General features: G+C 38.3%; 1 protein-coding gene and 1 pseudogene across 2 annotated transcripts; one reads left to right on the top strand and one right to left on the bottom strand.

Moving 5' to 3' along the window:
- Window positions 1-872: 872 nt before the first annotated feature.
- MEGF9 (multiple EGF like domains 9) lies at window positions 873-108,167 on the bottom strand. 2 transcript variants are annotated; one of them, XR_010343410.1, is made up of 7 exons: window positions 107,476-108,167; window positions 55,363-55,564; window positions 21,249-21,388; window positions 12,749-12,892; window positions 7,849-8,118; window positions 4,787-5,708; window positions 873-4,722 (listed from the first exon to the last, which is right to left on the bottom strand). XR_010343410.1 is itself a non-coding variant. In XM_012458247.2 (6 exons), the coding sequence occupies exons 1-6, from the start codon at window positions 108,077-108,079 to the stop codon at window positions 5,257-5,259; spliced, it is 1,812 nt and encodes a 603-aa protein (XP_012313670.2). In that variant the 5' UTR covers window positions 108,080-108,167; the 3' UTR covers window positions 873-5,256. The 2 variants fall into 2 exon arrangements, 1 of the variants encoding a protein (XP_012313670.2); XM_012458247.2 differs by having other exon boundaries at window positions 873-5,708.
- A 6,446-nt stretch (window positions 108,168-114,613) lies between these two features.
- On the top strand, window positions 114,614-115,846 carry LOC105721061 (adenosylhomocysteinase-like; annotated as a pseudogene).
- Window positions 115,847-121,896: the final 6,050 nt, after the last annotated feature.

The raw sequence follows: 121,896 nt of genomic DNA, 5'->3' as shown, positions 1-121,896 counted from the left end.
TATAAAGCTCTCAGCACAAAGAAATGCCTGACTTGTTTTTTTTCTTTTTTTCAAACAAAGGAATTTCTCAGGTCGCATCCCATTAAACACCATCTAGCTTTGTCAAAATACAGGTTCTTCAAGAGTAGCTTAAAATATTAAAAAGATGTACTCTCAGCTGGGTGTGGTGGCTCATGTGTGTAATCCTAGCACTTTGGGAGGCCGAGGGGGGTGGATCATGAGGTTAGGAGTTCGAGAGCAGCCTGGCCAATATGGTGAAACCCCGTTTCTACTAAAAATACAAAAATTAGCCAGGTGTGGTGGCACACACCTGTAGTCCCAGTTACTCGGGAGGCTGAGTTAGAAGAATCGCTTGAACCCAGGAGGTGGAGGTTGCAATAAGTCAAAATCACACCACTGCACTCCAACCTGGGCAACAGAGTGAGACTCCATCTCAAAAAAAAAAAAAAAGTACTCTCATTACAAGTTGCCTAATAAACACACAGAATATGGTTTCTCTTCAGATTTGTACCAAAGAAAGAAAATTCTTTATATGTGTGACAAAGAAATCCAAAGTGAGCAAGTTTTCTCTGTAAAATTTTCTTGGCAATCCCGACGGATCTAGAGGAAACAGGCAAAAGCACAAACAAAAATACATGTCAGTAAATTTTCTTCTCAGGTTTTGTTTTGTTTTAAGAGACGGAATCTTCTTCATGGATTATTTTCCCCCAAGTAGAAGACATTCTTTAAATAAACTTAAACAAAATGCATGGCCAATAAATGAAGAGTTCAAAGATTTTTATGAAGTGGGCTGAAAATAAATGATCCTTGGCATATATTTGAAGACATCAGACAACTCTGACCATATAAAAAAGTAAAACAACAAATCTACAATAGGTACAAATTATATACATTTATTTTTAATAATTTTAAATAACACTCTTGTATAAATTCTTTCATATATTCAAATCATACACAAATTTAGAAATGCATGATGAAGCCTAGTACAGCATATGTATGAGACACGTTTTTAAAATTTGTGTTAGAATTTTAGTGACATAAATACAAGTTTAATGTTTCAGAAACATTCCCTAATTGCTCAGGCTCTAATTTAATGTATTATAGAGTGCTTGTGCCTAGAATTAAAACTTGACTTTAAATCATTTAGCTTTTGGACTAACTTAGATCTGAAGCCCTGGGCTCAGTTTCTAGGGCTGCTGCTGCAGTTATTGCATATGCATAAGTAATAAGAAAGATTCCCAAATTGCCTTTGAACAAACATCATTCAACCACTGACATTTTAATGATCCATAACCTTTAGTCCGTTTGATGTTATTTGACTTCTTCAGATGCATCAGTTTATTCTTCCTGCCTTTCCCCTTGGCAAAGACACTCGCTCAGGGTTAAACAGAAAAATGCACTAACCTTCCCTTACTCCCCCGCACACACCAAATTCATTTTAGCTCCCAAACTCCTTCCTATCAAGAAGACTATAACAGACCAAAGGTTCTTTGTGGATGAAGCCAGAAATGCTTTTCTTGCTATAATAGGTTACACTGGGTTACTTTTTACTTCTCTGAACTTTCTGTTAGAGAGCTTGCCTTGAGATGTGGAAATTCAACTCCTATCCACATAGCCCAAAATATAGGAACCAGGATGTTCATTATAAGTGGTGTAATATTCATCAAGTGCCCTAAAAAGTATAGGACCAAGGTGAATGATCTAATAACCCCATTCCAATCAAAGCTGTCAAGGGGAAGTATTGTTGCTTTAGTTCTCTGCTTCCAAAACAGCACTTAAAGGGCTAAATATCCTGATGGCACTCAGCTGACCAAAATAAACTAGTAGGTCAGTGAGTATTGCTTTAATGGTCAATTTACCTGGGAATATTGGGGCTAGAGAATAGCAATATAATTTGAGGCATCTACAAATCTTGTCTAAAAAAACTCTCTCCTCTCATCCCATGTTTCCTCTGTTCTCTTAAAATCTAGGTATCACTGGGAAGTGTAATGCACTAGGCCCACAGGACCTTAGTATTAGTATAAATGAGCTTTAGTTTTCAAATGTCATTTTTTCTCTATAACTGGAGAAATTCTGTTAATAAAAGAACCCTGGGGGGATAGAGTGTACAGGGAGTGAAAGAGGAGTAAGGGAGGACAAGGACATCCTTAACACTACACCTGGGGCGCCTAACCATCAGAAATGCATAAGCGCTTACTAAAATAAATTAAAGACAATAAAAGTATCACTTAAAAGCAGTATCTGTCATTTCCGAATAAGATTCACATCAGTGCTATCTTATTTAAAAATAAACACATTTTCAATCCTTACACAAACATTCTCCCAATGTTAGGCCTTCTAAAGGACTGATGGCATCCTGCTGCTGGATGCCACAATCTAAGGGGCTCATGCCTTTAGCAGAAAGAACACTGTGCAGAGCGTTCCACACTAGTTTCCCAGACTGATTTCAGTGGTAGATCACTTTGCGATTGATTTACCTTTTAAAGCAAATTATTTCCAGAAGCAAAAAGCTGGAGACATTAGAGGATATTATTTAAAACAAATTTTAAGACTTTTGTTTTCCATTGGGAAAAATTACAACCATGACCTAGGAGCCATTAACAAGTATAAGGTAAACTTCCTTTGTGATTCAATTTTTCAATACCTTTTAAGGTCTGTTTCAAGGAATTTCTACATGGTCAAAATCCTCTTAGACTCCAATAAACCCCCTTTCTCTATTGGTTTAACTTCTGTTTAATAAATGTTCTCTTCTCGCTACCTTTAATCCTGACCTTTTTTTTTTGCGGGGGGTGGGGGTGGTGTATCTGGGAGAAAGTCGGGTATGCCATTTTGCACAATTTCTTAGAATTGTGCAGTGCAGAGTCTGTACTCACATATGCAGCAACCGCTGGGGAAAGCAAGTTTTCCCTCCCTGCTTGGAGAAATGAGTTCACTTTAATGAAGCACAGACTGTCAGTTTTGTTTTCTAATCACTAATACTAGCTTCAGATAGTAATCTTCCTGTGTTCTTTTCACTAAGTGCTTCATAGCTGTATGGCCCTGGATTGCTCCTTACATTTACAAAAAATTAAAAACATCCACAAGTAGAACTCTTCCTCCCAGCTTTCTTGTGTCCATGGCTAGGCAATTTCTGCATATAGTTGCAAAAACATGTGCTTTAGTGTTAGGAGTCCTGATTCCAAGCCTAATCATGACACACATTGTATAGCCTTGAACAAGACATTTAGCTCCTTTGTGCCTCAGTCTTTTTGACTATAAAATGGAGACTGCAATTACTTCCTCAAGGGGCTATGGTGAGGAAGAGAGAACACACATATGGAAAAGTGCTTTGCAAACTACAAAGGGCTATAGAAATACTAAATAATTTTTGTATAATGTAACCTCTACTCTTGTGAGCAATGGCCAAATACGCAAAGCACCCTCGGGTTACCAGAAGTAGATTATTTCTTGTCTCTCCTCCAGAACATCATCTCCAAACCCTGAGAACAACTTAGGGGTTTCCTATAAAGCGATGACCAAGTTCTAGGTTTTTCTCTAGGGAAGTGAGGCAAAGGGGTCAGCTTGGATTTCCTAGACCTAATCTAATAAGAAGTCTTCATTTTTTTTCTAACCACTTCACAGTTCACTGTTCCTCCTAATATGTTATATTTGACTTCTGACCACCTTTCTCACCCAGCTTGCTTAACCCAAAATGTCAATATCATGAACGAGAGCAACAATAGTTGGCCTCTAGGAAAAAAACTGCGTCAAAAAACAGGAACTAACTATACACACCCATCTACAGAGCTACCCTCTAACCAGACAGGAAGACGATGGGAAAACTATAGCACTGCAGGGAGACGGCACATACCTCATGGCAAATGGGGGACAGGCTGTGTTCACATGTAGGAGACTTTTTATTTGGAGTGAGGGTGGGATTATAAATATTTCACAGGCATGAAAAACTACAGATCCCAAGTAATATGATGGCTTTTCTCTTGGAACTAAAATATTTCTACCCTTTGGAAGACTATCTTGTACATTCAGGAAAAACATGTTTTAATGAGGATATGTTTTATATTAATCTATGTAAAATATATAGGGTGGCTAGTATCTAATTAGATGAGTGTTTTTGGAGAATGCATCCTATATCCCAGCTTAATGACTATTGACTTTAAAATCTATTGCTTGAATCATAGTAAGTCAAAGAGCATATAACTCTACTTTTAGACTGAGAAAAGAAAGAAGGAAACATTTGACCTCTTATAAATTTCAGCAATGTCCTCAAGAGGGACTAAAAATGACTGATGCTCACCAGAGTCCCAGCTCTAGCAATATTGCCATCTATTTTACAGTATTTTAAGCAATCCCCATATTTTCTTTTTACAACACCATTAACTGCTGTACAAATAAATTCCAGATGATAAAATATGACATGATTTTTTTTTACAAATAGATACAAATACAACGTTGACCAGATATGCTACATTAACTATGTACAACTTATTTCTCTAGAGGCAGGAATATTCCTTATTTTTAGACAATTTATCATTTACACTGAGACCCTGAGGAGGACCATCAGCCTCCTGCTCCCCAGTGCTGCCTTCCTCCATTAGAAACTCATCCTGTGCTTTTATCTCACCACTGAGCAAGAATCCTGGGAGGAAAAAACCAAGCCATTCAGAAGATCTTGAGACTTTTCTACCCCTATTCTAGAAACAATCAAGATTATTGTGATACAGCCTAGAAATCAGCTTTTCTCTTAGTGAGGATATTCTAGAAACAATCAAGATTATTGTGATACAGCCTAGAAATCAGCTTTTCCTCAATTATGTCCTTTTGTATAGCAAAATGAGTATCATCCCTGTTTTTAAAAAAAAAAAATGTTTCAGGAATAGAGATGAAGTCTTCCAGCAGTCTTTTCCCCCTCCATCTTGTTACCACTGGCTTGGTGAACACTTCCCCAGGAGTCTATCTGGAGGTCAAAGTGGATTTGGGCTGCACTGTGGCGTTCAGCCTTTCCATACTCCCATGTGGTTTCATACAAAAATATACTTTACTTCAAGTCCTAATGACAGTCAACGTTTCAGATCTTCATGGAAAAACTAAGAGCAATAGATAGGCTAAGCACATTACAAATTTGTACCTGAAAATTTCAGATGCACTATTTGCCTTTGCTTTCTCAGCAAACTCTAGCCAGGCTTTGTCTGGCCCAGGGGCTGATGCTGTCTTAGTAAGCACTGTGGTTTAACAATTCAGGAGAACAGTTCTAGCTCCTTAGGCTTTATAGTTATGCATGGGAGTCGTCAGGGTCAGTTGCCCATTGGGAGCCACTTCATTGACATCATCTTCCAACAATCCCGACACATCTGCATTGGGAATGCTGTCATGGTAGCTGCTGAAACTGATATTGTCTTCTTTCAGCTCGATGGTCCAAAAGGGGGCATTGAGTTTCCGGTTCTGGTACTCACGGTACATATATACAGCCCCCACAAATCCCATTAGCAGCACCACAACAATGATGATGACTGTTAAAATGATGATGTTAAATTGGGTCCATGATACATCAGCTAAAGCTGAAGTGCTGTTTTCAGAAGTGCTTACTGAAAAGATAGTCTGCAGGGTTGTAGGGGTAAAAGTACTATTTATGACAGGGGTGGGCACTGATGTGGTCAAAGAGGCATTGGAAACCAAAATGGTAGAACCTTCAGGTGTTGGAACAATAACTTCTGAAAATAAAAACAGAGAATGAAATGTAAAAGACAAAATTATCTAGTTTTGAGAAACAGTAAAAGAAATACACATGGGAGTGAATGTTGATGTAGGATGTTGACATGATATTTTCTTTAAGGTAATGCAAGTTAAAAATAATTTTTAAAGAAATATAGTGATAAGGGTAAGAATCAGGGTCCAGAAGGCTAGATTATTACATCTATGGCTCTTTTCCAATATGTATGATATCTACATTAAAATCTTTGGGCCGGGCACGGTGGCTCATGCCTACAATCCCAGTACTTTGGAAGGCTGAGGCAGGTGGATCATGAGGTCAGGAATTCAAGACCAGCCTGGCCAAGATGGTGAAACCCCATCTCTACTAAAAATACAACAATTAGCCAGGTATGGTAGCAGGCACTTGTAATTCCAGCTACTTGGGAGGCTGAGGCAGAGAATTGCTTGAACCGGGGAGGTGGAGGTTGCAGTGAGCTGAGATTGTGCCACTGCACTCAAGCCTGGGTGATAGAGCAAGACTCCATCTCAAAAAAAAAAAAAAAAAAAAAAAATGAAATCTTTGGGAAAATACCAGTGTTGGAGTTTTTCATTCTTATTTACTCTTAGATAAAATGATAACAAATTCCTGCAAAGGCAGTAAATGTGTCACTACTGAGTTCTAAATCACATAGTTAAAAGTGACAGGGAGATATGGCAATCATTGGAACAAAAATAAGTCTAACAAGTCTGATGGCATATCATAAAGGTAAAATAATTATCTGCAAAGGAGGTGTAGGGAAAACTACCTCTAGTTATGTCTGAAAAACAAATTTTACATGTCCAAGGCTGATGTCAGCCAAGAGAGAAAACAGCTTTCCTTAATTCCATGTGTAGGAGCTCTTCCTTTGTGTAGATTACAGCTACTTTATAATTAAGGTACTACACTTTGTATTTCTAATGGCAGCATAGTTTGGTGGAAGAACTAAAGGCTTTGGAATCCAATAGAAGTGTGTAGCTATAGATAAGTCAATTTTTTTAAAGCTCAGTTTCCGTATCTGCAAAATGTGAATAATAACACCAAATTTGCAGAGTTCTTGGGAAGGATTAAATGAAATAATGTGCCATACAGCATTATCACATTTAATGCTTACAGTGCTTCGCATATAGTAGGTACTCAATAAAATTATTACTATTATTATTATAATTCTTCACCATGGAAAGCCATATCAATTTATTCTAAAAAGAGGCAAAGTTTATACATATTACCTAGTAACTAATAAGAAGAATCATCAGTCCTGTCAGCTAAGTATGGACAAAGTGTGCCTCCCAAATAGGTAAGAGAATTGAGTAGTGGGATCTCTAGCTAGTAATAGGGTTCAATCTGAATCTTTCTGCTTTGATCACAACAGTATAAAGATATCAAGAAAATGGCAGAAAGATGACACTTGCCACAGACCAACTGTTCATCAGCCTAGTGTTCAGCATGTTAGAATAGCAAAGAGTGGAAAGAGTGGTTTGTAGAACAGCATGGTCCAATCTCTCTGTGACTTGATAAACCCTCATTATCCCTAACTCATCCTGAATTTATAATCATTAATTTTTAAAATTAATCTTTACTGAGATTTCCTGTAAGAAAATATTTTTCCATGTGAATAACTTTTGCTTTTAAAAATCAAAAGGAATATTATTATTTCCTCCATTGTACATGGGGAAACTTAGGCCCAAAGTTAGGACAGATGCTAGAATGAACTCCAGTTTCTCAGCTGGAACTTCTTACCAGATTATATGTCCCTACTTCAAAAGACCTTTGGTGATCACTGGAAGTGAAGAGAATAAAGGAAGCAAAGAATAAAAGAAATGATAGGATTCTTAAATTATTAACATAAAAATAAAAATAGATGAAGAGAAAATGTGAGAACATTTTTCTCACTGTCGCAATGACTTTGTCTTGGTCCTCAAATTTCTGGAGTTGACTGTGGAGTGTCAGAAGAGCAGCAAGAATGGAAGGAAACCTCTTTAGGCAAATATCTATCAAAATCTATTTCCAGAAACTCCTCTGGTAGGGTTGGAAGGTTTTACAAAGCCTTCCATTTTTCACTGCTGAAATTTTCACTGCTAGGTTTAGATATTAAATTTACAACCACTTAGGTGAAGTTTTACCTTTCTTGATGCAATTTCCCTCGAGGTCTTGAACATAACCTTCTAGGCAGTTCTCACACCAAAACCCAGTGGTGTTATGGAGGCAGTTGATGCACTCACCACTCTCGGGCTTGCAAATCTTTGGAGTTTTAACTGGGTCCACGTGGCCATGACATTGGCACTTTCTACAGATGCTGTCAAAATTGTAATAGCCATTTTCACATGTATTGCAGTTCGGGCCTATGTAACCATCTTTACACTGGTCACATTCAGGTTCCGATTCATTCGATTCTAAAAGAGAGAATGCCAGAATAGTTTAGTATAGTCTGAAACTACAATTAAAAATGCAAAACGACTACTAGTCCTTAAAAAGATTTAAAATCCCAGCACTCTGGAGGCAAAGGTGGAAGGATTGCTGGAGCCTAGGAGTTTGAGACCAGACTGGGCAACATAGTGAAACCCTGTCTCTAATTTTTTTAAAAAAGTTTTATAAACCTTCCCTTCTGTCTCCTCTCTAGAGATATATGGAATCAAACTAATAATCTATACTCTATTTACTAATTTTCCAGCTTATTGTAGGAATGATGGGGCCGTCCAGAGAACCTATTTAGGTAGAGAGCAAAATAAATATGCTTACATAAGGAGTCTGAATGATTATGATGGGTTGGCACTCTCATAATTGTGTTATTCCCTCCTTTTTATAGATGACAGATTGGATAAAATATTGTTTTAACAAAAACTTCCTCTAACCCTCCCATACTAAAATGTTGGCACTCCACAGACTTCTATTCTTGGTTTCTTTCTCTTCTCTGCTCATTTTCCATGGGTGGCTTCACCCACTGACATCATCAACAATTCCAACATGTGTATCTAGTCTACATCTCTGTCCTAATTTCCAAACTATATATTAACTTCCTGTACACCTGGATCCACAAACATGTCAAACTTAACATGCACAACACTGTCCTCAGTATCTTCCCTTCCTGAGTCCTGTCTTCCTCAAATGTTCCCTATATCTCAGTGAATGGTATCAACAACTACCCACTTGCCTAAGCCAAAACACTGAGAATCATCTCTCAATCCTCCTCATCCCTGTGTCCCTTCTAAGCAGTTATCAATTCATATCAATTGCACCTGATTAAAGTCTTGCCAATCCATGGATGTCTCTTTCCATTCTCACTGGAATGATCTTAGATTAAGTGATCATCATTTCTCACCTAGATTATTGTAGCTATTTCCTCATGATCTTTTTATCACAATGCACCCCTACATTCACTTTGAACTTTAAAGTAAATACGAATATGTTACTTCTCTAGAGAAATCTCTTCAGTGGTTTCCTAATTCCTTCAGGATTAAGTGAAAATACAATAGAATTTTTAGTACCTTTCATAATCTGACCTCTGCCTACTTCTCTCAACTTTTCTCTCTTCACTTCACATTTCACCACCCCCAAGGTTCAGGCACATTAATGGCTTAAGAGTACTCCCAAATACTGCCTGCTTTCTTCTCTCTGAGATTTGGTACATACTACTTTCTCTGCATGGGACATCCTCTTGTCTCTCTATTCCTGGTTCACTTAGCAAATCCAATCTGTAAGAATTAACTCACATGTCACTTCTTCTCAAAGAAGTACATAAGTTTTCTTTGATTCCCTCATTTTGGGATAGGGTTAGTCTATGCTTACCTGTAACACATGCCATTTGAAATTGTAATTACCTAATTATTTGTGTGTTTCTCCCATTAAACTATGAGCTACTTGACATTTTTCTGTCCTTATCGCCAGTGTTTAGCACAGTGCCTAAAACACAGCATGTGTTCAATATATATCTACTAACTGAATAATTTCACCTTAAGCAGTGGGAACATAACAACTCATACCTATCTGCTGCTTTTTTTTATTCTTCATAGGATTTCAATTCTAGATTCTTAATTATATTTAATAATTTTTAATAATCAAGTCATATTTTTAATCTGCTAGAGAGATTAGTTCTTTTCTTAGTATTTACTATTATAATTACACTAACAGGATCACTCCGTTATCTAAACACATACTAATGTTTTTATAGCAGGAATACTTTACAGTGGTCATGGAACTTGTGGCAATGAATCATATTTCTGATATTCTTTATGAAAAATGAATTCCTTTCATCTTTCACTTTTACTTTTTTAAATGGCTTTGAGATATAATTTACATACCATAACATTCAACCATTAAAAGTATACAATTCAATGGTTTTAGTATATTCCCAGAGTGTGCAATTGATAAATAATTCTAACTTACCACTTACAATCCTAGTCGGTAGTGTGATCTCAAGTAAGTTACTAAACTCTGGGCCCCAGCTTTCCATATTTCAAATAAGGGAATTAAACCAGAAATACTTAGGTTACTTTTAGCAATGAAAGGTGGCAGCTGAATGATTCATAACCCATGCAAACAATAATATGCTGGAAAAAATATTTAGCAAAAAGGCATATATTCCTTGTTCTCAATGAAGTTATAGCTTACAATAGTACCATATTTTACAATATTTTTGTACTTCAACAACTATAGCAACAATAACTAATCTAAAAAATTCCTGATGAAATAGATTGAAGGACTGAAATTAAGGTTTCAGCCTTTAAGGTCAGACCACCTGGACCTCAAACACGACATTCTATGTTCCTGCCTCATGTTTCACTCCTTCTGCCTTATACTTTGTTTCTGCCATTCCTAAGTAGTTTCTTGATTAAATCAGCTGCTTTAAGATTTCTGTACAGTTGTTCATATTGATCTTTTTACCTGAAATGTCCTTCCTTCTCTTGTCTACCTGCTAAATGCAGACTCCCATCGCAAAACTCAGCTTTTACATCACATCCTCTCTGACACCATTGCTGATATTCCCCTATTCCAGGTAAGTAACTATTCCCTCTTGGTGGATCCACTATATATAAATACATAATATTGCACTGCAGTATGAGAGCTTGAGGGAGAGGATAATTTCCTACTGGGAGGTATAGAAAAGTCTTTATGAAGCAGGTAATATTTGAACTGGGCCTTGCTGAAAAGGTAACCATCAAGAAAGCAAAAAATTAAATCACAGAATATAAAAAATATTTATAAATCATGTATCTATTAAGGGACTTGTATTAGAATATATAAAGAATTATTGCAACTCAATGATAACAAGATAAATAATCCAATTTTTAAATGGTCAAAGGATCTGAACAGACATTTCTCTAAATATACAAATGACCAGTAAGCACAAAACCAGCCACTAGGAACATGCAACTTAAAACCACAGTGGAATACCACTTCATATCTACTAGGATGGCTATAATTATAAAAAGGCAGATAGTGAGTATTGGTGAAGTTGTGGCAAGTTTGAAACCTACATACAGGGTTGGTGAGAATGAGAATGTAAAATGGTACATTCATTTTAGAAAACAGTCTGACAGTTCATCCAAAGGATAAACATAGTTACTACATGACCCAGGAATTCCACTACTAGGTATGTACTGAAAATAAATGAATATATATGTACACACAAACACACATATACAAATGTTCACAGCAAAATTATTTGTAATAGCTAAAAAGTAGAAACAACACAAATGTCTATCAATTGATAAACAGATAAATGAAACATGGCATAATACAATATTATTTAGTAATAAAAAGGAATGAAGTATTGAGACATGTTGTAACATAAATGAACTGAAAATACTATGCTAAGTCAAAAAAGCTAGACACACAAGTCCATATATTGTATGACTTCATTTATATGAAATGTTCAGAATAGGTAAATCCATAGAGCAGAAAAAGTAGGTTAATGGTTGCCTAAGGCCAGAGGAAAAGGGAGTGATTGCTAACAGTTATAGGATTGTTTTTTAGGTTCTTTTTGTTGAAGAAGGTGATGAAAGTTTCTAAAATTGATTGTGATCATCGTTGCATAACTTTGAGACTACGTACTAGAAAACACTGAATTTCACATCTTAAATTGTATGAAATGTGAATTATAGCTCTGTTGTTGTTGTTGCTGTTTTGAGAAGGAGTCTCGCTCTGTCACCCAGGCTGGATTGCAGTGGTGCGATCTCGGCTCACTGCAACCTCCACCTCCTGGGTTCAAGCGATTCTACTACCTCAGCTTCCTGAGTAGCTGGAATTACAGGCACATGCTACCACACCTGACTAATTTTTATAATTTTAGTAGAGACAGGGTTTCACCATGTTGGTCAGGTTGGTCTCAAACTCCTGACCTCATGATCCACTTGCCTTGGCCTCCTGAAGTACTGGGATTACAGGCATGAGCCACTGCACCTGGCCAAAGCTGTTATTTAAACAGGAAAGGAGAAAGGAAGGAAGGGAGGAAAGAATTCAAACCTGCAGCACCCAGCTAAGCTGCTTCCAAAATCCTAGTAGAAAATATGTGACATAATGAATGCTTATGTTTTAAGTGGCTTATTGTTTTAAGCCACTAAATTTTAGGGTAATAGGTTATGTAGCAATAGATAACTAATAAATACATCAGGATTAAAAGAGTCAACTATATTTGTAAGACTGCCATATATATACAATTAGTCAACATTATTTGGTATTGGTGTCTAGGAAGAACTAATTAGTGAATGTTACCTTGAAATAGGTGAGCAAAAGTTGCTCAGTGTTGAAGTTCCTGTATTAACTCATTATGCTGCTTTTTAGACACTGTCTCATTCATATATATATGTGTGTGTATATACATATATACATATATATACATACACACACATACATACATATATATATTAGATTATAAATTCCTGGAAAGGAAAACTTTTGCTGTTTCTATAATTCCCTTTCACCTATAGCATCCAGAACTTTATTCATCAATGCCATTTATACCTGTTGATAACTGATTCACTGATTTTTTTCCCTCTAAAATGAAGAGTTAGAGAAAAGCCTTACTTATTGAGCAACTGCCTGTAGATGTCACTGCTGAACAAGGGCAGCGAAGACATTCTTTAGTGGCATCAGGACTCTGATAAAATCCTTCTTTACATTCTTCACAGTGATTTCCTTTGCTATTTTCCTGGCAGTTTAAACAAGCACCTAAAAGAAGCAAATTATTTTTAAAAGTTAAAGATTTACCTTGAAAGCCCAGTAACTTTCAAAAATCATGCCTGCAACAAAAAGATCATAAGAAAAAGAAAAATTGGGATTGGATAGAGTTGATTTCTACCCCACCTGATTTCTATACTAGCCATGTCTATGAACTGTGTCCTCTACTAGATTGTAAACTCCTTAGGGAAAGGTGGGATACAGGATTAGTGGCTCAATAAACTCTTGTTGGTTGATCTGACTACATACCAAAAGTAGGCCAACTATGTGCCAAGAAAAAAATTAAAACAATCCAAATGCATATTAATAGAAGAATAAATTGTGGTATTTTCATAAGTAAACTAATCATATATGCATGAACATGCATAAATCTTTTTTTTGTTTAGAGATGGGGCCTCCCAAGTAGCTGGGACTATAAGAGCATGCCATTACACCCAGCTAATTTTAAAATTCTTTCTAGAGACAGGATTTCACTATGTTGCCCAGGCTGATCTTGAACTCCTAGCCTTGAGTGATTCTCCTGTGTCGCCTCCCAAAGTTTTGGTGTAAGCCATTAGATTAGCCACCCAGCCTAAATCTTAAAAAGAACTTTGGTTGATGGCCAGGCAAGGTGACTCATGCCTATAATTCCAACACTTTGGGAGGCCGAGGCAGGCAGATCACGAGGTCAGGAGTTCAAGACTAGCCTGACCAAAATGGTGAAAGCCCGTCTCTACTAAAAATACAAAAATTAGCCAGGCGAGGTGGTGCACACCTATAATTCCAGCTACACAGGAGGCTGAAGAAGGAGAATTGCTTGAACCTGGGAGGCAGAGGTTGCAGTGAGCCAAGATTGCGCCACCATACTCCAGCCTCGATGACACAGTGAGACTTTGTCTCAAAAAAAAAAAAGTTGGCTTAAAAGCAAATTGGAGAATAACACATACAGAAAGAGAATGCTTATTAAATTTTAAAAACCACACTAAGCACACTAACTAAATGGTTACAGAATACACTAACCAGATGGATATAAACATGAGGTTAAAAAAAGTGATTCTCCTGCCTCAGCCTCCCGAGTAGCTGGGATTACAGGTATGTGTCACCACGCCCAGCTAATTTTTGTATTTTAGTAGAGACAGAGTTTCACTATGTTGGCCAGGCTGGTCTTGAATTCCTGACCTCAAGTGATCCGCTCAACTAGGCCTCCCAAAGTATAAATCTCAATTCTTAACTGACTACAGCAAAATTCCCCCATGAAAGATATCTTCAAAAGTTTATTATATTAATACTTAACATTAAATTAAATCAAACTTGTATATAAATATCATCACTTTAAATCATGTAATTTTTAAGGCCTGATAGTGTTAATGATATTTTTCACACATATAACGAAGTAGCATATATTCATGCTGTGGTAGGCATTTTAGGTACTGGCTTCTTTCTAGATCTTCTTATGTCGTGATCTCTCTTTAGCTACGTATCTTTGTGACAATAAAAACAGCTGAAAAATACATACTAGAAAACTGGAGTTTTGCTTCAAAAAATAAAAAAAATTTAATTTTCGCTTTTTTTCTTTTGATCTGTGTCTTCTTGTATAAAACAATTTTAAAAGTTAAATTGTTCCTCAGGTTGGACATGTCAAAACGTGCATAATGTGTGAAATATGTCTACTTGCTCCCCCCTATTAAAAATGTTCAATACAAAAAGTGCTAAGCTTTAATATAAAAATACTGGAAAAAAAAAAGCTAACAGTTCTGTAATAAAATTTGGATGTTTGGGGTAAGATGCAGTCCAATAATAAGTCCTTTGTGCATAACTGATGTAACAAGAAAAGGCCATGTTGCTACTCTTTAAAAAATATATATGTACGTATGTGTGTGTGTGCACATGTGTGTGTGTATACATATATATATACCTTACATGATAAACAATGCTGTCTCAAAAGTAAAAATGAAAGCAAGTATAAAATTTAGCCCAACACAGCGGCTCACACTTGTAATCCCAGCACTTTGGGTGGTCAAGGCAGGTGAATCACTTGAGCCCCAGAGTTTGAGACCAGCCTGGGCAACAGGGCAAAACCTTGTCTCTATGAAAAATACAAAAATTAGCTGGGTGTGTTGGTGCATGCCTATAGTCCCAGCTACTTGGGAGGCTGAGGTGGGAGGATCGCTTGAGTCTGGGAGGTTGAGGCTGTAGTGAGCTATGATTATGCTACTGCACTGCAGCCTGGAAGACAGAGCGAGACCCTGTCTCAGAAGAAAAAAATAATAAATTAAAAAGAATAAAATTCATCGGTTCTTAAATATTCATCACTGTTACATTGCTTTAAGGTGCATGCACCTGAAGTACAACTATAGAAAAAGAAAATAAATTAAAGATAGGCCAGACATAAATAACCAAAGTGCTAACAATAGTTGTGAGAGGCAATAGGCCTTCCAGTGTTTTCACCCATCTAGTCTTCAAATTGTTTCCAGTATACATGCATCATTTTTATTTTTATTATCTTGATTTTTCTTATTGTAAAATAGCATGCTGTAAAATATATACATTTTGTAAAATATTTTAAGAACACAAGCAATTTGAAACACTTCATATACATAGAATTATTAATTTTTACAATAAAAATAAAGATCATAATGTTTAAAAATCTATATGCAGTAGGAACTAATGATGTGAATTTGCTTTTTTAATAGCTTACAACTCTTCTGTGAGAGGCGACATAGCATTAAAAAAATGGTATGGGATTTAATGTCAAATGTGTATTCGATCCCCAGCTGAACTTCTCACGAACTGCGTTAACTTAAGCAAACAGCTTCTCTGATTTTCACTTTTCTAATCTGTAAAATGGGATAATAATTCTTTGGCTAATGATTTTAATAAAATGTAAGCATTTCAAAGGGTGAAAGACTATTCCACATCACATAATGTTTTCTCTTTATGTCTTAATTTCCTCATCTGTAAATTTTAAAAGCTGAACTAGATGAAATCTAAGGTATCCTTTACATCTAAAATCTAAGGATCTTTCTTATATGATAAACAATATATAAAAATAAGCTGAAGTTTAACATTGTTCATTATGCTCTGCCTGGAACCTTCAAAACATAACAATACTGGCCTAAAACTCTTATTCTCACATTATGATTGCTGAAAGATGCCCAAAGGGTAGATCAAAAGAAAAAGGAACAAGTGTTTCCTGAAGATGATTTTTTTCATGCTCGTTGACTAAGCATCTCAAAAATCTTTGTAGAGATAACCAAGAAAACAACTAGTCAGAGAAAGGAATGTAGGGCTCCTTTCCAGCCAAATTAAGGGACAAAACTTTGAAAACATACATTGTTACCTGCAAAAAGACCTTTCCTTATTCCTTTATTTTACCATTTCATCCTTTACATATAAACTTGTTTGAAATACAGTAATGCACTTTGTTGGAGGAAGAAATGCCTTATACTCTTCATAGAACAAAAGGCAAGCTTTAACCTGTCAAACTGAAAGAAGGCCAATATGGAGCCCAGGTTAACAAGGGAAAGTAACAGGGCATAAGGTCAGAGAGAAAGTGAGGGTCCAGAAAATGTAAAACTAGATAGACCACAGAGAGATGTCTGAATTTTATTTCAAAAGGATGAGAAGCCATTGGAGAGCTTAAGCATGAAAATGACATGACCTGGTTTTACATTTTAAAAGATTACTCTGGTTATTATATGGAGACTAACTGTGGTGGGGTGGGGATCAGAGAATAGGGAGAGAAGAGAGGAGTCTGAAAGATGAGATGAGACTGTACCAAAGTAGTTCAAAGAGATGACAGTGGTTTGGGCAAGGATGATGTGACAAAGTCATGAACAGTGGTCAGATTCAGGGTATGTTTTGAAGATAGGGCTAATGGAACATACTGATGGACTGGATATTTGCAGTAAGAAAAAGGAGAAAAACCAAATATGACTACTAGGTTTTGGGACTGAGCAACTGAGTAAACTGGATAGAGCAGGCTTAGCTTACAAAGTTGGAAAAAATGTTGTTTTGGATGTGTTAGGTTTATAGTGCCAATTAAAATATTCAACTGAAGACGTCAAATGGATATTTGACTGTTGGATATTTGAGTGTGGAATCAAGGGAGAAATGAAAATCTGATAATAAGCACATATATAGACAACATTTAAATTAAATTCAGGGTTAAGGGGGGAAATGAGCTAAAACAAACAAACAAATAAATACAAATTAAATCCAGGGGACTGAATGAGACCGCTTAGGGAGAAAGCATAAATGGAGAAGACAAACTTGACAAGCTCTGAGCCCAGAGGCACTCCAGTGTTTGTAGTTGAGCTGAGGAAGATGTAGTAGAACTGATAAAAAGGAAATGCTGGTTAAGTTGCACAAAAACCAGGAAAGCACGATACTCTGAAGTGAGTATCATTGGGGAGTAGAGGATTGGTCAACTCAGTCAAACTGCCCAGGTCGTTTCTCATCATGGGACACTATGAACATGTAAAGATACACTGAATTGTCAATGGAAGTATATTATATGAACATAAAGTTCTAGTTTAAAAATAATATCCCCACCTCCATTTTAAAAGAAAAGTGCTTAATAAAGAAAATCTAGAAAAATACAGGAGTAGAAAGGAGGGAAAAAAATCATCCTAGGAAATATTCAGACTTTTAGGCCAGGCTCAGTGGCTCAAGCCTGTAATCCCAGCACTTTGGGAGGCCAAGGCAAATCACCTAAGGTCAGGCGGATCACCTAAGGTCAGGAGTTCAAGACCAGCCTGGCCAACATGGTGAAACCCCATCTCTACAAAAAATACAAAAATTAGCCAGGCGTGTGATGGCGGGCACCTGTATTCCCAGCTACTCAGGAGGCTGAGGCAGGAGAATCACTTGAACCTGGGAGGCAGAGGTTACAGTGAGCCAAGATCACCAGCCTGGGTGACAGAGTAAGACTCGGTCTCAAAAAAAAAAGATTTTTAGTACTTTTCTTTTTTGTAATCTTTCTTCATTTATAGGGGTGTGGCTTTTGTTTTTTAACTAGTCTAATTATATGGCATGTGTCATTTTATACCTTGCTTCCTTCACTTTCTCATATTGCTATATATCATTCTTTAAAACATTTTATCGAGAATATAAGAATAATTACCATTTACTGATTACTTGTGATGGGCCAGGTACTATATGAAGGTTGTACAAATGTACTGCATTTAATCTTCACAACAATCCACTAGGCAGTTACTGCTATTATATCAAATTTATAGATGAAGAAACAGATTAAGTAACTTGCCCAAGGTAAGGTCAAGATTTGGTTTTCTGTGTTTTTAATAATACATTGCCTAGATAACAGTATTTACTTAATACTCTATTGTGAGAAACTGGTTGTCTAACTTTTTAAAATTGTAATTACACTTTGGTGAGCATCCTTGAACATAAGCTTCTTAAGAATTTAGAATTATTTCCTTAGAATAGATTTCTGGAAATATAATTACTGGATCAAAGAAGAATTTTTAAGATTTCTAGTACTGTCAAATTGATCTCCAAAATGTTTATCCAAATATATTTTACCACAAAAAAAAAGAGTACTTTGAAAATCTACTTTTAAAGACACACGGCATAGAAAAACAGTTGAGGGGGTGAAAATAGGACTGTAAAACCATAGTAAGTGGCCACCAGAGGGCAACCTTATCACAGCACTGTTGAAAATAGATTCACTTGAGATAAGAGTGGTTTTATATAAAGTTTGCAGTTTTAAATAAAGTGTTTGCACTCCTTCATGTTGGATTCCACTTTCATTATAATTCCAAACAAAGAAACCATTTGTTTCTTTCACTACTAGCTGCTTTTAGAAACCATAACCATGAAAGAGTTCTTTTGCCTTAAATTATCTCCAGAGCAAGGACAAGTCAGCACTTATATGACAGTAAAGAGAGTGGCCTCATTGCTGCAAGAAAAATTAAAACTGAGAAGCAGCAATGTAGACTGCTTTTTGGTACTGTAAAAGATCTAGGGAGTAATTTAAATCGACTGAGTATGATGAAGCATTCCTGTTGTTACCCAGTATTGAAAATCATCTTTCCTCTGTATGTCTTTCCATTCATTTGTTCATTTATTTGATAAAAATTTAGTTAGCAGTTATTATATGCTAAGCCCCAGGCTAGAGATTTTGTATACAATGGTGAAAAAAAACCTGATACTGTTCTTTTCCTCATGAGTGAGCCATATGTGACTCATAACCACAAATAAATATATAATTACAAACTGTGAAAGTGCTAGGAAAAAATACAAGTATATGTGAGAACATATAATAGAGAAATTGCCATTGAGCCTATAGCATCAGGAAATGCCTTCTAATGAAGTGGCCTTTAATTAAAGACCCGAGGGAAGAATATGATTTAATAAGGCAAAGGGATCAAGGATGGAAGTAGAGGTGGATTAGAAAAACCATTCTTGGCAGAAGAAAGATCATATATGAGAACCCTGGGACCAGGGAACATACCTCGTTTTAGAAATAAAAGCCAGTGTGACTGGATGATAGATGTAAAGAAAAAGAACGCCACTGAAAAAGATAAAACTGGCAAATAGGCAGGGACAAAATCACATAAAAGAAAAAAACCCACAATTTCTTCTAAATCAATTTGTTTCATAATAGAGTATTCGAATGAAGAATGCACTTTCAACAGATTTTTCCAGGGTACTTTCAGCTTCAAATATTTTGCCACCCTGTTCTCATAAAAACATTTGTACTTGTCAGACTAGTGTGTCCTCATTTTTTCTGCGGGGGATGGGGGGGGGATTTGGGGAAAAAAAAGTTTGCAAGGAAGGATACCTAATCCTTACATTTAGGAAAACTAAAGATCAGAAGTTAATTGGCTTTAGTTCTTAATGGTTTGACTAAATTTACCTAAATGTGGTTTTCTTTGTTTTTATATTTCTTAGGGTTTGCTGAGCTTTCTGAATCTGTGGGTTGATGCCTTTAATCAATTTGGAAAATTCCTGGTCATTTTCTCTTCAGATACTGCTGTGATCCAGTATCTCTTTCATCTCTTTCTGGATCTCCAATTACATTTATGTTAAACTTTTTGGCTGTGTCCCACATCTTCCCTGCTCTGTTCTTTCCATTATATTTTCTCAAAATGCTTCAGTTTGGATATTTTTAATTGTACTGTATTCACAGTGAACTTTGTCTTCACTGTGTACAATCTACTGTTAAATTCATGCAATGAGTTAATAATTCACATGTATTTTTCAGTTCTAGTTTTGCTCATTTGATTTTTTAAGAGATTCCAATTTCTATTGAAATTTCACCACTCTTCACCTATTTTTCCTGATTTTCCCTCTATTTTATTAAAATACTAATTTTAGTTAAGTCTTTATATGCTAACTCTAACATCCAGATCACTTAAGGGTCTTCTTCCATTGCTCATTTTTTTCTCTTTGGTATTGGTCACATTTTTCTGTCTTTGCATTGTCTAGTATTTTTATTGCATACTGGACATAGTATATAAAAGAACCAGAAAGGGCTCCCCTTTCATCTGCTGGGTAGATACAATGAGAGAATTACTTCAATCTAATCAGAAGTTGAGGCAGATTGAGGATGGACTGTAATTTTAGTATGAGTTAATCAACTTCTGGTTCATCATTATTTCTTGGTCATGGCCCTCTAAAGCTTTTGACTGACCCTAGCAAGCCTGTGTCTCCTTAGTCCTAAAAGACTATGAGAGATTCAGTATTGCCCTTTGGTAGTTTGAGCCTAGGTCCCACTGCATGCACCCTCAGAGTCTGAGAACATCTTGAGGGGGAGATAATTGAATGTCATAGCAGGCCCTCTCTCTCTAAAAGGATTTTGTCTCCTCCACACAAGACTGAAAGAGATTTTTTTCTACCTTTCTGGCCCAGCCTTCCATCTTCCGCATAGTCAGCTAATATCCTGTGGGAAAGCTGGCCTTGTGTTTAGGGATCCTCTTGTTTCCCACCATCATGCAAGCCTCAAATGACAGCCAAAAACTCTTCTTGTATCTCTTTCCTAAAGAAGAATTCCTTTGCTTGGGTCTAGCTCATTCTTAGCCTATGCTCAGAATCAGCAAATGTCCCCTGGAAAGACAATGGCTAGTGATCATCAGTTTACCTAGAAAGAGTTCCAACCTTTCTGGAAGTTTAGTTCCTACAGTTCTCCTTACCTCCATACCTTTCCAATCAATATGATTTTTGAAATTTATGTACTTTTCAAGTTTGTTATAGCCGGAGTTTGGCTTGCTGTGATCTATTCCATCCTATTTAGAAGATAAAGGCCCTTTCAAACTATTTCAGAAGAATCAATCTACAGCTGACAGATTTCCAAATGAAAAGACCAGTGGAATAATTACATGACAAAGCTAAGGAAAGTACGTACCTGTGAGGGCATCACAACTGGCAGACCGATTATTGCATTGGCAAGGCAAGCAGCCATTCTTACTAAAGCCATAATATCCATCTTGGCATCGGTCACATGTAGAGCCAATGACACCCACTTTGCACTGGCATTTCCCAGAACTGCAAATAAAAGCAAAGACAATGAATAAAAGTAAATCAGTTTAAAAGTTGTACTGCCTAACATCCCAGAAGGGAAAGAAGGCCCAGTTCATGTAAATCATACACACTTACCATATCTCAAAGCCTTGTGTCCAAAGAAAGCACCTATCAAACTCTGTATTGCTATTAAAAGCTGCCTAGTGTATTGCAGAGTGCGATTTCTTAGCTAACAAATAATTTTACAGAAAAGGTAAAATGGAGGCATTTGAAAACAGGAGTAATAATTATGATGATGATGATAAAAACAATGAGCTATCATTTATTGAGGGCTTATGTCAATAAATATATTTTTTCTCTAATCCTCAAGGTAGTTCTACCTGGTGAGGGTCATAATACTTATTTTACTACTGAGAGAATTCAGATAAAGTTATTGTCTTTAGCTAGTAAGTAAAGTCTAGTCATACAAAGCCAGACTTTGTCCCACCATACTGCCTACTCCTAAGATTAACTGTAAATTGGTACAAGAAATTTGTCTGCCAAATAATTTGATATCCACTTGGGTATCAACTTTCATTCTGTAGATCCAAAGCATTACAATTCACCATCGATATAGGTCCTGACTCCAGTGATGGTGTTTCCACCCTGTTCAGAATAAATCTTGGTCTCTTTTCTCACTGCAAGTAAATTTCAGGTCTTTTTTCTGTGCGTGTGTGAGATGGAGTCTTGCTCTGTCGCCCAGGCTGGAGTGCAGCCGCCTGATCTCGGCTTATCGCAACCTCTGCCTCCGGGGTTCAAGTGATTCTCCTGCCTCAGCCTCCCGAGTAGCTGGGTCTACAGGTATGTGTCACCATGCCTGGCTAATTTTTTTTGTATTTTTAGTAGAGATGGAGTTTCACCTTGTTAGCCAGGATGGTCTCAATCTCCTGACCTCGTAATCCACCTGCCTCAGCAAAGTGCTGGGATTACAGGTGTGAGCCACTGTGCCTGGCCAAATTTCACGTTTTTAACAAAGGCTGAGAAATCTTATTGCTTGAAGAGAAGCTGCAGCCTAACAAAGTCCAAGGTTCTCAGAGACACAAGCCCAAATATTTTGATGTTTAACACTTAATTAAAATTTGTACTGATCATAGTATAGAATATGAGCACTGTTTAAAAATGCAACAAAAATGTACATTATCTAATTTATGCTATCAAGCATGAATCTATGAATCATAAGTAATTAAGCAAAGAAGGAAAGAAAAGAAGCCACATACATATACGTAGTCTTACACAAGAGTATCCCAAGGTATGTAAAGATCTATCACAGAAAACCTGTATTCATAAAAAATAAAATTCAGCAATATTTTATGATTCGATAAGAAGGAACTAGTCAATTGAAGCCCCTCTATACTATCAGAAAATTATAAAGAACATGATGTACCTTTCAAAGAACGGTTAACAACATTTCATTAGCTTATTTCCAAGGCTTTTAAAATGTTAATCAAAATATGCTTACTCCTCATTCCTCTAAATACATTATTCAGTATACAAAAGGATAAACAGTTACTTTCAATGATGATGTTTGCCCAACCCACAACCTACAAGAAAGAGGTATTACTTTCAAACACAAAATCACTTAATAATGTTGTATAACCATAATATACCCAATGTTCCCGAAGTAGTTGTTATTCCTAAAGTGGGTGTTCCCATCATAATTCTGCTTGGGGCACTAAAAGACTTTCTCCATGGAGGATCTGCTCCTTAATTGCTGATTTAAAAAAAAATCATGAGTGACTTCATGAATTCTGATAAAGTAGTTGTCTGAGTGCACATACCATGCTTTACTTTTTCCTGGGTGATTTTGTTTTTTTTTTTTTTTTTTGAGACAGGGTCTCATTTAGTTCTCCAGAATGCAGTGGCATGATCTCGGCTCACTGCAGCCTTAATCTCTTGGGTTCAGGTGGTCCTTCTGACTCAGCCCCTCAAGTAGCTAGGACTATAGGTATACACCACCACACCTGGCTAATTATTGTATTTTTTGTGGAGACAGGGTTTTGCCATGTTGCCCAGGCTGTTCTCAAACTCCTGGGCTCAAGCAATCTGCCTGCCTCGACCTCCCAAAGTGCTAAGATTACAGGTATAAGACACCGTGCGTGACCAGATTTTAAAACAACAGGGAAAAAAAAGGTGCTTTTCCCTTTTAAAAGAAAATACAGGCTGGGCATGGTGGCTCACACCTTTATTCCAGCACTTTGGGAGGCTGAGGTGGGCAGATCACCTGAGGTCAGGAGTTCGAGACCAGCCTGGCCAACATAGCAAAAACCCGTCTCTACTAAAAATACAAAAAAATTAGTTGGGCGTGGTGGTGTGTGCCTGTAGTGCCAGCTACTTGGGAGGCTGAGTCAGGAGAATCACTTGAACCTGGGAGGAGGAGGTTGTGGTGAGCCAAGATTGCACCACTGCACTCCAGCCTGAGCGACAGAGCAAGACTCTGTCTCAAAAAAAAAAGAAAAGAAAAAAAAGAAATCACTCGGCAAATATAAAACTTTGCCTGTGTGACTTCTTTCAAAGAATAAAGACTTTACAAACTCTCTTTCATGGTCTTTCTCTGTTAAAGACTTGAATGCTTTCTGAAGCAAAGGTCAATGATATAAATGCAATGAAACCAAAAAAGAGAAAAAAAAACAGGATGTTAACAGACCACTTATGCTTATCCATAGATTTGAAATGAAAGAACAAAATCCCACGCTTCATAACTGGAGAATAAAGGTGTAGAATTGGATTTTAAATAGAAATCAGACATCTATATTGCTGAGATCAGCTAACAAAGAATTTAAGATAAAATTTGCTCATCTGTTTTTTGTTTTGTTTTGTTTTTAGATGGAGTTTCGCACTTCTCGCCCAGGATGGAGTTCAATGGTGCAATCTCGGCTCACCACAACCTCCACTTCCCGAGTTCAAGAGATTCTCCTGCCTCAGCCTCTCAAGTAGCTGGGATTACAGGTGCATACCACCACACCCAGCTAATTTTGTATTTTTAGTAGAGACAGGTTTCTCCATGTTGGTCAGGTTGGTGTCACACTCCTGACCTCAGGTGATCCACCTACCTCGGCCTCTCAAAGTGCTGGGATTATCAATTTTTTTTTTTTTTTTTTTTGTGACAGAGTTTCACTCTGTCAACCACGCTGGAGTGCAATGGCGTAATCTCGGCTCACTGCAACCTCCGCCTCCCAGATTCAAGCGATTCTCCTGCCTCAGCCTCCTGAATAGCTGGGACTATAGGCACATGACACCACACCTGGCTAATTTTTTGTATTTTAAGTAGAGACAGGGTTTCAGTATGTTGGCCAGGCTGGTCTTGAACTCCTAACCTTGTGATTTGCCCACCTTGGCCTCCTAAAGTTCTGGGATTACAAGTGTGAGTCACCATGCCCAGCCTGGTCTCATTTCTTAATGACGAGTTGCTAGTAAACTATTAAGATAGCACAAAAATTGTATCAGAAAAAAAGAATACAGAATTATAAGCATTGTGGAGCTGGCTGCATTAAATATAACTATGCATACACTACACATTTCTTAAATTACCCCAAATAGGATTCTCAGATTTTTTTGTGGTAGTAATGCTCAGTTATAGAATTTACATACTCATGGGTATGAACAACTCTTGCAAGGTTTTAACACTTGAGAAAAAAGGTATTTTTAAGTGTATATAAATAATAATATTTTTTACAAAATTAATACTCATTAGTTTTTTAAAAGAAAATTCGTTGGTGTATCGTCTCAAGATATGGTACATATCTATGTCACATGAGTACAAGTCAAAGTATCTTTTTAAAGATTCTGTTCTGTTTAAGATGAGTGGGTGGAGAAGCTTCAGAATTTTCATTATTTTACAATCACATTGATCAGGTGGGATGAGTATAATATAGAAAAGGAGTATCAGGGTTTATGGAAAGAAAAAAAAAAAACAGCCCGAGGAAACAGAGTTTGGTTCATATTCCAGCTCTACTAGTGACTAGCTGGCAAAAAGTACTTAGTCTGTCTCAGCTCCTGTATTCTCATTTGTTAACTGAAGACAATTATACCAACCTTTGTTGGATTATTGTGAGAATTAAATATTGCATACACAACGAATTGAGCACCATTTCTGGCATATACTCAGTACTCAACAATGAAAGCAACTATGAATATAATGACAGTAATCCTAGATCTTAAATATTTTCTGAGAATTCTAAGCAAAGTAGGCCAGAATTCCCAGTAAGCAAAGACAGGGGAAACTAAGTTACTTACTTTTAAAATTTAGGTAAGTAATTTTAAATTTTAAAATTCTGTTAATAAAACTAAAAAAAAAAGCAAAAAATTAAGGGATAATTATTAGTTTGTAGCAAAAATATGGCTAGGAAAAGAGAGCACATTATAAACACATGGTAGAAACAGTTTTTGGGAAAAAAATTTTAATTGTGAAGAGAAAGGATCTGCAAAATACTACATTGAGTGGGATCAAAGCCAGCTGGACCTGACTTGCTTTTCTGTCAACTAGTTAATGATTTATTTCTAAATTTTTAAATGTCTTGACATGTTTTTCATTATCAAGAAAGTCTATTTTCTTCCTAAGATTTACAAGATATAAAGTATGTGTGTATGTATATTTTTAGGGATCATATTATCAATTTAAACTCAAGCAATTACAGAATAAATTAAAAATTATACAGAGTGTTTTGTTTTGTTTTTTCAAAACAGAGTCTTGCTCTGTCACCCAGGCTGGAGTGGTACAGTGGCATGATCTTGGCTCACTGCAACCTCTGCCTCCCGAGTTCAAGTGATTCTCCTGCCTCAGCCTCCTGAGTAGTTGGGATTACAGGCATGCACCACCATGCCAGGCTAATTTTTGTATTTTCAGTAGTTTTAGACTGAGTTTTGTCATGTTGGCCAGGCTGGTCTCGAACTCTCGACTTCAAGTGATCTACCCACCTCGGCCTCTCAACATGCTGGGATTATATGTGTGAGCCACTGCACCCGACCCATAGTTCTAACTGGAGAAAATCAATTCATTTGTGGTCATCTGTGAACTTTGCTTTTTCCCCTTCCTTCTTTCTCAGACAGTATCATGTTGACACTCTGAGACATAATAAAGAGATACAATAAAGAAGACACAACAAAGAAACACAATAAAGAGATAATGAAATGTATTAATTTTCTTCTTCCTCCATTTTTAAAAATGAACTTAAAAAGAACTTTTTAAAGCTATTTTTAAATAACTAAAAACAATTTAGTTTGGGAAGAGACTGAAATACTAATTAAAATAGCCTGAAATCAATAGTAAATTGCTGATTACAAACTCTCTCAATATATTAAAATCAAACTTTAAAAGGAGATAGAAAAAGTTTTTCCAACTAGAAAATGGTTTTATATTTTTAAAAAATGAAAAGTTATTAAAAATTCTTAATTTCTTGTTTGGGTCATGGTTTTATAGAGGTAAAAATATAATAGTTTTTCCTCATTTGTTAAAAGAAACTCAATAATTGGACGTTCTGGCAAAAGATTATCTGAATTTAGTGTTCCTCTGTCTTTCTACAGTTATGGAAAAGATCATTATGCAATAAGCGAGGCTTCTGGAGGGAAAAAAGGATAGCTTTATTGTTGAAAACATTGGGCTATTATGCTAAACATTCCTTGTATTTTTGAGGGCAAATAGTCTAAAATATGTTTAGAGGAAATCCATATTCAGACAGAAATTCTTGTTTTTTTTTGTTTTTTTTTTTTTTTTTTCCAGAGACAGAGGACAGTTTATTCCTCCCAACAAAAGCAGTAGCTAGAGTATCAGCATTTGCACCATGTCCCCAAACCTCAATTCCCAACAGTCATGCAAACAGGCCAGTGATGCCTACATATGAGGGCTGTTACTGAAGAAGAACCCCAAACTCAGAGAGTTTTGGTGGGTTGTTACTGAAGAACCCCAAACTCAGAGAATCCAAATCTTTTATAATGGACAGTGAGCTTACCTGATCTTTGCCCAGGAGGGAGACTTTATTTTTATTATATTGGACAGTGGAAAATCTGTCCTTTACTCCAGAGGAAGATATTATTTCTACTTCCCAAGGCAGTTTGCTATGCAAACATCCTTGAATAAACAGTCCAGAACAAGGCAGGGCCTCTGCTTGCAAAAACACAAGAGATCTTTAGAGAATTGTCTTGAAATAATAACCACCTCTCAGTGACACAATATCTTAGCCTCTGAAAGCTATTCTCATGAGTACAACACTCCAGTCATGACAACTTTGTTTTTTGTTTGTTTTTGAGACAGGGTCTCACTGTGTTGCCCAGGCTGGTCTGAAACTCCTGGGCTTAAGCAATCCTTCAGGCTTGGCCTCCCAAAGTGCTGGGATTACAGGTGTGAGCCACTGTGCATGGCCCAGTCATGATGATTAATCTGAACAACAGAGCCAAATCCTGCCTGCGACACATTTTAAATAATGTTTTATTGGAACACAGGCTGGGTGCAGTGGCTCATGCCTGTACTCCCAACACTTTGGCAGGCCGAGGCAGGCAGATTACTTGAAACCAGGAGCTGGAGACCAGCCTGGCCAACATGGTGAAACCCTGTCTCTACTAAAAATACAAAAATTAACTGGGCATGGTGGTGCATGGCTGTAATTCCAGCTCCTCAGGAGGCTGAGGCACGAGATTCGCTTGAACCTGGGAGGCAGTGGTTGTTGCAGTGAGGTGAGATTGAGCCACTGCACTCCAGCCTGGGTGACAGAGTGAAACCCTGCCTCGAAAAAATTTTTTTGACTGGGGGCAGTACCTGACACTTGTAATCCCAGCACTTTGGGAGGTTGAGGCGGGTGGGTCACCTGAGGTCAGGAATTCAAGACCAGCCTGGCCAACATAGTGAAACCCTGTCTCTACTAAAAATACAAAAATTAGCTAGGCGTGGTGGTGCGTGCCTGTAATCCCAGCTATTTGGGAGGCTGAGGCAGGAGAGCTGCTTGAGCCCAGGAGGCAGAGGTTGCAGTGAGCTGAGATTGCACCATTGCACTCCAGCCTGGGCAACAAAGCGAGACTCTGTCTCAAAAACAAGACAAAATAAAACAAAATTAGCCAGGTGTGGTGGCACACGCCTGTAGTCCCAGCTACTTGAGAGGCCATGGCAGGTGAATCGCTTGAACCAGGAGGCTGAGGTTACAGTGAGCCAAGATCACACCATTGTACTCCAGTCAGGGCAACAGAGTGAGACTCTGACTTGAAAAAAAAAAGTTTTATTGGAACACAGCCATTAATTTACGTATTGCCTATGGCTATTTTCACTCTTTAATGGAACGTTTCAGTATACCTTGACTATCAGCCCATTGCTGAGTGACTTTTTTTGCTATTAGTTTTAATGGACAAATAATAATTGTACATATTTATGGGGTACAGTGTAGTATGTCAATACAAAGCCTATATGTATACTTTTGTATCTGTTAACCAACCTTTGGCTACCCTCCTCTCCCTTTTCACTTTTTCTATATTTAATAACCACTATTCTACTCTCTACTTCTATAGATCAACAGTTTTAGTCCCCACAAGTAAGAACATGCAGTATTTCTGCACCTGTCTTACTTCACTTAAGATAATGTTCAAGTTCATCCATGGTGCCATGAATGAGAATTTCATTGTTTTTTATGGCTAACTTGTGTTCCATTGCATACATTTTCTTTATCCACTCTTCTGGTGATGGACACTGAGGTTGATTCTGTATCTTGGCTATTGCGAAGTGCTGCAATAAACATGGGCATGCAGATATCTCTCTGGCATACTGATTTCCTTTCCTCTAGATATATGCCCAATAGAAGGACTGTTGGATCATACGGTAGTTCTATTTTTAGTTTTCTGAGGAAGCTTTATACTACTTTCCATAATGGCTGTGCTAATTTACATTTCCACTAGAACAGTGTATAAGAGTCTCCTTTTCTCTGCATCCTTGCCAGCATTTATTCTTTGTTGTCTTTTTGATAACAGACATTCTAATGGGGTGAGATGACATCTCATTGTAGTTTTGATTTGTACTTCTCTGATGTTTCGTGATGTTGAGCATTTTTCATTTGTATGTTTTTGTTTGAGAAATATTAATTCAGCTTCTATGCCCATTTAAAAAATTGATTATTTGTTTTCTGGTTGTTTTGTTGTTTGAAGATATCTGGATATTAGTCTCTTTCAGAAGAATAGTTTGCAAATATCTTCTCCCATTCTGCAGGTTGTCTTTTCACTCTGTTGGTTGTTGCCTTTGCTGTGCAAAAGTTTTTTAACCTGATACAATCTCATTTGTGTATTTTTGCTTTTATTGCCTGTGCTGGTGAGGTCTTCATAAAATCTTTGCCCAGAACACTGCCTGAAACATTTCTTCTACATGTTTTCTGCCAGTAGTTTCATAGTTTTTGGTCTTACATTTAGTTTTTTAAACAATTTTGAAATGATTTTTGTATATGGTCAGAGATAAAGGTCTAGTTTCATTTTTCTACATATGGATATCATTTCCGCAGCATCACTTATTGAAGAGACTGTGGCATTCCCAATGAATGTTTTTGGCACCTCTGCTGAGAATCAGTTGGCTATAAATATGTGGATTCATTTCTAAATTCTTTATTCTGTTCCATTAGTCTATGTGTCTGTTTTTATGGCAGTACCATGTTGCTTTGGTTACTATAGCTTTCTAGCATATTTTGAAGTCCAGTACACCATGTTGCCTCCAGCTTTGTTCTTTTTGCTCAGAATTACTATTTGAGGTTCTCTGTGGCTCCATATGAATTTAAGAATTGTATTTTCTTTTTTTTTTTTTCTGAGATGAAGTCTTGCTCTGTCGCCCAGGCTAGAGTACAGTCATGCTATCTCAGCTCACTGCAACCTCCACCTCCCACGTTCAAGCAATTCTCCTGCCTCAGCCTCCCAAGTAGCTGGGGATACAGGTGTGCACCACCATGCCCAGCTAATTTTTGTATTTTTAGTAGAGATGGGGTTTTGCCATATTGGCCAGGCTGTTCTTGAACTCCTGACCTTAAGTGATCCACCAGCTTCAGTCTCCCAAAGTGCTGAAATTACAGGTGTAAGCCATTGTGCCTGGCCTGTATTTTCTATTTTTGTGAAGAATGCCATAGATGTTTTGATAGGGATAGCACTGAATCTGTAGATCACTTTTGGTAGTATGGTTATTTTCACAGTATTAATTCTTCTAATCCATAAACACAGAATATCTTTCAATTTTTTAAATGTCTTGGTCAATTTCCTTTCATCAGTGTTTTATACTTTTCCTTGTAGAAATCTTTCACATCCTTGGATAAATTTATTCCTAGGGTTTTTTTGGAGCTATTTTAAATAGGATTGGTTTTTAAATTTTCTTTTTCCACTATTTCATTGTTGCTGTATAAAAACACCATTGATTTTTTTATGTTGATTTTGTATCCTACAACTTTACTTAATTCATTTATCAGTTCTAAGAGCTTTTTGGTGAAGCCTCTAATGATCCTTTGTATTTCCGTGGCATCAGTTGTAACGTCCTCTTTTTCAATTCTGATTTTATTTATTTAGGTCTTTTCAGTTTTTTTCTTGGTTAGTTTAGCTAATGATTTCTCAATTTTATCTTTTCAAAGCCAACTTTTCATTTAGTTGATTTTTTGTATTGCTTTTTAGTCTCAATTTTTATATCTTTGCCCTGATATTTATTCTGTCTTTCCTTCTGCTAATTTTGATGTTTGTTTGTTCTGGCTTTTCTAGTTCTTTAAGCTGGATCATTAGGTTGTTTATTTGACATTTTGCTAGTTTTTTAATATAAGTGTTTATTGCTATAAAGTTCCCTTTTGATGCTGTGTTAGCTCTCTCCCATAGCATGGTATGGAATGTTGTGTTTCTCTTTTCATTTGCTCCAAGAAATTTTAAAATTTCCTCATTGATCTAGTGGTCATTCAGGAGTATATCGTTTTTGTGTATTTGTATAGTTTCCAAAGTTCCTGTAATTGTTGATTTCTAGTTTTATTCCGTTATGGTCAGAAAAAAATACCTGATATAATTTTAACTCTTTTAAATTTGTTAAGACTTGTTTTGTGGTCTAATATGTGATCTATCCTGGAGAATGTTCTATGTGCTATTGAAAAGAAAGGATATACATTTTGTAGCTTTTGGATTAATGTTCTGCTGATGTCTGTTAGGTCCATTTGGTCTCAAGTGCAGTTTAAATCAAATGTTTCCTTGTTGATTTTCTGTCTAGATGATCTGTCCAATGCTGAGACATTAGATATTGGGTGTTGAAATCTCCAACTATTATTGTATTGGAGTCTATCTCTCCCTTTAGATCTAATAATATGTATACATGTGGGTACTCCAGTGTTGGGTGCATATATATTTACAATTATTATATCCTCTTGCTAAATTAATCTCTTTTTCACTATATAATGACCTTTTTGTCTCTTTTTACAGTTTCTGACTTAAAGTTTGTTTTATTTAGGCATAGCTATTTCTGCTCACTTTTGGTTTCCATATGTGTGGAATATCTTTTTTATAACTTTACTTTCAGTCTACGTATGTTAGTTTCTTGACAGTTTCTTGTAGGCAGCATATAGTTGGGCCATATCTTTTTATCCATTCAGCCAGTCCATATCTTTTAAGTGGGGAATTTAATCTGTTTACACTCAAGGTTATTACTGATAGGTGAGGATTTACTCCTGCCATTTTGTTAATTGTTTTCTGGTTCTACATAACCGTAATGTTTTGCATAACCTTAGTTCCTTTCTTCTGCCCTTATTGTTTATGATTGATGTTTGGTGGGTTTTATTTTGTAGTGATAAGATTTGATTCTTTTCTCTTTTTCTTTTATCCATCTTTTCTACCAGTGAATGTTACACTTTTAAGTTTTTTTCATAATTGTGATTATTGTCCTTTCACTTACAGATCTAGGACTCCCTTGAGTACTTCATGTAAGGCTAGTCTAGTGGTGATGAATTCCCTTTTTTTTTTTGGAGACAGAGTTTCACTCTTGTCACCCAGGCTGGAGTGCAACAGTGCGATCTCAGCTCACTACAACCTCTGCCTCCTGGGTTCAAGTGATTCTTCTGCCTCATCCTCCCAAGTAGCTGGAATTACAGGCATGCACCACCATGCCTGGCTAATTTTGTATTTCTAGCAGAGACAGGGCTTCTCCATGTTTGTCAGGCTAGTCTTGATCTCCCAACCTCAAGGTGATCTTCCCGCCTCGGCCTCCCAAAGTGCTGGGAATACAGGCATGAGCCACCACGCCTGGCCAAATTCCCTCAGTTTTTACTTCTCTGAAAAAGACTTTATTCCGCCCTTATTTCTGAGAGGATAGCTTTTCTGGGTATAGTATTCTTGGTTCATTTTTTTTTAATTTTTTCCTTTTATCACCTTGAATATATCGACCCATTTTTTCCTGGCCTGTAAAATATCTGCAAAGAAATCTGCTGATAGGCTAGTTAAGATTCCCTTACACATGACTTGACACTTTTCTCTTGCTGTGTTTAGAATTCTCTCTGTGTCTGTGACTTTTGATAATTTGACTATTTAAGTACCTTGGGTAGGAACTTTTTGTATTAAATCTATTTGGGAACAACTGAGCTTCCTAAAACTGGATTTCCATATTTCTCCCCAGACTTGGGAATTTTCTTAGCTATTATTTCATTAAATAGGTTTTCTATGTCTTTCTCTTCTCTGGAACTCTCACAATACAAATACTTGTTCACTTAATGGTGTCCCATAAGTCTTGTACACTTTCTTCACTCTTTTTCATTCATATTTCTTTTTTTTTCAAATGACCTATCTTCAAGTTCAGGGATTCTTTCTTTTGCTGGATCAAGTCTGCTGTTGAATCTCTCTGTTGTATATTTTAATTTAGTTCACTGAATTCTTCAGTTGCAGGATTTCTAGTTGGTTCTATTTTTTATGAATTCTATCTCTTTGCTGAATTTGTCATTCACATCATAAATTCTTTTCTGATTGATTGAACTATCTGTATTTCCTTCTATATCATTGAATTTCCTTAAAAACCATTATTTTGAATTCCTTTTCTGGCAATTAGTTGATTTCCTTTTCATGGGGGTCTGTTACTAGAAAGTGACATTCCTTTGGTGGCATCATATTTCCATGCCTTTTCATGTTTCTGGTGTCCCTGTGTTGATGTCTGTGTACCTGGTGGAACAATCACCTCTTCCTAACTTTTTTTTTTTTTTTTTGAGATGGAGTTTCACTCTGTCACACAGGCTGGAATACAGTGGCATGACCTCAGCTCACTGCAACCTCTGCCTCCCGAGTTCAAGCAATCCTCCCGTCTCAGCCTCCACCATGCTTGGCTAATTTTTTTTTTTTTTTTGGTATTTTTGTAGAGTTGGGGTTTCACCATGTTGGCCAGGCTGGTCTCAAACTCCTGACCTCAAATGATCCACCTGCCTTGGCCTCCCGAAGTGCTGGGATTACAGGCATGAGCCACCACTTCCAGCCTATCTCTTCCTAACCCTCTAGAGTGGTTGCCATAACTAAAGACTTTCATCTGCAATTGAATTTTAGTTTGCTGGTTGAAAAGGAGGTGGTGACTCTGTTTCCAAATGGGTACAGTGGTATAGTCTCCATGCAGATTCTTCATCTTTATTCAATGTCAGCAATAACTGTAAGCATCTCAGTGGCATAGGTTGTAGAAATTTGTGGCAGTGATGGCCAGAAATTCATAATATTCAAAAAGAGTACTGCTTAAGTGCAAAAATATTTTGTGATAACTGATCATATCAAAATTTAAAAATTTGAAAACTCAGAAGTAGAACTTAAAGGCATAAATCAAATGTGTCACATTTCCAGAGCCACAACTTGGAACAGTTAACTTAATTCAACTTAATTCAATTAGGACAGTTATTTTTCACTTCCTTCACTGTTTTTTTAACAGAAAAAATACAAGCATAAAATACTCTAGGCTGGGTGCAGTGGCTCATGCCTGTAATCCCAGCACTTTGGGAGGCCGAAGTGGGTAGATCACGAAGTCAGGAGTTCAAGACCAGCCTGGCCAAAGATGTTGAAATCCCATCTCTACTAAAAATACAAAAATTATCTGGGTGTGATGGTGGGTGCCTGTAATTCCAGCTACTTGAGAGGCTGAGACAGGAGAATCGCTTGAACCTGGGAGGTGGAGGTTGCAGTGAGCCAAGATTGCACCACTGCACTCCAGCCTGTACGATAGAGTAAGACTCCGTCTCAAAAAAAAAAAAAAAATGGTACTCCATTATTTGATGAGTTTCTGCATTTCAAAGGTCATTTTGAAAAGAGAAAATGTAGAGACAAAATATAGGGTCTAGGTATCCTAAAAAGAAGTTGCTTCTCAAATATGTTAATATTTGTATACTTTAACCACTGTAAAAGAGCTGTTTAGTGAAAGGATAAATTTTTTCAAATCTTTTTAATTTTTTTTTTGAGACAGGGTCTTCCTCTGTCACCCAAACTGAAGTGCAGTGATGCAATCACAGCTCACTGCAGGTTTGACCTCCTGAGTTCAAATAATCCTCCCACCTCAGTCCTTCTGACTTGCTGGAACTATAGATGCACTCACACATGGCTAATTTTTTGATTTTGTAGAAACAGGGTCTCACTATGTTACCCAGGTTGGTCTTGAACTCCTGGCTTCAAGTGATTCTCCCACATTGGCCTCCCAAAGTACTAGAATTAAAGGCATGAGCCACCACACCCAGCTGAAAAATAATTATTAATACCTAATTTTTGTACCTGTTGTGTTCCAAGAATTAATTTGCAGTGTCTATAATTTAGAACTAATTTTCTCAGAGAAATGATTGCATAAATGGTGGCTTAGTGTCTAAATCAGCAAACAAAAACCTGCTTAACTTGACAGTGCTGAAGCCTAAGTCCTTTATACCCAAGTTCAAAGCCTTTGAGTTCTGAACCCTATGGAGGATTGAGCAATCAGTAGCCAATATTTGGGCATGATCAATTTTACTAGGCAATGCCTGTTTTCCAACAGAGTGGTAACAATTTATACTCTCATCAGCAATGGAATAATGGTCTCATTACTCTATATCCTCGCCAACACTTCACATTATCAGCTTTTACATTTTTGCCAATTTGGCAGGTTGAAGTGGTATCACAACATGGTTTTAAATTACATTCTTCTGATTATTAATGAGATGGAACATGTTTTCACACTTAATGGCCATTTGAGTTTCCTTTCATGAGGAATCTGCCCAAGTATTTTTTGTTTGTTTTTAGAGATGGGGTCTCACTCTGTCACCCAAGCTGTAGTGCAGTGGCACAATCATAGCTCACTGCAGCCTTGAACAGCCTTGAATCCTGAGTTCAAGCAAACCTTCTGCCTCAGTATCCTGAGCAGCTCGGGCTTAGGTGTGCACCACTATGCCCAGTTTACCCAAGTATTTTTGACATTGATTTGTAAAAATTCTTTATATATTTCTGTAAAAGCAATCATCTGTCAGTTTCATGTGCTGTAATTATCTTCTCCAAGTTTGTGGTTTGTCTTTTCATTTTCTTTATAAAGTCTCTTGACAAACAGAAGTTCTCACTTTTAATCCAGTTGAATGTATAAATATTTCCCATATGTTTTTTATGTTTTGGAGAGTATTTTAGTGAAATAGTTAAGAATAGGAACTCTGGGCCAGGCGTGGTGGCTCATGCCTGTAATCCCAGCACTTTGCGAGGCCAAGAAGTGGATCATTTGAGGTCATGAGTTTGAGACCAGCTTGGCCAACGTGGTGAGACCCCGTCTCCACTAAAAATACCAAAATTAGCCACACGTGGTAGCATGTGCCTGTAATCCCAGCTACTCAGGAGGCTGAGGTAGGAGAATCGCTTGAACCCAGGAGGTGGAGGGTGCAGTGAGCCGAGATCATTGTCACTACACCCCAGCCTGGGTGACAGAGAGAGACTCCATCTCAAAAAAAAAAAGAGTAAGAATTTGAGCTAGAATACCTGGATTAAAATCCTGGCTGCTAGTCATATGACCTTAAATAAATTACTTAATCTCTTTATGCCTTAGCTCCTCATTTGTCAAACACAGAACCTATCTCATAGGTTTGTTGTTAAGATTAACTTAGTAAATATGTGTTAAGCACATACATAGAACAGTGCCTGACTCATAGTAAAAACTACCTAAGTGTAGCTATTATTTTAGTATTATTGTTGAAGAAAACCCTCCCTATCCCAACATCTTTAGTATGCTTTCCTATAAGTTTTACATTTTGTCTTTCACATTTAGGTCTCTAATCTACCTGAAATTTATTTTTGCATAACATATAAGTGAAAGGTCCAAATTCATTTTCTTCCTAATAGCCAAAACTCTAGTACAATTCATTGGTAAGTCCACCCTTTATGTCCCTAAGCTTTAGTACCTCCTCTGTCATGTGTCAAATGTCTTTATACACATGATTTAATGTCTTCATACACAGGATTTACTTCTGGGCTCTCTTTTGTATTTATTTGTTTATCCTGAACTAATACCACCCTGTCTAAATTACTAAAGCTTTACTTCTCTCCAATGTTTCTGTATAAAAACTTTTGAAAATATAGATAAGTCAAAAGAATGGTATTCTGGATATCTATGTATATATTTTGCTTTACGTACAACTCACTAACTCCTGTTCCCAGTTTACACCACTTCAGCCACAATGACTTTGCTGTTGCTCAAATACATCAGGCATCTTCCTGCATCAGGGACTTTCATTGCTGTTCTCTCTATTGGCAATACCCTTCCACAGGGGATCCACATGGCATGCTCTATTACTTCTTTTTGTTTTTTTATTCTAATGTCATATTCTCAACATACCTTGCCTAGCCACACTATCTGAAATTGTAACATCTCTATTTAATATACTATAAATTGTATTTTCTTGTTTATTATCTTTCTTCAAGTTCTAAAATTCAGTTCTGTGAAATTGTGTGGGGGAAGTGGTTATGTGTTTTTTCCACTGCTATATTCACAGTGCCTGGCATGTGATAGGCATGCAGACTTTGTTTAACGATTGCATAATCTGCCTCCAAAATCTATGTGTGCTTTCTTCACTAACTCTTGATGACTTATAAGCACAATATTTGTTTTCATTTCAGTCCACTTAACATTTTCCATGTATTTAATCTTTTTAAAAATTTTATTATTATTCTTTCAACTTTTATCTTATGCAGGTTTGTTACATGAGTAAACTGTGTTGCTGAGGTCTGGTGTATGAATGATCCCATCCCCCAGGTAGTACCCAATAGGTAGTTTTTCAAATCTTTATCCCCGTGCTTCTAGTAGTCCTCAGTGTCTACTGTTCCCATCTTTATGTCCATGTGTACTCAATGTTTAGATTCCATGTATAAGTGAGAACATGTGGTATTTGGTTTTCTGTTCCTGCATTAATTTGCTTAGGATAATGGCCTCTTTCTGTATCCATGTTGCTGCAAAGGATATGATTTTGTTCTTTTTTACAGCTGCGTAGTATTCCATGGTATATATGTACCACATTTTCTTTATCCAGTCCACCATTGATGGACATCAGGATTAATTCCATGTCTTCGCGATTGTAAATAACATGCACTTAATCTTGACCCTTTGTCACATTTAAATAAACCTCTTAGAATCTTGGAAACAGAATATTCATTCTAGGTGAGCAAAATGAAACATTTAATGACTAGCCCATGATAGGCCAATCAACCTTGTAAGACAGTGATCCCTCAAGTTTGTTCTTTAAAGTAAGATAAAGAAGAGCAGACAGAAAAAAAAAGTCCTAGCCCTCAAAGAAAAATCCATTTTCCTCAACCCCATATTCCATCATGATCCTACTGAAAGGACTTCTTTAGCTTATACAATTCTCATATAAACAAATAATAGTGGTTGAAATGCCTCAAACAAACCCCTTCTTTCTTAGTTCTAGTTTGCAACTGCGTAAGTTGACCTTAGGTTTTGGGGACAACATACTCAGAGCCATCAGCATAGATCAGTGGTTCTGAAACTTTAGCATGCTGATTGCTGGGCCCTGTCCCAGAGTTTTTTATTCAATAGGTCTGTTGTTGGGCCTAGGAATTTGCATTTCTAAGTAATTTCCAGGTTATACTGATATTGCTGGTCTGGGGACCATAACTGGAGAACCACTATACTAAATTAACTGTACTTATTTCACTCCATTTTTTATATCCCTATCCCTGACTGGTAAAGCTGCTTAATTTCCACTTTTAGGCATAGTGATAAACCCTGAATTTGGTATCAATCCTGACCTAAGAAGAGTGTACGTAAGGCAATCAACCTCAGTGGTCTGTCAAGTCCCATTTGCTACTGGTTCCTTTGTCCTTAGTCCCCTATATTCCTAATGATTAATTACAACTATTTTCTCTAGCTTCTCAATGCCTGGCTCCTGGCCTCAGTTGCCCTGCCTCTCCACTTTCCACCCCAAAGACTAGGTCCATGACACTTGATTTCAGACTTCTCACATATCAAATGCCTGTCTTTAAACTTAAACCCAAGCAAATCAGATATTCTGACACCCAAACCATGGACCTAGCTTTAAATATTTATAATGCCCTAATTCCTGCCTTTTCCTTTCAAATGATTCTGTATGTATACTCTCAACAAGTTTTATTGTTGCCTTCTATTTAGTATTTATTTTCACTGTAGCCTAGGTCTGATTTCTAGATTTGTATTTACATAGGCCAGTACCTAAACTGATGAGTCATAACCACACTTAAACTGAGACGCTCACACTGCCATATCTAATCTTGCCCATTCTATTTCAGGATACAGTAGGAAGAGATGTGGAGCCGGACAGATCTGGGCTCAAATCTAAGTTCTGCCATTTATTAGTTATGCCATGTCACTAAGTAACTTAGCTGCTAAGAACAAAATGGATGAGTTGTTTGAGAAGTCAGAGAGGTTTTATGTGTAAAACATCAAGCATAGAGGTTTAAAGTGTTCAATGAATGTTAATTTCCTTCTGTTCCTCCTGCTGCCTCTCCTGGATTATGCAGCTTCTTTAGGTGAACATGTTAGTCAAGAAAACTAATATATTTCTCTGTAAAAATGTTTCCTTCAAATATCCCACAATATCTGTTTTATTGGACATTCTATTCAATTGCAGAACCCTTTGAAAATCAATTCAAGGCCAGCAAAAGTAAAACTTAATTAAAGAAATAGTCATGGTGTATGTGTTGGAAATTGGTAAAAGAGAAGGAAGAGATTTTGACAATATAAGCCATATTTCCTTTACTGCTTTTGGCAATGTGAGAAACATGCCTATGCTCCTTCTGTAGTATATGTAGAAAACCCCAAACTGAAAAACTAAATTGAAAACCTCAAATTGTTGAAACACATGAAATATACCAGATAATTCATTTAATCTATACAGAGCCATAATAATGGAATTCATAATTTTTAGACTAGTCTTATATACTATGTAAAAATAATCATGGCTGAAGCATTTGTGTCCCTTTTTATAGAAAATCTAAAGAAATTTCAAGTCCAAGTCTTCCTCTAGGATTGACAAATTTAGGTATTTTGAGAAGAAATCACATCCAGGGAGAAAAAAAAGCTGAACAGTTCCATATTTCTCTCCATCCTCTAGGAAACATATTTCTTGCTATGAAAAAAAACATCTGAGATGGAAAAAGTCATGCTGATTTAATTTTCTTTCAGGGAATAGAGAGGAAGACAAAGCCTTCTCTGTGGGAACAAGAGGCCTTCTATTTTAGCCTAAGTCTACTAACATGAGTCTTAGAAGCTATTCATTTTAAACTGCAGAAAAAAGAATATTAAAATAGGCTATGAATTTGATTGCACATTCTAACCACAATGTCATACATCTAAAATGGCAGGTCAATAAAGTAAGTTTATTTCCTTATCCTAATTTCTCTTCTGGACTTAAGGCTAAGAATTATCATAAGGACCAACTTTGCCCTCAAAAAGTAATACTATCTATATTCCCTTGAAAAATTGCTTCAAATAACAATTTTATTAATTTTTATTTTGAAATAATATTAGATTTAAAGAGGAGTTGCAAAGATAGTATAGAAAGTTCTAATATACCATTCACTCAGCTTCTACTGATGTTTCTTTCTTTCTTTTTTTTTTTTTTTGAGACAGGGTCTAGCTCTGTTGACCAGTGCAATGGTGCCACTATGGCTCACTACAGCCTTGACCTCCCGGGCTCAAGCGATCCTCCTACCTCAGCCTCCCAAGTAGCTGGGACTACAAGCATGCACCACCAAGTAGCTGGGATTACAAGCATGCCTGACTAATTGTGTAATCTTTTGTAGAGATGGGGTCTCTTTATGTTGCCCAGGCTAGTCTCAAACTCTTGGGCTCAAGCAATCCTCCCACCTTGGCCTCCCAAAGTGCTGGAATAACAGATGTGATGCACTATGGGGCCCAACTTCTTATGTAACCAGGACATATTTATCAAAAGGGAGAAATTAACAATGGCATCATACTATTAACTATTCATATTTCCCTAATCTTTCTACCAGTATCCATTTTTTCGGTTCCAGCATTTAATCTAGGATATTATCTTGCATTTACTCATCATGTCTCCTTAGCCACTTCCAATCTGATAGTTTCTCAGTCTTTTGTTGTCTCTTATAAGCTTGAAGCTTTTTAAGGGTACTTGTCAAGTATTTTGTGAAATTTCCCTCAATTTGGGTTTGTCTGATCTCTTGTTGCAATTAGAATGAGGTTATGAATTTTGAGGAAGACTATCACAGAGGTAATGTATCTTTCTTATCTCATCACACTAGGGATACATGAGATTCATCACATATTGCTAATTATGTTACCTTGGTCACTCAGAAGATAATTTTTAATGCCCGTAATCTGTCTGTACGGATAGCTAAACTTAAAGGATGGCTATCAGGCTTACTGAAAATAAGCAGTGGTTCGGCCAATCGATTAACGAACACTAGGACCTATTGAAGGCAGGCTAGTCAGACAGATGTTCATTTGACCCAGTTTCTGCCACTTAGTAGTTGTCTGTTTGGGGGCAAATTAAGTCTCAGTTTCTTTATCTTTAAAATAGAATATACCACCTTCAATTAATTGCTATTTTATCCTTATAAGACAGTAAATATAAAGCACTTACCCTGGCACATAGTAAACAGTCAGTAAACGTTAGTGCTGTTCATTCTGGAGTTGATAATGGTAGTAATAATTTTAGGAGCATTAGCCAAGTTGTGTGGTATTTTTGTCTCAGAAGAAAGTCAAACTACAGACCAGAAAACACTACATGTTCATACGGTTTTAAAACATATTAAGTACAGTAAAATGCACTATAAGAGAGATGTTTATAAAGATTAAATTTGTAGTTCTTTTCTTCTTTAGCAAGAGAAGTGTGCAACTGCTTTGCCATTTGGGTAAAGGTAGGAAAATAACCTTGAAGCAGATCCTGACAATGTGAAAAATCATTTAAGTTAGGTTTCCCTTAGTCACATCAGTATAGAGTGAACAGGCCCTACTGTCCTGAGAGAAGGGTTTAACAAGACTCCTTATATTTTGAGTGACTAAAGAAAGATACCTAAGCCCTGGGGAGGGAAGAAGGTTTGAGGTTTGTTAGTGAAAAGATTCTACAAAATATGCTCAAAAAGTACTCTTAGGGCTGGCTTACACAATGAGATGTGGCTGCACATATAAACTGAAGGAGCTGACTGTTAAGACCTATAACTTAGGAGATCCAATTTAGAGCATCTTTGAAAGAATGTGGCATTAAGGAGTGGGTTCATCCTCCCTCAAAGATCACTGCTGCCTCTGCAAGGATCTGGACCAGTTAAAGCATCATCACAATAGTGAGCAAGCATCATCCATTCATTAGGTTGTTCAGGGACCAGGCTTCACCTCAGCAATTCCATGTAGCAGTGAGAAACAACAGGATTAGTGAACTGATCAGAATCACGTTCCTTTCATACCTAGCACCACAGGAGGACTGACCCCTAGAATTATTGAACAATTAGTTACCTGTTGGATAGTGTATTGCCTCAAGAGGAGAGAGTACTTGATTTTATGCTATTTAGGCATATGAGGGCCAGAGCAATTAATTGGAAAAATAAAAGAAGTAAAGTTTGTCAATTATATAAGCATTCAATTTTCCAGTATCTATTATGTTTGCTACCCTCAAAGGCCTCCTTATAAAGATTAACAGTTTTAAAAACACTTACAAGGTAAAGGGCCCTTGGATTTTTTTCAGAAATGCAGAAAGAATGTGAGTATGGGGACACTGCTTGACACTCAGCAGCAAGGCTTATGCAAGAATAAAAATCCCATGGGATACAGTGGGTGGTAGCAACTGCTGGAGCATAGGAAAGCAGATTCAATTCCTGCAGCCTGCAACAAAGGAAGAATGGTAAGCACAGGGAGAGGGTGTGGGCCTGAGAAGGAACCTTGTGCCTAACATTTCCATAAGTTCAACTTAGAAATACAAACTACCTTTAGATTTGTATGTATTAATGCAAAAATCACGAAATTTCCAGAGAATTATGCACAGAAACACTGATGTTGTAGTGTATCACCCTTCTGACTACTCTCCATGCTTTGAATATTCTCCCCATTCTCACTATTACCCTAATTTTGGCCCTTGTTAGTTTTCACTCTGCCTCTAAACTCTCCCTATTTACATCTACTCATTCTCCTACTGCTACAATCCAGTGTTGATCTTTTTACTGCTTAAAAATTGCTGGGTGAATAAAACCCAAATCATCTGTCTGGCCCTAAACCCCTGTGACCTGATCCCAACAGGACTTGCCAGATCCGTCTCCTGACCCTACTCCTCTTGCACTGGACATCCTCAGTAAGCACATCTCTGAGACTTTAATCTTGCTGTTTCCTGTTCTGTAAAGTCCTTTCTCATCTTTTTTTTCACTTCTGTATGTCTAAGTCCTTTCCTTCTTTCAAAGCTGGGATCAAAAGCTACCTCCTCAATGAATTCATCTCTAAGTTTTCCAGCTATAAGTGATGTCTCCCAGCTTCTTAATCCCCTTAACATTTTATCTTTATACTGTACTTTGTGATGTGGGTCAATTTTTACTTTGTATTATAACTATTTATATATATTTAATAGTGTCCTTACTAGACCAGAAGCTCCTTTGGAATGAGACACATTATCTTTTATCTCTCACAGGCTTATTAAAGTACTTGCAGTTGGTTATATATGGTATTTGGTATAAATTACTTATTTTATTCAACAGAAACCATAATACCAAATACTGCATTTATAGGAATTTAATTATTTATACTATTAGAATATACTCAACTACAGATATAGAGGGAGCTTCTCAGAAGAAATGAAATAAATAACACTATAAATAACAAAACTTTAAGATATATTCTTTAAAAATTCTAAACTGTCCTATAACTCGCTTAATAAAATGAAATAAGTAGAGGAGTCTGCAACATGGTTTAGGGACAGTAACATGTTTAATCAACAGCAATATCAACACACTGTGACATGTTAATGTTCACAAAGGTCACCGAGAGCTGGAAAAAAGTTGTGGTTTTTTTCATTCATTTGACTACAGCTGATATCTAGTTAATAATTAGACTAGGAGGGCAGATTATGCCTTGTATTGAATGGAAACTTTAAGACAAAAATGCACTGAAAAACACAGAGAGCTTTCCAGACTGCAGTAGACATGCATTATTTACACTTAAATTCCAACATACTCAGTGCCTTTTTCTGAACAAGCTCCTTTCTGACCATTTATTAACATTCAAACTTTTTAATTTGTTTTTCCATGAACTTAACATACTTGATATCTTTTAAGATATAAACATTTGGCTCTGTACAAGCATTTATTGAATCAAATGAATCACAGCAAGATAAAGGCTAAGAGCAGTTACCTACTTTTTATCAAGATGGCTACCTTCAAAAAGTCTACTTTCAAGGAAAAAAATATTAAAGTGCACCAAAAGGTAATTTAAACTAGAGACTGGTATAATTGCAGGAATAATAATTAGGGTACAGAATAAAGTTATCTTAAAATTAAAAAAGGATAAAGTATTGTTCTGCTTTCCTACAAAATAGCCTAAGAATATGCTAGATTAGATTTGAGTTTGACACACAACGAATATGCAAGTGTTCACTTGCAAGCGTCTACCAGACATCTCTATCTGAATAGTCACTTCAAAATCAATATGTTTGAAACCTGACATCATCATCTCCCTCCAACTTGCTTATCTGTCTGCACTCTGTAGTTATTAATAATAGAATAGCTCTTCACTTACGTGCTCAACTCAGAAACAGGGGATTCATCTCTCTCTCTTTTTCTCTTTATCTCTGTCTCTCTCTCCATACACAAGCAACCATTTAGTACTGTATATTTTATCTTCCAAATATCTCTTAAATTCTCTCCTTTCCAGCACCATTGTCAATGCCAATATTAATGTCTCAAGTCAGGCCTTTAAGTTCTCTTGCTTAGATTGTTACAACAGCTTGCTCAAGCTGGTTTCCTTGCCTTAGCCCGCACTCTCTAAAAACCAGACTTCTGGCAGAGTAATTTTTCCAAAAAACAAGTCTGATGTCACCTCTTGTTAAATATTCTTCAATGGATAAACGCATTTACAAGGCACATCAGGGCCTTCATGGTCTGGTCCCGTTTATTCCTCATTCATTCATTCATTCATTCATTCTGTTCATTCATCAAGTATTTACTGAATATCTAGTATGTGCCAGTCACTGTTCTAGGTGTTGGAGGTATAAGAATAGACTAATAGACAAAAATGTCCTGTCATTGCCTACACTCTTTCAACCCTTCTTCCCCACTACTACCAAGCTTTATCTTCAAGAAATAGTGAACCACTTGTAATCAGTGAAGATGTCTTTTTCTTTTATACAAATATCTACTCAGTCTACAATATCAATCCAAATGCAACTGCCTCTCTTAAGACCTCCCTGAATGTGTGCAAATCTATCTTTCCACTAGCCAGTAAGTTCCTTAAGAACAGAGATAGGCCGGGAGTGGTGGCTCAAGCCTGTAATCCCAGCACTTTGGGAGGCCAAGGCGGGTGGATCATGAGGTCAAGAGATCGAGACCATCCTGGTCAACATGGTGAAACCCCATCTCTACTAATACAAAAAATTAGCTGGGCGTGGTGGCGCATGCCTGTAATCCCAGCTACTCAGGAGGCTGAGGCAGGAGAATTGCCTGAACCCAGGAGGCGGAGGTTGCGGTGAGCCGAGATCACGCCATTGCGCTCCAGCCTGGGTAATGAGCGAAACTCCGTCTCAAAAAAAAAAGAACAGAGATAATGTCTTTTGACATATAGTTGGCAAATACAATGTCTTTTTAAAAACAAAACATGAATGAAATGACAAAGTTTTACTAAATTGTAAATTGTTTCTAGTTATCAAATAACCTTTTTCTTGATCTTCAAGAATTATAGGCAAAGTAGTAAATAAGAGTTTGCACAAGCAGCTGTTACTGTCTAGTATTACACAAGAGATGATCTTCAGAGCCCTATATGACTGTAAGCCTCCAAGGTGTTTTGTCATCCTTCCATTTGAAATTTATTTTGGCATCAGTTTACTTCGTAAGTTTGCCTTCTAACCTGGGGCACATTGTCACAATTAAAATGCAAAAGAGTAAATACAGTTGTCCCTGAGCATGGGATGGGGCTTGGTTCCAGGACCTCCCCCACCATATCAAAATCTTCAGATGCTCAAGTCCCTTCTATAAAATGGCACAGTGTTTGCATATGCACATCCTCCCAGATACTTTAGGGTTACTTATAATACCTAATACAATGTAAATGCTATGTAAATAATTATTGTTTTATATTGTTTTCTTAAATTTTTATTTTTTATTGTTGTATTGTTATTTTTAATTGTTTTTAAAAAAATATTTTCAACCTGCATTGGTTGAATTTGTAGGTGTGGAATTCACAGACAAGGAAAGCTGACTGTATTTTAAGATACACCGTACAGCAAGTCCTCTAATAACGTAGTTTCAGTATAACATTGTTGAAGAAAAATAATTCCCAGTGAGGCTACTATCTGTGTGGGGTTTGCATGTTTTCCCCATGTCGACCTAGGTTTTCTCTGGATATTCCGGTTTCCTCTCGCATCCCAAAGATGTTCATGTCAGGCTAACTGGCATGTCGAAATTGTCCCAGGATGATTGAGTGTGCAGGTGTGTGAATACACTCTATGATGAAATGGTGTCCTGTCCAGGGTTGGTTCTGCCTTGCACCTTGATCTGCTGGGACAAGTCCAGACATCCTAAACTAGAATAACTAGTTAAATAGTGTTCTTACTTGTTGTTTTTTTTTTTTTACATATATATATAGCTCACATTTATTTCAACATTTATTATTAGAAGTCTCTTTGGTCTTTTTTGGGAAGTTTGGTGATGTTTTTGTGACCAGAAATATGCTGTATGAACTTAAACTCTTGTTTATATCCATTAGCCTATGGTAAAATTGCTTTTGTTGTACCTTGTTTTGCTTAAAGTCGCAGTTTCCAAGAACCTATGAGGAGGAGAAAGACTTACTGTGTAGCAGCAACCACAGATTTTATGGAAAACGATATTAGAGCACAACAGAATTTCTTTGTATCTAAGATAGTCTAAAATGATGCACCTTGTACACTAACCTACTGTGAATACATTAGAAAGTCTCAAATCAGGCCGAGCACGGTGGCTCATGCCTGTAATCCCAGCACTTTGAGAGGCCGAGGCAGGTGGATCACAAGGTCAGGAGTTTAAGACCAGCCTGGCCAAGACGGTGAAACCCCATCTCTACTAAAAATACAAAAAAAAATTAATTGGGCAGGTTGGTGGGTGCCTGTAATACCAGCTACTTGGGAGGCTGAGGCAGAGAATTGTTTGAACCTGGGAGGCAGATATTGCAGTGAGCCGAGATCACACCACTGCACTCCAGGCTGGGCAACAGAGTGAACTCTGTGTCAAAAAAGAGAAGTCTCAAATCAATATGCAACTGTCGACATATAAAGTCATTCCTGATAACATTTTAAGAGCTATATTGAGATTCACGCTTTCACTAAGCATACTGCTTTTTGAGATAAAATGCTATCTGATTTCTCTATTCATTTATTAAGCCCATGTCAAAATATGAATCAGGAAAAACATTTGAAATGTGCTCCAAAAGTAAAACTGAAAAGTTCAGATATTGTAGACCAACTCTTTCCAATTAAACAGGTTGGAACACCAATGGTGATGTGAGGGGGTGGACGTCTGTCAGTACATAAAGAACTTTGTGTTTGCACACAAAGACATTGCTCAACCCACATCTGACTCCTGCAGCCAAAATCTACCCTCACTGGGGTAACTCCCACTGAAATATATGGACATAAACAATAGGGAAATGAATTTTTAAAAGCCAATTGTTCGTTCCATAGACTTTCAATACATGAGGTAATCAGATAGAATTGAATCCACTTTTCTACTTTTACTTGTTTATTAAAACAACAGAGAGGTCACAAGAGAAGAGAATTTCATGTTAGGACATCAGATTTCTCATGTCATTGTATAATCTCAGGGAATTCACTTGAATTTTCATGTTTTTTTTTTCTCCTGATAGTTCTTCTCATCTCTCTGCCTCCCTAAATCATAACCTGTAAGACCCCCACCTCCTACGGAAAGCCTTTCCTATTATACTTCAATTTACTTACTCCTGTTATTTTTCTACTCTAAACTACTATATTTACAAATTAAGCATACATTTATAAATTATTTTGTATTGTATGTGTATGTGTTCCATAGTTTTACACAGATTAGATTATAGATTTCTTGAAAAGAGCAAAAGCAATACTCCTAAAGTGCCTAATAAAAAGGAAAGGTAATATAATAGATATTGCAAGTGGTATTTGTTCATCAAAGGGCTGGGCCTTTCATGTTCTAATTTTTACTAAGTCAAAACTAGGATTAGTCCTTACAAAGAAGAGTTATTATTACATAACATGAGCTACATCACACCAAGGTCAGTGTCTGATTACCAAAAGACAACTAGAAGAAATTTCTAGAAAATATTAAGAAGTCTTCACCAGCACTGAATTTCTCATTCTCTTTGCTCAATATCTGAGATTTTGAGAAAGGCTGTACGAGCAAAGTGGATAGGAGCATATACTCTAGATCCAGACTGCAAATGTTTCAATCCCAACTCTTTTACTTACTGGCTGTTATGCAGGAAATTAGGCGAATTACCTAACTTGCATTTTTTTCCTGTACAAATGAAAATAATAATAATAGTGCCTACATTATATGGTTGCTATGAGAATTAAATAAATTAATAATTGTAAAGGGTTTAGGATAATGCCTAGCAAGTATTCAGTTTAAGCTATTATTATTCTAAAATACATAACATTCAATTTTAAAAGGTATAATAGGTTTTTAAATGAAAATTGAAGTAAGAGAATTTCTTCTGTTATAATGAACAATTTCTTCTTTAGTGTACCAATAAAAAACAAATACCCCAATATCTACTCATACTCAAGGGTAGTTGATTTAGTCCCCCTTTTTGGTATAACACTAATACTATTGCCCACTTAAAACAAAAACAAAAACTGGCCAAGCACGGTGGCTTCTGCCTGTAATCCCAGAACTTTGGGAGGCCAAGGCAGGTGGATCACTTGATCCCAGGAGCTGAAGACCAGCCTAGGCAACATGGTAAAACCCTGTCTCTACAAAAAAATACAAAAATTAGGCAGCTGTTGTGGTGCATGCCTGTGGTCCCAGCTACTCAGGAGGCTGAGGTGGGAGGATCCATTGAGTCCAGGAGGTTGAGGCTGCAGTAAGCCATGATTGAGCCACATTGTACTCCAGCCTGAGTGCAGAGCAAGATCCTGCCTCAAAAAAAAAAAAAAGAGTTTTTTTAAATAGAAAGAGTTATTGAGCTGAATCTATGTGCCAGTCTAAGTGGACACACACATACGTAATTTAATTTTCTTCTTTTAAATATTTTAACATTTTTATGGATATATAATAATCAGATATATTTATAGGACACATGTGGTTTTTACATAAGCATACAATGGGTAATGATGTTTGTGTTGGAAACATTCCAAGTCTACTCTTCTAGCTGTTTTGAAATATACAAAATATAGTTAACTGTAGACACATTATTGTGTTCCCGAGCACTTGACTCGATCTTTATTCTTCTATCTAACTGTATTTTTGTACTAATTCTCAGAAAAATCCTTCATGTTAGATATATTAATCCTATTTTACAGATAAAAGCAGTGAGGTTCAGAGAGGTCAAATAGCTTAATCACATCACACAGCCAGTGGCTGAACCAAGAACAGAATCCAAATCTACCAATTCCAAATTCCACTCCCTTTCTACTACACATCTCACTACTTATCTACAATTTCCTTTCTCCCTTAACCAACTCATGTATAATTTCCAGCAAAGCAGAACACAAAGATATTTCCTCATAGTTCATCCATGTCGTCTTGCAAAGCAAATAGTCCCGCAACTTTCCATTTCTGTTCTAGTTTCATGTCAATTTAACTTCCTACTAAGAAATTCAGTGCTTAGGGCTATGTGGATTTAGAGCTCCTAAGCCTTTCTTATAAAAGACTAGAAGTACAGGCTTTTAAACTACTTTTGTGATGCACTACTTGTTCTGACAAATTGCCTGACATTCTGAAATAATATTTTATTTATTTATTTTATATTTTATTTTATTTGAGACAGGATCTCACTCTGTTGCCCAGGCTGGAGTGCAGTAGTGCAATCTCATCTCACTGCAACCTCCGCCTCCCAGGTATAAGCAATTTTCCCACCTCAGCCTCCCAAGCAGCTGGGATTACAGATGCATGCCCCCGCACCCAGCTAATTTTTGTATTTTTAGTAGAAACAGGGTTTTACCATGTTGGCTAGGCTGGTCTTGAACACCTCACCTCAGGTGATCCACCCACCTCAGCTTCCCAAGGTGCTGGGATTACAGGTGTGGGCCACTGTACCTGGCCTTTATTTTTTAATAATATTTTTTAAAACTAAAAAAATTACTCTGTTATGACCGATAGAAGTATAAATTTATCTCAAAAGTTTAACAGGCCAAAGACAAACAAGAAATAGGGCAAGTAAAGAAATAAAGACTGAAGAGAGCATGGAGGAAAACTTACTGGAAGAGAGGTCAAGAAACTGAGAGGCCAAAGTATTGTTAGGCTCATCTGTTGATATTGCAATCATCTAAAATTATGGCAAGTGTAGTGTCAGAGATAACAGTGAGCCAAGTGTAAGAATAAAGACTGGTGCCCAGGAGTAGAAACAGCAGCAAGGAGGTGTGACAGCATAGTCTGCTGCCATGAGCTTCAAAGGGGTTTTTAGGAAGGAGGCTGGAAAGAGCACTCTGGGAGCAGCAATGAAGAGCAAGGGAGGTATCTATTCCAACTCCAGGTCTAGAAAAGTAAGAGTGTGAGACAGAAAACAATCATTACTTGCATAGGTTGCAGGGGAAGCAAGGTCCTTCCAGATTTCACTTAGAAGAAGATGCGAAAGGATTTGAGAAATCAACATACTCTGATGCTGTCAGGATAATATAAAATCGTGTTAACTTATTAAAAAAAGAAACCTACTAAGGATAACAGAAGCTATCAGGTAGGTACATATAGAAAATAGTCCATATAGTACAGGGAAAAATAATACAGTCAGGTGCCACATAATGACATTTTGGTCAATGATGTACAGAATATATCATGATGATCCCTTAAGATGAAAATGAGCTGAAAAATTCCTATCACCTAGTGAGATCATAGCTGTGGTAACACAGGGCAACACATTACTCATGTGTTCATGGGGAAGTTGGCGTAAACAAACCTACTGCACTGCTAATCATATAAAAGTATAGCACATACAATTATACATGGTATATAATACTTGATAATGAAAACAAATGACTGTTACTGGTTTATATACTTACTATACTACATTTTTTATTGTTATGTTAGAGTGTACCTCTACCTATTTAAAGAAAGTTCACTAAAACAGCCTCAGGCAGTTTCTTCAGGAGGTATCCCAGAAGGCACTGTTAACATAGATGACAGCTCCATGCATGTTATTCCCCTTGAAGGCCTTCCAGTGGGATAAGATATGGAGGTGGAAGATGGTACTATTGGTGATCCTGACTTTGTGTAGGCCTAGGCTAATGTGTGTGTTTATGTCTTAGTTTTTAACACAAAAGTTTAATAAGTAAAAAAACCCCAAAATTTAAAAATAAGAAAAAGCTTATAGAATAAGGATATAAAAAAGCAAATATTTTTGCACAGCTGTATAATAGGCTTGTGTTTCAAGCTAAGTGTTATCAAAAAGAGTCAAAAAGTTAAAAAAATCAAGAGATTATAATGTTAAAAAGCTAGAGTAAGCTAAGATTAATTTATTATTGAAGAAAACTTTCAAAAAATAAATTTAGCACAGCCTAAATGTGCAGACTTTATAAATTCTATAGTAGTGTACAATGTACAATAATGTCCTAGGCCTTCACTTTTACTCACAACTCAGTCACTGACACACCCAGACCAACTATCAGTCCTGTAAGCTGCATTCACAGTAAGTACCCTAGACAGGTGTGCCATTTTTATCTTTTATATTATGTTTGCTGTATCTCTTCTATGTTTAGATAAAAAATATTTACCATTGTATTAAAATTGCCTACAATATTCAGTTCAGTAACATCCTGTACAGGTTTGTAGCTTAGGAGCAACAGGCCATATCATACAGTCTAGGTATATAGTAGGTTATACCACTGAGGTTTGTGTAAGTACATTCTATGATGCTTGTCTGATGATGAAATTGCCTAATAACACATTTCTTACAACATGTCTCCATCATTAAGTAACATAGTAATAATATTATAGGTCTCTTCCACCTCCTGCATGAATCATTCGTTACTGAATATCAGATATTCTATATGAGATACTAACAAAAAACCTATTTATCAATTTTAAATGAAAAAAATTACAGTTCATTTTATGTCAACCCCAAATAACTAAACGAGTTCCTAAAGTGTAACTAAAACACAGTAAAGCACCTATACAAAGGTAACAAACTCCCATATTAGGATATAAAATGCTGAAGACATAATTTCCTGAGCAAAAACAATTTGTAAGTTTTACAGTGGCTATAAGTAGTAACATGCTACACATTCTCTTTGTTGACATTTTGTGCACCTTTCAAATTGTTGACATGTGATTCTGACAGTCTACCAACTATATGTGGAATTTAACACAGACTTCCCACACATTATCTTGTTTAAAATGCAGTATTTGGCTTTATTGCATTTCTGTGAATATGTATAAATGTAAATATGTATCTTATAATCATCAGCCAAAACACACTGAATTGAGAGATAATTAATTCTAGGACATTTGGATGTTAAATACCAAGAGGCTTTCTACTAGGAAAAACATTAACTGCAAAGTCATTCTGTGGACTCTGCTTACGTATTACATTTGTTCAAATGGATTAAATGGCAGTTTTAGTGTATAAACTTAACTATACCCTTAACATCAGAATTCTCAGTCAAAGTGGGAAAATAATAATGTTCTCCTCAAGGGAGTTTTTGTAAAAATTAAATTAGATAATGCACATCAAGAAGTTAGTACAGTGCCCTAGCGTATAGCATATGTGCAATAAATGGTTCCCATAACTATTTGTATTATCTGTCTAGCAATTGCAACTTATAAGATTTACACATGCATTATCTTGCTTGATTCTTAAGACAAAACAACTTTATGCAGGAGAGAGACAGGACATGGATTATTATCTCCAGTTCACAAATAAAAAGACAAACATTTAAAAGAATTCAGCCAGGCACGGTGGCTATTCCCTGTAATCCCAGCACTTTGGGAGGCCGAGGCAGGAGGATCGCTTGAGCCCAGGAGTTCAAGACCAGCCTGGGCACACAGTCAGACCCTGTCTCAAAATAAAATAAAATAAAATAATAAACAGAATAAAATAAAGTTTAAAGTAAACTGCCTAAAGTTACTTGATTACCTAGAAATACCCATCATGACTGGATATAAACCACCATATAAACCAGGAGTTTGTAAACTTTTTCCAAAAAAGCCAAATAGTGGTTTGCAGCCTGTATAGTCTCTATCACAGCTAGTCAATGCTGCCACTATAGCACAAAAGCAGCCATAGATAATCCATAAATAAAAGGGTGGAACTATGTTCCAATAAAACCTCATTTACAAAAATAGGCAGTGGGTTGGATTAGGTTCATAGGCCATAGTTTGCAGACCCCTGCCCTAGACCTTTAGATTACTAGTCTAGTGTACTTTTCCATTACTTTATGGTTACCACCCATTTTCAGGATAGTATTTTAGCATTAAACTTAATAGTATTAACTGTTAGAGAAAAGATAAATCAGGAATAATTTGTAGAAGAACCATGATTACAGTAAGATACTATATAAACATTAGTATTACTGTTTTTTCCTCTTTTACAGCTTCTATTATAAAACTCTCTCTTAATCCTTCCTTTCTTTCTTTCTCTTCTAATAAAGGATTGGGCCTAGAAGTAAACACTCTTCTGTCTCTCCAAAAAGTACTCAAAACAAATCTGTTTGTAGAATATTATTCTAAAGAAAGTAGTGGACATTCCATGAGACACCAGAATGAACAAACTTAACGATATCCTTTAAAATGGTAAGCAATGTGAAACTTCTGAATCTAACTTGTATGAGCATGTTTTACAGGGAATGAAGGGAACAACGTTAAGCAACTACTTTATTCTCAATCTGAAAGAACAGAGTGATTATCAGTTTTCTCATTACAGAATCCATATGCTATAATATGCTATGGTGGTAAAGAAACTAGACTTGGAATTGAAAGACCTAATTTGGAATTCTTTCTCTGGTACTTACTTTGTGGTCTAGTAACCTACATATGAGGAGTTGCTGTGAGTATTAAGACAAATAACTATTTTAAAATTCCCAGCATCATAAGCATTGATTATTACTGCATTTGAAAATATAAATTTCTTAATGAAGTTCTCTTCTATATTTTTAATAAACTACAATATGATACAATATTCTATAACAGTACAATGTCATTTATAAAGCATCTAAAATATCTATTGCTAAAGTATAAAGCACTTTTTTGTCAAGGAGCTAAAAGTACTTAAAACATACTCTCACATTTAAAACCATAATATTCCTTTGAAATTAAAACAAACCAGAATTTATTGAGTGATATGTGCTAGGTATTTTATATATATATATCAACTCATTTAACCTTCACAACAACCTTAAGAAGAAACAGGCTCAGTTAAATGAAATGACTTGTCCAAGGAACACAGTTTCTAAGTGGCAGCAGATCTTGGGATACCCAGGTTACACTGAGTATAACCTGTCATTATTTATTTTCATTATTTAACACTGTCTCTTCAGTTTTTTGACTTGGGGTCCACAAAAATCCAAATGCCTCATATACAGTCAAAGAATAATTACTTTCAGCGTGGTACAAGGCAAACTAGATTAAATTACCTCCAAATAACATACTAATTTAAAGACAATTCCTGATTAATCTACTTTTGGTCTCAAAAATATATTGGTAAATAGAGCAAAACCAGTCTACTTACCACTAGTTAAATAAATTAGGTTATTCCCAAGTTAAGCTTTAGATGTCCAAAGAAACAAACGTAGAATTTTGATTAGAGAGAAAAATAAATCAAAGAACAAATTTCCTCAAACTCTAATGGTATATTAATAAACATAAGAACATTTCTAAACCTCCTAGCAGGTTTCATGCCTGAAAGCCCTTCCAGAAAGCAGATTTCTTCCTCAATGATTTTTTCTCATGAGATTTACAGAAATTATCCCAAAAAGAAATTGGCGACTCTAGTGCTTTTGAAGAACTAAAAATAAGTAAATTTGAAGTTTTTAAATCCTGACTTTACATATAACATATAGAGTAAGGGAATAAAAGTATACAAAATACTTTGTAAATCTATGACCTTCCTTCCACTTTGTTTAAACCAGTATGGTCCTTGAGAGTAGGAGCCTTTTTTTTCCCTTGCTAAAATAAAATAAACTTCAATTCCACCCTGTGTTGCTTACCTGTTGCACAGTATGCTGAGAGCTCCATGTGGACTACAGTCACATGGCTGACAGAGCCCAGAAGTGTAATTTGGGTAAAAGCCTTCTTTGCAGGTTTCACAGTGAAGCCCCTGATAACCTGGCTGACACTCACACTGCCCTGTGGTCTGGTTGCAGCGATTCACATCCAGGCTTCCAACCACAGAGCAGTTACATACATATTCTGCAAAGGAAAGAAGGAAAGAGACATTACCAACTAAGATTTAATGCCCTCTTAATAAAATGAACTCTATTTTATTTTTCTTAATGAATTTTCATGACAACTTTGTAAGGATAGATAAAATTAACTCTAGTTCAAATTTACTTTCTGTCCTGTTTAGTTTATTTAAATCAAGAAACATATAGAGAATATAAATTATGGAGAGAGAGAGTGTGTGTGTATGTATGTATTATTAGTTTTTCTGAATTACAAGCCACCAAAGGCAGGTTTATCTGCATAACACTAAGGAAACATGCTGGAAATGATAACATGTTAAATAATAAATAATCTCATTGTAGAGCAGCAAAAGCCTAAGCCTCAGATGATTAACTTTGGTAACCTATTTAAGGTCATACGAGATTGTGCTATAGCTAGAATCACAAGCTAATATGCTTTGGCCAGGAAGAAATTAATGAAGAGGTCTTTTCCTCTCAGAGACCCCTTCCTCTATGAAAGATGCTGTTTCTCTCTCTCTTCTACCTATTAAACTTCCACTCCTATACTTAAAAAAAAAAAAAAAAGAAATTAATGAAGAATTGAAACTTTAAGGAAATGATGAACAATAAATCCAGAGGAGAAGGTTTACAGGTTCATCCTGATTTGTGAGTTAAAACCAATTACAATTTGAATGTCTTTCCCAAATTAAAATATTTGGAAAATAAACATTTCTTTTAAATATATTTCAAACAGTTCTCTGTTGTTTGCTTCACTTTTTTCACTTTTCAAAAGACATGTTTTGATTTTTAGTTTTTATGAGTACATAGAAATATCTCAGGTACCCCATAAATATACACACCTTATACTCCTGGAGTACCTGGGATATTCTGACACTGGTATGCAATGTGTAATAATTACATCAGGGTAAATGGGATATCCATCACCTCAAGCATTTATCCTTTGTGTTACAAACAATCCAGTTAAACTCTTTTAGTTATTTTAACATGTACAATTAAATTATTATCATTAATTATTAAATTATTCACCATAGTCACTCTGTTGTGCTACCAAATACTAGGTCTTGTTCATTCTTTCTGGTTTTTTTTTTGTACCCATTAACCATCCCCACTTCCTCCCCACCACACACCTGCCTACTACTCTTCGCAGTCAGACAGTTCTTTGGATAAAAAATATTTAGAAGCCCTTAGTTTTAGCCTTCTAACGCAAAGATTCATTTAAAGGTCAGTTAGGATTTGTTTTTTTGCTACTGCTTCTATTCATTTTATCAAAAGAAAAGTGTTTTCAACATAGTTTGGTACAGTATTAACAGACGACTTTGCATTAACATATTTATTCTAGGAATAGGTACCATTCCAAAAGAGCTATGATCCTACCCTTAAAGAGTCCTGAGAAATTTATGGTACAAATTATAGTTCTAAATAGGTAAGGCACTATATAAAATGGCACTGTACCGATAAAGTTTAGCTTGGAAAAAAAATCTTTAATATTATTTCTGATTACTTCAAAAAGCTATGAGACAACTGCAAATCCAGAGTCTTACACAGAAGTTATAAAGGGGTTTGCGTCTCTATTCCAGAAAAGGAAATTAAGCTTCAAAATTCTTTATATAATCACAAGAAGCTTATTTATTCATACAAGTCAAAATAAAAGATTGCTCAAAGAAATTCCTACTTGGCCAATTGTATACCTCCCACACTTCTGCAGTTCCTAACCTTTGGTGTCACCATTTCCCTGCTCTTCAGAGCTCTTCTAGTTCATAAAGATAATAAATAACAAATAAATAGGCCAGGCATAGTGGCTCATGCCTGTAATCCTAGCACTTTGGGAGGGCAAGGTAGGCGGATCACTTGAGCTTAGGAGTTTGAGATCAGCCTGGGCAACATGATTGCCCATCTCTACAAAAAAAATACAAAAATTAGCTGGGTGTCCTGGCATGCACCTGTAGTCCTGGCTACTCAGGAGGCTGAGGTGGGAGAATCACCCGAGCCTGGGAGGCTGAGATTACAGTGAGCGAAGATCTTGCCACTGCACCCCAGCCTGGGTGACAGTGAGACCTGTCTCAAAAAAAAAAAAATTAAGTAAAGTAAAATAAATAAATAAATATTGACAGCTTATTTATTTTATGTCTGTTTCAAACTTGGATGGTAAATTAGTTACAAAACCCAAAGGAAAGTTCAGATTTCTTCAGCCTCAAGCTTAGGAAAGGAACCAGCTTCCCATTACAATCAAGATTCTTATTTTCACTAGGCTATATAAGCATGACATTTCTTTGACAGAGTTACATGTTTTCACATGATATCTACTTTTTGTATATGTGTGTTGTGGTTTTTGTAAATAACAAAGCCATGTTCAGTGGTCTGTAATCCTGCCAATGACAACTTCATGACAAGACCTTCACTCCACCAGAAATGACCAGAACACTTAAAATAACATTTTTCTTCTGAAATCTGGCAGAAATTCAACTTATATCCAACTCCTCCTGCTGGACATATTTTATCACAAGTTAAACTAATCAAATTATGTTGGTGTCAGCAGAACTAGCTCAAGAAAAAATGAAAATACTAAAAAAAATTTCTATAATAAAGACTATCAATTTTATTATTTCCTTACTAAGAAATTTCCATCTGAAAACTGAGTCGGTGTTCCCAAGGAGTAAGATTAGCAGTATTTTCTAAAGAATTCAATTGAATCTAAGAACTCAGATATAAACACTTAATATTTTTTCCCAATTAAGTTCTAATGGATAAACTTTCAATACTAACCAAGTTCACTAGTTATTATTTCCATAGTCAGTCTAATATCTTCATTATTCCCTGAACATACTCTGGTTAGTCTTGTCTCTGAACCTTTGCTTATTCTGTGTACCTTGGAATGCTCTTTTTTCACATATTTAAACCTATTCCCTATTTTAAGAATCAACTGAAACTCACTTCTCCATTAACTCTAACTGTACTGCCCCTATTATGAATCAATAACAATACCTACTATCTAAATCTCTCAAATGACAACAGTTTGAAGAGGCAGTAAGGCAAAGCAGTTAGAGCACGGATTGTAGAGGTAGATGGCTAAGATTTAAATCCTGCTCTCTCGCTAACTTTATCACCTTAGGCAAGTTAATTAACCTCTGTATGCCTTCATTTCTTCTGTAAACAGGGCATAATAATAGTACCTATAACACTCAGCCCCAATATTTAAGCTGGAAGTGGTTTGGAATACTGCAATAATTAATACAACAGCTGGAAAAAAGTAGAAAGTGATATCAGATAAAATAATAAATGCAATTCAGATGTTAGATTCACAGGCCACAGCTTCATTATACCCTGAGGATAAAATCTAAAAGGCTGATAATGGGTTTAGTACCATAGCAGCTTTTAATAATGTCTGGAAAACAGAATTAGTGTCCTGTTATGCAGAAATCCATGTTGTGGGTCATCCAAGTAGACAATAAGAGGATATTCTATTTATACTAGGCTCCACTCATTAACAATATATATGCCTAAAAATACAGTGGTAAAAACCGAAGGATTTAGGATGTGGGTTCAGAGAAGATGAAAAATGAACATTTCTTTATTATTCATCCTTGGTACTGGGCCAGGCACGGTGGCTCACATCTGTAATCTCAGTCAGCACTTTGGGAGGATCAAGAGATCGAGATGATTCTGGCCAACATGGTGAAACCCCATCTCTACCAAAAATACAAAAATTAACTGGGTGTAGTGGCATGCACCTTTAGTCCCAGCTACTCGGGAGGCTGAGGCAGGAGAATTGCTTGAACCCAAGAGGCAGAGGTTGCAGTGAGCCGACATTGCGCCACTGTACTCCAGCCTGGCAACAGAGAGAGACTCTGTCTCAAAAAAAAAAAAAAAGCTGGCAATATGAAAAAAGAAGGAAGTTTCAATTGATAGAAGCAATGTGAAGGACCAAAGACAAGAGAAAGTGCTGACTTTTTAATGAGTTAGAATCTTAGACACCAGAGCAGCACAAAGGAGTCTGCAACATGATTAACAGCAAGTCACCAGTGTGGATGTTAATAGGAATGAAACAATATGAAGAGGACACCAAAAGCTAATTACAGACAAGTGTGAATAAGATGCCAAAAAGCTCACTCAATTGCCTAAAAGTAAATATGGAATAAACTCTTTGTCATGTGAGTGGCAGGTTTCCTTTCATGCCCTTTAATTCTTTAGAAAACTCTGTAGAGAAATAGAGAAGGGTAATGTAAATGTTCTCAGAGAGCATAATCTTGGCAACATTTTTTTCCTTTTGTTGTCTAGCTTCTGAAGGACAATAAAATATAGTGATTTTCACCCTGAAGAAGAATAAGAAACTAAAATCTGTGCCAAACTGCTTTAAGTATTTGAAAGTAGAAATATAAAGTCCCAGAGAAAATAAAATGCTGCACTTTTTCAAACATCCCAAAAGCCAAGAGATGAAAAATTTTTAGCACTAAAAGAGAGTATTTTGTTTACAAATCCCCTAAGTTCCCCTGCCACCTACCTCTACCTGCCCTGCCCTTTGTCCACAAACATTTGCCCTGGTAAGAGATTATCTACTTGAACATACTGAAGATCTTTTCTAGGCCTCTCGTACACCTGGTAGACTCTCTCTTCATCCAACTTTTAACCATCTCATAGAGAATATTTGGTGGGTGCTGGTATTCAGCTTGTTTGCATTAATGATAGCAGTTTTTGAAAAATACTAATTGTGATTGTATGTCCTAATGAATGTGTCCTCTCTCTGTGTGTCTCTTTTTGAAGTCCTTTCTGAGTTCTAAAATTAACTGTAATGCTCAGTTTGGTACAATTGTGTGTTAAACTTTAAAGATAAAAAACCATAAAAACAGTAAAATGAAAATTTGCATAACAAAATGAAAAAACTATGTCCTCAGTCATGATGCAAATTTCCTAGAACAAAGAAATGTTATTCTGACAACAATATTGTTGCTAAACTAAAATGATTACAAAATTATTGCATTTAAACACAGATACTGGAAAACTACTTGTAGCTATAACTAATACAGAGCACTCACAGGAATCTGGTTCAGGAAGACAGACTGAAATTCCATCTATATAGCCTTTTGCAAAATTGCATAAATACCTTTGCAAAACTCAATTTCTGACTCCTTTGCATTAATTCAACAACAATTTCACTCTTGTTTTTTTCCTCCTTTTATTGTTAGTTGACATGGAATACCTATTTGTGCAATACAGAGTGATACATCTTTTTTTTTTTTTTTTTTTTTAAGAAATGGTCTCGCTCTGCCGCCCAGGCTGGAGTGCAGGGACGCAATCTCAGCTCACTGCAGCCTCTGCCTCCAGGGTTCTAGCAAGTAACCTCAGCCTCCTGAGTAGCTGGGATTACAGGTGCATGCTGCCATGTCCAGCTAATTTCTTGGATTTTAGTAGAGACAGGGCTTCACCGTGTTGCCGAGGCTGGTCTCAAACTCCTGAGCTCAGGCAATCCACCTGTCTCTGCCTCCCAAAGTGCTAGGATTATAGGTGTGAGCCACCACACTCCACCACAGAGTGATAGTTCAATACATGCATACAATGTGTAATGATCAAATCAGACTAAATAGCATATCCATTACCTCAGACACTGATCATTTCACTGTACTGTAAATATTCAACATTCTCTCTTCTAACTTTTTGGAAACATAAATTACAGCTAATCATATTCACCCTATTGTGCTACAGAACACCAGTACTCATTTAGTACTATCCAGCTATAATTGTGTATACATTAACCAATCTCTTCCCATCCTTCCTTCTCACCTACTCTTCATGGCTTCTAATACCTACAATTCTACTCTTTACTTTCATGAGTTCAAAATTTTTTTTATCTCCCACATATGAGTAAGAATATGCAGTATTTATCTTTCTGTGCCTTGTTTTACTTAATATAACCTCCAGCTTCATCCATATTTCCACAAATAGCAGGATTTCATTCTTTTTTATGGCTGTATAGTAGCAATACAGAGGAATTTTGAGGGGGTAATGAAACCATTTTGTATCTTGATTATGTAGATATCAAAACTAATAGAACTACTGCACATCAAATGAGTAAATTTCTTTATATATAAATTTTTAAATATGCAAAAAAATTTTAAGCAATGAGGTTTTACTAGATTCAATTTTTAAAATTTTGCTGGAAGGAAGCCTTGGTGTCCCACAAGCAACTGTTTCAACTGAACTGTGGCACTAAAGTCCACAGGGGACCCAACTAATGATTGAGGCTTTTTCAAAGTGACTGTTAAACTTAAGATAGCAGGAAGTGATTAATGCTTCAGCTAATTATTGCATAAGGAGTTGTGGAACATTTTAGTATTTAAAATACTATTTCACTTAAAAGAAGTACAATGTTTTCTTTTCCCTTTGGCTCCAACTTAAGTATTAGGTTTCAACTGCTCCTATGTACAATAAAGGAGAAGAGGAAAAAAATTAAAGATAAAGATGTCTAGGATTACTATCCTTTTTCCATATGCAATTGTTTGTTTCCTCTTGAGAGTCATCATTAAAAACCCTACTCTGTTTAAACAGAGACCAGGAAAATGCATGTAAGTATACCTTTCAATCTATCTAATCTATCCAACATAGAACTTCACCCATTTTCACAAGCATAGGATTGGATCCACAAAAATTACACCTTTCCTGATTTTCAAATTGAAAAGAAAAAATGATTGTCAAAATCAAGAGTAGGAATACACAATTCTAACCTCTGCATGTACATCAAATGATTCTTTTTAAAAAAAACCAACAAACTGGCTGGGTGCAGTGGCTCACACCTGCAATCCCAGCACTTCGCGAGGCTAAGGCGGGCAGATCACTGGAGGTCAGGAGTTCAAGACCAGCCTGGCCAACATGGCAAAATCCCTTCTCTACTAAAAATATAAAAATTAGTCGGGCATGGTGGCATGCACCTGTCATCCCAGCTACTCTGGAGGCTGAGACAGGAGAACTGCTTGAACCCAGGAGGCATAGGTTGCAGTGAGATGAGATGGTGCCACTGCACTCCAGCCCAGGTGACAGAGCAAGGCCTTGTCTTCAAAACAAACAAATGAACAAACAAACCCCAAAAACCAACAAACTGTATTATCTTGACTACAGGCCTGATTTCCTAAGTATATAGTGTATTTCAAAATGTACTTTTTATTAGGACCATATTTCATGTTTTAGGTTTGAAGAAAAGGTATCTCAGAAAAGCCTAATTCTAGGGAAAAGGAATTATCAACACGAGAGTTTTTGTTTTGAGAGAGAGAGTTTTACTCTAGAGTAACAGTAATACGCAAATTACATTTCACATTTATGTTATGCCAAGGTGTGGCCACAAACCTTTGAAAACCTAGGAAACTTAATATTAAAGCTGATGAATTTCTTTAGTTAAATCAGACTTTGTAGGGATGTGCAGTATTAAAGCCATTACTTTTAAAGAAAAGCTTTAACCTTTGTTCCAAAATAAAAATGTATCAATTAAAGTTCCCAGTAACAATTTACTAGAGCAAAACATTTCTTCAGCTTTATGGTCGACATATGAAATAAATAGAGCAACATAACCCAAGTTTTGTAGAAAATTTTCCGTCTCATATTTAAAAACCATGTTGTTAGTGCTTGTCCCTGGCTCTCTGCCAGTTTTCCACAATTCAAAGATAATTCATCTAATTAATGAGACAAGATGACAAGTTCTGGAAAAGGTTATAAAGGCTAGTTTTTACTACTAATAACAAAGATGATATTACCAGCTATTAAGCATATACTACACATATATCAGACATCACACTAGAACTGTACACAAATGGCCTCCTTTAGTGTTCACCACAATCCTGTGATGCAGGTACCTTAAGCAAGGAATCTGAGTCTCAGATAGATGAAACAAATCATACAAGTAATCAGTACTGGAGAAGAGATTAAAACCCAAACTGAGTTAACTCCAAAGTCCATGTCTTTTCACTCTGAGAAGCTGAACAATCAGAGAGACCCAGACCACCTTAAAATCAAACGTTGCTGCTAATTAACCAGATCTAGGACCTTCATTGAGTCTAACTGTTCGGAGTTTCAGTGTCTCAATGTATAAAACGTAGCTAATTCTTTTCATCTACCATGAAAAATAATTAAAGGTCAAATTATATATGGTGATATATATTGTTTTTGGTTTACGAAAACTTTTTTTTAATTGAGCCACTGGTGTATCTAATAATCCTAATAAGTAAATCAGAAAGCAATTTCCTTTGAAAATTTTGAATGTATATGCTATGTTTTAAGGGAAAATCATAGGTTTTAAATTGCTCAATGATGGAAAATTTTCTCATAGTTCTCCAAAGTTCTCATAGTGCCTTAGCACTATAGTGATCAATAAATAGCTACAAATATCTGTTCAACTTTGATTCCATTTTATAAAATAAAATTAGATAGAGCTGGTCAATTTAAAAGACAAAGATCTTCAAGATTCAATAAAACCCCACAAAATCTAGCTACAAACAGGTTATAAAAGACATAAAACACAATTATACATAAAGGTTGAAAGTAACTGAATGCAAAAAGATGAAGCAGGTAAATAACGACCAAAAGAAAACTCGTATAGATAGCTATATTAATTAATATTAGATAAAATAGATGTTTAGGCAGAAAAAAAAAAAAAAGCATTATAAGAGGATAAGAGGTCTGGTCACTATATAATAATAAAATGTACAATTCATTTAAAATATATAGTTCTAAATTAGATATATGTCTAATAATATAGTTTCAAAATACATAAGGCAAAATGACAGCAAATATATTTAATACTGTTATTTCTGAGGATGAAGTGAGATAAAAAATGTGACAGTACAAGAATAGGATATTTACTGTTATCTCCCCAGATGTCCCACTTTTCTTGAAATGTAGAAAATGTTCTCAGAAATTAATATCAGAAACGAGATATGACAATAAATGCTCTAAAGTAAGGGAGTGGGGAAAATTAGGAATTAGAATTGGTTAAACTATAGCTTTTTACAATTTTCTGGCAGAAGGGACTTTCTTTAACACAGAATTGGAATAATTCAACAAGTTTCCTGAAGTCATAAAAAAGGTAGAAGAAAGAAAGAAATCTAGTCTAGATTATAGAAAAATATTTAATATACAGGATCATGTACTCAAATACTTTCCTCATTAGCATTCTGAACATCTTATTCTCTAAGTTTTTTTCGAGTGTTTTTTTTTAAGACAGAGTTTCGCTCTTGTTACCCAGTCTGGAGTGCAATGGCGCGATCTCGGCTCACCGCAACCTCTGCCTCCTGGGTTCAGGCTATTCTCCTGCCTCAGCCTCCTGAGTAGCTGGGATTACAGGCACGCGCCACCATGCCCAGCTAATTTTTTGTATTTTTAGTAGAGACAGGGTTTCACCATGTTGACCAGGATGGTCTCAATCTCTTGACCTCGTGATCCACCTGCCTCGGTCTCCCAAAGTGCTGGGATTACAGGCGTGAGCCACCGTGCCCGGCCCCGAGTGTTTTTTTTTTTTTTGAGATGGAGTCTCACTCTGTCACCCAGGCTGGAGTGCCATGGTGCAATCTCAGCTCGCTGCAACCCTTGCCTCCCAAGTTCAAGCAATTCTCCTGTCTCAGTCTCCTGAGCAGCTGGGACAACAGGCATGTGCCACCACACCTGGCTAATTTTCTTATATTTTTAGTAGAGATGGGGTTTCACCATGTTGGGCAGGCTGGTCTCAAACTCCTGACCTCAAATGATCTGGCTGCCTCCCAAAGTGCTGGGATTATAGCTGTGAGCCACTGTGCCCAGCTTCCAAAAGTTCTTTGTATCTTCCACTATGTATCCTCTCCCATATTCTTGGAGTGTTGTTAGAGAAAGTTACAATATAAAAACCTGGCCTGTTAAAGGTTTTACTCTCACTAAGTCCCTAGAACTGCTTCTAAATTCTTAGATTTATCTTGCTGTTTCCATATCCATTGCTGGCATTGGCTATTCCAAGCTGCTCTTTAGGTCTTCCATCCCATTGTACAACCAGCAAATGATTCCAACTTCGTGGAACCTGAGACCTCTTTTTCTCTCTTCCTCCCTTTTCCCAACAACTTAACCTTCCCTCCAGTTTCAGGCTAGCCAGCTCCTTCCAAGACCAAACAATCCTTCCAATTGCGTTCTTTATCATATCCTCTCCCAGAGCTCTTTCCAGGACTCTACTCTGCCCGCTCCCACTATCCACCTCCTTCAGCCTTTTCAGTCTTTCACTTTTTACAGAATTTACCTTCAAATATGCAATGTGTCTCTCACAATTCTGTTTAGTCTCTGATTCCATTTAACTAGCATTTATTTTCTAAACAAAATTTCTCAAACAAAAATACAGACTGCCTCCTTTTCTTCACCATGTTTTCTTCTTAATGCTCTGTGATCTTTTCTAAACTATTAAAAATGCTTTCTCAAAAGTTACTAACCTAAAACAAAACAAGAGTCTTCTCAGGCTATATTCTGCTTAACCATTTGCAGCATTTGACATACCGATACTCCTTCCTTTCTGAAACTCTTTCTTTGGTCTCCATGTCATTGGATAAATCAATGAGCATTTATTGAGGATTTTACTATGATCAAGTTCTCTCCTTATCCTTCCACTTCCACATGGCAGATCATTATGGTTCCCAATGAATCTATGAAGAGGCAAGTCTCAGCTACTCCAGTCATCCCCAAACATATGTGTGAGGTCATTTTAGATCCTCCAGCTGTAGCCAATCTACCAATACAGGCAGAGTAAGCCCAAGAGAGACCAGGAGGATATTTTTGGACTAATTTTACATACAAAATTAACGTGTATGACCTTTATGTTAAAAACTACAAAATACAATAAAAGAAACAAAAAGACCTAAAAATATAGAGACATATAATGTAAACAATTAGATCTATAGATTTAATAAATCCCAATCAAAATTCCAGAAGGATTTTTTGTAGATATTAACAAATTGAATCTCAATCTTAAATATATATGAAAAAGCAAAGAAACCTCAATAGCCAAATAAGAACTAAGCTGGAGGACTCACGGTAATTGATTTCAAGACTTACTGTAAAGCTATAGTAATCAAGACACGGTATTATTGGCAAAAAGAAAAAAGAAAAAAACAGACACAAAGACCAATCAAACAGAAGAGAGCCCAGAAATAAACACTCAGAAATACCTAACAAACAGAATTTTTGTCAAGATAAAAAGGCAATTCAATGGAGAAAGGATGCTTTTTTAAAAAAATAAATGGTCTTCATACAGTTGGACATCTGTAAACAAAATATTAAAACTTGACATAAACTCACATCTTACATAAAAATTAACTTTACCAGGTGTGGTGGCTCACACCTATAATCCCAACACTTTGGGAGGTTGAAGCAGGTGTTCACCTGAGGTCACGAGTTGGACACCAGCCTCACCAACAAGGTGAAGTGGCAGGCACCTGTAGTCCCAGCTACTTGGGAGGCTGAGACAGAAGAATTGCTTGCACTCAGGGTAAGGAGGTTGCAGTGGGCGGAGATCACGCCACTCTACTCCAGCCTGGATAATGGAATGACACTCTGTTTCAAAAAAAAAAAAAAAAAAAAAAATTGACTCAATATGGATCACAGCCCTAAATGGAAAATGTAAACCTATGACACTTCTAGAAGAAACCACAGGAGAAAATATGATCGACCTTGCATCAGGCAAAGAGCTTACAAATAAAACACCAAAAGTAAAATACATAAAAGAAAAATTTATAAGTTGGACTTTATTAAAATGAAATACTTTGTTCTTCAAAAGACTGCTAAGAGAATAAAAACACAGCCATAGACTAAGAAAATACTTGCAAATCACATTTCTGTCAAAGCACTTGCATCAAGAATATATAATGAACTCTCCAAATTCAACAATAAGGAAATAAACAATGCCATTTAAAATTGGAGAAAAGATCTGGAAACTTCACCAAAGATATATATACAACAAATAAACATTTGAAAAGGTACTCAGTATCTTTCATTGGGAAAATACAAATTAAAACCAAAATGACATACTACCACACATCTGATATTCAACATAATATTGCAAGTTCTGGCCAGAGCAATCAGGCAAGAAAAAGAAATAAAGGGTATTCAATTAGGAAAAGAGGAAGTCTCTATTTGTAGATGACGTGATTGTATATTTAGAAGACCCCATCGTCTCAGCCCAAAACCTCCTTAAGCTGATAAGCAACTTCAGCAAAGTCTCAGGATGCAAAATCAATGTGCAAAAATCACAAGCATTCCTATACAACAATAACAGAGTAACAGAGAGCCAAATCATGAACGAACTCCCATTCACAATTGCTACAAAGAGAATAAAATACCTAGAAATAAAACTAACAAGGGATATGAAGGACCTCTTCAAGAAGAACTACAAACCAATGCTCAAGGAAATAAGAGAGGACACAAACAGATGGAAAAACATTCCATGTTCATGGTTAGGAAGAATCAATACTGTGAAAATGGCCATACTGCCCAAAGTAATTTATAGATTCAATGCTATCCCCATCAAGCTACCATTGACCTTCTTCACAGACCTGGAAAAAAAAACTTAAACTTCATACGGAACCAAAAGAGAGCCTGCATAGCCAAGTCAATTCTAAGCAAAAAGAACAAAGCGGGAGGCATCACACTACCTGACTTCAAACTATACTACAAGGCTACAGTAAACAAAACAGCATGGTACTGGTACCAAAACAGAGATATAGACCAATGGAACAGAACAGAGGCCTCAGAAGTAATGTCACACATCTACAACCATCTGATCTTTGACAAAACTGACAAAAACAAGCAAAGGGGAAAGGATTCTCTATTTAATAAACGGTGTTGGGAAAACTGGCTAGCCATATGCAGAAAGCTGAAATTGGACCCCTTCCTTACACCTTATACAAAAATTAACTCCAGATGGATTAAGGATTTAAACATAAGACCTAACACCATAAAAATCCTAGAAGAAAACCTAGGCAAAACCATTCAGGACACAGGCATAGGAGAAATACCTAACGTAGATGATGGGGGGATGGATGCAGCAAACCACCATGGCATGTGTATACCTATGTAAAAATCCTGCACAATCTGCACATGTACCCCAGAACTTAAAGAATAATAATAAAGAATGGTAAATTTCAAAATACTGGCAATACCAAATACCACAATGCTGAGAAAGTAGAACTCTAGTATGTTGTTGATGGCAATGCTTGAAAAATAATTTAGCAGTTTCTTTTTTTCTTCTTTTTCTTTTTTTTAAAGAGACAGAGTCTCACTTTGTCACCCAGGCTGGAGTGCAGTGGTATGACCATAGTTCACTGTAACCTCATTCACCTGAGCTCAGGGAATCTTCCTGCTTCAGCCTCCTGAGAAGCTAGGGCTACAGGCACACACCATCATGCTTGGCTAATTTTTAAATTTTGTGCAGAGACAGGGGTCTTGCTATCTTGCTCAGGCTGCTCTGAAAACGGCCTCAAAGTGTTAGGATTACAGGCGTGAGCCACCACACCGGGCCAGCAGTTTCTTATAAAGTTAAATGTATACCTACCATATGACCCAATAACTCTGCTCCCAGGTATCTACCCAAGAGAAATGAAAACTGAGTTCACACATAGGTGTAAATGAATGTTTATAGCAGCTTTATTTGTAATCACCAAACATTGGAAATAACCCAAATGTCCTTTAACTGGTGAATGGCTAAACAAACTGTGGTCCTTTTTATATCATATATGGGAATATTTTTACACGTCAGAATCTATGTCTAATCTATTAAGTTGATCTAGTCTGGCTGGATGCAGTGGGTCACACCTGTAATCCCAGCACTTTGGGTGGTCAAAGCAGGAGGATCACTTGAGCCCAGGAGTTAAATAGTAGCCTGAGCAACATAGTGAAACCCCATCTTTCCAAATTAAAAAGTTTTAAAAATTACTTGAGCATGGTGGCTCAAACCTGTGGTTCTAGCTATTCAGAAGGCTAAAGTGAGAGGATGACTTAAGCCTGGGAGGTCAAGGCTGCAGTGAGCCATGAGCATGCCACTGTACTCCAGCGTGGGCAACAGATATCCACACAGGCATTCTGGATATCCACACAGGCATTCTGGATATCCACACAGGCATTTTGAGATCCTGTCTCAAAAAAAAAAAAAACTGACTTATTCTTATATCAGCATACAAAAGAGTTTTAATATCTGCATCTTTATAATATGTTCCACTAATATATTATTATTCTTTACATTTTTTTAGTTGTTCATAGTTATTTATGTTTCCACCTAAACTTTACTGCCACATTCCCTCCAAAAATATTCCTATTGTAATTTCCCCAGTAATTCCACTTATCCTAAAAATTAATGTATCAAGAACTGGCAGCTTTACAATATTCAATTTTCAGCCAGGCACGGTAGCTCTTGCCTGCATTCCCAGCACTTTGGGAGGCCAAGGCAGGCAGATCATTTGAGTCAACAAGTTCAGCCTAGGCAACATGACAAAACCCCATCTCTACAAAAAAAAATCAATTTCCCATCTGTGAGCACTGATATGTGTCTCTACTTATTCAGTCTTCTTTTATGTCAGTGAAATTTTATAACTTAAAAATATGTATATGAGTTTCATACATATCTTGTTAAGATTATTCCTAAACTTTTTATCATTAGTGGTGGTGGTGGCAGTAGTGGTTAAAACTGTGATTTTTTTTCCCATTGTATCTTCTAATCAATATTAGAATAATCATTCAATTAGATTTTTTGGGATATCCACACAGGTATTTTGATGAATTCTCTTATTGTTTCTAATGGTTTTCACCTTGATTCTCTTGTCAGTAAGATTTCTATTTTTAAGTTACATGAGATTGTCCATTAAAGATCATATCTTATCTGGCTAATAATATATATAATTCTGGATTTCCTCCACAACAGCTTGTGATAAAATACACCAAACTGTTTCACACAACTGCTTATCTTAATCCCTAGGTAAGCTGCCTTATTACTATTAATTATAATAAAGAATAATTATCATTTACTATGACCTATGATGTCCCAGACTTCGTTGCACATTTTACTTGCATCAACACTTAGCTTTACAACAACCTTGCAAGGGTAGAGACGAGACTGCAAGTCTCACTTTATTAAGAGGAAAACTAAAACTTAGAGAAGCTAAGTGCTTTTCCAAGACCAGAGTTAGCGGGTAAGTGGTTGAGACAACATTCACATCCAGGTTTATCTTACGTCAATACCCTTCCTCATTTCACTTCACCTCTTCCTCATTTTACTTCGCCTCACCACCACTTCTGCCTTTAAAAGAAGGGGAGGAGATAAGGGGCAAAAAGAAGAAGAAATTCTACCTAGTAATACTAAATGCAGTTGTGTTTTCTCTTTTCTTTGCGTGTTTGTGTGTGTGTGTGCACGGGCACGCCCAGGCTGGAGTGCAGAGGCGTGGTCACAGCTTACTGCAGCTTCAACCACTCTGCCTCAGGTTATTCTCTCACCTCGGCTTTCCAAGTACCTAGGACTACAGGTGTGCACCACCATGCCGGCCTAATTTTTTAAAAAAATTTTTATAAAGACAGGGTGTCATCATGTTGCCCAGGCTGGTTTTGAACTCCTGCGCTCAAGCGATCCACCCACCTCAGCCTCCAAAGTGCTGGTTCATAGGCCAGAGCCACTGCATCTGGCTTATTTTTTTTCCAATCGGTTTTTCCGTAAGCAAGTGACATAAAATCAAACGATTACCAAATGGTGTATGGTAGGAGGGAAGCAGTTGGCCAAGCTACAAACTAAATTCTCAATTGGCAATACCTTGCATTTGTTTTCAGTTGGTACAACTTAACATACGTGTTCAAAGCCAAAGACACAATCATGAGTTAGTATTTATCATCTATTTTATTCAAATGCACTCTCATAACTAAAACAATACTGCTAATTAGTATTTGAAGTATCTCTCTAAAAGAAATGTACTAATTTGGGATCAAGCATTCAAGATATGGACCATACTAAACTATCAAACTGCTATTTGAAAAGCAGCAAAACACTTATCTTTTGTGCCACCACTTTTCCATTAGTATACATTTTTCAAAGTTTTGAAAAAACTAATTTTGCCATTTGATAAGAGTTAACTGCTTATTTTTGAGAGTGTATTTTATTTTTTGTACCCATTAACCATCTCCATCTCCCCTCTACTCCCCCTCCGACTACCCTTCCCAGACTCTGGTAAACATCTTTCTATTCTCTATCTCCATGAGTTCAATTGTTTTGATTTTTAGATCCCACAAATAAGTGAGAATATGCAATATTTGACTTTCTGTGCCTGGCTTATTTCACTTAACATAATAACCTCTAGTTCCATCCATGTTGTTACAAATGACAGGATCTTATTCTTTTTTTTAATGGATGAACAGTACTCCATTGTGTATATGCGACACATTTTCTTTACCCATTAGTCTGCTGATGGATACTTAGGTTGCTTCCAAATCTTGGCTATTATGAACAGTGCTACAGCAAACATGGGAGTGCAAATATCTCTTCAATATACTGATTTCCTTTCTTTTGAGAATATATCCAGCAGTGAGATTGATGGATTGTATTGTAGCTCTATTTTTAGTTTACTGAGGAACCTCTAAACTGTTCTCCATAGTGGTTGTACTAATTTATCCTCTCATCAATACTATAAAAGATTTCCCTTTCCTCCGCATTCTTACCAGCATTTATTATTGTCTGACTTTTGTCGGGGGAGGTTGTTTGTTTTTCTGAGACAGGGTCTAGCTCTGTCGTCTAGGTTGGAGTGCAGTGGCACAATCTCAGCTCACTGCAACCTCCACCCCCTGGGTTCAAGCGATTCTTGTGCCTCAGCCTCCCAAATATCTGGGATTACATTTGTGTACCACCATATCTGACTAATTTTTTGTATTTCAGTAAAGATGGGATTTTGCCATGTTGGCCAGGCTGGTCTCAAACTCTTGGCCTGAAGTGATACACCTGCCTTGGCCTCCCAAAGTTTGGGGATTACAGGTGTGAGCCACTGCATTCAGTCTGAATTTGTATTTTTAAATAGTCTGTCTTCATGTTCACTAGTTCTTCTGCTTGATCAATTCTACTATTAAGAGACTCTGGCTGGTGCAATGGCTCATGTCTATAATCCCAGCACTTTGGGAGGCTGAGGCGGGCAGATCACCTGAAGTCAAAGAAGTTCGAGACCAGCCTGGCCAACATGGTGAAACCCTGGTCTCTACTAAAAATACAAAAATTAGCCAGTTGTGGTGGCAAGTGCTCGTAATTCCAGCTACTCAGGAGGCTGAAGCAGGAGAATCACCTGAACCTGGGAGGCGGAGGTTGCAGTGAGCTGAGATTGTGCCACTGCACTCCAGTCTGGGCAACAGTGAGACTCTGATGCATTCTTCAGCATGTCAGCTGCATTTCCAACTCTAAAATTTCTGTTGATTCTTTTTACTTATTTCAATTTATGTTAAATTTCTCTAACAGAATTCTGAATTACTTCTCTGTTTTATCTTGAATTTCTTTGAGTTTCCTCAAAACAGCTATTTTGAATTCTCTGTTTGAAAGGTCATTTATCTCTGTTTCTCCAGGATTGGTCCCTGGTGCCTTATTTAGTTCATCTGATGAGGTCATGTTTTCCTGAATGGTGTTGATGCTTGTGAATGTTCATTGGTGTCTAGGCATTAAAGAGTTAGGTATTTATTGTAGTCTTCACAGTCTGGGCTCATGTGTGCCTTTCCTTCTTGCGAAGGCTCTCGAGGTATTCATAGCGACTTGGGCTCCAAATGCAGTAACGCTGTGGTTTTTACAGACTTATACAGGCACCACCTTGGTGGTCCTGGATAAGATCTGGAAGAATTCTGTGGAATACCAGGCAGAAACTCTTATTCTTCACCCTCACTATCTCCCAAATGAAGTCTCTTTTCCTGTGCTGAGCCACCTAAAACTGAGGGTGCGGTAATGCATGCAGCCCTGTGGCCACCACCACTGGGACTGCACTGGGTCAGAACTGAAGCCACCACAGCACTGGATCTCGCCTAAGCCCCTTCCCTTCAGGGCGGCAAGCTCCCCTAGACCCTGGATGTTATCCAGAGATGCTGTCTGGGAGTCAGGAATAGAAGTTAAAAATCTTAGCAGTTTACCTGATGTTATATTTTACTGTGGCTAAGTTGACATTTGCACCACAACACAAAGTCCTTCTCAGTCTTCCCCGCTCTTTCCACAGGCACAGAAGCCTCTTCCTGTGGCCACCACCACCACTGGTTCTGCCAGGCCACTGCCGATGTTCACTTAAAGCCCAAGGGCTCTTCCGTCAGCTTGTGGTGATTGCTGCCAGGCCTGGGACTCTCTTTTCAGGACGGTGGGCTCCCCTATGGCCAAGGGCAGGTCCAGAAATGCTAAGAGCCTAGGCCTAGAGTCAGGGACCCCAAGAGCCCATTTATTGCTCTATCCTACCATAACTGAGCTGGTACCTAAGGTGCCAAGCCCCCTTTACTTTTCCCTCTGCTTTTCTCAAACAGAAGGAATCTTTCACCATAGCCACCATAGCTGGGAATGTGCTGGGTCACCTCTGAAGCCAGTAAGTGATGAATGCTGCCAGGACTGCGTCCTTCCCTTGAAGGCAGCAGATTCCCTTTTGGTTCAGGGTGTGTCTAGAAATGTTGTCCAGGAGCTAGGTCCTGGAATGGAGGCCTCACAGCCCTGCTTGATGCCCTATATTACTGTAGTTGAGCTGGTATCCAAGAATCAAGACAAAGTCCTCTTTACTCTTTGCCTCCTCTCCTTAAGCAAAAGGAAGAAGTCACTTTTGTTGCTGCGAGATGCATTGCCTGGGGTTAGGGGAGGGATGGCACAAGACAAGAATGCATTTGATTCTGTCAGGCCATTATCAAATTCAGAACGTATTAATACTAAAGGAATTAACCAAATACTGCCTATAAGGCTTGAAAGCATATTCTATCTTAGTTACCATATAGCTATTAATATGGAGTTGCTAATATCTTGGTAACTACTCTTGAATTTACATGGACTTTTTGATTTACAGCATTATCACAGTATCCCGAGTCCAAGGGGAGGCAGAGGCAAGGAGAGCGAACACAGAAACTGAATTTGAATAACCTGAAATCTGGCTCCAGGCCACAGTAGAAGGAGATCAGCCTATGAAGCAAAGGGACTTGGGTGCAAACCAGAATCCATTGTTTATAGCTCTGCAATCTCAAATTTCATGTCCTCTTTGTAAAGACTTTTCATAAAATTAGGATAATGAATCTTATAAGAATGCTTCCAGAATTAGAAGATATAAGGCAAAACAACAACAACAAGCAACAACAACAACAAACACCTATGATAGTGGCTTTTCTCCACCCTACATTTTTATTATAAGCAATCTGTTTGGCAAAGTAGCATCCTTGGATATTACTAGCGATTGCAAAAATTAAAACCTAACAGGGATTATCAGAGGTCTATTAATTAATTCAAAATACCCAAAATAATTCATTAATGCCCAATTAAGGCTTAATCTTACAGGCAATATAACAGAAAACATAAAAAGAAAATAACTTCAATTCAAACACTGCCAATTGCTTCTGAGGTTGGGACCAGATTTGCTTTACTGTCTTTGTTTACAGAGAGGCCAGCTGAGCAACTTAAAGGCTAGAACTATTTGTTCGTTGTAATGCCTGGAAAATTCATTCAGAGAAAACTAGTACAAAGATAACAAAATGAAAGGTCAATTTAAAAATGCTATCCTCAAGTGTGTAGTGATATAACCTAGGAACTATTTACCAATACTCAAAAAAGGGAAGACTGGTTCCATATTTTGTAGTTTCACATTCATCCCCAACCAATCCTTACACACACACACACACACACACACACACACACACACACACAAACACACATATTTGAGACAGGGTCTTGCTCTGTCACCCAGGCTGGAGTGCAGTGGGATGATTATGGTCCACTGTAGATCACCCAGCCTCAGGCCATTCTCCCACCTCAGCCTCTCCAGTAGCTGGGACTACAGGAACATGCCACCATGCCCAGCTAATGTTATTTTTTGGAGAGAAGGGATCTTGCTATGTTAACCAGGCTGGTCTCAAACTCCTGGGCCCAAGTGATCCTCCCACTTCAGCTTCCAAAGTGCTGGGATTACAGGCATGAGCCACAGCACCTGGCCCTTACATATATTATTAAATTAGTATTTTGTAGATTATTAGGAATAAATATATATTTGCTTACAAAGTTATGCCATACTATCTTGGGAAAATACATGGGGCATATGGGGAAGAGTGAGTAGAGAAAATTTACTCGTTATGGTTGCAGCAAAGACTAATAGGGAGGAACTGGAGAATATACATATTAGAAAGGTATATTAGGGCCCTGAACTCCAGTCTAAAGAGTCTGCATTTCATCCTACATGGAATGATTCTCCAAAGAAGGTCCCAGTACCACCAGCCTCAAAATCACCTGGAGAGCACAGTAACACATTGATTCCTGGGTCCCATCCTAGACCAATTGAAAGAAATCTCTGGTGGAGGTCTCAGGAAAGCTCAGGAATATGCATTTTTACATAGTTCAAAATTCATTCTTATTTACCCAAAAAGTTGGCCATAAGCCAAAGGGAATGAAATGGTTTGGCTCTGTGTCCCTACCCAAATCTTATCTCGAATTGTAATCCTCATAATCTCCATGTGTTGAGGGAGGGACCAGACGGGAGGTTATTGGATCATAGGAGAGGTTTCCCTCGTGCTGTTCCAGTGATAGTGAGTTCTCACAAGATCTGATGGTTTTATAAGACAGTTTTCCCTGCTCTTGCTAGCTCTTTCCTGCCACCATGTGAAGAAGGTTTTGCTTCCCCTTCGCCTTCCACCATGTTTTTAAGTTTCCTGAGGCCTCCCCAGGCATGTGGAACTGTGAGTCAATTAAACCTCATTTCTTTATAAATTACCCAGTCTCAAGCAGTTATTTATAGCAGTGTGAAAACTGGCAATGTGAAGTCTGGGCAACATGGTGAAACCTTGTCTCTACTAAAAATACAAAAAAGTAGCCAGGTGTGATAGCACACACCTGTAGTCCCAGCTACTTGGGAGGCTGAGGTGGAAGGATCATCTAAGCCTGGGAAGTTGAGGCTGCAGTGAGCCATGACTGTGCCACTGCACTCCAGCCTGGGCAACAGGAGTGAGACCCTGCTTCAAAAAAAAAAAACACAAACAAACAAAAAATGCACAAGGAAAAAAATTTAAAAATAAAATCCAGGTACAAATAAAAATAAAAATTTACAAGGAACCTATAAGATAGTTACAACCTTTGCCATAGAGAGGGTAAAATAAGAAAATAGAGGCACAGAGAAATTGATTTTCCCAAAGTCAGATGGTCATGAACATCTTTCAGAGCAGTGTGAGGAAAGGACTAGAGAAGGGAGACTAGGGGCAACAGGTTTATTGATGAATTATTGTAGCAATTTGACAGGAGATTCTGAATTTGGGCAGAGTCATCAGTAAAGGCTGCTTCTTCAAACATACAGATGGCACAGTAAGTAGGGTCTAGCTGTTATTATACACTGAAATTAAGTCTGCTTGCTTTCTGAATAAATAATCACTCTAAGGTAGAAAATATACCTATTTGTCTACAGTGCTAGAAGTTTAACAGATTTGCAGTTAAGAAGCAAGTAAAACAGCTGAGACTTGAGTCATTACAAAGGACATTTTTAAATGACTACTTTTTACTTTTGGAAGTAAAGGGGGTTATCTTACTTTGTGTTCCCTATCTAATCCTCTTACTCCTCAAAACTTGTTGACAAATTCTTCCCACTCTCAGGCTACACTTCACTATTATCAAACACTTATACAGTATAAACACTGTTCCACACTGCAAGCTGTGAAGTTCTTTGCTTTATCATCGTGACTAAGCATTTGAGTCATATTCAAAAAGAAGGGCATAGTAGAGAAGAAATCCCTCTTCTAACTCCACTGATCATTCCTGCTATTGTACACACCATTAGTGGAACTCAACCATCTCCTTGCCAACACACATACGTCACGCATACTCTAAATCCTCAAAAGTGATGTTCAGAAGTCACAATACTAAAACAGATTTGGAGGCTTCATTTTTTAAATGCAATTTTGGAAGTACCAAGATGTTGAAGACTTTGTTCAAGGCTGCAAGCAATAAAGATACAGAATTGCATTCCATGTTCCTGACATACTCCTAACCTGCTAATCATAATGTTTCACATCAACATCATACTCTTGCACACTCCTTCAGAGAAAAATACAAAACACAACCCTCAAACTTCCTCTAATCATTGCCAAGGCACTATTAGATGTTAACAATCTTAGATATTCCCAGGGACCAGTGGTCAATAATATATAAAAAGAGAAATAATTTGGCTCCCTCCTCCCCTCCTGAAGTAATAGTCTTAGAGAAGCAGGCAATGTTAGATAAAATATCTAAGGGAAACAGACTATGGCTAAGTGATATCTATTTCCATACTAGCAGAATTTAACAATTATTTCTACTTCACTTCTGATTTCATACATCCCATTCACTACTTTCTGTACCATTAAAAGCTATCACCACAGTGTTGGTGAAACTGTAAAATGGTACAGCCACTATGAAAACCAGCATGGCAGTTTACCAAAAAAATTAAAACTAGAACTACCATATATGATCCAACAATCTCACTTATGGGTTTATATCCAAAAGAACTAAAAGCAGGGCCTTAAAGAGATACTTGCACAACCACGTTCATAGCAGCACTATTTACAATACTCAAGAGGTGGAAGCAACCCAAATGTCTATTGATGGATAAATGGATAAAAAAAATGTGGCATACACACATACACACACACACACACACACAATGGAATATTATTCAGCCCTAAAAATGAAGGAAATTCTGTCACATGCTACAACATGGAGAAACTTTGAGGTCATTATGTTAAGTGAAATAAACTAGTCACAAAACAACAAATACTCTATGATTCCACTTATGAAGTATCTAAAGTAGTCAAACTCACAGAAACAGAATAGAATGATAGTAAAGTAATCAAGGGCTTGGGAGAAGGGGGAAAGGGAGTTAAAGAAATTCTTGTTTAATGGATACAGAGTTTCAAATTTGCAAGATGAAAAAGTTCTGGAAATCTGTTTCACAACAATGTGAATATACTTAATAAACTGTACACTTAAAAATGGTTACAATGGTAAGCTTTGTTTGTTTAAGCCATAATTTTAAAAGGAGAAAGGGAGCTATCATGATACAGTAAGCTGGTAGGCGTTCCTTACTTCCCTAACTAGAGGCTAGTGAATCTTAACGTGCTGGAAGTTAAGGATATGATTATCTGCTCCATCACTACCTTCTTTTTAAAGATAACTAAAGCTAGGAGTAGTACACCAATCTTTAAACTCAAGTGGACTAGAATCCAAACATTGGCTCTAACACTTCCCTGTGAGCCTCAGCTCCCTCACCTGTACAAAGGTGGGTATTAAATGAAACAATGTAGCATAGTGCTTGACACACAATTTTCCTTCCCTTTCAACTGTCTGGGATGGTTCATTTTATAGCCAAAGCCCTGTCTTGATTGGCATGGTAAACAGAGTGACTATTTGATCAAAAGAGAAACAGGTGAATTTTTAATAAAATAGTTTGTTAAATATATATATAATCTAATTTAGATCAATTCCTGAGAAATGCTGAAATTAAGCCAACTATCCACTGAAGTGGTTCTACTGTATGTTTTAATGCTTTCCCTCAAAAAAAAAAAATAGATCCAATTTTAAGGAGAGAATGATTACAGATTAAATTTATATAATCATCAAAAAGAGGCCGCTCCTGGAACAGCCAAATCTCTCATACATTCCTGGTTGAAATATAAACTTGCATAACATCTTCAGAAAACAATGTGCATATTCTACAACCTAGCAGTGCCTTGCAACTCCAAGTATGGTCCATGGATCTGCATCACCTAAGAATTTGTGGGAAATACAGATTCTCAGGCCCACCTGAGAAAAACTGATTCAGAACCTGCAGTACAGTAAGGTACTCAGGTAATTTCTATGCACATTAATTGAGAAGCATTGCTCTAAAGAAACTCTCCTATGTGTGAAGAAGAAAACATGTGCAATGTTGTTCATTGCAGCATTACTTGAAAAAGCAAAAAATGTAGAATCGGTCAGGCACGGTGGCTCACACCTGTAATCTCAGCACTTTGGGACGCCTAGGCGGGCAAATCATGAGGTCAAGAGATTGAGACCATCCTGGCCGACATGGTGAAACCCCGTCTCTACTAAAAATACAAAAATTAGCTGGGTGTGGTGGTGCGCGCCTGTAGTCCCAGCTACTTGGGAGGCTGAGGCAGGAGAATCACTGGAACCTGGGAGGTGGAGGCTGCAGTAAGCCAATATCTCGCCACTGCACTCCAGCCTGGCAACAGAGCAAGACTCCGTCTCAAAAAAAAAAAAAAGGGAAATCAGCTCAAATGATTATCAATAAGAAAAATTGTGGACTATTCATACAGTGGGAAACTATACAGCAAACTCGATAAAGTAGAATTAGATGAACAATATAAATAAATCTCAAAAAAATGGCAAGTTTAAAAAAGCATGGTAAGAGTTCACTATGCAAAATATGAAACATGAACCAACACTGTGTGTGTGTGTGTGTGTGTGTGTGTGTGTAAACATTTTTAAGTGCATGGCACCAAATTCAGGATAATAGTTACATCTGAGTAGGGAAGGAAGAAGAAGAGATTTTAAAAAAGGAACACCTGGAGACTATGATCATATTTTATACTTTATTTCAAAAATGAAAAATATCCAAAGCACATACAGGAGAAAATTCAGATATTACAAAGCTTGGAGGCAGGTATACAGAAGAGATGTTCACTATATTACTTCTCATACTTTTCAGAAAACTTGATATATTTCACAATTTTTTAAATGAAGAATAAGTTTCTCCCCATTGGTTAGCATTTCTCATGAACAAATATCATCAAATTCAACCTTTTACTATAGAAATAAACATCTATTTGTCCTATCTAGCTTTTAAAAGAACAAGTTTTGCATCTGACTTTTCTATGAACGCATCCTCTCTCCTCCCCTCCCCAACACACACACATGCACACGCACACACACACAAGACTTCTCTTTTGGCAACTTAGGACATGTGAAGGTCAGATTCAAATGATGATATGGTTACCTAAGCCAATCAACATGGAAAAACAGGATCTCTGCTTGGGGTAGCCAAGATTATGGCCCCTAAGCAGAACTAAATGTAAAGTCTGCAAAACGAAGAAAAGAAAAGAAACAGTACAGTACTAGCAGCATGGCTAAATCAAGTGCACCAAAATCAAATGAAAAAGAAAAAGATGTACATTCCAGGGCATGAATATATTCATTCATTCAGTAAATATATATTGCCAAAAATATACATGCTAAACATTATTTCAGATGTTAGGGATGAGACAGTAAACAAAACAGGCCAAAGCCCTCATGGACCCTACATCTTAGAAAGCAGACATACAATTAGTTGCTTAAATAAGTTAAATATCTAGTATGTTAGGAGGTAAATGCTAAGGAGGAAAAATAGCAAGAAAGGGAGATGGGGAAGGTGAAGGTGGGGAGTAACTACATGTGTGTTATAGGAGTGCAATTTCAGATAGGATGGACAAAGGAACCGTATGGTAAGTATATGCAGGAGTTTTTCATTTTATATATTCTTTACACATACTTCTGGGCAAGGTATAGAGGTTTAAAAGGTTCAAAGCAATGTTCTGTTGATAACTGAATGAGTATGAATAGAAGATAGGAAGAAAAATATGAAGAGCACAAAACCAGAGAACTGTAATTCTTCTCTGAGGTTTCTATAGAAAAGATTCCCAGCAAAGCACATGAATCACTGGTTCAGTCATCAACAAATATAGACAAATTCTGGTACAACATATCTCCAAGGGCTGGAGATACAACAAGAAAGACAGACACCGTCATTGTCCTCATACAGCTTAATGTCTTATAAGCAGAGAGAAAAACAAAGAAGCAATATCGTGTGATAAGTAATAAAATAGAAATATGAATAGAATGTTATGGTACATGTGTTTGCACATGGAGAACCACCTAATCCAGGCATTCTAGAGGAAGAAATATCTAAGTTTGGACATGAAGAATGAGGAGGTATAGCTAAGCCAAGGCAAGGAGCAGCATGTGTAACAACATGGAGGCAAGAGAAAGCATAGTACTCTAGAGAACTGGAAAAAGTGCATTGTGGCTGGGACATAGAACAGGAAGTCAGAAGTGGTGACAGATGAAGGGCTTTCCTAAGAGGAATTGGATAGCCATGGAAGAATTTTACACAAGAGAGAAGGAATAATCGGATCTACATCTTAGAAACATAATTCTGGCTACAGTGTGAAAACAGGCTGGGGAAAGAATTAACTCAAAGAGATTTTTAGCGGCCTGCTAAAATAATCCAATTGAGACATGAAGATAGCCAGAAAACTAAATGCCAAGAGCATGTATGTGCATGTTATTAGGACCACAGGATATTTATCATTACCTTTGCCAGATGGTATGCTCATATTCTAAAAACCTAGGTTTTTCCCTATTGTAGTAAAAACAAATCATATGTGCCAAAGAATTATCATTTTGTCTTACTTAGAAGGTAGGAAAATTGCATAAAAATCAAAGACCCTAATAAAATAGGCCCATAAAAATGTTGCCAGAGTTGTGCTTTATAACTACCTAAAGTCATTATCCTCTTCTCTAAGAGAGCACCTTTACTTGCACATTATGTCAATATCTGATAGAAATGTTCATCCTCTCCCTTCCCATAACAATTTTTCTCCCCATTTTAACAGCTTCTGAGACTCTAAGATTCATGACTGGCTGTATTAGAGGCAAGTACTTGCTTTTCAGCTGAATAAACAAAGACAGACAATGAGGGTAATGTGGCAAATGGGTCTGCCCACTCAGATATTTTCCAAAGTAGGAGTTCATGCTGGGATCCCTCAGTTAGAAAGCCCAGGGGAATAAACATTCTAGATATATAACTGAACTAATATCAAAGTCATACTTCATCAAGCATTATTACTTCTGCTGTTGAGGGAATGATATACAAAACTTTGGGGAAATTATGAAGTCTGAGGACTTAAAAATTAAAGAATGGGAATAAAGAAGGTAGGTACACTGGGGTATTTTGTTGACACAACCAAACCTGACATATTAAAACAACTTTACTCACCCAGAGACCAAGAAAGCAATGAACTTTAATCAGTGCCCTGGGGTCAGTCTGTGTGTGTATATTAAAAGATATGTGGCTATAGTCAAAGATGGCAACACTCAAAATGAAAACTATTTGTATTTTAGGGTATAGTCTAACAGACTAATGTTTTGTATCAACGATACATGAGATGTAAAATGTTTGGCAATGCTTGGGGCTGCTTCTCTATCCTTTTTATTTATTTCATTCAAAATGAGCAGTACATTCCTAACCAGGTCTGCTCAGACACCCAGGGTGCTATTGAATGGTAGTACAGACTCTTCAGTGACCAAGCAACCAATATCCTGGAATTTGAAAAGAACTTTTTATAATGAAAAGTTCTACTATCAATAGACCATTTGCCTGAGTTGTTTTCATAGTTGCAACTGACCCTTTGCTGGAGACCAAAATTTCCTCTGTATTATCCCTAATGTCAGTCTACTAGCTAAAAATTAGGATAGGACAGAGAAAGAGGGAAGTACTTAAAATTCTAACATAACAAAAGACAGAAGAAATTAGGTGATCAAAATAAAAATACCCTTGTTATAAAAATAATGTGGGCCTGGACATTTAAAAAGAAATATAAATAGTTTCTTGAACTCAATAAATATTTATGGAATGAGCATGGTTCCAATGACAAATTTTAGCAAAAGTTGTTTGCAGCTAATATGATAACTGACAACCATTTCTTTGAGTGATAGTTTCTTCACATGTAAAACCTGGGTAATAATCTGTATGCTACCCTACCCACACAATTCCAGGAGTACTTATGTTGCCAGTTTTCATCCTCGGTTGGATTACTAGGTATTTAACAATGCCAGAAATAATAACAACAAAAGCCACCATTTTTCATTACTTCTCTCAAAAAATGATCAGTCAGTCAAACAAGTCTCTAGATTTAGCATTAGCAACATAAATGGATAGGGGTGTGGATGAGGCAAGATTGGCCATGGAGTGATAGTTGGTTGTTCAGGTGGGTGAGAGGTATGAGAAAGGTCATAACCCCACTCTGTTAATTTTGGTAGATGTCCAACATTTTCTACAATAAAAAAGTTTTTAAGTATCTTTATGTTACTCTCACAGGCATTATTTTCCTAATTTTTTTTTTTGGTGGCATCTTTGCCACGGGTCACTGATGCCCTGAACAAGAAGTCAGATTTCAAATATGCACGCTAGGCAAAAGTTCTTCACCAAGATTAAATTAAATAAAGTTGGATAGTTTAAACACATTTTATCAAAATTTCCTGAATGTTTGGAAAGTAGATGAATTGCTATTCCAATGACAATTTTAAGTAACATCAATTGAATTCTTTCCCTGTACTTTCACTTTTTTAAGTGCTTTACTGACATTATCTCACAATTCTATGATGTAGACTGACAGGGAGTAAGTGACGGAGCTGGGATTGGAATCCAGACAATCTGACTTCGGAGCCTGCACTTTTAACCAACAACTGGATACTTCAAGGCTCAACATTACTAGTTTGGGTAGCATTACAAAGAATTTAGAAAAGAGAGGAAGAAAACTACTTCAGGCTCAAAAACATATATGCATTGCCTTGTCAGAAGAAGCAGTATAATATGGTAGGGAAAAAATTGAGTTAGGTACTTCAGATACTGAATTGTGGCTATTTACCACTCATTATTAGATGAACTTGAGTAAGTTAAATACCTCTTATCTTCGGTTTCCTCATCCATACTTTGTTAAGTTTAAGGTAAGGACTGAAAGTGAAAATGTACATAAGGTAATCTAATACATAATTATTCTACAGCACTTGCCTTTGTGTATGAATCTGTCTCTCCACTAGATTGTGAATGCCTAAGCCATTTGCTTTTCTCTCTTCAGTTCCTAGCACAATACCTGGCACACAGAAGGCCCTTGTGTTTGTTTATCCTAACACCAGATCCATCAAGAGGTCCAGAACCAATTGGTAGCTTTGTCAATCAAGTCTCTATTTTAGTTATCTAAGTCTATGAGTTATACCAACAAGCAAAATAGGTTTCAAATGTTTGCTTAATAACAGAAGACAGGAAACTAATTCATAAACTATTATTATGTTATCTTAGCATTTAATCCAAAATTAATGATGGCAAAGATTTAAAGAGACAAAGAGTATCCTCTAATTGTCTTTGCTGAGGATCATTTACACTTATAGAAGTAAGTTGCAGTTTCTAGACTGATCTTTCCAAACATAAATCTCACTATGTCACTTCCTGGCTTATACTTCTTCATGGCTTTTAGAATAAATTTCTGAGCATAACACGGAAAGCAAGTCATGATTTCACAACTTTGGACCAGCCCAGCCTCAAATCTCTTCATTCCCTGTTCCACCCTTATGTAACTTTTGCTCCCCTACTCAAGCCACTCAGGACTTCAGTTCCCTAAATGGGCCATGAATATGCTCTCTTACCTCTGTACTTTCTCACAGGCTGCTGCTCCCTTTTCCTAGAGTGTCCTCCCACTCTTCTACCTAAATAATTCCTATTTGTTCTCAAGACTCAGCTCAGAGAAAACTTCCTCTAGAAAGCCTTTCCTGACATTGTCCTTCATCCCCTAAAAGTCTGGGTGAGGAGTCCTCTCTTTGCTTCTGTAGTACATGATAGAACTTACCCTTCTGTAGTCTAATTTTCCATATCCTTCCCTATGTTCTCAGTGACAGAAACCAGGTCTTATTTGCCTTTCCAGTATCTATCTAGTCCCCTAGGTGCAGAGTGGGCGATTAACAAAGATCTGATGAATGTAAAAGAACCTTATTTTGCACAACGGAAAGCCCAGTGTAAAATTATTAACAAAAGCACACCTTTTTATTTATTACTTAAATAAAAGTGAATGTAAAGTCAAATAGAAACATCTTAGTGAGGTATTGTTAAAGACTAATATGAGCATGGCAAGAAAAAAAATAAAGAGGATCTGAACTCTTGTCTGGTTAACAAAAAAAAAAAAAAAAGAAGAACAAGGAAAAAGAGGATGATACCGTTGCAGATTGATTAGGCAATAAGGAAATAGAAAGCAACAGCATCCTCCTGCTTGTGGCTTTAGTCCCTGAAGTCTGTTTAATCACTAATTTTTAAGTGTGTGTATTTCTAATTAAGTGCTCTATTACAAAAGATCATCAACTTAAGAAATGCTTACATTCTTGTAACTGTTAAAAGGCTTGCTATTAACAAGAAAGAACATATGCTAAGAAAAATAATTCTCTAAAACAGCAAATTTATGTAAACTTTTTTGTTGGCAATAAATGTCTGGAATCCATTTGGAATTTTCCAGTATTATGCACAAGTTAAAAATAATTAATACACATAAAAGTACATCACTAGGTTGCAAAGCGTTTGTAGCAACTCAATACCATTATTTGCTATTGTCCCTATTTCTGACCAACTTGTGTTTCATCTTTTACACTGGCTAAAATGACTCTTAGTTTGGAGATATATGCTATTAGCCCGTAAATCTCATCCTGGGTAATGTATAGGTTTACTCCTCTGACTCATAACATATACCCAGGTCTTCTTCTCTGGAAACCAATCCACTATACAAATCAATTAGGCTAAGGAAAAAATAGAGGGAAAAGCAAAATGGACAAAGTACTATGTGAGGATGTGCTTTGTTCTTCTGGGTAAAATGCTTACTTTCTACTCCAAAGAATCAGGAGATAAACTGAAGAGAGTAGTAAACAGATTACAAATCAGAAAAGAGAAGTAAAGGTGGCAGGGGCAAAAGATGCATTAAATCCAACAGTGGTTAGAAGGATATAATAGAACACAATTAAATTCAACCTACATTTAGCATGTTACTTTGCCATGCTAGGAAGAGTTTCAAAAATAAGATAGATCTGGGTTTGAATCCCAGCTAACTAGGACTTCTCAGTTGTGTGACCACTGAGCAAACAACTTAACCTCATCTCAGATTCAGGTTTTTTATTTGTAAAGTAGGGTAACACTGCTTATCATCAGAATTGAGAGGATTAGAGGTAATGAAGAATTTAAAAGGTTTGGAAGCAGTGAAGTAAAAAGTCTGAAGGACTAAGTTTTCAATATACAATAAAAAGTACAGCTAACATTTAGAAGGCCAATTTACACCAGGAATTCTAAGTGTTTTACATTTATACGAATAATTTCACAATTATGGACCTCCATTTCTTCATTTCTTCAAAGTGAAATCCTACTGCCCTAGGTTATTATACTTTTTTAAACATAAGTACAAGACAGTTTGTCCAACAGCCTCTTCTTTCCACAGTAGATGCAATCTCAGGATACAACTGGTTATACATAAAAGGAGACCAAAAAGAAGGTTTCATGTTTAGCAGGTATATGGTAGGTACTTCAGGCAATTTTTGTGGCTAGTAACTATCACAGTAGGTCTAGGAAAGAATTTCAAATTGCCTTTTCTGGTTATGTTTCTGGATAGAAAAAAGAGGTAACTAAAGATGAATAAGGCAGTTTCTGTCGTCACTGTTTGTGATCTAGTTGTCAATTATATTATGGTGCTTTGAGTTTCCCATTCACATTCAAAGGCCTTATTCCCAGAGATAAATAACATACTATTAGGAGTATTTACTTATTTAGCAAATATTTAACAAATATTTACCACAGACCTACCACATGCTAGGAATTAATCTAGGTGCTGGCCATATGGTGGTTAAAAGAGAGAGAGAGAGACAGACAGACAAAGACAAAAACCCCTGCCTCTTATGGACCTTACATTCTAGTACTGATGGTGAGTAGGGACAATTTATGCACCAATGCTGTTTAACCATTTATTTAGTATTTACTACATGCTGAACACTATCCTACGTAGATGTTAGGGAGTACCAACATCAATAAGAGGCTACAAGCTACTTGAGAAAAGGTAGAGAGGAGTCAGTTACATAGACAAGTAATACTTAAGAGTCCATAAAAAGCAAGCAATCAAAAACTATGCAATGTTAGAAAGTATAAGTTATAATAGGAGGCTGCATGGATGTTTTTAAAGGACAAATAAGTTTGCAGGTAGTCAAAGAAAGGGTGTGGTAGACATGTGTCATTCTTTTTGGCAGCCTAGTATCATAATATAATTTCTCACTATTCTCAGAATCCCTTCCTATTTGGAGGAATTCTCCATATTTTAAACCTTGATACCCCATCACATAGGTTCATAATGTTAGATTCTTGTTTTCCTGGCCTCCCCTGCAGCCAGAGCATGTGCCAGTCATTGAGGTTCCAACAATCAGATGCACCTTTACCTGACTTGAAATTAGAAACTAATGATTCAAAGGAATGAACTGGAAGCGCTCTCTCTGGTGGCAAAAGGGAAATGGATGCAGTGCGACAAGTGGCAGTAGCACTTGTTATTACATCCAGGACCCAAGGTTAGCAGTGTGAGTGGTGATGTCAGTGGCATACAATCTATGGACACAATTGACTATTACCTCTAACTCCATGGCCTGAATTTGGTACCCCTGGAGATTCTGTGAACTCCTCAATATCCTTTTAATAAATTCAATTCTGATTAAATCAATAAATGATTTTTGTTGCTTAGAATTAAGACCCCTATTGAAAGCTAAACATATCTGAATTTGAATTAAGGTTCTACATTGTACTAGTTATGAAACCCTGCTTTGTGTATTTAAACTCTCAAAATCTCAATTCCCCTTTGGTAGAGTAGGGATAATAATACATATTTCTTATTAGGTTCTTTTGAGAATTAAATGCAGCCATGGAAATTCATTTAACGCTCTTAGTATGTGACAAAGAGTAAGGCCTTCACAGATGATTGCTTTATTATTAATAATGATGATGAAAATAAGCATAATATTTGGAGGAAAATATATGCCATTTGATCCTGCTAGAGTTTAAAACACAAGGGGAGGAGTACAGGAAATGAGGATGGCTGACATCTTGAAATTTTAAATCATACCAAAGAACTTGAGCTCTATGGGCTTGGGCTCACTTTAATAGTGAGTAATGGGAGAATTATAGTGAAATATAAGTAGTATATTAAATTATTAACTAGGCAAGTAGGATTATGTTTTGCATTATATATGTATTCTCCACATGTATAGTTATATAGTATGATCTGACCACTGTACTTAAGTACCTATAGGATATAATAATATTCTTCAGTACAGATACCATACAAACTGAAGCTATTGCATTCTTTCTAATAAACATAAATCCTCCAAAATTTTGCATATCATCTGTCAATATGTTTTGCAACTAGATCAGATGAAGTTGGGTCTATAGTTAAATAACAGCTGCTCTTTTGTCTGATCTGAGAGACAACTAATCTTTGAGTAAGGAGCAAAGTTTAAAAAATGGGGAAGGAAAATGTACCCTGAAATGACTGGCAGAGTATGAATCACATTTGCAAGTCTGATATTCTATGACCTTTCTTTTCTTTTTTTTTGGAGACAGGGTCTCACTCTGTTACCCAGGTTGGAGTGCAGTGGGACGATCTTGGCTCACTGCAACCTCTGCCTCCTGGGCATGAGCCACTATACCCAGCTAGTATTTGTATTTATTGCAGAGAAGAGTTTTCATCATGTATTCCAGGCTGGTCTCCAACTCCTGGGCTCAAGTGATCTGGCCCTCTCAGCCTCCCAAAGTGTTGGGATTACAGGTGTGAGCTACTGCGCCAAGCCTATTTTATGACTCTTACATAATCAAATGTCATCTATTTTTTTTTATTACAAAATATCATTATGAATTAGCATCTTGGTTTAGAGTCCATATTAGGTTAAAGATGAAAGGTTTTATTGTCAAGTCAAAAACAATCAATACTACCATTTCACAGTATGTGGTATTACTTGCTAAATGCTAATAAGCATTACATTGTCTCTTGTTAGCACCAATCCTCTTTGTGCTAAATAGACAATCACATAGTTACTATTCAGTCCTGCTTTACATTGCCATGCTTTTCTTTATCCATATATATAACTGCAGTTTAGGTTCTGCGGTACATGTGCAGAACATGCAAGATTTTTGCATAGGTACACCCATGGCAATGTGGTTTGCTGCCTCCATCCCCACATCACCTATATCTGGCATTTCTTCCCATGTTATCCCTCCCCAACTCCCTACCCCCCACTGTCCCTCCCCTTGTCCCCACAATTGACCCCAGAGTGTGATGCTCCCCTCCCTGTGTCCATGTGTTCTCATTGTTCAACACCCGCCTGTGAGTGAGAAGATGTGGTGTTTGATTTTCTGTTCTTCTGTCAGTTTGCTGAGAATGATGGTGTCCAGATTCATCCATGTCCCTACAAAGGACATGAACTCATCATTTTTTATGGCTTCATAGTATTCCATGGTGTATATGTGCCAAATTTTCCTTGTCCAGTCTATCATTGATGAGCATTTGGGTTGGTTCCTGGTCTTTGCTATTGTAAACAGTGCCACAGTGAACACACATGTGCATGTGTCTTTATAAAAGAATGATTCATAATCCTTTGGATATATACCCAGTAATAGGATTGCTGGGTCAAATGGAATTTCTATTTCTAGGTCCTTAAGGAATCGCCACACTGTCTTCCACAATTGAACTAATTTACACTCCCACCAACAGTGTAAAAGTGTTCCTATTTTTCCACATCCTCTCCAGCATCTGTTGTCTCCAGATTTTTTTAATGATCACCATTCTAACTGGCATGAGATGGTATCTCAATGTGGTGTTTGATTTGCATTTGTCTAATGACCAGAGGTGATGAGCATTTTTTCACATGTTTGTTGGCCTCATATATGTCTTCTTTTGAAAAGTGTCTGTTCATGTCCTTTGCCCACTTTTGAATGGGTTTGTTTTTTTCTTGTAAATCTGTTTTAGTTCTTTGTATATTCTGGATATTAGCCCTTTGTCAGATGGGTAAATTGCAAAAAAATTTTTTCCCATTCTGTTGGTTGCCGGTTCACTCCAATGATTGTTTCTTTTGCTGTGCAGAAGCTCTGGATCCCGTTTGTCTATTTTGGCTTTTGTTGCCAATGCTTTTGGTGTTTTAGTCATGAAGTCCTTGCCCATGCCTATGTCCTGAATGGTTTTGCCTAAGTTTTCTTCTAGGGTTTTGACAGTGTTAGGTCTTATGTTTAAGTCTTTAATCCATCTGGAGTTAATTTTAGTGTACGGTGTCAGGAAGGGGTCCAGTTTCTGCTTTCTGCACATGGCTAGCCAGTTTTCCCAACACCATTTATTAAACAGGGAATCCTTTCCCCATTGCTTGTTTTTGTCAGGTTTGTCAAAGATCAGATGGTTGTAGATGTGTGGTGTTGCCTCCAAGGTCTCTGTTCTGTTCCATTGGTCTATATCTCTGTTTTGATACCAGTACCATGCTGTTTTAATTACTGTAGCCTTGTAGTATAGTTTGAAGTCAGGTAGTGTGATGCCTCCAGCTTTGTTCTTTTTGCTTAGAATTGACTTGGCTATACATTTGCCATGCTTTTCTACCTGCTTACCCTCATTTAATTTCCACCATTATCTCCTCTCCCAACCTCCAACCTACATTCATATCTGCCTTCAAGAAACACTCTTTGATCTAATTTTGATTTTCACAGTAGCTACTGAAAGCAAAACTGGATCACTGTGTACATCTCAGAACCCGTGCTGAGAGAGAAAATGTATGAGTTTTCTGGGGGAGGATAGGGGAGGAGAAAAAAAAAAAAAAGAACCCAAAATGTGCTCTGTAGCTACTAAATGCTTCATTTCATTTTCTGCTACTACCATCTGCTTTGGCAAGGCAGCACAGTTTAGTCAAAGGAAAAAAAGGAGCACAGATTTGAGTCAGAGGGCTAGTTTTAAATTCTAGGCCCAATACCCAAGAACCTTATTTGGTAGGTTACTATTATACTCATGTTACAGAAGATAGTATAGAAGCCCAGAAAGGTTATGTGACTTGTTGTATTTGGCATGCTTTCAAAAATATCAATGTGCTACCAACATAAAATCGAGTGGTCACATCTTTCTATAAGCCCAATTTTATTTTCACTTTACTAGGTCATTTATAGCTAGGGCCTGATGCCTACATAAGATCCCAAGGAGTATATACCTACCAGAACTGGACAATGGCTAGTTCGGGGATTACCATCTTTGCATTCACCTTTTTGAAATCTCTTCCATTTAGTCCAGTTCTAAGCAGTACCATTACTGTTGTATCTAGCAACATGACACAGCATAATTCTAGCTTGACCTGGGCCATTCTGGAAAAATAGGAGGTAGCCTTTGCCTCAAGCATATTGTTCCTACCCTGCACCTTAGAACCACCTATTACAGAGATGATTTGTGACAATATGCAATTCTTTCTGATTACCAATGCGTTACCAGTCTACGGATTATATCAAGAAAGTTGGCAAATTAATTAATCTAGAATTAACAAAGTTTTCACTGCTATTTCTCACTGCTGTCTCTGAAAAATCCCTGTTTTTCAAAAACTATTTTGAGTGTTTACTATGTGCTGATTAATATATGTGCTGATTGTTAAGCACTACTGAATTAAGTGTTTTACATACATTGATCAATTTAATCCTCTCTCAATAACACTATGATTCATTACTGCTTGGATTTCAAAGTTCAAAATTCAGAGAAGAGTAATCATTAACCAGTTTCCTAAAGGCCAGAGTCATTCTCTGGTATATTCTTTAGGATAGCACCTAGGCCTTTTTGGCAATGTACAAGCCAGGCAGATGGGCACCTTGTCTTCTCTCACCACAGTATTGAAAAATACCAAATGCCTGGCTTTTTTCCAGACTGCTTTCAGCTTTCAAGGACCATGTGAACCAATGACAAATCATGCTTCTGCTGGAGCAGACATAAGAAACACAGTCACTGGCTTGGTTCTGCCAGGAAGTACCAAGTCTCAAGTAAAGCATCATATGGAGTCTTAGATCACTACCCAAAATAGATTTACATTCTTTTTGGTGACATGACAAATAATTTAAATGTGGTGGATTTTTTTTGCATTTTGATCTGTCATATTTGTCTTCAGAAAAGTGTTAAATCCTACTTGCACCTCTGTTTTCATAATAAATAAGTGATCTCATTTATTACTGTAAGAAATGAAGCAATATATGCAGTAATAAAATATTAAACTCAATCAGTGATTTTAAAAAAGCTTTATGGGATAGCTTTTTTCTCTATTAGGAGGCATCTAATACAGTAAATTAAACATAGTAGACACTTCAAGTTTGATAATTTAAATAACAGTAATAGTACCAACAGTACTACTTTCACACTCATTTCCATTTGAAAGATGCCCCACTTCAAAACATTAAAATGTCTGAAATATGTTAAAGAGCAGTTTTAAAGCAGTATTTCCATACAGAATAATCTCAATGGCAGGAGGGAGTTAAAATACTGATGTAAAAAAATTCCACAGTTACCACTATAATAGTTACTCTTAGTTATCTCTGGGTTCATGTTTTGTTTTTATCCTTCTTTACGTTTTCTGCAATGAACATAGATTGTTTTTATAATTGTAAAAAAATTGGCCAGGTGCAGTGGCTCACACCTGTAAAGTCAATACTTTGTGAGGCTGTGGTGGGAAGACTTCTTGAACCCAGGAGTTCAATACCAGCCTGGGCAATATAGTGAGACCACATGTCTACAATTTTTTTTTAATTAGCTGAGGATGGTGGTACATGCCTCTAGTCCCGACTACTCAGGAGGCTGATATGGGAGGATCACCTGAGCCCAGGAGTTCGAGGCTGCAGTGAGCTACAATCACACTACTGCACTCCAACCTGGGCAAAAGAGTGAGCCCTTGTTTCTTAAAAAAAAGTGAGTAGAATCCATTCTAAACAGATCAACCAAAAATAATATCATATAAAGCATAACTTATATATGTTGTGAGTTTAATATGAGATAAAGATTATTTTGTTTTCTCAAGGTAGTGTGGAAGAAAAATAATACTAAAGGATCCCAAACCTTTGGAAAATATCATGGTACAATTGTTAAATTATACAAATATGTCAACTATAAAACAGCATAAAAATATATTTTGTGTAAAGAAGCCATATATAAATGCATGTGTTTATTTCTTTGTTGTGTTTAATCAAAGCTATCTTGGTTACATTACATTTTATGCTAATATAAACCATGTAATCTGGAAAGAATATAAGAAAACAGCATGAATTCTATAAAGGCCTTGTGTCTGAGAAAGCCCAAGGTAGTTTACATATGTTAACTTCTGAAAAACCTTGGGAGTCTGGAAGTAAGTTTCATTTTATAGTCAGGGAAACTAAGTCACAGAGTCATCAAAAAAATGTGCCAATAACCCAAAAAGTGAATAGCAAGATTGGAATTTAGTTCTTCTGACTTCCATTCCACTGATTAGCTCGACCATTCAGCCCTGCCTTTGTGGCCAAGTTGAAGCAACAAACTAACTTAAAAACTAAAACCAGTTGAACAGGATAGGTTTGCAGGCAATATACCAACAATTTAGTATAATAATACCCAACAGCTAGATTGCTTTCAGTTTTTGGTACACTTTATAACTATTCATTAACCCACACAACATCAATAGATGGCGGGACTATACCATTGGTGCTATTCATATAGAACTGATAAAACACACTCTAGGATTACAATAAATATAAAATCACATTAAAAATCTACCAGAAAAAGCCCAATGCCTTCCTCTCATCAAGCCTCAATAAACAAACAAAACAGGATAAATATATTGGAATGCAAGTCCTTTCCCCTCATTATTTCCAATAGCCCTTCCCAATCCCTATGATGATTAACAGGACTGAAGAGAATCTAAAAAACTATTCAAGTTATCCAATTGCCTTCAGAATGAATAACATCTACACTTTTCCTAGAATATTTTTTAAAGAAATTTCATGTTTAAAGACCATTTTCAGGCCAGGTACAGTGGCTCAGGCCTGTAATCTCAACACTTTGGGAGGCTGAGGTGGGCAGATCACTTAAGCCCAACAATTCAAGACCAGCCTAGGCAACGTAGTGAAACCCTGTCTCTACCAAAAAAAAAAAATTAATGTTTAAAAAAATTAGCCAGGCATGGTGGCACATGCCTATAGTACCAGCTCCTTGAGAGGCTGAGATGGGAGGATCACTTGAACCCAGGAGGTCAAGGCTACAGCGAGCAACAATCATGTCACTGCACTCCAGCCTTGGTAACAGTGTGACCCTGTCTCAAAAAAAAAAAAAAAATCCAAAATTAAAAGGGAGTAGGAAATATTATATCCTCCTTGCAGTTAACGATGCTGTTACTTCTAATCTCTTCCTTTTGCTCACATATATCAAGTAAAAGCACTAGATTATTAAACAATAAATGATAAAAATCTAATAAGATCTATGATAATAGGCCAGTTTCTTGGAAGCATGCAAGACCGAAATAAGTTTTCAGACTCAGTTATCTAACAGGTCTAAAATTTAGTAAAAGGTTATTTAACATTCTCCAGCCAGGTTGACAACATTCCTACTCATTGTTTTCCCTGTGACTAGGCAGAATACATTCCTTTTTCCAAATGAATAAATTTCTCCTTCCCTTAGAGCTTAGCTGTCTCCCTGGCAAGGTATCATATAGAACATCTGTTATATTACCAGTATAACAGCAATCCCATCTGATCTAATTGCAAAACATATGGACAGACTGAAATCAAACTTTTAGGGGCTCTGTAAGTTTAAGGAAGAAATAATCAACTATATTATATTGATAAAGACTACGAACAATGCCATGAATTCAAATTTTGTACAATCTAAACAAGATTTATTTCAATAAGCTACCTTAAGTAATTTTAAAGTGCATGCTTTAAATTACCTAGACAGAATGAAATAGAGAAAGAACCAGCGCTCAATTTTTAGCCTCTGCTGAAGATCTCAGTTAAACTTTCCCTAAGGGTACCAAATCTTAGATATGTCATTCCTACTCTATGTTTAAGATTTGTCAGGCCTCAGGAATAGTCTCCTTTCTTTGGTACTGTCTTCAGCAATCTCCTTTCTTCAAAACCCTGACTCACTTAGACTAAAAAAATACCTCTGATATAGATCAAACTTACTCAGTCAATGACAGAAATTATAGTTAAGTGACCCTAGGTAATATCATTTGACTTGATCTTATTATATAAGTAAAGACTTACCAAGTTTATCAGAACTTTTTATTCATTTTTAAATGTTATTCATTTATTTTTATGACCATAAAATTAGAATTGGATATAGTCACTGAAAAAACTTTAAAAATTCAGAAGGTAATTACAAAGAAGGTAATTAAAATTACCCATAATCCCGTTACTTAGCTTTAACCAATTAACATTTTGGTATATTTCTCTCCTCTTATGTATAGTGTTACTTAATATAATGTAAATATTTTAATGTAAGTTCATAGATTACCAAATTTCTTTATCATAAAATGTTAGAGTAAGAGAATTCCTATTTCAAAAATATTTACTGGAAGGGCAAATCCAATAGATAAGCCAAATGAGAGAAGAGCTGATGAAAGTGTGGGTGGTGATGTGGGGATGAGAGGTTAGAGTTGGATGTAAACGGTCCAGAAGTAGACCTGCTGGCCTCTCTAGTCCCTATAATAGCTCCCAAACACATCTGAGGAATCCTAGGTCCCCAAATAATACTGTTTAAAAAGCACAAATCTAGTCTACCTCATTTAACAGAGTAAACTACTTGCTTTCACTAGATAGAGAACTAGTAAAAGAACTAATAAAAAACTTAGGATCCCACATCTCACAGACAACTGCTCAGCTTTTGCAACTTAGCTACCCTTTCTACAAAGTCGTCAAATGTTCATTTGTCCATTGTTGTTCTTCCTTTAAGAAAAATACAAGGGAAAAAATTATGTAACAAAAAATGAATAATTAATATAATAAGATAGATCTCAAGGAGTTCCACTTGCCCTAAGCAGGTTCTCATACTATTCCTTATATTACTATGAGTGAGAGAAAAGTTCATTTCTAAACTAAAGAGAAAGGCTATGATTACATTATTTTTCTCAAGAATAATGGACACTGCATGTCTAGTATACCTACAAACTGTTCCCTCCTTTTCACTAATTCAGTCACTAAATATTTATTAAGAATCTATTTGGGCTGGACAGCAGAGGTATAATGGTGAACAAAACAAACAGAAGTCCTGCCCTCATGGGGTCTGTAAGCCTGATAGGCTTGAGCAAACTACTTTAACTTTCTGAATCTCAGCGTTTGCCAGTCATAAAGTACGGCTAGTAAGATTTAACTTCTGCATTGTTTAAAAATTAAATAACACGATGTATGTAAAAAAAAAATCCTTATAGGTAATCAGGCATACAATATGTGCTCAGTTAACATTAGAGGTGAAAGTATAAATCTCTTTGCCATTAACACAGTAATTTGAGGCAGTACAACTGAAATAGCAGGTTAAGATAATTCCAAAGAGATTGTGATCCAGGTGCAGTGGTTCATGCCTATAATCCCAGCACTCTGGGAGACCGAGACGGATGGATCACCTGAGGTCAGGAGTTTGAGACCAGCCTGGCCAACATGGTGAAACTGTGTCTCTACTAAAAATATAAAAATTAGCTGGACATGGTGGTGGGTGCCTGTAATCCCAGCTACTTGGGAGGCTGAGGCAAGAGAATCACTTGAACCTAAGAGGTAGAGGTTGCAGTGAGCCGAGATGGCAACACTGCACTCCAGCCTGGGAGACACAGTGAGATTCTATCTTGGAAAAAAAAAAAGATATATATATATATATATATATATATATATATATATATATATATTTCCAAAGAGATTCTTACACTAAGAAAGAATTAAGTATTTCAATATGAAGAAATGAAATTTAGTCCAGGTGCAGTGGCTCATGCCTGTAATCCAAGCACTTTGGGAGGCCAAGGCAAGCAGATCACTTGAGGGCAGGAGTTTCAGACCAACCTGGCCAACATGGCAAAACCCTGTTTGTACTAAAAATACATAAATTAGCTGGGTATGGTGGCAGGTACCTGTAATCCCAGCTACTCGAGAGGCTGAAGCAGGAGAACTGCTGGAACCCAGGAGGCAGAGATAGCAGTGAGCTGAGATCGCACCACTGCAATCCAGCCTGGATGACAGAGCAAGACTCTGTCTCAAAAAAAAAAAAAAAGGAAATGAAATTCATCATATGAGCCCTCCAAGTCAAGTTCTGTAGTTCACCTTGGTATCTCCATCACCATTTACTTTCAATTACTACTGGGCTCTTTCCACAACATTCAGCCCTGTGTAGTGTCTAGGAAAGAAAATATAAAGCAAGCAGTTCTCTTCTCTAAATACCATTTTTTCATCATATAAATATGGGCAGCTAAACAAGCCAAGATTCATACTTAACAAAATAAACTTAAAACATAATGATTTGAAATTCAAAGTATCAAATCTGAAACCCACCAAAACCTATAAAGGTTTGATCAATATTCACCAATAAAAGTACAAACAGAGGAGATAAGCCTTTTTCATTCATGTAATATGCAGAAATCAACAAAATATGAATTGCAAGGTTTTAGACATTCTGAGAGCACCCTGTAAGCCATAATGTACTGCACACTTGTTAATTATTAATATTAGAAGCACTCTGTTCACTATTAACTTTAATTATATTTCTAATGGGGAAATTCTGTCATTCAAAAGATCAAACATTTATTTCTTAATCAAATTAGACCTTTTATACTGGTATGCATCCCAAACCACCTACCACAAAAACAGCTCATATTATTCATAAATAGGAAAATAAATCTGCTACTTAGTCAAAGTACTTGATTTTTTTTTTAGAGCCAGATAACTTCTGTTATGAAAATTTTTTCATTATTGTTCCTCAGACAAAGGTGGCAAAGGGTGTGGGGGTGGGGTATAAGCTGGACAATAAAGAAGACACCAGCGGAAAAAGAAAATCTTTTCTCCATTTTTTTTCAAAAAGGGAGAATAATTACCATGTTCTGAATATTGTATAAAAGATGACATTTTCTTATTAAGAAGGCTTCATAATCTAAATTAAATAGACTAAAAACAAATCAATAGAAAAAAGTCAAAGTCACAGAGAAAGACAGATTCTGTTTTGAGTGCAAATTGTTCAACACTACGCATGCTGACACTAAGACATCTTCAAGGACTTTTTGTTCATCTAGAAAGACTTCTTGGAAGAATTCGGCTTTGAAGAAGCACTGAAGGAGGACAAAGCCGTAAATTGTTCAACAGAGAGGGTAATTTGGTTCCTTAAAGATCATGGAAAGAATGGATGGGGCTATAAATAAAAGATATGAGTGAGAAGAACACAGAGAAGACTTTACATTGAAAAAAAAAATGAACAAGGAGCATAGAAGAAAGGTTTTTTTCAATGAAGACAAAATAATAAAGATTTTTTCTGTCAATAATTATCTATAGAACAGTGACATTATTAGAGAGATTATTTTGACACAAATTTATCACATGTACTCATATAGATACATCTAAAACAATAATTATTTTTAGTAAACCTTTACTAAGATTCAAACATAGGTATCCAGACAAAATCTTCATCTTCTTCATCACATTTTTAGAAATTCTCCTTTAAAGTTACCAGTGCAGTCAGGGTAGTCATTTCTAGTAAAGAACAGATAAATCAAAACGTATATTTGAAAAAAGACTAAGTGATCACAGAAGAGGTCCCTGTAACATAATGTCAATAACAGTAATAAAGATTTTTATATCACACCTAAAAAAAACACACAAAAATCAAGATCAAGGCAAAAAGTATGGATTAAAGCTATTTATAATTTAAAATATCCTCTAACACTGTCTTTCAGCTAAACAAGGTCTTACATGTCTATTTTCTTCTGATTAAGTACCCTAGAGCAGAACTCTCTCCACCCATAATTTGCTCATCAGTAAAAACAGCACTGCAATACTTTTCTTCCATTCTTTTTATAAGGGTGCCAGAACGTCTGGAAGTTAATATATACATGTTTAGAAATGCTAAGATGAAAAGTAATGCACACTTTAATTTTACAGGTCTTTTTAAGAGATCAAGATAAAAAGATCTAGTCAGATTATTTCAATGTGTAAATTTTCAACTAGCCAGAAGGCTTCCTGGGGACATAATTCAGAAGATTTGAAACTAATGTTCTGGAGTTTACCTATGCTGCTCCAGAAACTAATCAGACTAAGGAATCGCTACAGAACCCTAGGCCATTAGGCTAGGCATAAGGTATGATAAATTTAGAAGTCCCTGGGCCTGGCCCCACAAAAAATATGAACAAATCTCTCTATCACAGACAAACTTAGAACCTAATTAATGAAACAATAAGAACTATAATTTAATATGACAATTGTAAAACATTGTCAAACAGAAAATTCAGGAAGGTGGCTAGGCGTAGTGTCTCACACCTGTAATTCCAGTACTTTGGAAGTCCAAGTGGGTGGATTGCTTGAGCTCAGGAGTTCGAGACCAGCCTGGGCAACATAGTGAAATCCCACCTCTACTAAAAATACAAAAACTAGCTCGGTGTGGTGGTGCACGCCTGTAGTTCCAGCTGCTCTGGAGGGAGAATCATTTGAGCCCAGGAGTTCAAGGCTGCAGTGAGCCATGATTGTGCTGCTGCACGCCAGCCTGGGAGACAGAGTGAGACCCTGTCTCAAAAAAAAAGAAAGAAAATTCAGGAAGATGAATGAATAGCACACAGTGGAATGAAGACAGTAAATGCCAAAGAACAGCAGAAGTTTTCTCAGATTAATATCCAAGAACCAATATTTTTAGCAAAATGATTTCCTACTCTTCTAGGCAACTATATTTCTTTTCTTTTCTTTTTTTTTTTTTTGGAGTCTCGCTTTGTCGCCAGACTGGAGTGCAATGGTGCAATCTCGGCTCATTGCAATTTCTGCCTCCTAGGGTCAAGCGATTCCCCTGCCTCAGCCTCCTAAGTAGCTGGGACCACAGGCGCGCACCACCATGCCCAGCTATTTTTTTTGTATTTTTAGTAGAGACAGGGTTTCACCATGTTGGCCAGGATGGTCTCGATCTCCTGACCTTGTGATCCACCCACCTCGGCCTCCCAAAGTGCTGGGATTACAGACATGAGCCACCACGCCCAGCCAGCAACTGTATTTCTTTAAAAGCCAATAATATGGATTCTGGAGTCAGACTCACTAGGTTTGAAATTAGCTTCTACCAGAGCTGGCCTTCAACAGGACTCAATTTCCTTATCTATAAAATGAGGATAAACATAGTAACTAACTCAATAGTTCCTGTATTGAAGATTAAATGATTTATATATGTGTGTGTGTGTGTATGTGTGTGTGTGTGTGTGTGTGTGTGTGTGTGTATATGACACTTAGAACAGTGCCAGGAGGGCCGGGCGCGGTGGCTCACGCCTGTAATCCCAGCACTTTGGGAGGCCGAGGTGGGTGGATCACGAGGTCAAGAGATCGAGACCATCCTGGTCAACATGGTGAAACCCCGTCTCTACTAAATATACAAAAAATTAGCTGGGCATGGTGGCGCGTGCCTGTAATCCCAGCTACTCAGGAGGCTGAGGCAGGAGAATTGCCTGAACCCAGGAGGCAGAGGTTGCGGTGAGCCGAGATTGCGCCATTGCACTCCAGCCTGGGTAACAAGAGCAAAACTGCGTCTCAAAAAAAAAAAAGGAAAAAAAAAAAAGAACAGTGCCAGGAACATAGTAAGTGGGTTTCTAATTACTATTATAGTAGTCCGCAATCCCTCAAACCTGATGCTAAATACCAGAAGCTGTGAAACTAAAAATTTTCCTGTACCTCATTTGGTGGCAAATATCTGACCTATCCTGAATATGTTTGGCAACAAAACCTAACCTGAGCAAATGCAAGGCTACTGATAGTCTTTCTTTATCCCACTCAACATAAAGATATGTGCATTCGCTCTTGTTACCCAGACTGGAGGGCAATGGCGCGATCTCGGCTCACCGCAACCTCCGCCTTCTGGGTTCAGGCAATTCTCCTGCCTCAGCCTCCTGAGTAGCTGGGATTACAGGCACGCGCCACCGTGCCCAGCTAATTTTTTGTATTTTTAGTAGAGACGGGGTTTCACCATGTTGACCGGGATGGTCTCGATCTCTTGACCTCATGATCCACTCGCCTCGGCCTCCCAAAGTGCTGGGATTACAGGCGTGAGCCACCGCACCCAGCCATGTGCATTTTACTGCAGATATCTTAATGTGTTTGATTACAGGATGCTGCCCCCAGTTCACTGGAATGTATTTATGAAAAAAATTTAAAAATCTAAATTCTGAAACACATCCAACCCACAGGTATTGGATAAAAGACTGTGGAGCTATATTAACTTTGAAGCCTAGACAGTTTGTATTTCCTTAAAATAAATGTCATCTTCTTAAAGAAACACAAGTAGGATCCTGACTCTAGTATTAGAGAATGTTAGGGTGAGGAAAACATTTCCTTGGCCAGGCACGGTGGCTCACACCTGTAATTCCAGCACTTTGGGAGGCCGAGGTAGGCAGATCATTTGAGGTCCAGGAGTTCGAAACCAGCCTGACCAACATGGTGAAACCCCATCTCTACTAAAAATAGAAGAAAATTAGCCAGGTGTGGTGGCACATGCCTGTTGTCCCAGCTGCTCAGTAGACTGAGACAGGAGAATTGCTTGAACTTGGGAGGCAGAAGTTGCAGTGAGCCAAGAAGGTACACTGCACTCCAACCTGGGCAACTGAGCAAGACTTTGTCTCAAACAAACAAACAACAACAAAAAAAAACCCACAAAAAAACAAATATAATATATCTGTAATATTTTATTTACATATCACAGTAGTCAGAGTTTCCAAATTCTAAATTCTACGGCTTGCTTAAACAAAGTCTATTCTCATCACTTAGGTAACAAATAAATAATTAAGGTTCTTTGGAGGGCATAAATATGCCTTGAATCATGCAGACCAATCATCACAGAACTTTAGAGCTGAAAGAGACCCTTCAAAGCTAATCTAAATTACTATACCTTGCCTTCCAAATTGTTTTATCATCTGTAAATTTACTCTCCCCTATGAGGTAAGAATAATGTGCCCTAACTTGTCTTTAGACTCTGTCTATAGGAACACCCTGTAGGTAAATGCAAATAAACTGGGTGGAGTAGACTGACAAACTTGGGATCTAAAAGGATAATTGAATTTAACACAATCAATCTTATAAATTTAGTAAATGTCTCAGATTATACTCTAGAAAATTACAAGAATTTCCAAGTCCAAAATGAACAGAAGACTCACCCACCACATACTTAAAAATAAATAAATTTTAACAGAACTTAGCAATCTTAATGGGCTCAATGAGTCAACAACATAATGTGGCTGCCAAAAAGCTACTGTGATTAGGAACTAACCACATCAACATCAGTATCCCATCCAGAAGGAATGAGGCAACTCCCCTTTCTGCTACAAGCTGGTTAGAGTACATCTGGAGTATTACATTCAGCTCTGTTCCACATTTTGGGAGAGACACAAAAAAATTGAAAAAGACTAGAAGAGGGCCAGGCACAGTGGTTCACGCCTGTAATCCCAGCACTTTCGGAGGCTGAGGGAGGTGGGTCTGTTGAGGTCAGGAGTTTGAGACCAGCCTGGCTAACATGGTGAAACCCTGTCTCTACTAAAAATACAAAAAGTAGCCAGGCTTGGTGGCATGCACTGTAATCCCAGCTACTCAGGAGGCTAAGGCAGGAGAACTGCTTGAAACTGAGAGGTGGAGGTTACAGTGAGCCAAGATCTCGGCCACTGCATTCCAGCCTGGGCAACAGAGTGGGACTCCGTTTCAAAAAAAAAAAAAAAGTACTAGAAGAGAAGTAACCAAGATAGTGAGAAAATCTGAAACCATGTCACAGAAAGACCAGTTGAAGGAGCTGAAGTTATTTAGCCCAGACTGAGAGGTAGCATGATCCCTGTCCCCAAATCCGTAAGAACTGTCATGGCACAGAGAGAGCTGACTTTTTCTGTATAGCCCCAACTGGCAGAGCCAGATCAATCAGCTAACTGAAAGAAGAAATTTCAGCTAAGCCTATGGAAATATTTCTTCAAATGTAGAGCCACATTAGGAGGTAGTAGCATTTAAAGTCCTGCCTCGCCCTAAGGGTCCATAATTTTAAAAATCAAACATTTGGGCCAGGCACGGTGGCTTACACCTGTAATCCCAGCACTTTGGGAGGCCAAGAAGGGCGGATTACCTTCTGGTCAGAAGTTAGAGACCAGCCTGGCCAATGTGGTGAAACCTCATCTCTATTAAAAATAGAAAAATTAGCCAGGCATGGTGGCAGGTGCCTGTAATCCCAGCTACTCAGGAGGCTGAGGCAAGAGAATCGCTTGAAACCCAGGAGGCAGAGATTGCATAGAGCCGAGATTGTGCCACTGCATTCCAGCCTGGGCAACAAGAATGAAACTCCATTTCAAAAAAAAAAAGATCAAACCTTTGTCATTACCTCAGTGTGTTACTGCTGATTGTTACTACTTCTGGTATCACAGCATCTCTCTTCACCCTGCTTAAAATGTCCTACCCAGCCAACCAATCAGCTGAATGCTTCGCTGGGTTTGTGGGAGAAAAAGTGCCTGCTTGCTGGGCAATTAGTTTCAGTTTGCAGATCAGTGTACCTGTAAACAAAAGAGGGCCCTAACCGAGGAGCAGGCAAAAGCTCTCAGCTCAATCTCCATGAAAGAAATTATTAATTCAAAAAGAATCTATAAGACCTATCCAATCAAATAATATATTATCAATGGCATTTAGTTCTCACAGGAATGTTGAAATTAAAAAATACTGTACAACCATCTTCTCAAATGCCAGGGAATCCAACTTTGCAATTCAAACCAGTTCTCTCAAATTCAATTATAAGTTTTCCTTCTGCCAAAGAGATGTTTACTGTTCAAAGTAGACTGGAGCCCATGTTCCATACTTGATCAGATCACTGTAAAGTCAGTTCAGCTGCTGAGACACTGGCAATCCAGAGTGAATTCACAGAAAAGTACAAACTACCTAATATTTAAAACACAGGAAAGTTACTGAAATTGGACATCCTTCTAAAATTTCTTCAACCAAAGACCACCACAGATATGTTAGTTCATGAAAATTACTAAAAGCCCTAAACAACAGTTCAGATGGCAAATAGTAATCAAACGAGCTTTACTTCAGTTTAAACTGAATTGGATTCTATGCAACTCCAGTGAAAGTATTAGAGAATATAGTAAATGTATGACAGACTTAACAAAAATACTCTGTGCTGCTTCCTCTCTGGGCTTTTTTAAGTGAAGCCTAGAAGCATCTAAGTATCCATAAATAAGGCCTTGGTTAAATAAATTATGATACATTCTTACTCTGGAAAATGCAACTATTGAAAAGAATAAAGTAGACTCTAGATACTGACTTTTTTTTTTAAAAGTCCATGATACACAGTTAAGTGAATACCACAAGTTGCGAAACGTGTAGAATTACTTAATTTTGATTTTTTAAAATCTATTTTTAAATACCCTGTGTGTATGTTCACATAAGTCCAGCAAAAACAGCTGAAAAAAGATCTGACAAATTAGTAACAGTAGTAACTTCTAAGGACTGACTGAAACTAGAAGGCAGTGAAGGAGTGACTTTCCCTTTTTCCTTTGTGGACTTCTGGTTGTTTATATTTTTTTGCCTGCAGGGGTTACCTTTGCAGTTTAAAAATAACAATACAAAAATAGTAAAAGTAAAATAACATGAATTACACACATTTATTTATCAGATACTAACCAAAGTAAGTGATCTTGCTACTTAAATGTTTCTGTATGCTCAAAAGTCCAGAGAATCAAATTCATTCTTTTTCTATTATATTTTACTAAAACAAATAAAAATCACCACAAGTCCCTATTAGTTTTCTCAAATACTTTCTACACACACACACACACACACACACACACACACACACACACACACAGGCCTGGTCATAAGCATAGCTAACACATATGGTGATTATTCTGCACTAGGAACTGTTGTAAGCACAGTTAAGTGTATTAACTTATTCAATCTTCCCAGCAGGCCTGGTGCAGTGAATCATGCCTGTAATCCTAGCACTTTGGGAGGCCGAGGCAGGAGGATTGCTTCGGTTGAGGAATTCAAGACTAGCCTGGGCAATATAATGAGATCTCATCTCTACAAAAAATTAGCTGGGTGTGGTGACTCACACCTGTAGTCTCAGCTATTCAGGAGGCTGAGGTGGAAGGATCGCTTGCGCCCGGGAGGCAGAGGTTGCAGTAAGCCAAGATTGCGCCACTGCACTTCAGTCTGGGCAACAGAGCCAGACCCTGTCTCAAAAAACAAAAAACAAAAACAAAAAAGTCTTCATAGCAACCTATGAGATAAGTACTACTATAATATTATCTTCTTTTCACAATCAAAGAAACTGAGTCCGGAGAGCTTCAGTGACCCGCCTAAGCTTACACAGCTAACATGGAGAAGAGCTAGGATTCAAACCTAGGAATAAACTCCAGAGTCCATATTCTCAACCACTCTGCTTCCTGTCTCTCAGTAATATGTCAATCTCTATATATGAAAACCAAAAGGGGTTACAGGTAAAACCCAGCTAGCTAATACTATCCTTGAAGCTGGAAGAGATGCACCTTTGGCTTTTTATGAGGGAATAATCCTACTTATGTCATTACGAAGTTCTAACCCAAGACTCAAGACTGTATTAAAATAGGCTCATAACCATGTGGGAAAATTCTCTACACACTCAATTATAGTGCAAAGTCCATACCTGCCTCACCTAAGCCTAAGATTTAGGTCACAGACTCAGCTAGACAAACGGTTTGGACAAATCTCCACCCAAACTCAAAACAAGAGAACTCAGAAACTTTGGCCTAACGTCTTCACAAGGTAGATTTTGTTTTGTTTTGTCTTAGTTCTAGGTCCACTCTAGATTTAAACGGGGAAAGAACAGGAGTTGTCTCTAACTTTGCTTCAAGACTTCAGCAAGAAAAGCCTTTTCTACGTGGGCTCAAACAGAAATTGGCATTTATCAACATCAGCAAAGTTGAATATCCTGGCTTAAGAAGACAAAAATAAGCATCCTTGTTTAAACTGTGTATTTGTCCAAACATGCTGACCTTACACTTGTGGAAGAAAAAAACTGTGCAAGAAAGAGATTTAACCTAATTTATAAATGTGCTCAACCTAGATACACACCTGTCCCAAATGACCTACTGAATCCACTTATTTGCAGGGACAACATGGCTTACAATGCCTTTTTTGTTTTTTGTTTATTTTTTGCCCTCAAGTGGTTCCTATATTGTTTGTAAACAAAATCCTCTCACTACCTCTCTTCCACCTGTCACATACACACATCTGATATTTACATAAACAAGAAGAAATGACCAGGGAAACTGGAGCTTTGAAAGGAATCCCTTATCCTCAGCTTTTGACCCAGTGGCTGAAGGAGGTACTATGCGGGCTTTCAAACTTCCCCGAAATAACACAGGAAGAGAGACTGGGTGCGCGAACCCAACCCAAAAGTTTGCGCCCATTCTGGGTCTCTGAAAAAGGCCCGAAGCCCTGTTGGGAAGATGAGATGCCTTCCACCCAGCAACCACCCCCTCCCGAGGGAGCACGGCCCACGGGGGACAAAAGACTTTCCAGATTGATTGGGGGCGGGAGGGGGGCTAGCTGGAGCTGGGATCTCCCCTCGGGAGCCGGAACATGGGGAGCCTTTGGGGCAAGAAACGATAAATTATAGGCAAGAGCCCAACCCTAGATGCCGGGGCTGGGGTGAGGACGGGTCCTGCCCAAGAGGGAGCGCCGGACTCACCTGGAGGAGGCGAAGAGGGGGCCTCGGTGGCAGGTGGGGTGGGGAGGATGCTGCTGCTGCTGCTGCTGCTGCTGCCGGGGAGAACGGGGGTCGGGGTCCGGGGAGTGGTGGGCGCCGGGACGGTGATCGCTACAGGGGTGGTCGGCTCCAGGCCAGTGGTCGACGAAAGGGTGGTTGGCGCGGATCTGGTCCGCACCTGAGAGGTGGTCGAAGTGCGTTCCGCCGCCAGAGGGGTGGTCAGCGAGGGGCCGAGCGGCTTCTGAAAGGTGGTGGAAGCGGATCCGGCCGTCGCCCGAGGAGGGGTGGTCTCCGGAGACCGGGCTGGAGAAGTCGCAGCCAAGGGTCGGTGGACAGTGGCGCGCGGGGGCCCGGTCCTCGGGGCCTGGGCCGTGGGAGCCGTCGCCCTAGGGAAAGGGTGGCTGGGCTCTCCCCGCAGCCCGGGGCCCGGCGACGCGTCCACCTGCCCCGCGGCCCCGCCGCCACCGGTGACATTCCCCGCCGAGGAGGCTGAGGCGGCGGCGGCGGCGGCGGCGGCGCAGCACAACAGGGCGAGGCCGCCCAGGCTCGGCAGGCTCCTCATGGCGCGCTCGGCTCCGCCATTCATTCATTCAGTCAGTCGGTTGGTCAGTCATCTTCTCCTCGCTGCAATCCGACCGAGGAAGCCTCCGCAATCGCCGCCGCCACCGGGCGCACCATCGCCACCTCCCTCTGACAGGCGGCCGGCCCCGCGGGCGGGCCCCAGAGCGGAGGGAGCGACCCGACCGAGCGCGGACCGACCGCCCTCCTCGATTGGCAGCCGCGCCTAACCAATGGGAGGCCAGACTAGCCCACGTGATCCGCCCGCTTCCCGGCCTCTTTGTAGCCCTGTGGACCAATCATAGGACGTCCAGGAGAGGGGGCGGTCTGTGAGGCGGGAGAAGGGTGGCGCGAGCCCAGCTCTAGCCCGCCGGGCTCGCGGCGGCCCCGGCTTTGTCTGCCCAAGGAGTGGGGCGCGGGCCTCGGGCACCGGGCGCCGCGGAGCAGACAAAGGATGTGCCCAGAGCGGCAGACGCCGGGCCTAGTCATCTGCTCTACCGGGCTGCGAGCTTGACCGGGGGATGGAATCGGCACTTGGGAGCATCCCGGCCCTCGTGAACAATGGGGCGCCGGCGCCGCACCCGGTCTCGAGCGGGGACCGCGCGGGAACCCCGCAATGGGAGAAGGCGGCGGCAGCGAGGATGTAGAGCTTAGCATGCCCTCTGCTGCTCCAGAGAGCCTAGCCTCAGCCTTGCGAGGTCTCTTCCGCCATTCCCATTTCAGAGATGGGGAAACTGAGGCCCTTGCTGAGAACCTCCCTGAACCGAGACCCACGCCCTCACCAGACACCTGCTGTGGGCCAGATGTTGTGCCAGGCTGGATGAGGGGGCGGGACCGGGCGGTGGAGACCCTTCAGGACAGAAGATGCAGGCTTCCTGCGAGGAGACAGGCTCGCAAGCACACTTATCTAAACCCCGGGAAGAATAGGATCAGACGGGGTTAACCTCAACTTGATGTCTCTTGCTGAATGGTTTTGTGGCCTGAGCGCAGTGTTTTCACCACTAAAATGAAGATGATAGGACACTCCTCACCCCCCTCACAGAGCTGTTGAGAGAATTAAGTCATGGACGTAAAGGGCTTAGCCCAGCGCCTGGCCCAATGTTGTAAACCCTCATTAATGCTAACGACTCTCAGCGTTCTGTGCCAGGGCAAGCCTAGGATTAGAAAGCAGCCCCAGGCCCCAGCCCTGCAGTGTCCCCAGAGCCTCCTGCTGGTTGCAGGGATCAGGGTGGGGCTGATAGCCGAGCTTGACCCTGGATGACACTAAACCCTGGATCAAGCTGGAATTCGGGCACGCAGCCTCGCATCATCCGTCCAGGATCCAGAGCTAGGTCAGGCGCTGCTGCCTCGGCTCAGCAGCTTCCAGGGGGAGCCAGGCAGGGCGGGTTTGTCATCTGATGGGGCTTAATCCAAGCCTCACTGCTAACCCAACCCCGGCCTCCCCTACGTGATGTTTGCCTTTGTGCATGGTTTCCCATTAGTCATTGGCCTTCAACCACACCGGCAGGATGAGATTTCTGTGTGAACCTGTGTATGTTAATGAAAGCATGCATTTATTTTCCTGCATGAGTAATGCGTGGGGGAGGCTGTGTATGAATGCATAAACATGTTTGTGAGTCTGTGTTTATGAGTATTGTATGTGTCTGTGAGTTTATGAGTATGGGAGCTAGCATCTATTTTCATATATTGTGTCTTAATAATCTGTATGTGTACTGGTGTGTGTTTATGTATATTTTCTGTGTTTTTACATTTGTGGTTATCTTTGGTTGTCTCTTGATAGGTCTATGTATATAAGACAGTGGGAATGAGAGAGATTGTATTCTGGCTTCAGGACCAATATTTAGCAAGCACTAACCAAAGTTCTATTTTTACTTTGCTTTGGGAGGGTGGACAGGTCATGCCAGTCCCCCATATTCCCTTGCCCATTGTCCCTGGCTCTTCAAACCCCAACCAAAATGCCACATTCTCTAAAAGACATTCCTGGATTTGAGTGGGAATTAATCTCCCTCCTCATTTCCCACCACCCTTTGTTTATGCTTTGATTACAGCCCTGATCTACCAATCTACCTCTCCCTTGCCTTTTCCTAAAAGAATTAAGGATGGCTTTCAGAAATATATACAACAGAATAAATTGAATTGCCCACATGGCTTTAATACTTCTCCTGGGCATGCATCTGCCTTAATGCTAGAACTTGTTATTTATGTGTCTGTCTCTTCCATCAGATGTTCCCCTGTTCTCAGTACCTAGAGGGGCAACCCTTGTAAGTGCTAATCCATGGTGGTTAAATTGAATTAAATTGAAGTCTTGTAGTGTTCATGGGAAGTGCTTGTGTCTTTAGAGTCAGACAGACTTGGGTCATGACTGCCAGCTGTATGACCTTGGAGGAAACCTTTCACCTCTCTGAGCCTGTTTTCTTATCTTTTTTTTTTTTTTTTCCTGAGTCTGCATTTTGCCCTTCTTGCCCAAGCTGGAGTGCAATGGCGCCCTATCGACTCACTGCAGCCTCTGCTTCCCAGGTTCAATCGATTCTGCTGCCTCAGCCTCCCAAGTAGCTGGGATGACAGGCACCTGCCACCATGCCCAGCTGATTCTTATATTTTTAGTAGCGATGGGATTTCACCACATTGGCCAGGCTGGTCTCAAACTCCTGAGCTCAGGTGATCCTCCCTCCTCAACCTCCCAAAGTGCTGGGATTACAGAAGTAAGCCACTGCGTCAGGCCAGTTTTCTCATCCATTAAATGAGGCCAGTAAATCGTCTCTCATTTGTTGAGCTGAGGATTGAGGAGAATGTTTTCACAGAGCCTGGCATACAGACGGTACCCAATCTATGAAGGTTCATATTTTAGTTATCCATTGCTAACTTTGAGCCTTGTGGGCTGAAGGACCAGAGCAGAAACCCCTGCCCCATAAGTTCCCCATCAGGTGACATGGCCTGACAGTTGCCCTACCTGATATTTCCAAGTGATATCTGAAAAATGCTGGGCTGGCCCTGAGCTTTGCTGTATCAGAGGTTCTCTGGCAAGGGGGAAAAAGCTGATGCAGCTTATTGGCTAGGAGAACCATAGAGCAAATGACTAGGAGACCTTGTCAAGTAATCCAGGTCAGCTCTCTGCCTTAGGCAAGGATCATCCATGTGGCGGCTTTTAAGATGGGATAATTAGCCTGCAGTAGGTATAGAAAATATTAAATTTTTTGACAGGTGTTAGTAATTTAAATGTATTAATGTTAATTCATTCAACATTTAATTCTTAAATTTCTTTAATCTTAAATCTTCCTTAATCTCTAAACTACAAGATGATTTTCTTAGGAATTATGTTTTACTTTGTGTTTAAAAATTGGAAACACCTTACATATCTGACACCAGAGGAAGGTATTATATCCATTAAATTTAATCATATAAAGTCATTGTAAGTGTAGCTATGAAAACAGTGTAGGAAATATTAATAGTAAACAATTGAGCTCATAGTCTATGCTAGACATTATACTAAGAGCTACATATGAATGATTTTGATTAATCCTAAGAACCCCAGGAAGTAGGTACTATTGTGTTTTAGACCCTTTGGGCTGCTGCAAAGTTCTGTAGATTGTGGCTTGTAGACAACAAAAAATGTATCTCTCCCAGTTCTGGTGCCTGGGACGTCCAAGATCAAGGCACCACCAGATTCAGTGAGCTCCCTGGGTGCTCTTTAAAAGGACACTAATTCTATTCATGATGGCTCAGCCTTCATGACCTAATCACTTCCCAAAGGCTTCCAAATACTTTCACATGGAGAGTTTGGATTTCAACCTATGTATTTTAGAGGGACACAAACATTCAGTCTATAGTCTATTATTATCTGCATTTTACAGATAAGGAAACTAGGACACAGGTTAAGCAACTTGCCCATGGTCACTTAGTAAATAATAGAGCCAGAAATCAAACTGAGGCTGGCTGGCTCCCACTGGCACCCTTAACTATAAAGGGAAAATACTTTTAATGGAAAGAAGAAAAGAAAAATTAAAAATTATAGCTGTCACACTCTGTGTAACAGAACATAGACTGGCACTTTTCCTATTGCCCCAGAACTGTAGCTAAGGCCTAGGGCTCTAATGAAAGCTGTCAACCCACCCATGAGACCTGGAGTCAAAGGCTTAAGGACCACAGAACAGCAGGGGTCAGAGAGGGCCTTTTTAGAGCCAATGTGTAGCCTGACTTTTCTCCTCTCTTCTCATGGGAAGAGCTTGTGTCTTTAGAGTCAGACAGACTTGGGTCATGACTGCCAACTGTATGACCTTGGAGGAAACCTTTCACCTCGCTGAGCCTCAGTTTTCTTATCTTTCTTATCCTTTCTCCTCGGTAAAGGAGATGCTGTAAAGGGCCCCATCTGATTTCTCATTTTATAGTCAGCACCTAGCACAGTGTCAAATACACAGAAATGGCTCAAGAATTGTCTGTGAGCTGGGCGCGGTGGCTCATGCCTATAATCCCAGCACTATAGGAGGCTGAGGCGGGCGGATCACAGGATCAGGAGTTCAAGACTAGCCTGGCCAACATGGTGAAACCCCATCTCAACTAAAAATAAAAATAATAAAAATAATAAAAAATTAGACATGCGTGGTAGCAGACGCCTGCAATCCCAGCCACTCAGGAGGCTGAGGCAGGAGAATTGCTTGAACCTGGGAGGCGGAGGTTGCAGTAAACCTAGATTGTGCCACTGCACTCAAGCCTGGGTGACAGAGCAAGACTCCATCTCGAAAAAAAAAAATTGTCTGTGAAGTCTTATGATATGGCAGATGCTGTTCCAGGAGTTTTACATTCATAACACATTTATTCCTCAAAGACAGGACTATCATCTGCACTTGAAAGAAGAGGAAACTGAGCCTCCAAGAGCTTAAGGGATTTGCCCAAGTCCCTTCTGCCTCAAAAGCCCAGGCTCTTCTCTATACACCACAGTCCATTAATGTGGCCGCTATGTGTTGCACATAGTAGGAGGTCAGTGAACACACAGTGAAATAAAGGACACACATGCACCAAATTTAACCCTTCTGCTAGAAAAGCGTTTAAAAAAAGAGAAGCCTTGAGAGTGAGAAAATGAAAGAAGGCATAGTAATATGATAGATATGGCTCCGCAAAATAACTTCATCTCCCAAATTCCAATAAAACACGGAAACCTTTTCCCGCTCTGGTTTCATTGAAACAGCAATGCTGACATGGACTATTTCTAATCCTGCCAGAGGCTGGCCTCCTATCAGATGTGGCTAAATGCAAGGTTTGGCATCGTCTGCAGACAACTGTAGGATTATTGGGGCCACTGTTCACAAAGTCAGCCCAGCAGAGGACACTAACAGGCAAGTCACAGAAAGCAATACAAATGACTAAGAAATAGGAAATGCCGCATATGCAACTTGAGTAATTAAAGAATTGCAAGTTGAGATAAGGAGTTGCCACTTTTTTAACCTATTGATTTGGCAACAATTTTTACAAACTGGTAATACTTGTTATGGCCTCTCACTGTTGATAGAAATGTTAAGTGATACAACCTTTCCCGGAACCCTTAAAAGTGTTTGTACTTTTTGAGTCATTATTTCCACTTTTTCTTTTTTATATATATTTTTTATTTTTTGAGACGGAGTCTCACTCTTGTTGCCCGGGCTGGAGTGCAATGGCGTGATCTCGGCTCACGGCAACCTCCCAGGTTCGCGATTCTCCTGCCTCAGCTTCTGGAGTAGCTGAGATTACAGGCATGCACCACCGCACCCAGCTAATTTTGTATTTTTAGTAGAGACAGGGTTTCTCCATGTTGGTCAGTCTGGTCTCGAACTCCCTATCTCAGGTGATCCACCCACCTCAGCCTCCGAAAGTGCCCAAATAAGGGGTCATCATGCCTGGCCCATTATTTCCACGTTTAAGGATCTATCCAAAGGCCAGGCACAGTGGCTGATGCTTGTAATCCCAACACTTTGGGAGGCTGAGGTGTGTAGATCACTTGAGCTCAGGAGTTTAAGACCAGCCTGGGCAACATGATGAAACCCCATCTTTACCGAAAAAAAAAAAAAAATTACTGAAAATTAGCTGGGCATGGTGGTATGCACCTGAAGTCCCAGCTACCTGGGAGGCTGAGGTGGGAGAATCACCTCAGCTTGGGAAGTCAAGGCTGTAGTGAGCCATGATCACGTCACTGTACTCCAGCCTGGGCAACAAGCGAGACACTGTCCCAAAAAGAAAAAAAAAAGGATCTATCTGAGGGAAATAAATAATCAGATGTAAATATTTATGTACAAAAACATTCACCAGAGTGTTATATAATTACAAAAATTAGAAAAACCTAAATAGTTAACAACAAAGGATTAGTTGAGTACTCTGTGCTCTATGATGTTTCTGTGTAGAAATACTATACATCTATAAAAAATGATACCTGCCCAGTGCTGCCTGCCCGGCACTGCCCATCCAATGCCTGTTCCCAGACTGAGGCCCAGCCCCCTTGCCCTTGTCCATCAAAGGCACCGCCAGCGTGTCTGACAAACTGCCCTACAAAGTTGGTGACATCGGCCTGGACACCTGGGGACACAAGGTCCTGGACATTGCAGAGAATGAGATGCCGGGCCTGGTGGCCATGCGGGAGTTGTACTTGCCCTCCAGGCCACTGAAGAGCACCCGCGTTGCTGGCTGCCTGCAAATGACTGTGGAGACGGCCATCCTCATTGAGACTCTCATCTCCCTGGATGTTCGGGAGCAGTGGTCTAGTTGCAACATCTTCTCCACCCAGGACTATGCAGCAGCTGCCTTTGCCAAAGCTGGCATGCCAGTGTTCACCCGGAAGGGCAAAATGAATGAGGAGTACCCGTGGTGCATTGAACAGACACTGTACTTGAAGAATGGGCCCTTAAACATGATTCTGGATGATGGGGGTGACCTTACTAACCTCATCCACACCAAGTACCCACAGCTCATGTCGGGCATCTGAGGCATCTCTTAGGATACCACAACCAGGGTTCACAACCTGTACAAGATGATGGCCAATGGAATCCTGAAGGTGCCTGCCATCAACATCAATGACTCCGTCACCAAGAGCAAAATTTCACAACCTCTGTGGCTGCCGGGAGTCCCTTGCAGATGAATGACATCAAGTGGGCCAAGACATGATGATTGCCAGCCAGGTAGCAGTGGTAGCAGGCTATGGCGATGTGGGCAGGGGCTGTGCCCAGGCCCTGTGGAGTTTGGGGCCCACATCATCATCACTGAGACTGACCCTGTCAGTGAACTGCAGGCTCCCATGGAAGGCTATGAGGTGACCACCACGGACGAGGCCTGTCAAGAGGGCAACATCTTTGTCACCACCACAGCCTGTGTCGACATCATCCTTGGCCAGCACTTTGAGCAGATGAAGCATGATGTCATCGTGTGTAACACTGGATGCTTTGACATAGAGATCAGTGTCAGGTGGCTCAACAAGAATGTTGCGGAGAAGGTGAACATCAAGCCCCAGGTGGACCAGTACTGGCTGAAGAATGGGCGCCACATCATCCTGCTGGCTGAGGGTTGGCTGGTCAGCCTGGGTTGTGTCATGGGCTGCCCCAGCTTCGTGGTGAGTAACTCCTTCATCAACCAGGTGATGGTGCAGATTGAGCTGTGAACCCACTCAGACAAGTACCCCATTGGGGTTCACTTCCTGCCCAAGAAGCTGGATGACGCAGTGGCTGAAGCTCCTCTGGGCAAGCTGAATGTGAAATTGACGAAGCTGACTGAGAAGCAAGCCCAATAGCTGGGCATGTCCCGTGATGGCCCCTTCAAGCCAGATCACTACTGCTGCTGAGAGCCAGGCCTGCCCGTCACCTTCCAGCTGCTGTTTTTGTTCAGGCCCTGCCTCTCCTCCCTAAAAGTGAATGGAACCAATTTTGCGATTGGTTTGTCGGTGTCCCCCATCGACTTCCTGGGGCTGGTCACTCAGTTTTTGGCCTCTGCAGCATCCCTCACACTGTGTCAAGTGTGACGGGCGGAATCGAGAGGCCCCTCCTCAAGCCCTGGTTGTGATGGAGATACAAGGGAGGCATCCACGGGGAACCATGAGCTGAGTGGTCTTGGAACTGCTCACTAAGTCAGTCCTTCCTAAGTTTGGAAGTTGGTAGTGGAGTCACAAAGTCCATGTACCTTACCTTTCAGGTAAACTTCCTGCTCTGTGGACTTAGATTTGTGTGCTTGGTTTACAGGGTCAGTGGTTTCTCAGCTCATGACAGATGAGAAGGAGCTATATTGAAGGGCAAAGAGGAACTGTTGTTTGAATTTTCCTGAGAGCCTGGCTTAGGGCTGGGCCTTCTCTTAAACCTCATAACAATGAGGTTGGTACTTTTAGTCCCTGTTTACAGGGGTTAGAATAGATTGTTAAGGGATAACTGAGAAAGGACAGAGAAGTGACAGCCAGAGGAGCCATAAAAACATAAAAGCAGGCATAGATCAGCTACCACTTTGTAACAAGATGGTTCCTATCACAACCCTGGGTCAAAAAGAGAATGATTTGGTTTATAATGTTAAAAGAAAGTGGGAAGGTGGGTAAATAAAAATCTTGGTGCCTAAAAAAATAAAGATGATACTCATAGCCAGGCACAGTGGCTCATGCCTGTAATCCCAACACTTTGGGAGGCCCAGGTGGGCAGATTGCTTGAGCTCAGGAGTTCGAGACCAGCCTGGGCAAAATGGCGAAACCCCATCTCTACCAAAAATACAAAAAATTCGCCTAGTGTGGTGGTTGCACCTGTAGTTCCAGCTACTCTAAGAGGCTGAGGAAGGAAGGTCACTTAAACTCGGGAGGTGGAGGTTGCAGTGAGTGGAGATGGTGCCACTGCACTCCAGCCTGGGTGACAGAGTGAGACCCTGTCTCAAAAAAAAAAGATACTTATGAAGGAAATTCTTACAATATAAAATTGTGGAAGAAATTGTTAATATAACTATTTATACCATGACCCCCAATTATGTAAATGATAAAAGACCAAAAGGAAATACACCAAAATGTTAACATTCTTTGTTTCTGAGTGACTGCATTATGGATATTTAACTTTTTCTCCTTCATAGTTTTCTACATTTTCCAATTTTCTTTATAGTGAGCACTTATTACTCTCAAAACCAATAACAATCAACAATAGAATTCATTTGAATCTGGGGATACGTCTGCCAACCACATCCCTGACCTGCCCTCACGGTCTCGAGATGATGAGAGGAAGAAAGACTCAAGCTGTACACCCACATTAAATGCAAGGCACCGTCCCCACACAATGAAGCTAAATGTTGAAATCCTGCTTCAAAAGCCCTCTGATGCTAAAATAAGCCCAGAAAAGCATTCGCTGCAGTTCTTGGAGATCTATTGAAGGACGTCATTCACAGTGGGCACCAAGTCAAACCCTCGCTCGTCATCAGTGCTGGCTGCAATACAAAGAATCTGAACCATTTAGGGGAGGAATAGGGTTGGAGCTTCACAAATAACTATCCCTTAGGTCGCTATAATTGAAATAAAGGGGATTACTGACAGGTGCACAGCACAGTGCTTTCCCAGCCGTCATCTCATTTGAACTTGGCAACAACCCTAGAGGAAAGATGCTGGTTGTAACAACAAAAATAACAACAACGATGGAGACTTAACATTTACTGAGTACTTATTATGTGCCAGGAATCAACTCTAAACACTTCACATACATTATGCCTTTTAATTAAAAATCAAAAACAAAACAAAACAAAACAAATACAGGGACTTGCTCTGTCACCCAGGCTAGGATGCAGTGACATAATCATAGCTCACTGTAGCCTCACATTCCTGGGCTCAAGTGATCCTCCTGCCTCAGCCTCCCGAGTAGCTGGGGATCCAGGTGCACATTATCTTTTTAAGTTTTTTTGTAGAGATGGGATCTTGCTGTGTTGCCCAGGTCTTGAACTCCTGGCCTCAAGCAATCTTCCCTTCAGCCTCCCAAAGTGTTGGGATTTCAGGCTTGAACCACTGTGCATTCCCCTTTTAATCTTTTTAGTCTTATCTGTGAAGTAGAGAGAGTGATTACCCCCACTTTACAAGCCAGTGTGTTGTCACTCAAAGTAGTCAAATGACTTGTCCAAGGTAACCACGCTAACAAATGAAGAAATAGAATTTGTAGTCATTTATTTAGACCTCAGGTCCAGATTTCCACACCTGCCTAATGTACTTCCTCAGCTTTGAGTATTTTTTGTTGCTATTGTTATTAGGGGAGACAGTAGTTTAGCAGTAAAGAATGCTGGGTTCAAATCTGGTCTTTCTAACTGTATAATCTTGGACACGTTACTTTAGCTCTGTGTCTCGATTTCCTTCTCTGTAAAATGGGGATCATAATATTTATCTCATTGGCCTCAAGGTGAAATGAATATAAAGCATCGAGCCAAAACTCCGCCCCATACTGAACACTCAAAAGACGTTGGGCTGGGCGCAGTAGCTCACGCCTGTAATCCCAGCACTTTGGGAGGCCGAGGCGGGCGGATCATGATGTCAGGAGATCGAGACCATCCTGGCCAACATGGTGAAGTCCCATCTCTACTAAAAATACAAAAATTAGCCAGATGTGGTGGTGGGTGCCTGTAGTCCCAGCTACTTGGGAGGCTGAAGCAGGAGAATCACTTGAACCTGGGAGGCAGAGGTTGCAGTGAGCCGAGATCATGCCACCGCACTCCAGCCTGGAAACAGAGCAAGACTCCATCTCAAAAAAAAAAAAAAAAGACCTTGGTACATGTCTGATTTTCATATACCTTGCCTTCTCACATAGTGGGTCAAGGTCAAGAGGGCACAATGTCCTTGGGTTCAATGCCTAGAACTTCTAGATTTTCAGAAGAGTCATACTCTCTGAATTCCGTGGCCTCAGCCCTTTTGAAGAGCCTCCTTTGCTGGATTGTGTGCCTGTTAGAGGGTACTTTCTAGAACTAAGAGAGTACTTGGCAGGAATGAGCACTTGACTCCTTCCGAGAAATCCTTAGGCCTTTATGACTATGATGCCTTTTGTTGAACTATTTTGAGGTAGCTGTGTTGACTTTATGCTGATTTCTAGGGGCCGGATAATAAGGAAATTCAGTTCTAAAAGAGCAACTGTTTCCCTGAGAAGACCACAGAAACAGCATCTATCAGAGCCAGAAGGGGACTTGGTATCAGCCCCTTCAAATACGTCCTTGTACAGATAATTAACCAAGAACCACAGAAGTAAAGCATCTTGATAAGATTCCACGTGGTCGAGACCCAGGGTCATATTCAAACCCTCTGACTCCAAGGCCACCATTAGACCCAAATCAGTCCTTATACAGAGGAGACAGCCAAGAGCCAATGAGAGGCCTAGCGTCTACTGGCTGGACACTGATGGGCCTTCCCACCTCTGACTCTGGTCCAAGGCTCTCTTTATGTCCCCAGGCTCCCTCTCCAGGAACTTCCCTCCTAGAATCACAGAAATGGCACCCTGCTGCCAGCTTCTTATCAATGGCCAAGGCAAGATTTTAAATAATGACAATAATCAGGACCTGCTCTCAGGCAGCAGTCGGGACCTTAGGAATTACAGAATCTTCCAAATTAGGTCACATTCATGTAAAGGAATTAGAAACATCTTTCCCATTTCATCAGGCCCAAATTAGAACAGCCTCTACAGAGGGTCCTAGTAGATCAGTCCTCCTCTCAGGTCCATGGGTCTGATTTCCCTTCTCAAATAGCCACTGCACTTTCCTTATGATTATGGAGTGTTTATCGGGTGTGTGCAATGCCTCAAGGGCAGTCTGGAATTTGGAACTGGATGTAATCCTTAGCCACATACTGGCAGCATGACCTCTTTAAAAGGCAGGAACTGGTCATCTCTGCCATCCAGTCCCATGTTGGGGAATTAGTCTATGAATCAGCCAAGATGGGTTCCCAGCCCACTGTCTATCTCCCTTCAAGGCAAAATAGTCTAGTGGGAAGAGTCCATGATCTAGTCGGCCTGGCTGCACTACTTCTAGCCTATGTTACTTAGAGCAAGAATCAAACATTTTAAGCTTCAGTTTTGTCATCTGTAAAATAAGCATACAATACCTGGTCTACCTCTTGTGTTGCTAGGAGGATTCATTCATTCATTCTTTCAGCAGAAATGTATTAAGCACTGATCCAGAGATACCCTGGTGAACAAGACAACAAAAAAGGTGCATACAATATAGTAAGATAATCAATTAACAAATAAATAGGTAAATAATCAAGATATTTATAGATTAAGCAAGTGCTACAGGGAGATAAAATGGTGCTGTAACACAGAATTATATACCTTTAGGGTGATCAAGGAAAGCCTCGCTGAGATGTGACATTCAACCTGAAAGCAAAAGGAGACAACTCTACCAAAACTGGAAGAAACAGCAAGGGCAAGACTTTGAAGAGGGAAAGGAACAGAAAGGAAACCAGAACGGGCGAGACATATTAAGTGAAGGAGAGAGTGGGTGTGCTCTCCTTCACTTATCAGCATAGCTGTGCAAGCTAGATAGTGCGGGACTCTGTAGCCAAGGAAGAAGGAGCAAAGGGAAGTCAGGGAGCATTTTAAGCAGGGAGATGAGGGCAGATTATAGAGCAGCAGGGACAGAAGCACAGGCAGCAGCCAGAAGTTGCCCAGGTATGAGAAGTTGGTGGCCTGGACTGGCTTACAGGAAGATCTAGGATCTGTTTTAGAAGTGGAATTGTCAAGACTTTTGCTGTTCAATTGGGTGTGGGGTGAAGGAAAGACAGAAATAAAAAGTTGCCCCTAGATTTTGGAATCTATGGGACCACTCACTCATTCATTCAACAAACATCAATTACGCACATATATCTGCCTGTCTCTGTGCATGGTGTTGGGGATAAAGGTGGAGATGAAGATCACAGCTTTGTCAGGGAAATAGACCAGAAAATAGGCAAATATAATGCATTTAAGTAAGAGCGGTAAATATTAGAGAATACCAACTCTGCTGAGGGGAAAGAATCAAAGAAAAGTCTTCCTAGGGAGGGGAGTTTTAGCTAAGCCTTGAAGGAACAACAGGAATAGGAGAAGGGCTTTGGGGTTATAAAACAGAGCTCTAAAATAACAACAACAGTAGCAGCAGCAGCAGCAGTAGTGGCAGCTGATATTTGTTAAGCCCCAACAATGCGCTTGGTCCTGTAATAAGCACAAATGAATAATTTAATTTTCACATAAGAATTCTATGAGGTAGATCCTATTACTCTCATCCCCACTTTACAGATGAGGAAGCTGAGGGACAGTTAACCTCTGTTACATAACTTGCCTCAGGTCACAAAACTCATAATGACAGAGCCAGGCTTCAATCGCCTGCATTTTGGCTCTGGAAGCCATGCTCCAAACACCACAAGAAACTACCTCTCTGTGGGACGTCACTGCTGATTCAGGGGCTAACAGCTAGTGTAGGAGGTATTGAGTATAGGAAGGTGGGAACTGATGGGAAAGCAGATAAATGACGTGAAAGTATTCTGCAAACTATGAAGTACTGTCCCCAAGCAGATCATCATCACTACTATTAAAATAAATAACTGCCTACCCAGGAGGCAGAAGTTGCAATGAGCTGAGATCATGCCACTGCACTCCAGCCTGGGTGACAGAGTGAGACTCTGTCTCAAAAAAATACAATAAAATAAATAAATAAATAACTGCCTTTCCTCTCCTTGAAAAATGAAGGCTTCTCAGTACGATCTCTGGATTATTGGCCTTGGAAAAAAGTGACTGCTTGGAAGGCCTGCCTAGACACAGGGAATTCCAGGAAAGGATGGGCTGATGTGAAACCGACCCTGAGTTGGGAAGCAGCAGATGTGAGCTCTGGTCCCAGCTCTGCACCTAACTTATTATGTGGTCTTGGGTGGGTTACTTCCCC

This window comes from Aotus nancymaae, unplaced genomic scaffold (genome assembly GCF_030222135.1).
Source record: "Aotus nancymaae isolate 86718 unplaced genomic scaffold, 86718_ANA_hifiasm-v0.15.2.pri h1tg000003l, whole genome shotgun sequence".
NCBI lineage: Eukaryota > Metazoa > Chordata > Mammalia > Primates > Aotidae > Aotus > Aotus nancymaae.
Note: the sequence above shows the minus strand (reverse complement) of the source record. Positions and strands in the feature narration are given on the sequence as shown.

Bases quoted from the DNA above. Each gene is read 5' to 3' on its own strand.
- MEGF9 (XM_012458247.2), bottom strand. From the start codon at position 108,079: ATGAATGGCGGAGCCGAGCGCGCCATGAGGAGCCTGCCGAGCCTGGGC. The intron at 8,119-12,748 runs GTAAGGCTTTTC...TCTCTCTTTTAG, and splicing joins TACAGGCAGTTGCTCAATAA to AATCGAATGAATCGGAACCT. The intron at 5,709-7,848 runs GTAAAACTTCAC...TTTTATTTTCAG, and splicing joins GGGAAATTGCATCAAGAAAG to AAGTTATTGTTCCAACACCT.